The 120,278-nt window shown below is 38.6% G+C and overlaps 3 protein-coding genes and 3 pseudogenes across 3 annotated transcripts; 2 read left to right on the top strand and 4 right to left on the bottom strand.

The window, feature by feature from the left end:
* Positions 1–3,324: 3,324 nt before the first annotated feature.
* On the bottom strand, positions 3,325–14,146 carry LOC115739376 (annotated as a pseudogene).
* A 14,201-nt stretch (positions 14,147–28,347) lies between these two features.
* LOC115739343 (organellar oligopeptidase A, chloroplastic/mitochondrial-like) lies at positions 28,348–39,377 on the bottom strand. Its single transcript, XM_048272549.1, has 17 exons — positions 39,225–39,377; positions 38,960–39,127; positions 38,534–38,657; positions 38,228–38,304; positions 36,221–36,364; positions 35,897–36,127; positions 35,298–35,388; positions 34,348–34,469; positions 34,164–34,271; positions 33,836–34,081; positions 32,886–33,031; positions 31,642–31,759; positions 30,392–30,551; positions 30,253–30,284; positions 29,981–30,046; positions 28,822–28,893; positions 28,348–28,723 (listed from the first exon to the last, which is right to left on the bottom strand). Exons 1-17 carry the CDS (start codon positions 39,339–39,341, stop codon positions 28,643–28,645), a joined length of 2,103 nt encoding a protein of 700 aa, XP_048128506.1. The 5' UTR covers positions 39,342–39,377; the 3' UTR covers positions 28,348–28,642.
* Positions 39,378–43,626: 4,249 nt separating this feature from the next.
* LOC115733254 lies at positions 43,627–67,578 on the top strand (annotated as a pseudogene).
* A 4,872-nt stretch (positions 67,579–72,450) lies between these two features.
* On the bottom strand, positions 72,451–73,032 carry LOC115731658. Its single transcript, XM_030662332.2, has one exon. The coding sequence runs from the start codon at positions 73,030–73,032 to the stop codon at positions 72,451–72,453; it is 582 nt and encodes a 193-aa protein (XP_030518192.2).
* Positions 73,033–82,533: 9,501 nt separating this feature from the next.
* Positions 82,534–95,645, bottom strand: LOC115732193 (organellar oligopeptidase A, chloroplastic/mitochondrial-like). The gene is made up of 17 exons (XM_048272551.1): positions 95,496–95,645; positions 95,231–95,398; positions 94,805–94,928; positions 94,499–94,575; positions 92,495–92,638; positions 92,175–92,405; positions 91,575–91,665; positions 90,655–90,776; positions 90,424–90,531; positions 90,097–90,342; positions 89,142–89,287; positions 85,609–85,726; positions 84,361–84,520; positions 84,222–84,253; positions 83,950–84,015; positions 82,792–82,863; positions 82,534–82,695 (listed from the first exon to the last, which is right to left on the bottom strand). Exons 1-17 carry the CDS (start codon positions 95,610–95,612, stop codon positions 82,615–82,617), a joined length of 2,103 nt encoding a protein of 700 aa, XP_048128508.1. The 5' UTR covers positions 95,613–95,645; the 3' UTR covers positions 82,534–82,614.
* Positions 95,646–100,941: 5,296 nt separating this feature from the next.
* Positions 100,942–110,907, top strand: LOC115731575 (annotated as a pseudogene).
* Positions 110,908–120,278: the final 9,371 nt, after the last annotated feature.

The following is a 120,278-nucleotide window of genomic DNA, read 5'->3' as shown; positions in this document are numbered from 1 at the left end:
TTTAAAATCCATTAAGTTGGTAAGTAGCCCATTTATGGCCAGTTCAAGCTTGTTTTTAAAACCTAATGCAACCAATTTATGGCCTACATATCAAATGTAGGTTAATATATGGATTTTAGACTCATTTTGCCACCTCTAGTTTTCACGACATGTTTAGGACAAAAAGATAAGCCAAGATAGTGAATAGAAGAAGCATGGTAAACTTTGTAGTGGCCTATAAGCGTTCTTATATGTAGAATAACGTTGATGGACAAACCTGAAATTAAATGCAAGTGAGTAGTCCGAATGTAGAGGAATGATCCGAGTTCAAAGATATGATGCTGTGTTCTTAAGACAAATTTGTCTCCTCAATCGGTAACCAAGGGTCTTAGATAATTGCCTCCCAAGATAAAGCGGATCGCCTTTCCTCTAAAGCGGTACTTCTTTAGAAGAAACTTTCGAACGCACTTCGTAGAATAATCGCACAAATGATGAATAATGAAGTAAAAATGGCAGTAGTTTCTAATGCAACGATCAATGCTTTATTTATAGACAATGATGCGAAGAGTCACGAAAGAAGAGGTTAAGAACGAAGAGTTACTAATCCGAACAGTTCTCTTTCAAATGAACAAAGAGTTATGAAAGTCCTTTCGAACAAACATGTTCGTTCAAAGAAAAAATTCCCGATAACGGAAGTATTTAGAAATAAAAATAATTGAATGCGCGGGCCCAAACCGAGCCGAGTGGGCGGCGGCGGCGCCCGTGGGTCGACCTAGCTTTGCGTAGGTTCTCTCCCTTCCACAAAAGTGAGGTGCCCCTCGGGGTCCAAACCCATTTGTGACTCTTCATCTACTCTTTTTTCAATGTGAGACTCTTCATCTTTCATTTCTCATTTAACTCCTTATGGGACTTTGAAACCAAAGTTCCAACAAACTTCACATGTTGTACAGGCGTCGAGGAGCGAAGGGGTAAAGAGTTGGTGATTCCTCTTTTAGGGCTTGAGAAAAATTTTGGAGTGCGAAGGAATTCAAGTGGAACGGCAAGCATGTCCTCCGAAGAAATTAGAAGACAAAACCAGGGATTAATTTGAAATATTTTTAACGGTGTTTGTAATAATAACGATATGATAATGATGATAACGATAATGATAGTCGTAGTAGTGGTGGTGGTGGCTAGCTTAGAAGTGAATGATGCTAGGCCTTTCCTTTAAGCATGTTATTGGAGACGGAAGATGTACGGTCTACCTATCTTGTGGCATGATGCATGGCACCCGCTTTGGCCCTCTGCTCAACCATTTCACAAGTGTAATTGTCTAGGGCGAGCGATTTCAGGGTAGGTCTTAAGTTTCAATCGGAACCAGTTCCTCAATTTTTTTTTAATCTAGAACCTACCCTATCAATCGATACCACAGTCTATTCGGTAACTGGCCAACTTCTTCTTCTTTTTTTTTTTTTTTTTTTTTCTGTTTTATTTTTAGTTAAGCAAAATAAAAGTGAATACGCAACAACATAAATCCGCATTTGCCAATAGCAACAATCCATAAATAAATAAAAAAAAGATACTGGCAACTGGACTAGGTAACCATGGACTCAAAACCTGAACAATTCCTATCGCCGGTCCGGTCTAGTTCGCGGTTCTATCCTGGACCCATGCTCACCTGTATAATTATCCATGATACTGCTTTGCGTTTATATTATGGGATTTGGTTTTGGCCTCCTGCTAGGTTAGAGGCTTAAGCGCAGATTCAAGTCGGTATGAAACAGCCAAATTCTTCTGTTGCTGATAGGGTACTTTGGAAGTTGACTACTTTTGGATGCTTCCCGGTTGGGAGTGCATGGTGTGCTTTAAAAGTTAAAGGATTGAGAGTGCCTTGGCGTTAACTTGTTTGTTTGAACCCATGTACATCAAAGCCTTGGTTTCTTACATGGTTTGCAATGCACAATAGATTGATTAAGTGGAACTTACCTGTTTCTCCTATTTGTTGTCTGTGCAGTTCAGCTTTGGAGGATAGGAGTCGCTCGATTTTAGTAAGTTATGTCTCTGTTCGAGTCCGGGCTATGGTATTGCAGCGTCAACAGGTATCAAGATGGATTGGTGACTGGATGTCCGAAGTCGATTGGGTTGTGGGTTAGTTTTTTTCTTTTTTGGTCGAAGGTTGTGGCTTAGTTCAGTGGTAAATATCTGCCACGAACTATTGTCCGGACTCTCTTGGAATGCTCGCTTTCATTTGCTTTACTCGGCATGCTAGGAATGGTGATTTGCATTCTCCTACTGCTACTTCCATTAGTGCTGCTTCCATTATTGTCCCAAATTAAGAGAACTGTACAAAGTCGACTGGATAAAAGTCCTAAAGTTGCTCAGCAAGTTTCATTAGACAGATATAGGCCTTTTATGCTGTTATTAGGGCCTTTTGGCTTTGTCATTCTTGAGCTGTAACGAGATTGCTCTTCCTGCTTCCTTGTTGCCAGTGGAATCTGACTTGATAAAAAAAAAAAAAAAAACTATAACCTATCTATACTCAACTTTACAAACTGATCAAAGTTATATCATCAAAGTCAATATATTCCAACAAACTCAAAGTAAAGATCCTTTTCGGAACAACCGCGACGATTTTAGTGCTTTCTGCTGTGTACAATCATTTCATCACCGTTCTCATGTGGCCACCCATAAAACTAGAAAGATAGCATGAGCATGCAACCCCCGTGTACAAGCTGATCTTATCCGTGCAATGCTCCTGAGAAACAAGCTGGTTGTGCTAGAGGTTCTATCATTGTTTGGTTTGGCCCATGTGTACCAAGGCTTTGGTTTATTACATGTTTTGCAATGCACGATAGGTTAGTGACTAAAGATAGATTGATTAAGTCGAACTTGCGCGTTTCTCTTGCTTGCTGTCTGTACAACTCAGCTTTGGAGGATGGGAATCACTTGTTTCTAGTATGTCCTATCTGAGCTGTCTCTGCTCAAGTCTGGGCTACGGTATTGCAGCTTCACTAGGTATCAAGCTGGGGTTGGTGACTGGAACTTCAAGGTTGATTGGGTTGGCTATTTGGATTCTCCTACCACTACTTCTACCGGTGCTGCTTCCATTGTTTCACAGATTAAGAGAACCGCATGACGAATCGTAGAATGTCAATCGCTACTATGTATTCAAACTCAGAAGTACAGCTCATTTTATCAACAACCACTACGATGTTAAGTCCTCCTGCTATCTATAACGAGTTCTGCATTGTTTTCATGCGACCACCTTAACTAAAAACTAGAGATAGCATTCGCCTGCGACCCTCATGCACAAGCTGATCTTAATTGTGGATTCTGGAACATTCTCAATAGCCCATTAGGATGGCATTATGCTGCAACTGGCAAAAGGCTGCTATGCCTCAGTAATGCGTCAGGTGAAGGCTCATGTCCTCGAAATTCAATGAAAACCTGGTATAGCAATGTTGGCACAGTAAAGGCTAAAGTAACAACTAGTGAGAGTAGTCAAATAGAGGAGAAAGCTAAATAGAGAGAATGTATAACATTGAACAATGACCATGAGAACTGCATATTATAAGAGTAGGTGATACAAAATCACTACTTCCGAACCTGTAATGGAGCTTTTCCACCTCCAAGAGCAAGAACAGTCTCTACCTTTGCCCTGTTTCTTTAACAGCCTGTCAACCACGCTCAGCAGATCATGATAAAAACCAACAACTAATTCGGACACTAAAAGCAATATTGGAGAAGGGGATCATAATTGATAGCATTAGACAAAGCAACAAGATTGCCCCCGCGCAATCCTTTCTGAAAAGTTGTTGGGCGACAGGACAAGATGCTGGACGTATCGTGTCAAGTTTTAGGTCTATAAATTTCTACCTAAGAACTGGCAAAAGAACCGAACACGAAGAAAAATACTGAACCGGTTTAGTTCTTGGAGCTTTGCATCTCGCACTAGAGAAAAGAAACGAAACAAGCAAGGCTTCGACAAATATGAAGGGGCACCTATCCCTCATTGTGGGCTTTTAGATAACACGGGGGAAAAATCAGACACTAATAACAGAGAAACCTGTGTTGGAGATATTGCTGTTGCAACAGGGACCTCAGACTCAAAACCTGTAGAAGTAAAGCATCTAATGAGGTTCCTCATCAATTGCTCACTTCCTCCATGTTCGACCTAATGGAGAACAATCGATTTCGCTAAATTTCGGGAGTGACAAGGCCATGCTAATGCATACAAAAGGGAACACAATTGCTTGCCATTGTACTGGAAGAATGGTACAAGCCATGCATCGAGGCTGAAAGGGTATGCAAATAGGATTTGGGGCCTAGCAATTCATGGAAAGAATACCAAGGCATTGTTGTGCTGCAGTATTGGCAAGAGTGCAAGTACCCAATCTCACAAGTCTGGGGTCTGCCTGCCGTTTCCAGTCATTAGAGAGCAATGGACATACGTTTTTAGGCATACACAGTATGCAGACCAATCAATTTTGGTCAGGATTCCATTCTTTGCTCAGACATTTACCGGGATTAGTGGCCACTAATCCACAAGGGGAAGAAAAAGAAATCTCGCATGTTTATTACTCTCACTACTGTACACACGTACAAACCTAACATTGATGGCAAACACAAGGACCTAGGAGCTTTCAAAGCAGCATTGTTTTTATTTCAAATATGTGCACAACTTCTTGGACATACCTTGATGTCATTTAAATCTGCATCCTCAAATGCAGAGAAAGCATTTGCAGATAGCACCTTTGCCCACTGAAAACCAATACATCCACGATTAGAAACACACACATCATGGAAATAAATCAATCTCAAGCACGAACATGGTAAACCAATACTCAAAACTGATAGCCACTACAAGGAAAAGGGGCTTATTATATTCAAAGAAATTGTTTCATCATCTAATAGAAATTAATCATAAAGGACCTGAAAAAAAAAAGAAAAACTGGCATAACCAACATAGAAGAACATCATATACCTTGTAACTGTAATAACCTGCACCGTATCTAGCTGAACAAAAGTGAAAAGCAACAGATTCGCAGCTGTGTAAGATTAAGATATATACTCTCAAAGAACCATTTTGATGCGCAGGGAAACAAACCTGAAAATATATGCTGGAAACTGCAAAGGATTCAATCCTCAGGAAGTGGAGCGATCACCTGGGTTTTTTCACAAACCCTTCTATCCACATCTTATATCGATTCTGATCCAACTGGAACATATTTTGTATGAAGCTGCAGATCTACACTTGCATACCTTATCTGAGAATTTTCGTAGACAAAGACAGTAATAACAAAGTTATTCCTAAATCTACATTAGTATGATTTCTGAAGAGGGAGCAATTTTTTAACCTTTTACAGTTTCAAGATTTCCCAATAATTTTATTTTACTTTGCTAACGTTCTTTCTACCAATGATCCAAGATCTCCGGAAAAGTAATTTGATCTGCATCTTTCAAAGTATGTACAGTAAAACAGCAACCTAGCCTCACTGTCACACGGACATGAACTGATGAGAAATGGGGTCCTCTCCTTTTCGTTTCGTCATTTGAAACTTGTGTATTGGATGGCCACAAACAGGACAGACATAGGTGGAACCTCAATAAACAAGAGGTGCAGCAATCGGCTCTTAATAAATGTAGCACCATGAGGACAAAGTATAGGTGAGGCAGTTCCACCACGGGCAGGGCAATGCCTCCTAGAATAGCTTTCTTCTCTTTGCAAACTATTTGAAGCAGTCCTAACTTTAAAAGGTGTCACGAAAGTGAGAAGAACAACGAGTCATTTCGTATTTAGTTACTGTGAAGTAACCTGGCGAAGGCTTAAGAAGGCCGCATGAAAAGTCTTAGCTGCCAGGAGCTTGCTGTATACATATTCAGGGAGACTCCCACCAGTTTCATAGTGCTTTGCAATTCCCATCAATGTATCCCTGCGGTTCAAGGATAGTATAATGACTTTCCCTGGTTGCCTTCATTCATGGCCTCATACATAGCATCGGCAAGCACGCGCGTGTCGTCGGCGCGGGGGTGGGTGGGGTGGGGAGAGGCACTTTCATAGGACCGCATGGAATAAATGAGAAGTTCGCGGATAACATTACATATTAGGCTAAGGTTCATTAAACACATCGAAAAAATTAAAAGTTGAGAGTCAATATTGCACATTGGACCATAGTTCATATATTATTTGTGTTATTCTCAAGAAATTTAAGAATCAAAAGGTCTAAATGATATAATAATAATAATAATAATAATAATAATAAGGGTATGGATGTTAAAAAGGTAATGATGAAATATAATGAAATGGCTATATATTGAAGAGGAAGAATGATTAAGTATTGTCTACTCTCCCTGTGGTGCAAGCTTGAGAACTCTCCTTTCATACATAGTTAAGGTATACATCACATAAGTCAGCATTATTTTCCGGTCCGGTTCCTTTTTCCACCTATCTACAAATCAAGAGCATAAATATCCATAGTCATCTATTGAGCACAAATCAAGAACTGTGAACCTGCCAGGAAAAAGTGAAGTTATACTAGAAGAATGAATCTCTATGTAATCATCTAACGTTATCCACAATACAAAGAAGGCAATGTTCTCAGTTCCTCACTGTAGATGCAGAGACAGTACAAAGGTAATACAATCCAAACATCACATAATGCCCCGTGAAGCAATCATCTGCTGTCATCGACACTGTATACATAACCTCTTTATGTATTTGTGAAGTGCAAAAACATCCTACCGTGATTGCACATCAATTTGTTCTATAGCTCTGTTCAAGACAAAATTACCTGTGGTAACACCAGTTCTCCATAAACTGAGAGGGCAATTCCTTAGCATCCCCCTCTATTCCTTTAGTGCCAGCAACGAGGCTTTCATCCTGTTTGGTTCGCATGTGATGATGTGCGTGATCGAACTCATGAAAAACAGTTTGAACCTGCCCATTTCAGCAACTCATAGACGTGGTCAAATGGCAGATACCACTTAGAGAATGATGATGTTTCATGGAGGACAAGTAACCGCTACAGTGAGCTTAAGCTCACAAATCTCATCATTCATCTAAGAGACAGAGATAACTTCCTGTAGAGGTTAGAATTGTTGGTGCACAAGAATGGCTATGTTACAAAAGTGGCCTCTTCTCAATTTTAGCATGGGAGCAGGTAAAACTTGAATGTCAAACAATAGATCCATCTCTAGATGCAAGCTTGCACCAGTTTTGGAAGTTGAACAGACATTGACAAGCTGATCGACAACCATGAATTGACAACGACAACTTTTCTGAACCGACAACTTGTCCACTAAGATCGACAACATTAATGAATTTTATTTAATTACTAACATATTCCCATCGGCTAATAGCCTCAAAGTTCTCTCACCTTGTCTCCATATTCTCCTTTGCCAAATACATCCCACACATAGATACACTTGCACATTGAACCCAAAATTAACAAATGATATTAGAGATATGCTTTGGTGAACCACCACGGATATAAGAGGATAAAAGTGCGGGTCATTAGGAATCATACACAGGAAAATATTGGAAGTACTAGGATTCCCTGAAATCACAATCAAAGAATAGATTGACATCACGAAATTCTCAAGCAAATATAGCTTAGCATTTACATCATTAATGGTCTCCCAGAAACCAATCTTCTCTTTGCTAACAAGTGTTATTGGACTTATATATTGATTGCTCCAGCAGTCCCGCTCGTAGCAGTGTGGAATAAAGATAGATGTCTTCATAATGGTAGAACTTTTAAACTAGTATTGTTGAGACGGTACCAATATATTTAAACTAAGACTCGTGGAGACCAGACTAAAAAGACCCTCTTCTACTAGTTTTGCTTTTGGTGACAATATTTCATTCCCAACGACTTGCATTAGCTTGTGGCTGCACTAGCTACCCTCCCTCTGTCTAGTATTTCAGACTTGAATAGCAGAAAAGAAGTCAATAAACTGAGGAAAGGAGTTGGAAATTGACCTCTCGGAACGTCATAAGACTTGGCTTTTCCCCCACAGGTGGTGTTTGATTGCACACCATGTGAGCAATTGGTAATCTTCCACTTGCTCCATCTCGAGACAGCACACGGCTGCGACCAACAACCTCATCCAACCATGCACCTCCCCTTTTTTTCAGACGGTCAAGAATGGGGATCAAAGTAGAAGTATGCAATTGCATTTCCTGAAGAATCTTTTACTCGGTAGAATCTAAAGTCATGGTTCCAGACCTGAAGGATAAATGCAAGCATTTGTTCAGAATGCATGTACTAGTAGCACAGAAAAGGCAGAGGCACACCATTGGACTATTTTACCGGTGCTAGTCCATCAGCAGCCTCAATCTCAATTCCAAAAAGTGTGCTTGCAAGGTTGAAAAGGCCCTCCATTACTTTTGGCAAAGAGAAATATGGGCGTAGTTCTCCCTGGAAATTGCAAATAGTGACTCCATGTACATATTCACATGCGTAAATCAGGGTCAAATCATAATGTTCATAAAATTGGCAAGAAGCCTAACAGCATATATGGGATGCTGTTAAAGTTTATGCACTGACTAGGCTTTCATGTACTAGGAAAATTCGTGTAGATCATGCCTCGAACTGCAGCATCCGATGAAGCACTCCTAAGTTTTTCTAGGAGCTCTTCCGCTTTATCAATGGTAGCCATTTTCGTAGCCATGCTAACCTGATGAAAATCTTGCCTTAATATGTGAAGATATAGCACTATCTAGTGAGTTGTTCATCCATGCAAATAGATTCTTCTCCAGGATGATTCCAGGAGAATGGAGAAAAGAGACTTGCAGAAGCACACTAATGAATTTGTTTTGCCAACATTAAATATAGAAAATAACAAAATAACAAAACTAGTTCATGCTGGGTTTTGCATCAAAATGTAAATCCAGAAGGTTGCACACTCCAAAACACTTCAGAATATGCCAACAAGCATTTTGTCTACCATAAACTTTCCTCCTTTCCCTTGTAAATCATAAGATCCTCACAACAACCAAAAACAGTTGGAGCCGGTTCATAATTAGTGATTAATTTGAAAGTTATCCCCTTAAAGATGACTAAAAATTATGTCAAACGAGCTTCACACTTGTCCATTCAAACTTTATAAAAAGATGAAACATGAACTTGAAGAATTCATAAATAGCCTTAAAAACCATACCTCAGCATAATTAGTATAATCCAGAAGCTTAGCTCTTTCCATTCTAAGCTTCAAGATTTGATCAATAATTAAAGTGTTTTTCATATCTCCAATAGAGGCCCGACTAACATAAGCACGGTAGATTTCCTCGCGTAAGCCTCTATTTCGAGCATGTCGCATGACAGAGTTATAGGTTGGAGCATCTAGGGTGATCACCCAGGGTCCATCTTCTGGAGTGGCATTTTCATGCCCCTTAAATGTGACAGAAAAAAGATAAAGCAATAAACATCAAATAGGCTCTTGGACAAAAAGTGTTGAAGACAATATAATAAAATAACACAACAAGATAGAATGTATTGTATATTACCTTAGACACCGCAGTTTGTGCAGCCAAACCAAGAGCTGTAGCCGGCAATTCTTCAATATCCTTCTTATCCGTAATCAATTTTTCAAATTTTTTTGTGGCATCCAAGACATTCTCATCAAACTTTTTAGATAATTTTTCAAGTTTCTGTAATCAACTAAGTAGTTAAAAGGCGGTGGTTGTGTAGGTAAATGATAAAATTTATGAATCCAATCTAATATTTCCTTCCACATAAGGAGTAATCTTAACACAGTCAATGCCACTGCAAGGCTTATGGGAAAATCATAACACAGTCAATGCCACTGTAAGGCTTATGTGATGATATTAATAGCACATTTTCAAAATTTTAGCTATTTCGATTGCTAAGACACCAGAACTTTGAACAACTAATAATTGACAGATCATTCCTGCATATTACAGCAAAAGCGCCTTCATCATCTCACACATTATGTGCTATTCCATTTGATGAGTCACAGCAAATTTCAGTTTCCGTACAGATGAATTGAAGGCAAATTGGGGGCTCCCATCCTCAATCTTTGAAGACTGCCCTGATGCTATTTAGTGTATATTCCTTGTGTTTTTGGCTGCTGTCTTGGCGGTTCGGTTACCTCTCTCACCGCTTGTATGGCCAGTTAGGTAGTCTTTGTCTTGGTTGGCCGCTGTTTTGGCCATTCTACTTAGCCGTCTCTTTGGCTTCTTTGGTATACACGCTTTCAGTTTGTGTATCTTGGTAGACTGCTACACCTTTGCACCCATTAAGACATGCCCTTGTGTACTAATGGGTATGAGGTTTTTGGGTTCGGTCTCTTCCTTGTAAATGGCGCTTTGAAAAGTTATGTACATTCTTACCTTACCAAAAAAAAAAAAAAAATTGAAGGCAAATTATTCCAGGAGAGCAGGGATAAGAAGATATACTAAGAAGTTTTGCACATGTTATTAATACAGCCAGCAAAATCATGCAAGATGACAGTTGTTCAAAATATGTATGCCATAAAGAAAAATTATTGACGAAAAGACATCGACCAAGATGGACATTTCAACTTGAACTCTTCAAGTTTAATTAAAGTTATTTATCATCCATCTACTCTAAACATGTTTTCGCATCTCTGTGGCGCCTTTAAATGAATTAGTAAAGTTATCTATTAGGCTTATACAAAGTATGCATTTTTCATTTTAAGGAGAAAAATATGTTTCCTACTTCAATTATGCCTTCTTTAGAGGTTCCTATTTCAACTGGAAGAACTTTTAGGAAACCTATACATGTTGTAATTCTTTCTTTTCAATAGAGTTGATGATTAATCGAAAAATGGCAATTCTTTGCTTTGGGATCTTGCGATGCAATTCTTTGGGAATTTTTTTAAAAAAGTCATAAACCTATTGCACTTTTGCCAATTCAGTCCTAAACCTTTTAATTTTTTCAATTGAATCCTAGACCTTTCCCATTTTGCCAATTGAATCCACCTGGCTAACTTTGATCAGAAATTTCTGACGTGGACGACGTGGCACGGCTAGTGGTGATATGAATAATTATTAATAATATTTCAATATTTTTTATTTTTTAAAATTTTAAATTTTTTTTTGAATTTTTCTTTTCTTTTCTTTTTGTTTATTTTCTTTGTTTTTTCCTTTCCTGAAAATGGCCTAATGTGCCTTCACCGACTAGATTGGGATCTAGTGATGGTATTCGTGAACTCGTTTCTGGATCTCTACTTTATGGAAATAATATTATCTTTCTTTTTTTTTATAACCGAGGTGTCCGGGCCAATTTGCACACACTTCGACTATTCTTTGGGGGAGACTAGCACAACAACCCACCGTCATGACCCCCCACTTAAATCACAGGTGCTCAATTGGGGAATTGAACTTGAGATCAGTGTGCCTAACCACACAATCTCAAGTATGCCTTAACCAATGAGCTACCCATGGGTGAGTAAATAATATTATCTTTGGTGCCATTATTCCCACTTTTGGAGCTATAGGCTTGCATTTTTACCGAATATGGGAAGCGGCATTTGTTGATGAATGGTTATACAATGATGGTCCTTATGAGCTAATTGTTCTACACTTCTTACTTGGTGTAGCTTGTTACATGGGTTGTGAGTGGGAACTTACTTTCCGTTTGGTATGCGCCTTTGGATTGCTGTTGCATATTCAGCTCCTAGTTGTGAGACTTCATGAAATCCATGCTCTGTGTGTGTATGCCCATGCTCATAAGCCAACCAAATAGGACATTATAGGGAAAATTGTCTAAAAAGTCCAAAATTTATTGCACTTTTGCCAAATCAGTCTTGAACTTTTTAATTTTGTCAATTGAGTCGTAAACATTTTCACATTTTGCCAATTGAGTCCATCCGGCCAATTCTGGCAAAACATTTCTAACGCGGATGACGACTATTTTACGTGGCACAATTGATGCTGACATGGATAATTTTTGATAACATTTTAATAATTTTTTAAAATTGTACTGATTTATTTTATTTTTTCTTTCTTTTTCTTTTTTTCTCTGTTTTTCTTTTCTCAGTAGCTAGCCAGGATCATGATGCCTCACCGACCGCGGATGAGGCGATCTTGCCTAGATCCGGGCAAGGCATTGCGACCCTCGCCGCTGTTGAGAAAAGAAAATGGAGAAAGAAAAAGAAAGAAAAAATAATAAATTAATAGAGAATTGAAAAACTTATTAAAATGTGATTAAAAATTATCCACATCAACGTCGACCGTACCATGTCCGACGGGCAAAGTCCACTGCGATTTCCGGCTAATACGACTCAATTGACAAAATTAGAATGTTTATGATTGAATTAGTAAAGATACAACATGTTTAAGAGGTTTTGGACAATTTTCCCAAACATTATTTTTAAGACACCAAAAAGACACTTTGCTTTATCACTGCCACCAACTCACATTCAATTTATTTGATGGATTCATAAAACGCTTCACACCTGCTTAATTTTGTTGAAGTCTTCCCTTTTGCCATCTTCCAGGGCAACCCCATTCAAAACAGCTTCCTTTATTTGTTCTGCGGGAATAAATTTTCAAAAGCGAATGTCAACCAATCTGATAAGCACTACACTGAATGCACATTCCGTGCAATGATTTGTTTTGCAACTTAAAAAGTGAAAACAATGGCGAGATCGACAAATGGAAAATAATGTCATTCGAACGTTTAAAACACTTGTTGACACATAACTTTCGCCTAACGCTTCTCTGCATCGCATAAAAGATCGAATCGCCCACAATGACAGAATTTGACCCCTAAACAAAAAAAAAAAAAATGTCAGTGGCGCATAGTCTTGCATTCTTATTATTTACTGCGCTCTTCCGCATTTACAAGTTACGGAGATTTTTGTTTAAGAATAAACTCACCAGGAAATGTCGTGTATTACTTTTGAATCGGTCGGCGAGTGATCCAGCCCTGAATGTACTCATTTTCATTTCTAATACTTAGCCCACCAGGAAGATCCTGGCCCCCCTCTCTCTTTCTCTTACCTTACCCAAAATGGCATGTGTACAAATACAGGGAATACTCCAAATTGGGAGGAGGACAAAACAAAATAAGGTAAGAGGCCAGGGCAATGTAGGCCAACAATGAAAAAGGAAAGAGATGGTTTGACCGAGATTACTTTTTTTTTTTAAAAAAAAAAAAGGGGAAGAACAATAAGCAAAGGTTAAGGGGATTTGGCTGAACAGAAAACGTACTAGGATTTTAACCGAAAATTAAAAGGGAAAGAAAGGGAGAAATTTAGAAAAGATCCTTTCCATCTTTTTTGGGTGCAACTTCCATAATATTAGGGATGATCGATTTTTAGGTGGGTCGGTTTCCACCGTGGAATCGGACCTGGTAGGGTCGGTTCCAGTGGTCCAATTCCGGGGTCAATCATGGAATCGGCGATTTCTTCTTCTTTTTTTATTTATTCTATTCCCTACAAGTAAGACTTTCCAAACATTAAATGAAAAAAAATAATTTACTGATTAGGGTCCGATTCAAAATAAAAAAAAATAAACAAATTAAGAAATCTTGGCTAGTTCGTTGGTCCGGTTATGGTGATGTTTTAAAATTTTAAAAATTAATTGTTGAGGTGGCATTTTTATTAATTTCCATGAATATTGTTTTGGTTATATTCCTAATTTTTCAAACCAAAATCTTAGTAAAATTAGATTAAAAGAATAAAAAGGCCAATTTTTAAAATTAAACAAAAAATAAATACAAAAACCACGGGGTTCATGTTTTAGCAAGGTCAACACTCTGTAGGATAAAGAAAGCAACACTAGTATTTTTCGTTAGCCAAGATGGACGAAGTCTTGATTGCACCAAATTAACAAGTTTTAGGCTTGAAGTGTTTTTATTTTCTTAAATAAGGGTCTGAAAAACCCTCCTTATTTCAAAGAAGGGCCTAGTCGAAGAGCATTTTTATCCTTTAATTTTTTGAATTTTGTTTCGTTTTTCTCTTTTTCTCTTTTTCTCTTTTCTTTTTTATTTCCCTTTTCCTTTTCTTTTTTGGTTTTCTTTTTTTCTCCCCTCCCCTGGCCATTGTCAGCCTCAACACCCTAGCCGGCGTTGGGCCGCCCTCACCTAGCCTTGCCCAGGCTGGCCTTCCCAGCATCGGGCGACCTCCATTGGTGGCCCTCGCCCAGTAAAAAAGCTGCCTTGAAAATCTGATCAGGCAAAATCTCAACAGATGACATGATTTACAAACGGATCGACTCAAGAATCGGAGAAGCAAGAAAAGAAAAGAGAGAACACATGGGAAGGATTTGCTGAAATGGCTGGTTGTCACATAAAAATCTCCATTAAAGCGATGGCGTTTAAGTCATAAAATGGGGAACATGGTGGACGCGATTGAGGCGTATCACACCATTTTTCCCTGTACATCTTTTAAAGTTCAGAATTTTCGTTAAAGGATCGCTTAATGACTGCACACATATATCGCTAGCGTGATGATGATTTAGAATCTTTCTTTTATCTATTTATTCGTTGTAGTTTTCCTTCTTCCTTCCTATACCCATCTTGCCGCGAGTGCCGACACAACGAGCATAAAATTTTTATGATAAATTTCAGCAATCGTGAAATCTGGTAAATACTTCTTACAACTTGCATCGAACAGTAAAATGGAGAGAGTAGATTGGCAGCCCTACAATATTGTAAGGACCAAATTGTTCTTTTTTTTGGCTGCTTTCTCTAATCAAACCAACAAATAGCATGAGAATTTCACTCGTCTGGGTAGTTCCATATGGTCGCCCGGATGTGGCCCATCCACCACCCGACAGTTGTGGGGGTTTGGGGTTTGGGGGCGGGGGGGTTTGTTTGTAAATCATATTGTCCGCGAAATGGCCGACACCGTATCAAACATGGATGTATATATTTGTCTTAATAAACTTTTCATTGAAAACTAACTCAAAGCGAAAGAGCTTGAGAGGTGGACTTTAGCACAAAATAAATTCCAAAGAGCATAAAAGGGAGAAGACACCCAATCTTAAGGTAATACATTTTTTTTTATATAATTTTTGGCTACCCAATTCGCAATTTGGTTGGCTTCTCTCGACATATAGGATACCCGACAATTGAGAAAGCGGATTAAAATATCCTTGCATCTTCTGATTGGCACATGAATTGAAGATGGGTATTATTGTATGCATTTTGATGCGATAATCCAATACTTATGTCCAATTTTCTTGTTCGGATGATGCAGCGTGTGCACTCTGTCCCGAGTATAACCTCCACAAAGGGCTTAAGTACATTACAAATGCTAAAACTTGTGTACAGCGCTCACTTTAGTACCAAAACTTTCAAAACGATCACTTAAATGCCAATTTTTTGAAAAACGATCACTTCAGTACCAAAACTTTCAAAATGATCACTTAAGTGTTAACTTTTTTAAAAAAACAATCATTTAAATGTCAAATTTTTTGAAAAACACACTTTAGTACCAACTCCGACAATCCATGTCAACTCAAATATTAATAAAAAATAGGCCACGTCGGATTTCCGGCTAGCCACGTCAGCTCAAATCGGAGTTGGCACTAAATTGATCGTTTTTAAAAAAAGTTGGCACTTAAATAATAGTTTTGAAAATTTTGACACTAAAGTGAGCGCCGTACATATGTTTTGGTACTTATAATGAACTTTAGCCCTCACAGAGCGGCACAAGTCAAGTCTGCCCGAAAATGCCAATCCTTAAAAATATCGACTGAGGCGACTATCAAGGTGCGTGGACAGTTGCCACTTGGCATAAGCAAACAGAAAAGGACAAACGTACCATCCCACTAATAAAAGATATTATCTTAAAAGGGAAGAGAAAGGAGGCGAAAAGAGATTTTAGAATAAATATGTTTTTTTAGGAATAAGCACATTATAAGTTTCATAATTTTCCTTCGATGCTCATTTGAGTGCCATTAACTTTTATTTCAACTATTTGAGTATTACAACTTCTTTAAAATATTCATTTGAGTGCCATAACTTTCAATCAATCATTTAAGTACCGAAAGTTTTTAAAAACTTTCACCTACGTGCTGGAAATTCAATATGGCATAGTACTTATAGTTAATGCTTTTGAAAAATTATGACAATTAAGTGATCAAAATATTGTATAGCACTCAATTAATCGATTGAAAAGTTATGAAACTCAAGAAGCACCATATATATGTTATGGCACACACATAATCGAAAAAAATTATGACTTTTAAGTGAGCGTCATACAAAAGTTATGGCATTTATAGGGTAACTATCTCTTGTTTTCTTGTAATTGAGTCCAATGTTGGACTCAATAGTTTCCCCACTGATCAGTATTTCTAGTTGGTTCCTCTGTGGAGTATTCTGCCGAAACTAAGATGACATGCCTGAACGTATCCTCCTCCAATTAAGCTTTGCAAACAGAGCATCATTTGGATGTGCAAAAAACTGAAGGTGGATAGCGGACAGATCTTGAGAAAAGAAACTGGTTTTTCAGATGGATACAATTCACTTTCCGTGTTACTCTTTATTCCATAATGAATCATAAAAGTTATTGATGCAAACTACAGGATTGATATATTTTTTGTTGCATTTGATGGCAGATTGTCATGGCCGTCAAGGAATGTCGGATACGCTTCTTAACAAACGTATTCCGACGATGATGTACTCGCTAATAGAAGTGGAATAGAGTGCAGAATCACATTTCTCCAACGACCTATACCTTTTGCACGTATTTTAACCATAGAACCAACTTTAGTCTTTTACCCATGTCAATTAAATCGAACTGTTGCGTTGAATTTGTTCTTCCATACGTACTTGCTCAATAAATGTGACTACTATATATTAAATGTTGTTGTATATCATCGTTTTCATGGTTGTGTTGAGTGAAACGTCGGCATTATGGCATCCACTAGGTGCATTTGCAACCCGTGCACCTAAGTTGTTGGACTATGGTTGTGCATTTCGCGGTTTTTTTTTTCTTCAATGAGAATAGTAATGAGGGGTAAATATTCCGACTTGTGAGGTTGGGTGATCTAGTGAAATGCAACCTTAGTGAGGATTAATGAGGTATGAAAACCTTGGAATGAAGGAAGTGAAACTAGGGATTAATGTCCATTTGATTCCATATTGATTCAACGCTCAAGGTAAGCTCGAAAGCTCGTCAAATAAAAGAGACAATCTTGTCGATCATCACTTCAGAGGAATTGTTGTCACTGTCACTTAAACAAGTCGTACATCTATGGAAGAACTCTATATGGGATAATGGACCACCAGTTACGAAGTATTATTTTCTACCGAACAACACCAGTTAAAAGATCAAAATGCAGGATAAATAATGATGTAAACACAAATATCTATTGCAATTATGCCAACTAGTCCTAAATTTTTTCTATTTTTCTAATTGAGTCTTAAGCATTTTGCAATTGCATCAATTCAGTCTATTCTGTTAGAAATCACTGGCATAAATGCCAGCCATCTTACATGGCACGACCGACATCGACATAAATAATGTTTTAGTTCATTTGATCGTCCTACGTGACATAGACGCTAATCATCCTACATGCTAGAAATCACTGGCATAAATGCCAGCCATCTTACATGGCACTACCGACATCGACGTAAATAATGTTTTAGTTCATTTGATCGTTCTACGTGACATAGATGCCAATCATCCTACATGCTAGAAATCACCGGCATAAATGCCAGTCATCGTACATGGCACGACCGACATCGATGTAAATAATGTTTTAGTTCATTCGATCGTCCTACGTGACATAGACGCCGATCATCCTACATGGTGAGATTCCCGCGGCCGACGTCGATGTTGTGCCTTGCCGGGGGTGGGCAAGGCCGACCATTGCCAGGCTAGTGAGGTCCACCTCGCCGGTGGCCGGCGAGGGCGAGCCTCACCCGGCACCTAGTGACGCCGACCTTGCCCGGCGACGGCTAGGTTGACGCTCGCCCTTGCCGACCGTCGTCTTTGGCCAATCGTCAAGGTCTAGTGACCAACTTGAGGAGCAAGGGAACGAAAAAAAGAAAAGAAAAGAAAAGAAAAGGAAAGAAAAGGAAAGAAAGAGCAAAAACAGGAAAATTTTAAAAAAGATAAAAATTTCAAAAGAATATTAATATATGATAAAAAATTATTTTTATAAGTGCTGATCACACCGCATAAAATGACTGGCATTTTTGTCAACAACGGATGGATTGAATTGGCATTGCAATAAAATTATGACTTTTTTTTTTGTTATTCTCCGCATAGATACCTTATGAACATTAACATAAAAAATGCCAGACAAACCCTAAATCACCCTAACTTTGGGCTCATATTATTTAAAAAATCAGATGTGGACAATAAAGTATAACGCCGTATCTTTCTGGGACCGAGGATCTGGGGTTGCAAACGCAATCAATCCTGCTTCTGGTTTACAAGTGTGAAACGCATTATTTGTTTACTTCACCTTAAGCAGAACGCTCCACGTTTTATTTGAATCTTGATTGGATGTTTTCTAAGCCAATAGGGCTTTATTAGGAAAGCCATGCTAATTTGATGCGATTTATGTGCATGATTTGATTCTTTGATTTGCGCACTTTCTTTATTGATTGTGTGAAACGCATTACTTGTTTACTTCGTCTTAAGCATAACGCTGCACGGTTTATCTGCCAAAGTCTCTTTTTGCCTCGCTTTTCCTCCATCTCCATGGACACCTGGTGCCGACGACCAACTAGAAACAATCTTTTAATCATGGGATAATGCAGTCCATAATAAATAATTCTCGTTCTATGCCATGATTCTCAGACATGATCGTCGACTATCTTCTGAAGTTTTCTCGATGAAAACGACTCCTGTAAACGTGGACGCAAGCGCCGCACCGAGCATTTAGAAGAAATGGGGTTTTTTTCCAAAATAATTTTTTAAAAATAAATATTTACAAAATTATTTTTTAAAAATAAATATTTACTGATTTGGGCCTCGCTCGGCGGTTGAATTGCTGAGCGAGGCCCGCTCGGCAGTGGGCCTGCCGAGCAAGGGGCTGGCCCACTGCCGAGCAACGCGCAAATCCGGCCCGATTCCTTTTTTTTTTATATTTAATTTCGTATTTTTTAAAATTATTGATACTTAGAATATTTATTTTATTTATAATTTTTTTTCTTGTGAAACTTATATTTATAACATTATTAGCAATAATTAATGTAAATATTTATTAAGATATATAATTAATAAATAATGTTGTGATATAATGTAATATAGCCCCAGGAATATGTTGGAAACCACAGTAATAGATAGATGGGAAATTGCAGCAAAAGAGTTAAAAAACCGCATGGAAAGATTAAAAACCACAGCGAAAGAGTAGAAACGAGTAAAGAAAGGGCAAAACTTTGGAAGAGCATATCTCATCGCTCGGGCGTCCGTTTGAGACGAATTTTTTTTTTATTTCACGTAATTTTTCAAGACAAATCTACTGCAAAGTTTTGCCCTTTTTTTACTCGTTTTAACTCTTTTGCTGCGGTTTCTCGAAAATACTAAAAAAAATAGGAAAACCCATCTAGACGATCTCGAATCGCAAAAATCCATCGTTCGTTACCACCAACGGCGGTGAATATTGATTAGGATGCCGTTTCGCTTCAACCGATCGAATTTGAGCCGGATCCGATGTCGTCGACCCGATCCGCCGGTTCTTGACACATCGGCGTTTCGCCTTCTGATTGGATTTCTATCATCCAATAGATGAATATATCATGAAAATCTCATTTTTTTTATTTATCTTACTAATTTTATTTTATGAATATTTTAAATTAATTACATAATTACAACATTATTTATTAATTATAGATATTAATAAATTTTTACATTAATTATTGCTAATTATGTTATAAAGATAAGCTTCACAAGAAAAAAATTATAAATAAAATAAATATAAACATGTTAAAAAAAACACGAAATAAACTAAATATTATAAATATAAATAATTAAAACACTTAAAAAAATGAAATTAAAAAAAAAAAGAAGCCTCGCTCGGCGGCTGGGGCTGGGCCCACCGGGGCCTGCTCGGCGGTTGGGTTGCCGAGCGGGCCTCGCTCGGCAACACAACTGCTGAGCGAGGCCCAAATTGGTAAATACTTTTTTTAAAAAATAATTTCGTAAATATTTTAAAAAAAAATTAAATTGGAAAAAAACCCGAAGAAATGGCCTTTCTAGCTTTATGATAGGGCGGGTCTCTTCATTTTTTTAATTTAATTATCATCTACCTGAAAAATTATGTCTATCTTTGTACTTTTTTTGTATAAAGTTAAGACATTATTTGTTGCCAACTATTGTTCATGTGCTCGGTAAGATTGATGTAATAAAATATATGTTGTCATGGCCTGTTATAAAAGGACGTATAGCCAAATGGGTATTTATCTTATCTGAATTCGATTTGGTATACGTGCCAATGAAAGCAATCAAAGGTTAGGCTATTGCCGATTTTCTTACCGAATATTCATGTTTACAAATTGAAGAAAATGAAAAATATCTCGGTCAGGTTGTACCATGGACCATGTATTTTGCTGGGTCTTATACCAATAGTTCAATTGGAGCAGGTTTAGTGCTAATCTCCCCTACGGGAGAACAAATAAGGTGTGTTGTAAGTTAGATTTTGAATGCTCTAACAATCAAGCTGAATATGAGGCAACGATAATAGGTTTAGGAATATTGATTGACTTGAGAGCACAGTTCGTCAAGATATTTGGCATTGCACAGTTGGTGGTTAAGTAGGTAAAAGGAGAATATCAATGCTCGAATGAAAATTTGATTGGCTATTATTATTTAACCAAGATGCAATTAGATTAGTTTAAAGACAATGACATAGTTCCTATCAAAAGAAAAACAAATCATGAAGCCAATGGGTTAGCACAGATGGCTTCAGGTTATAAATTATCACGAGAGTTAGTGAGCATGGCAACCACCATTATACTTTCTGTACCTTCCATTGAGTATAGAGAGATACTGATAGCAGTTAGTGAAGTGATCCAAGAAAAAGATTGGAGACAACCTATCACGAAATTCTTGAAGAATCATTATTGAAGAGACCAAAAGATGAGGAGACAAGCTCAAAAGTACATGATAGTAGGAGAAGAATTGTATCGAAAGTCTTTAGATGGATTGCTGTTGCGATGTTTAGGTGAAGATGATGTAAAGTTGGTCATGGCAGAAGCACACGAAGGCATATGTGGAGCGCATCAAGCTGGAATTAAGATGAGATGGTTATTGAAGAGATATGGATATTTTTGGCCAACGATGATGCATGATTGTATTGATTATGCCAAGGCATATCACTCATGTCAAAAACATGGACCACCGCAACATGTACTAGCTGCTAAACTCCATTCTATTATAAAGTCATGGCCGTTCACGGGATGAGTGATGGATATAATAGGCAAGATTTATCCACCTTCTTCTCATAAACATAGTTTATCCTTCTGGCTATGGATTACTTTACAAAATGGGTAGAGGCAGTTTCGTATAAGAATGTTAGTTAGAAGACAATGATTAAGTTCATTGAGGAGAACATTATCCACCATTTTGGCTTGCCCGAGTCAATCACTGTAGATAAAGGAATAGTTTTTACCGGAAGTGAGGTTTTGGAGTTTGCTTGATCAAGAGGGATTAAGATGATGCATTTCACGCCTTATTATTTGCAAGCAAATAGACAAGCTGAAGCTACCAACAAAGTAATGATAGGTTTGATCAAGAAGCACTTGGAGGAGAACCCTAGAGAATGGGTTGTTTTACTATCAATAGTATTATGGGCGTACGGAACCTCACGAAGATCAAGCACTGGTGTCAGTCCTTATATGCTCACGTATGGACAAGAAGTAGTATTACTGATGGAGATCACTGTGCATTCCTTAAGAGTACAATTGCTGAGTGAAATGTTGCTTGAGGATTACAGGGATTGGATGCACATCAACTTGGACGAGGTGGATCAAATCCGTACAGTTGCTTTGGACCAATTAATTGCGCAAAAGAAGAGGGTAGCTTGAGCCTTTAACAGGAAAGTCAAAACCAAGCAGTTTGTTATCAGTGATTTAGTATGGAAAGCAATGCTGCCATTCAATTACCAAGATAGAGAATTCGGCAAGTAGTCATCAAATTGGGAAGGACCTTATTTAGTTACCAAAGCATTTAGTGGAAATGCATACAGGCTGATAAATATTAATGAAAAGGAGCTATCACATTCTATCAATGAAAGATTCTTGAAGAAATATCATCTATCAGTCTAAGAAACACAAGGAAATTAAATTACAAAATACACTCCAATCTTGGTTACAAAAGTACTCAAATCTTTGACGAGTTAAGAGTTCTTTGTTACAAGACTAGAATGTGGCTGAAGGTCATGCTGAAGCTCAATTTGGCACTCCTTAAGATGCAAGACGGCATGAATGGACTTGACGAACTTCAGATATTTCCTTGGCATCCTGAACTATCTGACGGTGTCGGCTTGATGAATGTTTGATCAAGATCTCGGCGCAATTTATGTCTTCTTCTAGCAGCCTTGCTCGGCTTCCTCCCACGATAATATTGGAAAGGAAATTGAAAAGGCTATACGCCATGTTAGCTTCATACTTTGATTGAATACAAGCATCCTCAGCCCAGGCATATTCTTCCCTCAAGGCGCATAATAGTGAAGATTCCTCCATAATTTGGGATTTAAGGATTTTATTCTCAACAAATGAAGGTTTAAGACTCCAGATTTCTTCCACATTGTGCCTAAATTCATTTGGGCTAGAAGGAAAGAGAGAACACAACTCCCATACCAAATCCAAAAAATAAGAATTAGCGGATAGAAACAGTTTGGATTTGAGGATATCTGTCAGGTTAGTCACTTCTAGCCCGTACTCAGGATTCACCAGCAAGGAGTGGTACCCATGTGAGAGTAGCACATACAATTGTTCCCACAAAGAGCAATTGTCATTGGGAGTTTGACTAAACGAAGACAGCTCTGCATGAGGTAAAAGAGGTTAGGCGCTGGATAAATAGAGGTCAGTGTTCAATAAAAAGCATTATCGCTTTGAATAAAACGAGTTCTCCGAGGACAAGGCCAGCGAGATGAAGAGCCATACGAAGACATTGTGAAAAAGAAAATTAATAGCAATCGAGAAAGATCAGGATGGCCAGAATGGTGAATATGAAATAGTGATTAGAAGTTATCAAAGATGGGAGATATAATGCACGCAATGGATGGCACCAGTCCCACATCGTGTTTGAGTTTGTTCCAGAAGAAGTGGGATAAAGTGGAAAGACGTGGCTTTATGCGTGGGGAGAGGACGGTTATTGGTAAAGTCACCAAGTTTGCTACGAGGAGAATTTAAAAAGGGAGATTGTTTAGTCAAATTCGGTAGAGCATGACGTCGGGAAAGCCTTATCATCAGGACGTTTGTTAGCCTTTGTAAGTTAGACAAGTCAGGAGAAGGCAGAAATAAAGTTCGGTATAATAGAGAAATGAGACACTTGAATGAAAAATAGATTTTCATTTCCACTTAGCTAATAAAGTTTTGGCTTAGGTTACAAAGGAGCACAATTCAAATTCTAAATTAAAGTTTTGCTCCATGATCTCCTATCTCTGTTGCTGATGGATCTCAACCATTAGTTGCCGAGTGTCAAGGTCCTTCTGTAGTTCTCTACATTTCTTGTGCTTCTGCCAAACTGAGAGACAAAGATTGTTCCTCTTTGCTTCGTGCTCATCAATCCTGGCTTGCACCATCTTCAGGTCTACCTCAAATTCCTCCTTCCTCTTTGCCAGGAATTGAAGCTCGCACTCTTAAACTTTATTATGGTTGTAAAATAGGTGAGCATCTTTGCGCTTCTTGGTCAGTTCATCTTGAATAGCTAACACTTGCTGATCGTCAAGGAATACATGTGGAAGACAATGAGTGTTAACTCTGATGATGTCTACTGCATCCACGAAGTTGATGGCAAAGGTGTCACTAGCTTCCTGGAATTCAGCAGACAACATAAAGGAAGGATTGCTAGAGCACACCTCCTGAAAGAGAGCTTTTGCTCGGCTCTCTCTCTTTGAATCCACAATCAGTTTCCCATAGCCAGGCTCTAATAGATTAAGGAATTCTCTCCATTTGGCTCTGACTATATGTTTGGGTACAGCAGCAAGTGATTCTGGGTCCAAAGAAGATGAAGCTGACTCAGAGGGTTGATCGGCAGTGAATGGACCAGTTGAATCAGCAAGTAAAATCCTTTCTAAATCAGCTCTCTCTAGTCTGATAAAGGTAGGATATTTTGCGCAATATGAGGAGCAGATGAACTGGCTGGAGTTTCTTGAGGAACTGAATGAGGTGGTTGAGAAGGAACCAATGGTGGAACAACAGTCGACAGGCCTTTCGAGAGGGTCCTTGGCAGGAATTAAGAGCCTCTTTGATGCTGACAAAGGCTCATCTGTACCCACGAGCATAAGTATACGTGTTAAGTGGCAGTTGAGGAAAATTAAAAGGGAATAAGGCAGAAATATGACTTACCGACTAGAGGAGTAGAAGGTATGTCTTTAGTTGGAGGAGGAGATAGATCATCAACTGGCTCGTTTCCCTTAAGTCCCGAAGGCAGGAACTGCGTTGACTCAGTATGAGCCCTTGTTAAAGGAGCAGGAATTACTAGTACAGGATCGGGAGCATTTGCTGTAGCAGGGGAAACCTTGGTAGGGGATGAAACGAGCAATGCCGCCGTTGATTTGTAAGTCTTGAGAGTCCCTAGGTTATATATATATATACAGGTTAGTATCAGCAAGCACATTTATGGCCGTAAGGGGCAAAATATAAAAGTTACCTTTTGGTGTGCGTGACTTCATCATGGTATTAAGAGGAGGACTGGGAGGTGATCCCCCGGTGAAGGGCTTCTCGATGGAGAACTCTTATGAGATGGCTCTGAGGTTCGAACAGAGGCCCTCTTAATTGCTGGCTTTTTCGACACCTTCACTGGAGCAGGCGACTAAATTTTTTTTCTCTTCTTGCTCACTATAGAAGCAGACAGTTAGAGATCAAACCAAATGTTGAATGAAGACATCTATTAGAAGAAGGAAGGCATGTTAACCTTTAATTGGCTTCCTTGGTTTAGCAGGAGGTGCAACTTCATCTTCGACCACTTTAGGAGGCGTGGGAGGAATTCTGTCCCTTATCTTCAAGAGGATGACATCCAAGCTCTCCGAGAAGACTTCGGGGCGATATTCTTTTTGCCACCAATAGGAAAACTTTGCTGAGGCGCGATTAGGAAGAGCTACGAACTCGGAACTGTTGGTAGAAGTCCCGAACAAGTTTGTTTAATTCCTCAAAGGCTTGTTTGTCACCTATTTTACAGATGACTTTACCGACGGAGGAGAAAGAGAAGGTATAAAAAGCTGGGATAGGAACTCCTTGGACTACTCAAATTGTCTAGCACAATATTGGGGGAATAAATTTCAAACCCAGTAGTGAATCTCCCCTTAGAAGATAACCTAATAGGAAGATCAATGGAAGTCAAGACTGTCTGCCAGAAGTCACTCTTATTGTTACAAAAGGGAGGAAACGAGGCCTACAAAGAGAAAAGAAATGAGAAAAGCGAAATTGTTCTTCTTTTGTAGAAAAGAGTTGAGAAATAAAGTATCGAAAATGTGAAGAAGGCCCATCTGAGACAGGGACTAGCTTTTTAGACAAAGCTTGGCAGACAGGATTATTCGGGGCTGAAATAGAAGGGGCTGAGTAATTTGATCTCGAGAAAATCAAGAAGGAAAATAAAAGGCAGCCCAAGCTTGGAGAATCCAAAGGAGACCACCAAAGATTCCACCGATTTGATCCGAAATAATGGAGGAAGCAGCATGGGCTAGGCCTCGGTAGAAGAGGGCCAAAGTTAGTTTTCCTAAAGCTATTTGAGTTCCCGAAGCTAAAGCAAAGGCTATGCCGAGAAAATCATCGGAAAATCGGACAATAAGGTGGCAGAAGAAGAATCTACGCAACCAATATAAAAGAAAGGCGACATGTTCTTCATCGGTAACTTCACCTCCTCTCCTAAAATACTTGTTCAAAAAGGCTTTGTGGGCCAATTCAGGATCAGACAACTTGCGAAGTCCCGAGCAATCATTTGAGGACAAAGTGGCTGGGTCTGCACCTAGGGAGCTAAGGCTAGTTAAACAATAAATATCGAGTAAAGTTACCGACACGGGAGAAAAAGGGAAGAAAAAGCAGTTGGCGGAAGAAGACCAGAAATAGGATAAGACACAGATTAACTAAGGGTTAAGATGGTATTCAAAACAGCAAAGACGCAAGGCGTCATGAATTAAAAGTTTGTCCCAGAGAGAACCCTTAGAAAGAAGAAGACGAAGGTACCATTGATAAAAATCGAGCACAAACTTAGAAAAAGCCCTAAGACGAGAGGGGCGAGAATGCCAGTTGTAAGCCAGGATAGACGAGTCATGAATTGGAAGTACCTCACTTTGGTGACGTGGAAAAAGACTGGAGAAGCTTTCGAGAACAAAAAGTGATTGTAGACCGCGGGGCCAAGGACATAATAGTCCTCATGAGTGTTCAACACTGAAAACGGGTGGCAATCGTTGTAATCGTCGGAATCCCTGAACAGATGGTATCGGTCTAGGGCATCAGACGCGGAAAAAAGAGAAGCTTGAGCCTTGGGAGCCATGGTGGTTGGACAGACTAAGGTTGCGGAGAATCGAGAATACGAAAGGGCAAGAGAGCGACGAAGACGATGAGTCTCAAAAAGTTACTCTGAATGTGAGAAGCCTGATTGCGTGGGGACATTTGTATGTATATAGGCTAATGTGAAAAGGGTCGAAAAGGCAAGCGTATGAAACGAGACAACCAAACAATGACTAAAATGAAAAGTAAGTAACTCTTCATCATTGGCATTTAAAAGAATTAAAACTCTTTTAATTTTTTTAAAGGAGGGTATTTGTTGACACCAAAAATGAAAACAAGCACACATACCGAAGGGGTGTCAATGTTACCATGTCCCGAAGCCAGTAAATCGGGAGTGAGAAACCACTTCTCGAAGTTTGGTAAGTTGACTACAACATACTGAAAATGACAAGAGGGCTAAACCCCATATTCGAGAAGTGGGGGAATAAGGCTGTGAATCTTGCAATTTGGCAAGATTCGGAAACATACCGAATCTTGCATAAAGCCAACAATAGAGGGCTGTAGGCATAAAGAGTGCCATGGAACAGCTAAGTTAGCCACGTCAATGGGAAGTTACAAGCAGAAAACGAAAGCAACGGGCACGAACAAATCATGGTAGGTTATTAAAAAAGATTCAAATTCAAAGTCATTGTGGTAGTTAAAGATCAAGTTTTGGCGGACAAAAGCAATGAAAAACATGGGCAGAAAGGGGTAGTTATAGAAGGCGCCAAGATTAAAGATTTGAAAACACAAAGATAATTGACTTAGTAGCTACGGGGCGAAAGGAGATACAAATATCTAGAAGAAAGAAAGATAAGATAGATCAACAGACATAAAAAAAACACTCAATTTCCTCTGCAATTTAACTTTTACCACACTTAAGTTTCTTGCACTTTCAATTCCAACAGCGAAGTTTATTTCCTAGTCATGTACTGCTTTCTTAGGAGTATTGTAACTTAGCTTAGACCTTTGTTGATTTCAAGTCCACTTTCAATTCATCTATTTCAAAACCATATCCACACCTTCTCTTTGTGATCTATTCTTCATCAGACCTCCTCGAGAATTGAACCACATAACCTTCTTAATAAAAATCGAAGAACGAATTTCAGTGAAAAATTTTCCTCATCGCAAAGCGAGCGAACAACAAGGCTAACCTCTTCCTCGCCGGCTTTGTCCAGTTCGAAACATATTATTAAAAATTGATCACGTTAGCACCGACCGACATCCACCTCAACAAATTCAGGCCAAAATGACCGAATGAGTTGAATTGGCACAAATGCAAAAGATTTAGCTTTGAATTGAAACAAAAAGAGATTTATGATTGAATTTACACAATTATAATAGGTTCAGAACTTTTATTATTATTATTATTTTTCCTTTTATTTCCACCTATGTATAACAACGCAATGGTATATTCCACTGTTTGAAATGCAGAATAGGATGGCGACTAGGGATTAGATTGATTGAGCGGAACTTGCCTGTTTCTACTGTTTGCTGTCTCTGCTAAAGTCTGGGCTCGTTTTATCAAACAACCAGGATTATTTTTAGTGCCTACTTCCGTCTGCAACCATTTTTCATCGTTTTCTGCAATCATTTTTCATTGTTTTCATGCGACCACCGTAACTGAAAACTAGAAAGATAGCATAGGCATGCAACGCTCATGTACAGGCTGATCTTACTCGTGGAGTACTCCCATCCCAAGTAGAGAGCTGATCGTGCTCGATGTTCAATCATTATAATAAGCCCAAGAAAGATACTGATAGATGAACGTTTTAGGTTTCACAAAATTCAAAGACTTGCAAGATATCCAAACGAGGTTAAGAAATTCCGAAGTCTTTAGATTGGGAAGCTATCTAGTCTACCCTTGATTCACATGTATTCCTTACTATAGTGGCCGATGCACATTAAAGGAGAGAAGGCTAAAAAAATTGTCTCTCTTCACTTATTTGGAAATTCATTTTCAAAGTCAAATTGTTGTGGTTGGCATGAAACCATAGGTGAACTAAATACTTGAAAATTGTCCATGACCCCAACCTTCCTTTTGGGCCATAACAATGGAAGTAGCTGTTGGAACAGCATTATGCCACAACTGGCAAAAGGCCGTTATGCCTGAGTAATGCGTCGGGTGAAGGCTCACGTCCTCGAAATTCAATGAAAACCTGGGCAAAGCAAATTTGATACAGTGAGGACATCAACTAAAACTGACTAGATTGTGGGAATAATGAGAGTAGATAATGCAAAATCACAACTTCCAAACCTGTAGTGGAGCTTTTCCACCTCCAAGAGCAAGAATCGTCTCTCGGAACCTTTGCCCTATTTCTTTGACAGCCTGTCGACCACGCTCAACAGATCATGATAAAAACCAACAATTAATTCGGAAATAAATCCAATATTGAAGAAGGGGCATCATAACTGAATAGTATTAGACAAGACAAGAAGACTGCCCATGTGCAACGATTTCAGAAAAATTGTTGATGACATGACATGACATTGGATGTAAGGTTGTCTAAGAAGAGAGAATAATGCAGAAAACATTATTGTAACACCAGCCTAGAAGATTTTTTTTGTATGTTATGCCATGGCCTTACTATGTCCAATGGACCTTCGTATAAGACGTGGGTTTTACAATGGGAAATAAAACCTGCCTGAATTTTCAGGTCAGTAATCTTCTATCTAAGAACTGGAAAAAGAACCAAAATGAAGAAAACCAACTGAAACAGTTTAGTTCTTGGCGCTCTTCATCTCGCACTAGCAAAAGAAATGAATCAACCAGAACTAACACAAATATGAAGCTGCATATTCCCCTGGGACTTTCGCATAGCACGAGCAAAAATCACCCTCATAACAGAGAAACTATATTTGAGATATTGCTGATGCAACAGCCATCTCAAACTCAAGACATGTACAAAAAAAGCAAGGAATGAGCTTCTTAGCATTCAATCTCATGGAAAACAATCAATTTTGCTAAACTTCAACAGTGACAAGGACATGGTAATGCATAAAAGTGGAATCACATTGGCTTGCCATTAGAGCTGAAGAATGGAAATAAGCCACGCATTGACGCTGATAGGGCATGAAATGATTTGGGCCTATCCATTCATGGAAAGAACTGTAAGGCATTGTCGTGCTGCAGTAGTCCAAAGAGGTCAAGTATGCAATCTCACAGGTCTGGGGTCTGCCCGACGTGTATAGCCATTAGAGAGCGACGGACATAAGTAATTAAGCATAAAGGTATGCAGACCAATCAGGTTCGGCCAGACTTCCATTCTTTGCCAAGACATTCCAGGATTACTCACCACTAGTCCATATGGGGGAAAAACAGCAATGTAGCATGTTTATTACTACCAAGCTATCAAGGTACTCTTTTTAGCAGCATTGTTTTTATTCAAAATATGTCCACAACTTCTCAGACATACCTTGCTGTCATTTAAACCTGCATCCTCAAATGCGGAGAAAGCATCTGCAGATAGCACCTCCGCCCACTGAAACAAATACATTCACGATTAGAACCGCACACGTTATGGAATAAATTATTCTCAAGAAAGAATATGGATAAACCAGTACTCAAAACTGAACATAGAAAAGCAGTGTATTATGTTCGGGTAAAGTGTTTCATCATCTATTATAAACTAACTATAAAGGAACTGAATAAAATTTGGCATAACCAACAGAAAAGGATATCCTATACCTTGTAACTGTAATAACCAGCTGCATATCCACCTGAATACAAGTGAAAAGCAATAGATTCCCCACCGTGTAAGATAAAGGTGTATCCCACAAGGTATATATACTCTCAAAGAACCATTTTGACAGGTAGGAAGACGAACCTGCAAATACATGGATGAAACTACAAAGGAATCGATCTTCAGGAAGTAGAGGGATCACCTGGGTTTTTTCACAAACCCTTCGATCCACATCATATACAGATTCTGGCCCCCCAGGAACATATTTTGTATGAAGCTGCAGATCTACACTTGCAAGTCTAATCTGAGAAGCTCCACAGACAATAAAAGTAAGTAATAACCAAGTCCTACATTGGTATGCTTCCATAACAGAGCAATTTTTTTAGCATTTGCAATTTCCGATTTCCCAAATATCTGGTTTTACTTTGCTAATGTTAATTCTATCAATGAGCAATGATCTCCTCTACCAAAATAATTTGATTTGCATCTTTTCAAAGTATGTACAGCAAAACAGCAAGATTTAAACCGTGCTTGCACTAAGGTTAAATACTAGTAAACTTTACGCTCCCTCACTGTCATATGGACATGAACTTGTGAAATATGGAGTGCTCTCCTTTTTGTTTTATCATTTCAAACTTGTGTACTTTTGACCACAAGCAGCATAGACAAAGGTGGAACCCCAATAAACAAGAGGTGTAGCATTCATCTCTTAATAAGTGTAGCACAATGAGGACATAGTACAAGTGAGACAATCCCCCACGGACAGGGAAATGCCTGCTAGAATACTTCTTCTCTTTGGAAGCTTTTTGAAACAGACCTAGCCTCAATAGATGTCGCAAAAGTAAGAAGCTGATGAAATGGGGAATCATCTCCAGTTGCTTCTTAACCAAACAAAAAGCTGAAGAACTTGGCTTGACTTATTCTACAATTGCTTTGGTCTGGTGTTTGTCATGCCTAAGAAACCGTGGATACCAAACCAAGTAAAAGATGTAGAAAGGGAAAAGAAGACAAAGTCAGTTAGATTGGAAAGGGAAGAACCATATGACATAAACATTTTACAGGTGGTATAATAGGATAGGCAGCAGTTTCTGTATAGGCTCTCATGGACTTATTATTATCTACTTGTCAGCTCATATATACATCCTTCTGCACCACCAAGAGGAAATTCACTTATTATATTAAATGAATAAAGAACTCCCAGATAATTACCAGTCAGCCCAAGTAAGCAACAGAAAAAATTAAAAAAAATTTGGGAGAAATTGCTTCTACAACAAATAATACAGCTTTCTTGTGGACAAGATGGTCATAGGCGAACTACAAGAAAACGTTAACAGGGCATGTACGTCAAGAACAAAGAAACAAAGCAAAACAAGTTTTCTTTAGTAAGAAGTAACCTGGTGAAGGCTTAAGGAGCCTGCACGAAAAGTCCTGGCTGCGAGGAGCTTTCTATATACATCTTCAGGGAGACTCTCACCAGTTTCATAGTGCTTTGCGATTCCCATCAAGGTATCTCTGAGAATCAAGGGTAATAAATGTCTCCCTAGGTTACTGACATATATAAACTCAAACAAAGCGTTAGCAAAACACAGACAGAGAGACAGAGAGACAGAGAGACAGAGCACTTTTATTGTGTCAGATACAAATGCGGATGGTAATTAGTTTTCTTTTCAATGTTTTTAATATGCAAAAGATCAAGTCAAACATGTTCATTTGGTTAATTTCTTTGTTAAACTCAATGTGTACGGTGTTCACAAAAATAGAAAAATAATAAGAAAGTAAAAGTTTATTTCCTAACAATATGGATAAGAAGACTCCGACACTTAAAAAAGGAGGATATACAGCACTAACGCCACTCGTTGATATCTGCTGGGACGCATGACAGTGAGCATTGAATAACCAACTGAGGTAACTTTTAAAGCGCAGCAACAAAAAGGATAACATCAATGGTAAGAGAAAAGAACTTTAACTTCAATGAAAAAAAAGTGACGATATCTAGTCTTTAAGACCCTTACAACATTAAAAACTGAATAAATGGATGTTCTGTTTCTATATTTTAATTATTAAATTTTTTTGCTTGAAACCTACATAATCTGTCCTGATGTGGACTTAACAATATGTAAACATTCGTAATGAGTGTTTCCTTACTACCTATTCTTCTAAACTCACGATTAACTAAGCTTTAAAAAATAGGCACGTGAAATAGGAACAGCAAAAAATCCAATTGAAAATAACATTGTCAAGGTATATATCAACCCAATACATCTCCCAAGAAATTATTTTTCATATTTAAAGATACTTGGCGTAACTATCCATGCCCAAGTTGTGAACATGAATACATAAAACTCAATTTCTCGTAATGTTTCTTTTTTGTTATCTGTACTATATAACATCTAAAACAGGGGCCTATCATTTGCCAAATACCAAGAAGCCAATACTCTCACTTCCTCACTATTAGATCCAGAGACAGTACAAAGGCAATACAACACAAACGTGACATAATGCTCCATGATGAAATCATCCATTGTTATCGGCAGTATATGCATTACCATTTTCATTTGTGAAGAGCAGGTTTATCCAACTATGTTGGCAGATCAATGTGATATAAATCTCTATAAGTAGATACTCCATACAAAATTACCTGTGGTAACACCAGTTCTCCATAAATTGAGAGGGAAGTTCCACAGCATCCCTCTCTATTCCTCTAATGCCAGCAACAAGGCCTTCGTCCTGTTTGGTTAGCATGTGTTGAAGTGCATGACCAAATTCATGAAAAACGGTTTCAACCTGCCAATGTCAACAGTAAATGTTTTACCACAAATGTTTAGCTAGCAGATAACACTAAGAGGATTAAGATATTTCATGAACGACAAACTGCTATAGCGAGCACAATGTCACAAATCTCACCATTCATCTAAGAGATGCTGATAATATTTTCCAAAGAGTCAAATTCTTGTGGCACAAGAATGGCTCACTCAAAACCTTCATCGTCAATACTGACGATTCTATAAGTATTAGGTGTTAATCAGAATATTTTAGAATGGGAGCAGGGAATACTGAAAATTGGATGACAGACCCATCTCAAGATGCAGATATTAGAGGAGAGAAGCGTGCATCTTTAGGCATTACACAGAAAAATATTAGCATTACCAGGATTCACGAAATCACATCAAAGAATAGGTTGGCATCAGAAATTCTCAAGCGAAAAATTGCTTGGCAGTTACTTCATTAATCTTCTCCCAGAGACCAATCTTCTCATACTAACAAATGTTATTTGACCTACATATTGATTCTTCCAGCACGCCTGCTCCTGACAGTGTAATAGATATCTTCACAGAGATGTCTTTATAATAGCATAACTTTAAACCCTATTTAAACTATGCCCAGGTTACCAAAATCCAATCATTAAATTAAGATTCGTGAAGACCAAACTAAACAACCCCTTCTACAATCCATGTGTCTGATGGCAATATTTCATTACGACTGGCTTGCATTAGCTTGTGGCTACACTAGCTACCCTCCATCTGTAAAGTACTTCAGACTCAAAAAAAAAAAAGGTCATTAAACTGAGGAAAGGAGTTGGAAATTGACCTCTCGGAATGTCATAAGGCTTGGCTTGGTCCCCACAGGTGGCGTTTGATTGCACACCATGTGAGCAATCGGTAATCTTGCACTTGCACCATCTCGAGACAGCACACGGCTTCGAGCAACAACCTCATCCATCCATGCACCTCCCCTTTTCTCAGATGGTCGAGAATAGGGATCAAAATAGAAGAATGCAGTTGGATTTCCTGAAGAATCCTTTACACAGTAGAATCTGACATCAATGTTCCAGACCTGGGGGATAAATAAGCATTTTATCAGAATACATGTACCAACAGCACATGAAAGGCAGAAACAAAGCATTTGACTTATTTACCGGTGCTAGTCCATCAGCAGCCTCAATCTCGATTCCAAAAAGTGTCCTTGCAAGGTTGAAAAGGCCCTCCATCACTTTTGGCAATGAGAAATATGGGTGCAGTTCTTCCTGAAATTGCAAAAAGTTGTGAGGCTACATGTTCATATTCACATGCATAAATCAGGGTCAGAGAGAGAGCTTTAACCTCATTGATGTCATATTTTGATTCACGCAGTCTCTCACTCCAGAAGTTAATGTCCCAATGGCTCAAATCGTCAGATTCTTTTGCCCCTTGACTCTTGGCAAAATATTTTAGGTCCTCCATGTCTGAATAATGAAGGCAATCTGTATCAAGATATGGATGCAAGACATGGATGTTGAGTTGAAAGTAAAAAGAACATCGGTAAAATCATCCTAATATTTGCCGTCGATATCATCAAATTGAATTGAAGTCTTAAACCACCCCCCCAAACAAACCCACCCCACCACCATCCCCCCTCCCCCCCTCCGGCCCAAAATTTCTTTCCTCTTTTTCCTTGGCCCCATCCTCTTCCTCGTTCCAATGCCTTTCTCACCAGCCATACACCCCTATGCAGCATGTCCAATGATGACCACACGATCCAGTATCACCTCCAACTTATTAATCCACTCTACAACCCTCATCATCATCATTTGAGCATTCAGATTTGTATGAAATGAGATCGTTACATTTTTTATTGTTCTTGCATATTCTAGATGTGCTCCTAGTTTCCCCCGTCACTTTACTAAGGCTAGGTTTCCTTGAGTTGGCTCGATCACTCTATGCCGGTGAAAAGTGGACCTAGTGAGCAGATGGCTAGCTAAACCAAACATTGAGTGGCAATTGGATATGTACAACTTGAAAGACAGAAATTGAGGATGACATCATGAAGAGAGAGAGAGAGAGAGAGAGAGAGAGAGAGACTTAGTAATACACTCTTCTTATGGATATATGCAAGAGAACACATACGATGCAAAGTGTAGTGCTTTGAAGCTCGAAATACAGGTATAACATGCACATAACATGCACCTTTTAAGTAGCACAAAGAACCACCGTGAATATTTATCACAAGAGAACACAAAAGTGCAGCATCAGTTATTAAAAGTTTATACACCGACAAAATGTTTAGAGCATACCTTGAACTGCAGCATCCCATGAAGCACTCCTAAGTTTCTCTAGGAGCTCTTCCGCTTTATCAACAGTAGCCATTTTCATGGCCATGCTAACCTGATGAGAATCTTGCATCAATATGTGATGATAAAGCGATATCGAAGAATTGTTGACCCATGCAAATATATTTCCCCCAGGATTATTCAAGCAGAATGGAGAAAAGAATTCAGAAGCATACTTAAGAAATTGTTTCAGAGACATTACATAAACAAGAATACAGTAGTAGTTTGCATTGGATTACGCATCAAAATGCAATTCTGGAAAATTGCACACTTGAAAGAACTTTAGAATCAAAGTGAAAATATTTCAATAATTGCTTACAATCTACCAACGACCACTTTTTCTGACGTAAATTTTCCTCTTTTCTCTTGTAAATAATAAAATAATAACAACAGCCAAAAACAATTGGGGTTGGTTTACAATTAGTGAATAATTTGAAAGATGTCATCTGAAAGGTGACAAAAAAAAATTGTGTACCTTGTGCAATCGAACTTCACACTGGGAATAACTAAACAGATGTAATTTAAACAAGAAAAATCTCATAAATAGCCTTAAAAACCAGTACCTCAGCATAATTATTATAACCTAGAAGCTTAGCTTTTTCCAATCTAAGCTTCAAGGTTTGGTCAATAATTAAAGTGTTGTCTATATCTCCGCTGGAGGCCCGAGTAACATAAGCACGGTAGATTTCCTTGCGTAAAGCTCTATTTCGAGCATGTTTCAAGACAGACATAACACTTGGACGATCAAGAGTGATCACCCACGGCCCATCTTCTGGAGTTGCATTTTCATGCCCCTTGAATATGACAAAGAACGAGAAAAGGATGAAGAATGGTGGAAAAAAAGGAAAAGAAAGAGTGACAAAAAAATGGAAGCTATTATGTATTACCTTAGACACCGCTGTTTGTGCAGCCAAACCAACAGCTGTAGCAGGCAATCCTTCAATATCCTTCTTATCAGTAATCAATTTTTCAAATTTCTTTGTGGCATCCAACACATTCTCATCAAACTTTTTGGATAATTTTTCAAGTTCCTGTAATCAACTAATTAATCAAAAGGCAGAGGTTGGGCAATTGAAGTATATAATAAAGAATCTACTTAACTACTTTCTTGCACATAAAGAGTAGTCTTAACACAATCAATGCCACTGCTAGACTTATTTGATGAAATCAGCATCAGATGTCCGAAATATAATAAAATAACCTACATAACTACTTTCTTGCCCATAACATAAAGAGTAATCTTAACACAGTGGTCAATGCCACTACAAGGCTTATGTGATAAAATCAGCATCAGATTTCCAAAATGACAGTTAAAACGCTAGAATGTAGAAAGAGCAAATATCTGACAAATCATTCCCACAAATATTGTAAAAGCATCTTCATCATCTCACACATTATGTGCTGTTCAATGTCACAAGTCACACCAACTTTTAGTTTCTAAGGAAATAAATTTAAGGCAACTTATCCAAGGACAGCAATGATAGGAAAATATAATGAGAAGTCATTGCACATGTTCATACAGCCAACAAAATCAAGCACGCTGATAGTTGTTCAAGCATCAATGTTAATACATTGGCAAAGATGGACTTTTCAACTCAAATGAGAGTCCTAGAAGAACTCTTCAAGTTTAATTAGTAAAGCTATTTATTGCTCGACTATGGTTGGTCAAGAATGCTTTGGAATTTGGCTTCGTCCATCGAGGGCATTCAGTGGGTCGGTGTAAAGACTCGGTAAGTTGACCCTAAGAGCTTGGAGGGGTACATGCATTAGCAAAGAAAAGAGAAAGAAGATTCAGTTGATCCTTCTAGCAACCTTTTGGCTGATTTCGAGGGAAAGAAACAGGAGAATGTTTAGAACATAGACAGTCATTTTAGAAAATTAGGGGATCTTTGCTTTTTACTTTGGATTTTTGGTATGCACACAGTTCAAGTCTTGATGTAAATACATTTCCAGACCGACTAGACTCCTCCTGTATTTGATTTTGCAAAGGGTTCTGCATATCTGTGGTGCCTTTTTATGAATTACCTCCCTGTTACAAAAAAATGGTAAAGACTGTTTTGGGATTGCATGATGCTTAAGAAACCCTAGATATAAGACTTAGGAAGCTTTGGGTGTGATGCCTGAAGAATTTACTTGTTTTGAGTAATTATTCATTGGAATTCCTCTTCAAGTACTCAATTGATTGGGTTCGCAACCATGGGACTTTTCGTCCCACCACTTATAGCCTGGAAAATCCCCTACATGAGGCATTTTTGGTGCTCGCATGTTAAATAAAGAACACACAAGTTAGCCACAGGTAGATTATTTCAACCTCACATTGACTGTCCATGAACCTCTAACCTGTCTCCTCTCAATAATCTATATGTCCTGGCTTTCTTAACAAAAGCTTCAATGCTATCACTTTTCTCCCTGGCCAGGAAGTTAATACATCTTCCTCTTCTCTCAGCATCTTTTGACATTAAACTTTTCTCTAAAATAATTTAAATGACTCGTCGTTCTAAACTCGTCCTTCTAACAGTTGTTTTTGGTACTCGAGTTAATTTTTTCAGGCCTTCCCGTCGTACTTCAAGTACTCTCTACTGACTGTAAATATTTTATGCACCACTATAGTATGTCTTCATCAACAAGACGTGGGGTTCACTTTGAAATTTTGTATATAAATGTGAGATTGGAAGTGCAGGAAACAAGATAAGTTTTATACACCACCATAGTGTGTCTTCAATGACTAGATGTAGGATAAACTTTGTGAAATCCATGCTTTATGTGTGTACATCCATGCTCATACGCAAGCAAATAATACATGACATACACTACACCAAAAGACGCTTTGCTTCATCACTGCCACCAACTCATAGATTGCAATTTATTTGACATATTCATAAAACGCGTCACACCTGCTCAATTTGGTTAAACTCTTCTCTTTTACCATCTTCCAGGGCAACCCCGTTCAGAACTGCTTCCTTTATTTGGTCTGCGACAATATAATTTCAAACCCAAATGTCAACCAATCTCTAGAAAGTATAAGCGCTACACTATGTGCGCATCCTATGTAGTGATACCCTTGTTTTGCAACTTAAAAAGTGAATACAACTATGAGATAAACGAAAGGACACTAACAAAAATAAAACTTAAGACACTATGTCATCCAACTACCCAAAATAAGCAGAAAAGGTGATCAAAGGGCAAAATGTTTTACTCACTTTCAACTACACGTTTTTGAGCATCGCTTAGCATGTTCCAATCAGCTGACTCTTGAAGAGCTTTAAAAGCATTGTAAACAGGTTTACTTTGCCCAAGTCTAAGCTGAAACTTAACCTTCTCTGCCTGCATTGCAAGACTAAGCCAACGTAAGCATCAACATTCAAGACATGGACAACCACAAAAGCTAAATGGATAAAGACGAATAGACCAACCACAAATGCTAAATGGATAAAGACGAATAGACCAGGCACATGGCATGCTAGGGTCAAACAGATACTTATCTATAAGCAACAACAAACATCTCTAACTCCAGAACAGACTTGAGTCTCCTATCTTCACTCCTTTTCATCACTAAATAAATCATTTCAAGAACCATTTCAGAGATCCTCATCCCAAATGAACCAACTCCAACCAAAAGCAATTACCTGGACTTCCCCTATCGCAGCACGCAACTCAGCTGTATCCTTAACGGCCTTGAGATGATTGATCATTCCCCAGGCCACAGTCAATTTATCCACAATCTTCTCCAATGGCTCCACAAGCTTTGGCCATGACGGGTGCACCGTCCTCTCCAATTCCTCCAGATCACTCTCCTATGGCATATCCACAAACACATTACAAACGCCAAGACCTCAAACAACAATATCAACAAACAACGATCAAAAGATGGAGACAAAAAATCATTCATACCAGCCCGTTCAAGATAGTCAGAATCCCAGAACGGACGTGCTTGGCCTCGACAGCGTTAAAAGGTGGGAACTCGAAGTCCTGCAAGAGGGGATTGCTGTCGTCGGCTACGTTGGCCATAGGTGGAGCTCGGGGACGATCGGCCGAGTGGGGACGGAGGAACAGGTGGTGGAGAGGGAGAGAGAGGTGGATCTCCGGGGGCTCTGGAGGCAGAAGGAGAAGGAGGAGGACCAGAGTCGGCAAGGGAACGATTTTTTATATAGAGAATGGTGTCTCGCCTATCGACGAAGATGATGACGATGATGGTGGACAGAGCGAGAGAGAGCGATGCGGGTTGTAGAGGCCATGAGCGTGAGCATGTTGACTATAACAAGGAAAGTGGCGGGCTTTTTTCCAATTTAGTATAAAAATATTTTTTTTGCCAAAATAGGTTAAAAATAAAAACATTACCGTTTTAGGCGTCGCTCGGCATTCAAAATGCCGAGCGACACCCGCTCGGCGCACAAAGTGCCGAGCAGCACTTTATTTTCTTTTTCAATTTTTTTTATTTTCTTTTAATCATTTTTTTATTTCTTTTTGTTTTCTTGTAATCATTTTTTTATTATTCAATTTGTTTTTTTAATGAACAAAACTTTAACGAAATTCGTATATAATTCCATGTTCTGTAATATTCACGCGAATTAACAAGGGGTGAAATACTTATATATCGAGAATTTATCTGCAGATAATAATCTAAAAACTCAAACAGCAAAAAAATAGAGATTGGCACAGGATGAATGCTGTCGACGTTGCTCCGCCTCCCAACTCACTACGTTGGCTCCGCCTCCCACCTCCAAACGAGCGAGGCGAAGGGGCCACGGAGCGACGAGGCGGCGTCGACTATTTAATACTCCGAGATGCCGCCTCGTCGCTCCGCGGTCCCGTCGCCTCGCTCGTTCACTTGCTTTCCTCGGAGTCGAGGCACGTCATCATATCGTGGTGCACGACTCGAGTTATTTGCCCGCCCCGTCGCCTCGCTCATTCGCTTGTTTTCCTCGGAGTCGAGGCGGGTCATCGTATCATGGTACACGACTTGAGTTATTTGCTCGTTTTCCTTGGAGTCGAGGCCCGTCATCGTATTGTAGTGCACAACTTGAGTTATTTGCCTGCATCGTCGCCTCGCTCATTCACTCGCTTTCCTCGGAGTCGAGGCGTGTCATCATATCGTGGTACATGACTCGAGTTATTTACCAGTGCCGATGAACTCCGGATGGAGGTGGGAGTGAACGAGTCGTGCACCACCATACGATGATGCGCCTCGACTCCGAGGAAAGCAAGTGTTAAATATGTCTTGAATTTTATGTACCCGATCCGGTTCATCATCCGACCCAACATATTTTTGTGCGGCCCAAAAGTGGAGAAAAAAATTGAGATTTAGTTCGTGACGCGGAGAGTTGGGCCGTTAGGCCCAACTCGGACGTAGATCACCTTGATCGAACCATGTAAATCCTTATGTTACGTGTCCGCTTTTGCATTTAGAATTTTCTTTATACTATGGTTAGGGTTTTTTCGTTTGGGCTCTATTTATACTGCGGCTAGGGTTTTTTTCGTTTGGCATTGAGAATTTTCTTTACATGAGAGACTTGTGAGTCTTGTGCTTTTGTTCGATCGATAATACCGACTTCTGTAATCCGAACTCTCTTTGATTATAGTGGAATCTTGTTTTGCCTCGCCCGTGGACGTAGATCACCTTGATCGAACTACGTAAGTCCTTGTGTTCTGTGTTCGCTTTCGCATTTGTTAGAACAGCAAGTGAATGAGTGAGGCAACGAGGCCACGGAGCGACAAGGCGGCGTCTCGAAGTATTAAATAGTTGACGGTGGATGGAGGTGGGTGTGAACGAGTCGTGCACCATGATACGATGAAGCGCCTTGACTCCAAGGAAAGCGAGCGAACAAGCGAGGCGACGGGGCCGTGGAGTGATGAGGCAGCGTCTTGGAGTATTAAATAGTCGATGCCGCCTCGTCGCTTGGTGGCCCCGTCACCTTGCTCGTTCAGAGGTGGGAGGCGGAGCCGACGTAGTGAGTTGGGAGGCAAAACGACATCGACAACTTTCATCTTGTGTCGATCTCTACTTTTTTGCTGTTTGAATTTTTAGAACATCATCTGCAGATAGATTCTCGATATAGAAGTGTTTTCACCCATTATTAATTTACATGAATATTATAGAACATGGTATTATATACGAATTTCATTAAAATTTTGTCCATTCCAGGAAAAAAAAATTGAATAATAAAAAAATGATTACAAGAAAAAAAAAAGAAATTAAAAAAATGATTAGAGGAAAATAATAAAAAATTGAAAAAAAAAAAAAGTACCGAGCATCTACGGCTCGGCATGCGAAGTGCTGAGCGGGTGTCGTTCGGCATTTTGAATGCCGAGCGACACCTAAAACGGTAATAATGTTTTTTCTTATCCTATTTTGGTTAAAAAAAATTTATACTAAATTGGAAAAAAGCCCGAAAGTGGCCATTGACACTGAACCTGTGGCTAAGGCCCTCTTTCGGAATCATCTCATTTCGCTTTCTTGATTTACTGAATTCTCTCGGTTGGATATTATCTTGGTTCCTATGTTAATTCGGGCTTGATGGATAGCGTTTTATGGGGGCAAAATGTGAGTACAAGCTCGGTCTACGGGGCGAGCCCGAGCCCGACATATACTCACATGGGATAGGATGTTTTTATTGATCGAATCATCGGATTGATTTAGTTAAATCCGTTAGATTAGCTAATGATATGTACAACGGATGCTTCTTGCTTAGTGTCACTATGAAAGATTATGCATGAAAGTAAGATGCTAGTGTGGCGGGCCGATGTTTCAACAACGACACGGCAGCGACTCGAACTAAATGGATGGGTGATTCGCTTGAATCAAGCCTTGGCCCCGGATCGATCACTAGCTCACAATCACTCTAACATGGCAAGGTAAAGGAGGAACCGGGAGAGCACGCAGAACCAAGAGAGAGGAAATGTACAGAGGGAGTTTTGCTTGAATTTCAAATGTTCAAGGTTTTCAAGTGTTTTCTTACAGGGGGCTCACGCCAATTCATATACAAGAGCGCTCATTGCCTTTGAGACACCTAGCATAGTTCTAATGATCATTTGGTTGACCCTAGAAGTGATTCGAGAAGGTTTAAGTTCCAAGGAGTGAGCTAGAACAGCGGCTGGCCACATCATCCAAATCTGCGGGGCCAAGAATCATCCACGTCACTCGCCTCACTGGCCGCTCGCTCAGCCGCCGGGTGAATCATGCATGATGCTTGCACCGGTCTCTCACTCGTGTCGCATGGTTCGTGCATCGTGCCCGGATCGTTCAAGCATCTTCCGGGGATTATTCGTGCATTGCCCATGAATCGTTCAGCCCGGTTATCTTGTATCATTCTTGCATCGACTGCCCGGCTATCTTGTATCGAGCGTCCGTCAATTTTGCATCGAGCGCTGGTCAATTTTGCATCATCCATGGATCGATCAGCCGGTCATTCAACATGATTCATGACATGGTCCATGAATCGATCATCCGGCTACTCAGCATCGCTCGTGGATCGTTCATTCGGCTGAGCTAGATTGATCAAGGTTGATCCTCGCGGCCGACCATGATTTGGTTCGTTGTATACATCACCACATGGTCGGTCGTTCATATGGCACAGTCCATCTTCGGACAAGCATTTTGCCGGACTGTGATACTAGTATGAAAACTCGGGTACTGTCGCAGGACTAGTCATGGTCGAATATCTTTGTGGGGTGTCCTAGTGCGATCTTGACGGTCTGAACAAGAAGTGTCAAGCATGGATAAGCAGCGCATCGTTTATGCATTTTAGGCATCAAGGGGTAATGTCCATACAGAAATTGATCGACAGTATCAAGTATGTTGTTGCTTGGATGATTTAGGTACTACTCCACCCAGCATTTATCAGCAAAAAGTGATGTCCTCAGCTTTGGGGTGGTTCTACTCGAAATCATAAGCGGTCGGGAGCCTCTAAACATACACAGGCCGCGCAGCGAATGGAGCTTGGTTGAATGGGTATGCTCTATGACCTACAATCTTAGTTGCTAGAAATTGAAAAACTTCATCTACTTTTTAGCTCGAAATATCTCTTTTACCTCTGCTGTCACCCCAAAGCATGCGTAGCAGTTGCACCTAATCTTTTATTTGTGGAACAATGAATCAACAAAAATAGTGGAGCTGACAAAACTAGAACTAATGTTCAACTTGATTATTTTGTTGGTTAAGGTTTAAATGTTGAAGTTCTAATGGGATCCGACGCGTCTTTTACTATGAATCCAATGGCCACAATTTCAAATAAGGGAACAAAAGATTGATGAAATTGTAGATCCAAACATAAAGGTAATGTACCACACAGTGGCAATGTGGCGAGTGGTGGAAGTGGCGCTGGCCTGCACCGAGCCCTTCTCAGCTTATCGACCGAGCATGGCCGACATCGTGCGAGAGCTCGAGGACGCTCTGATCATAGAGAACAATGCCTCCGAATATTTGAAGTCCATTGACAGCTTCGGTGGAACCGTCGCCTCTTGATTCACAACCCTTGGCTCCTCCAGAACCTAGATAGAAATTTCGTAACTGCTTAGAATTTATTCACAACAATGTAGAAGAGAAGCAGATGACCTGAAGGGTATGTCTCTTCATGTTCATGTGCAAGGGAAAATATCCAACCAACTCACTTATAGTCGAAGAAAGTTCACTTCAAGTACTTTGTAATGGATTAACTCCATCCGTTGTCAGTCTAAGTACTTTGTAATGGATTAACTCCACTCCTTGTCAGTATTTTGGTATAGCAATGAAAATTTTTTCCTGTAAGTGTACTTCAGACACAATTACCCATTATCCGCCAATAAGATAACTGAACAAAACTGAAACGACCTATCTTTGATGAATGTATTGTAAGCCTTTGTCTTTAATGATGATAATAGATCCGCCATTGCACAAGAGATTCATGTTTGCTCAAGTTGTCCTTCTAGAATTTGTGAATTCTTGCGATTCGACGGGTTCCAACTTAAATTTCAAGTGATTGTTAAGGAAAGAAGACTGATGCTTAGTCTTTTAGACCTATCAGCAAAAATTTTCAGGAGATCAGTTATTACACTCTTCACCGTAACAAGAGAGATAAAGATCTAATGAATCATATTCCTTATCTGGATGTCCTACATTAGTCATACTATTTCAGGATGTGATTTTGAAACTTTTTCTCCTGCAATCTGCAACAAAATTCGAATATTTGATAAATTCAACTGCTTGATGCTGCTATTTACAAACGAAAACGACTCATAAATTACCAGCACATTGTCATCAAGTTTCAAGGGTTCTTTCAAATGCCGAATTGAATCAAAGCAGTCAATGAAAATCCAGCCATTTTTAACAGCAATGGAACTGCAGAAGCAACTCTGCAGATTTTGTAAAATTCAGTCTACTAGAGTTGACTATCCTACAATTGAGTTTGGGGAGAGTACAACTGTTATGGCATCTTAAACCAAAGGGAGACAAAACAACAGTTCTGAGATTGCTCGCAGAAGTGATTTATCCATTGCCCAGGATATAGAAAAAAAAAATCACACAGATTCCTCATTTAATTTGCACTTTGAAGACAGTAATTGCTCCTTTGAACGATGATGTACCAAATCCTAAAAAGCTTTCAACTTGAGATGTTCGAAAATCATACCCGTTTAAGAGTATCTTCATTCTGCTTGCAAGTTTTTTAAGATTTCATCATGGCAATTAATTGACGACCTCGTATGACTATGAGATGGTTCAGAGTAATTCCATCACAAAAGGCTATAATTAGCGGCTAGTAAGCACTTTTTGGCAGAAAAATGAGAACTTTACTTTAAGCCTGTTTTGTCACCTATTGGTAGAAGCCAAAAAAAATCATTTTGTGCAGTTATCAAACGCGTTTTGATTCTCTAAAACTCATCTAGGAACGAAATAAGAAAAAATTATTTTAACCAGAATCAATTTTCAAGAACAGAATGGTTACCATATGCAGCCTAAGGTATTCTAGTTTTCTAGACCACAAAAAAAAAAAAAAAAGACGGCGCTATTTCCACCCTGTTTTGGCTAAACCACTCCTTTTTTCAATTAACAGACCCAAATACCCATCTCTTTCCTCCATTTATTGTTTTTTTTTTATCATGCTAACCAACATAAATGCCTTCATTTCTGTTTTCTCTTAAATTATCAATTTGACAATAAATTACACCAAATAAAATATCATCTTATGATGCACCATTTCATCACTTTGACAATAAATTACACCAAAAATATCATCTTATGATGCACCATTTTATCACTTCGCCTAGAAAAGGTTGTTAGTTTTAATTTGTGATCTCATTTTGTTAATTACAAAAGTTATATAACAGGTTAGAAACTTTCAGATATAATGAATTATTAACACACAATTAACTACCTATTTTTATTTTATTTTATGAAATAGCATGAGGGAAACTTTGTTTCAAAGTAAAAAATTATAACTCAATTTGATTATCTAGCAAATTTAGACATTTTGAATGATTTTTCGTAATAAATTTGTAGGTTTATAATGCTAAACATCTCTGTATTGTGCTTCTTTTTTAGCTTTTCACAGTTTAATCTAAATTATAAGATGGTGTTGAAAATTTATTTAACATTCTGCACTTTCTAACTTGCGTAAGATTGTTTAGGGGAAAGTTTTAAGCATATTTTAAAGTTTCGATCAGTTTGTTACGAGATTAAACTTGCAATCAATATAAATTACTTTCTCCATAACTGGGGTTGGACAGCAAAAAGTTTCATTTTTTTTATTTTTTTCATTTATACATTTATCATTTGTTAATATGTAGATATGGTCAAAATATAAATATTTTTGACATTTGATCATGCTTTAACAAATTAATCTTTTCCATATTTTGATCACTTTTTATTTTTCAATTTTTTATCAAGATCGGCTAAGTAATTAAATTGAATTTTGATTTTTGACTTTGAAATATAGTTTCACTCATACTATTTTGAGAAAGAGCACTTAATTTTGTGTTCATAAGCTTTCATAAATACAAATTTCTTGTGAATGAAAATATGAGACCGTTAATTAAAATTGGCAACATTCTGTAGGAAAAATAATAAGATTTGGTTAATTGATATCTTCATGGACGTAATGAAGCATTTACATTGTGAAACTAATTAAAGAAGATAGAAATAACAGCAGGTTTGTAGATTAGCGTGATAAAAGGAGACAATAAATTGAAGAGAGAGAGAGAGAGAGAGAGAGAGAGAGAGAGAGAGAGAGAGAGAGAGAGAGAGGGTATTTTGGTAAGTTAACTAGATGAAAAGAGTGTCTTAACCAAAATGGGAGTAGAAATAGCGCTATCCAAAGAAAAGTATTCTAGTTTTAGACACTCCATTTGTTCACTCATCCGAAATGGTAATTGTGTGCTAAAGATTTCTATTCTCCAACGCACTTTTCCAAGAAATGCAGATGTTCTCTAGACATAGCAAATGGGTGGATCGAGTCGGGTTTGAGTCGGATCATAAATGATCCAACTGAAATTGACCCATATAACCCATTTATAACCTATTATTGCAATATAAATTTCTTGACCCATTCGATGATCAATGTCCGGATCAACTGGTTTTCTTTTTACCTCTAAAAAAAAATCAAAATGCTTCAAAAATTATGTAGCATGACCACACTTAACAAATACTACACTCTATGACAATATATATACCACACTCGATCTTAGCCAAAAAACCCAAAAAGTTATGTTTTGGGCATTCATATGGCTTGCCTTTTTCTTTGGTCAAAGGCTTGACTTTTATTCACAACCCCTCTTACGATTTCTGCCTGGCCGTTCGAAGTGGAACTCTTGCCTTGAGGCGTTCGCATGGAAGGCTGGGCACAACAGTAGAGACAAGCCAAGAGTCGCACATTGAAGGCGTCCTCATGGAAGGCTAGACACAATAATAGAGACAAGCCAGCGACAACAAATGGGCATGAAGAGATCGTAAGAGAGGTTGTGAATAAAAGCTAAGCCATGCGACTGCCCAAAGCATTCCTTTTTCGGCCTTTTGGAAAAATATTTGCATCAGAAAAGCCTTAAACTGAGTCACTTTTATTCCAGTTTAGAAGTATCCTTAATAACTAAGAGTTTAAATGATTTAAAAAAAATTGAGAAAAAAATAAAATTTTAAAACATAATTGGTCGGATTAGGTTAGGTGGCTCCACCCTTAGCACCATACCAAAAAATCACCGGTTTCAATTTTATGGAACCAGACCAGTGCCCCCTAGAACCGAACCTGGACTATTCCATCCGGTCCGAGCGGTTCCTAATCCGACATGGGTGGTTCCCGTCAAGTCGGTTTATTTTGCTCACTCCTGCCTATGTTACTAAAACATCTCCATATTTAATCCAATCTAGGAAAACGTTATTTTTATATAAATCTTAAAAAATTATATTGCTAAAATATTACAAAATTTTAAAAACAAAAAAAAAAAAGAAATCTAAATTTTTTAGTTTCTTTTTGTTTTCTTTTTTCTGCGAAATCTGGTGAGGGTCTCGAAGTCCTCACCGGTCTTTAGCGATGGTCGCGGGGGTTGCGTCCCTTGCCGGGTTTAGGCGAGGGCCGCGACCATTGCTTGGGTTTCACAAAAAAAAAAAACGGAAAAAAAGAAGGAAGGAAGAAGAAAACATTAAAATAAAATTACAAAAATTAGAAAAAAATGACTTTTTTTTTTAAAAAATTATGACTCGCTTAAGATAGTTGGGCAACCTATTTAAGACACATTTAAAACTCATTCAATTGGTAAGTAATCCATATATTGCCAATTTAAACTTGTTTTTAAAATTAATGCAACTCGTTTATTACCCACACCATTAAATATGTGTTAATATTTGGATTTTAGATTCATTTTGCCACCTCTAGTTTTCACGACATGTTTAGCACAACAAGATAAGCCGATATAGGGAATAAAAATCAGCGTCATAAACTTCACATGTTGTAGGCATCGAGGAGCCAACGGGAAAAGAGTTAGTAATTCCTATTTTAGGGTTTGGGAAAATATTGGAGTACGAAGGAATTCAAGTGGAATGGCAAGGATGTCCTCCGGAAGAAATTTGAAATAGTTGTAACTCGGCCTAGGATTGGAATGGCTCGCCAGTCCCCCTGTAAATGGTGCCTCCATCTGAAGATGATTCCTCTACCAAAAGACTCCGTTAAACTCTTGCTGTGTTTCTAATAATAACGATAATGATATTTATGGCAGTGCTATTTTCACTCCTCTTTTAGCTAAGGCACTCATCTTTTCAATCAATAGACCAAAATACCCTTCTTCCTCTTCAAGTTATTGTTTCTTTTTTTATCAACCTAACCAATATAATTGCCTTTATGTCTATTTTCCCTTTTATATATCAAATTCATAAAATAAATGTGATATTGCACCCAATAAAATATCATTCTATAATGTATCATGTTATCACTTTTTTTTAGAGAAGTTCGTTATTCTTAATTTATGATATCATACTTTTAATTAGAAAAGCTACATAAAATTGCTAGAAATTTCTAGCTACAATAGCTTATGAACACACAATTAACTGTCTATTTTCTATGAAATAGTTTGAGAGAAACTTTATTTCAAAGTTGAAATTTAAAATCCAATATAATTATCAAGAAAATTTTGGGTAATTTTCAAATATACTTGTCAGTTTCTAAAGTTACAAATCACTTACTTGTATTTTTTTTTTTAGCTTTTCACATTTCAATATGAATTGCAAGATGGGGTTGAAAATTTGTTTACACATTCTATACTTTCATACTAGCGTAAAAATTTTTAGGGGAAAATTTTAAGCATATTTTAAAATTTTTATCCACTTGCTATGAGATTGAATTTACAATCAATATTAATTCCTTTCTTTATATCAAGAGTTTTTTTTTGTCAAAATATATCAAGAGTTGAACGACATGAAATTTCATGTTTTTCTTTATGTGTTTACCCTTTGTTAATGCATATCTAAATGCAAATATATTCCCCCCTTTTTTTTTTTTTATCAATTTTCCTTTTTCCTTTTTTTATTAATATACTAAAAATAAAGGTAGATTTGTGGATTCGCCTGAAAAAAAAAAAGAAACATTTAATTAAAGAAAGAGGAGGGTATTTTAGTAAGTTAACTAGTAAAAAGGAATGTCTTAGCCAAAATGGGAGTGGAAATAGTGCCGCCCTAATAATAATAATGACAATGAAAATTGTCGTAGTAGTAGTGGCTAGGTTAGAAAGGAATGATGCTGGGCCTTTTTTTACGCATGTTATTGCATATGGAAGATCGATGGTCTACCTCTCTTGTGGCATGATGAATGGCATCCCCTTTGGCCCTCTACTCAACTATTTAACGAGTATAATTGTCTAGGCGTGAGCGGTTTTAGGATAGGTTCTATGTTTCAATCGGAACTAGTTTCTCAATTTTTGGAACGTGGAACCTAATCTGGATACCCTCGGACACGAAACCTACCTTGTCAATTGATTCCAGAGTCTATCTAGTAACCGGCCATTTTTTTCTCTTTTTCATTTTTTCTTCCTTTCTTTTCTATTTTATTTTTAGTTAAGCAAAATGAAAGTGAACGCAATAACAAAAATCCTCATTTGCCAATAGCACCATTCCATAGAAGAAGTAATTGGGAATCACACTAGGTTCAACTTTATTGGAACTAGGATCCGAACAAAGTAACTGTGGGAACTTCGAAACGGAACGGTTCCTATAGCCATTCCGGTTCAGTCTGATTTGTGGTTCTATCCTAGACGCATGCTCACTCGTACAATTGTCCATGATACTACTCTACATTCTCGATCAAGCGTAACTACTATTTATATTATGTGATTCTCGCTGGTTTTGGCCTCCTGCTAGGTCAGAGGATTAAGTGCATATTCAAGTTGGTATGAAACACCCAAATTCTTCTGTTGCCGCTAGCATGATTTGGAAGTTGACTACTTTTGGATGCTTCACGGTTTGGAGTGCTTGGAATGCTTTAAAAGTGGGAGAAGTACAATACAAGTGCCAAAAGTTATGTAAGCTCACTTTAGTGCCAAAAGTTTCAAAACAATAATTTAAGTGCCAACTCCTATTTGCTTGGCTAGACAACCTTCGTGGTTTTTTTTTTTAATTAAAATTTGAGCCGATGTGACTAGTCGAAAAGTCCTCGTGGACTTCTAACCTTAAAAATAAACTAAAAAATTTGAAAAAATAAATTAAAAGTCCTCGCAGGACAGCCAGCGTCTGCGTAAGAAATTTTTTGTTAGAATTGGCCGGATGGACTCAATTGACAAAATGTGAAAAGGTTTGCGGCTCAATTAATAAAATTAAAAAATTTAGGACTGATTTGGCAAAAACGCAATAGATTTAAGGTTTTTTTGGAGAATTTTCCATATAATGTACTGTTTGATTGGCTTATGAGCATGGACGTACACACACGGAGCATGGATTTCACGAAGTGTCACAACTAGATTCCACATCTAGTCAATGAAGACACACTAGGCCACTTTCAGAAAAAGGAAAAAACAAAGAAAAGAAACGAAAAGAAAAGAAAGGAAAAAATCGAAAAAAAATAAAAAATATTGACATATTATTAATAATTATCTATATCACCGTTGGCCATGCCACGTAGGATGTCCCCCCGTAATTTCTTGATCAAAGTTGGCCAAGTGGACTCAATTGGCAAAATGTGAAAGGTTTATGACTCAATTGATAAAATTAAAAGGTTTATGACTCAATTGACAAAAGTGTAATAGGTTTATGACTTTTTAGAAAATTTTCCCAAAGAATTGTATCACAAGATCCCAAAACAATGAATTGCCATTTTTTCTGATTAATCATCAACTTTATTGAAAAGAAAGAATTACAACATGTATAGATTTCCTAAAAGTTCTTCTAGTTAAAATAGGAAACCTCTAAAGAAAGCATAATTGAAGTACGAAACATATTTTTCTCCTTAAACTGAAAAATGCATACTTTGCATGACCCTAATAGATAACTTTGCTAATTCATTTAAAGGCACCACAGAGATGCGAAAACATGTGTACAGTAGATGGATGATAAATAACTTTAATTAAACTTGAAGAGTTCAAGTTGAAATGTCCATCTTGGTCGATGTCTATTCGTCAATAATTTTTCTTTATGGTATACATATTTTGAACAACTATCATCTTGGATGATTTTGCTGGCTGTATTAATGACATGTGCAAAACTTCTTAGTATATCTTCTTATCCTTGCTCTCCTAGAATAATTTGCCTTCAATTCATCTGTATAGAAACTGAAATTTGCTGTAACTTATCAAATTGAATAGCACATAATGTGTGAGATGATGAAGGCGCTGTTGCAGGAATGATCTGTCAATTATTAGTTGTTCAAAGTTCTAGTGTCTTAGCGATCAAAATTGCTAAAATTTTGAAAATTTGTTATTAATATCATCACATAAGCCTTACAGTGGCATTGACTGTGTTATGATTTTCCCATAAGCCTTGCAGTGGCATTGACTGTGTTAAGTTTACTTCTTATGTGGAGGGAAACATTAGAGTGGATTCATAAATTTTAGCATTTAGCTACACAACCACCGCCTTTTAACTACTTAGTTGATTACACGGAACTTGAAAAATTATCTAAAAAGTTCGATGAGAATGATTTGGATGCCACAAAGAAATTTGAAAAATTGATTACTGATAAGAAGGATATTGAAGGATTGCCGGCTACAGCTCTTGGTTTGGATGCACAAACGGCGGTGTCTAAGGTAATACACGATACATTCTATCGTGGTGTTATTTTATTATATTGTCTTCAACACTTTTTATCCAAGAGCCTATTTGATGTTTCTTGCTTTATCATTTTCTGTCATATTTAAGGGGCATGAAAATGCCACTCCAGAATATGGACCTTGGGTTATCACCCTGGATGCTCCAACCTTTAACTCTGTCATGTGACATGCACGAAATAGAGGCTTAAGTGAGGAAATCTACCGTGCTTATGTTAGTTGGGCCTCCAGCAGAGATATGAACAACACTTTAATTATTGATCAAATCTTGAAGCTTAGAATGGAAAGAGCTGAGCTTCTGGATTATACTAATTATGCTGAGGTATGGTTTTTAATGCTATTTATGAATTCTTCAATTTCTAATTTCATCCTTTTATAAAGTTTGAATGGACAAGTCTGAAGCTTGTTTGACATAATTTTTAGTCATCTTTAGGAGGTTAACTTTCAAATTAATCACTAATTATGAACCGGCTCCAACTGTTTTTGGCTGTTGTCAGGAGTTTATGAATTACAAGGGAAAAGAGGAAAGTTTACGGTAGAAAAAATGCTTGTTGGCATGTTCTGAAGTGCTTTGGAGTGTGCAACTTTCTGGATTTACATTTTGATGCAAAACCCAGCATGAACTAGTTTTGTTATTTTCTATATTTAATGTTGGCAAAACAAATTCGTGAGTGTCCTTCTGCAAGTCTCTTCTCTCCATTCTCCTCGAATCATCCTGGAGAAGAATCTATTTGCATAGATGAACAACTCAGTAGATGGTGTTATATCTTCACATATTAAGGCAAGGTTCTCACCAGGTTAGCATGGTTACGAAAATGGCTACCGTTGATAAAGTGGAAGAGCTCCTAGAAAAACTTAGGAGTGCTTCATGGGATGCTGCAGTTCAAGGTATGATCTACATGAATTTTCCTAAACTTTAACTGGTAATTGCTGTTGATTTGTGGCCTAGTGTCCCTTGTTTATATGCATCGTAGGAATATCACAATATCTGATGTTGCACTTTCGTGTTCTCTTGTGATAAATACTCGCTTGTTCTCTGTGCCGCTTAAAATGTGCATGGAATACCCTGTATTTCAAGCTTCGAAGCACCACACTTTGCATCATTATGTTCTCTTACATATATCCATATGAAGTGGGGGCTGGACCATTTAGTTCAGTTTGATGATGTCGACCGCAAATATTAGGATGCTTTTAGAGATTTTCCTTTTACTTTCAAACTCAAAATCCACATCTTGATATGTGTTGCCTTGATTATTCAGACATGGAGGACATAAAACTTTTCGCCAAGAATCAAGGGGTAAAAGAATCTGATGATTTGAGCCGCTGGGACATTAACTTCTGGAGCAAGAGGCTGCGTGAATCAAAATAAGACGTCAATGAGGTTAAACCTCTCTCTCATATAGAGTAGAGCGAAAATATGAACGTTATGATTTGGCCCTGATTTATGCATGTGAATATGAACATGGAGTCACTATTTGCATTTTCCAGGAAGAACTACGCCCATATTTCTCTTTGCCAAAAGTAATGGAGGGCCTTTTCAACCTTGCAAGTACACTTTTTGGAATTGAGATTGAGGCTGCTAATGGACTAGCACCGGTAAAATAGTCCAATGGTTTCTGTGCTACTAGTACATGCATTCTGACAAAATGCTCATATTTATCTTTCAGGTCTGGAACCATGATGTTAGATTCTACCATGTAAAAGATTCTTTGGCAAAGGCAATTGCATACTTCTACTTCGATCCCTATTCTCGACCATCTGAAAAAAGGGGAGGTGCATGGATGGATGAGGTTGCTGGTCGAAGCCTATGTTGTCTTGAGATGGAGCGAGTGCAAGATTACCAATTGCTCACATGGTGTGCAGTCAAACACCACCTGTGGGGAACAAGCCGAGTCTTGTGACGTTCCAAGAGCTCAATTTCTAACTCCTTTCCTCAGTTTATTGACTTCTTTTCTGCTATTCGAGCCTGAAATGCTAGACAGAGGGAGGGTAGCTAGTCCGGCCACAAGCTAATGCAAGCTGGTGGGAACGAAATATTATCATCAGAAGCAAAAATAGTAGAAGAGGGTCTTTTTAGTTTGGTCTCCACGAGTCTTAGTTTAAATATATCGGTACCGGCTCGACAATACTAGTTTAAAAGTTCTACCGTTATAAAGACGTCTATCTTCATTCCACACTGCTAGGAGGGGAACTGCTGGAACAATCAATAGATAAGGTCCAATAACACTTGTTAGCAAAGAGAATATTGGTTTATGGGAGACCATTAATGATATAAATGCTAAGCTATATTTGCTCGAGAATTTTGTGATGCCAATCTATTCTTTGATGTGATTTCAAGGAATCCTAGCACTTCCAATATTTCCTGTGTATGATTCCTAATGACCTGTACTTTTATCCTCTTATATCCATGGTGGTTCGCCAAAGCGTGTCTCTAATATCATTTGTTAGTTTTGGGTTTGATGTACAAGTGCATCTATGTGTGGGATGTATTTGGCAGAGGAGAATATGGAGACAAGGAGAGAGTGCTTCAAGGCTATTAGCCGATGGGAATATGTTAGTAATTAAGTCAAATTCATTAATGTTGTCGATCTTAGTGGACAAGTTATTGGTTCAGAAAAGTTGTCGATGTCAATTCATGGTTGTCGATCAGCTTGTCGATGTCTGTCCAACTTCCAAAACTGGTGCAAGCTTGCATCTAGAGATGGATCTATTGTTTGACATTCAAGTTTTACCTGCTCCCATGCGAAAATTGAGAAGAGGCAACTTTTGTAACATAGCCATTCTTGTGCGCCAACAATTCTAACCTCTATAGGAAGTTATCACTGCTTCTTAGATGATTGATGAGATTTGTGAGCTTAAGCTCACTGTAGCGGTTACTTGTCCTCCATGAAACATCTTCATTCTGTAAGTGGTATCTGCCATTTGACCACTTCTATGAGTTGCTGAAATGGGCAGGTTCAAACTGTTTTTCATGAGTTCGGTCATCACTTCAACACATGCTAACCAAACAGGATGAAAGCCTTGTTGCTGGCACTAAAGGAATAGAGGGGGATGCTAACGAAGTGCCCTCTCTGTCTATGGAGAACTGGTGTTACCACAGGTAATTTTGTCTTGAACTATCTCTTACAGAGTTGATGTGCAATCACGGTTGGATGTTTTTGCACTTCGCAAATACATAAAGAGGTTATGTATATTGTGTCGATGACAACAGATGATTGCTTCACGGGGCATTATGTGATGTTTGGATTGTATTACCTTTGTACTGTCTCTGCATCTAAAGTGAGGAACTGAGAACATTGCCTTCTTTGTATTGCGGATAACGTTAGATGATTACATAGAGATTCATTCTTCTAGTATAACTTCACTTTTTCTTGGGAGGTTCACAATTCCTGATTTGTGCTCATTAGATGACTATGGATATTTATGCTCTTGATTTGTGGATAGGTGGAAAAAGGAACCGGACCGGAAAATAATTTTAACTTATGTGATGTATACCTTAACTATATATGAAAGGAGAGTTCTCAAGCTTGCCACACAGGGAGAGTAGACAACACTAAATCATTCTTCCACTTCAATATATAACCATTTCATTACATTTCATCATTACTTTTTTAACATTATTATTATTATTATTATTATTTAGACCTTTTGATTCTTAAATTTCTGAAGAATAACACAAATAATATATGAACTTTAGCCCAATGTGCAATGTTGACTCTCAACTTTTAATTTTTTCAATGTGTTTAATGAACCTTAGCCTAATATGCAATGTCATCCCCGAACTTCTCATTTATTCAAATCTCCCCCTCCTCCGGGCGCTTGCAGATGCTATGTATGACGGCATGAATGAAGGCAACCAGGGAAAGTCATTATGCTATCCTTGAACTGCAGGGATACTTTGATGGGAATTGCAAAGCACTATGAAACTAGTGGGAGTCTCCCTAATTATGTATACATCAAGCTCCTGGCAGCTAAGAATTTTCGTGCAGCCTCCTTAAGCCTTTGCCAGGTTACTTCGCAGTAACTAAATACGAAACGACTGGTTGCTCTTCTTACTTTCATGACACCTTCTAAAGTTAGGACTGTTTCAAATAGCTTGCAAAGAGAAGAAAGCTATTCCAGGAGGCATTGCCCTGTCCGTTGGGGAGTTGCCTTACGTATACTTTGTCCTCATGGTGCTACATTTATTAAGACCTGATTGCTGCACCTCTTGTTTATTGAGGTTCCACCTTCGTCTATCCTGTTTGTGGCCATCCAATACACAAGTTTCAAATGAGAAAACGAAAAGGAGAGGACCCCATTTCTCATCAGTTCATGTCTGTATGACAGTCAGGCTAGGTTGCTGTTTCACTGTACATACTTTGAACGATGCAGATCAAATTACTTTTCCGAAGATATTGGATCATTGATAGAAAGAACGTTAGCAAAGTAAAATAAAATGATTGGAAATCTTGAAACTGTATAAGGTTAAAAAATTGCTCCCTCTTCGGAAATTATACTAATGCAGATTTAGGAATAACTTTGTTATTACTGTCTTTATCTGTGAAAATTCTCATATGAGATATGCAAGTGTAGATCTGCAGCTTCATACAAAATATGTTCCTGGTGGATCAGAATTGGTACATGAGGTGGATCAAAGAGTTTGTGAAAAAACCCAAGTGATCGCTCCACTTCCTGAGGATCGAATCCTTTGTAGTTTCCAGCATATATTTTAAGGTTTGTTTTCCACCCGTCAAAATGGTTCTTCGAGAGTATATATCTTAATCTACACGGCTGCGAACCTATTGCTTGTCACTCATGTTCAGCTGGATACGCTGTAGGTTATTACAATTACAAGGTATATGATGTTCTACTCTTTGGTTATGCCATTTTTTTTTCTGGTCATTTATGATTAATTTCTATTAGATGATGAAACACTTTCTTTGAATATAATAAGCCCCTTTTCCTTGTAGTGGCTGTCAGTTTTGAGTACTGGTTTACCATGCTTGTGCTCGAGATTGATTTATTTCCATGATGTGTGTGGTTGTACTTGTGGATGTATTGGTTTTAAGTGGGTAGAGGTGCTATCTGTAGATGCTTTCTCTGCATTTGAGGATCTAGGTTTAAATGACATCAAGGTATGTTCAAGAAGTTGTGGACATATTTGAAATAAAAACTGTCACGCCCCGATCCCCGGGAACGCAATATCCCTACCAATTCGTCTCAAATCATAATGATAACATCTCAGGTACGCTATCGATCCACAGTACCACAATGCGCATGCGGAAATGTATAAACTCCCAAACACATAAAACAACAGGGATAGTTAAATATAAACACCCGTAATAGTAGGATATCAAAACCCGTCGCTGTCAATACAATATCAAGAGTACAACATAGTAACCCTACAGAGCCATAGTCGGGTACAACTCCACACTCTGGGACAGCTCTCTACGACCATCAAAAAGAGGTCAAAAAGGTCGAGCAGGGTCGATCGTTTATCTACTCCAAAAAGAGGGAAAAGTACACTAGAAGTGCCATAACTTTTGTACAACGTTCATTTGAGTGCCATAACTTTCAAAACGTTCACTTAAGTGCCATAACTTTCAAAAATCGTTCACTTGAGTGCCATGTTGATGTGGACGCCGGAAAAGTTGACGTGGCATGCCGGAAAAGTTACTGTAGCACGCCGTAAAGCCGACGTGGCATGCCGGAAAAGTTACTGTAGCACTCAAGTGAATAATTTTGCTCCGACGTAGCACTCAAGTGAACAATTTTTTGAAAGTTATGGCACTTAAGTAAACGTTTTGAAAGTTATGGCACTCAAGTGAACGCCGTACACAAGTTATGGTCCTTCTAGTGTACTTTTCCCCCAAAAAGATATAGCTCCAAAGACCATGAACTCCGAAAGTCAAGCTGAGGGATTTTGGTCAGAAGAAACTTCAACCATGTCATCATCACCCGAGTCGGGTTTAGGGTCGGGATCTACTATCCTGCCATCGTGGTTACCCACAAAACCAGAACGATCCCAGCGAGGACCAAAGGCTCGATCGCCATCACGAAGATCCCATGCCCTAAAGGGATGAGGCACCAAATCATCAAAGCCTTCCTCTATGTAGATTGTCGTGATACGTTCTTCCCATACCTTATTCGTGCCGGGGACTGGGTGGCGGGTAACCTAAATCCCGATGTGAGGTGGAATCCCAAACCTAACCGGACATTGATGATCCGATATCTTACCTTGGACCTGAAAAATGTTCCCATAATGGGGTGAGATATAATCTCGGTGAGTCAACGCCTAAGCCCGACTACGGCGTTGATTCATCCAGAACGTTCTATCAATCAATTACTTGGCGCAAGATAGGTATATCAATCACATGCAACTTACCCATTGCGATATCATGCATAACGTTACATGAATGCAACATATGATCATGTCAAATCAAAGCAATAATCATTCAAATAATCGTAATGCATTTGAGCATCAATCAAACATTGGACACCACACAAGGCCATTTCTTAATTGATGATCCGCGACAATTAATGAAACCTACACTGCCCCTTAACGGTGTCTTACGTAAACCAAGCATCGTTCTATATCCTATCGGTGACGGCATCTACAAGCGGTGACCCCATACATGTGGCACTTCGGGCACAACGAGTAGGCATTCCCAAAGGAGCATTGGCCCTTCACAAGCTACAACCGGCATCCAACAATCCATCTATACTCCATACCAGCTGTGTACCGTACCTAGAGAGTCGAGCATCTAACAAGTCCTGTGATTTTGTGCTATAAGCACGGTACGAACTTATTAGGCGTCGCATCATCTCTCCACCAGATGACCATTCATTTCAATCGACAATCAACTGGTTCTTAGCTTTAATTATAGTCGGATACTCATGCAACATGCTCAAGACTCAACCCCCGGGCATTTCATACTAAAACATGCATCTTGAGTCACGGGAGGTCGAATGAATGCATCGTGCCACCCCCACTACTTTGCAAGTAAATACAAGGTAAATAGTCACAATTGTCCGTCCATTTCAGCTACCAATAAATCAAATCATCCCATCATATGATTGACGTGAATAGCCAATTCAATAGCAAACATACACACTTTGAAAACCAATTCCATTCTTATAAAAAGGGTCTCGGAACCAAGCAATCAAGTCTCAAGCAATTGGAATTGACTAACCTCCTCGATTAGGGCCATTTAGCCTAAATTCAATTTCTAACCTAAACCGACCCTAATCAATCTGCCTAAATACCTAAATAATCTAATCACACTAATTCCAAATGCGATTAGCGACTCAACTAGAGATTAGGGGTCAACTCACCGTCGAATCGGCCGGACGTAACGAGAACTATCCTTACTTGTTTAGGGCTATTCGGGTTTGTCCGAGTAGCTCAAGAATTCACTCTCAAGCAACAAACTGGAATGCACAGACGATTCATGAACTATATTCTATTACCAAAAAGAGATCGGATTCCTAGGGCGTTACAACTCTCCCCACCTTGGGAAAATTCGTCCCCGAAATTTACACTACTACTAATTGTGTTAAAAAAGATCCGGATAAGTACGTCTCATGATGTCTTCACTTTCCCATGTGGCTCCTTCCATCCCGTGATGTTGCCGGATTACCTTGACGAGGGGGATCACCTTGTTTTGGAGTACTTGTTTCTTTCAATCCACGATCCGAACTAGGTGTTCCACATATGACGTTCGTTCGTCCAATTCAATTTCTTCATAACTCGGTACATGAGCGGGATCGGGCTCATACTTCCTCAACATCAAGGCGTGGAACACATTATGAACTTGAGCAAGTCTAGGCGGTAATGCATGATGATACATCATATTCCCAATTCGTTCTAGAATCTTGAATGGTCCAATGTATCTTGGACTTAACTTTCCTTTTTTGCCAAATTGGGATGTTTCTCTTATGAGTGACGCCCTCGAAAATACATATCCCCAACTTGAAATTCTAAAGGCCTACGCCTCCCGTCGGCGTAGCTCTTTTGATGGTTTTGGGTTGCCTTAAGTTTATCCGTAATGATCTTGATGACTTCTATCGATTGTTGCACTAACTCAGGACTCGTAATCTTCTTTTCTCCAACTTCATCCCAACATAACGATGTCCCGCAAGGTCTAACATACTGAGCCTCGAATGGTGCCATCTGGATACTCTGTTGATAACTATTGTTATAGGTGAACTCAACTAGATGTAATTGCTCCTCCTAGTTACCTTTGAAATCCAAGACACAAGCTTGCAACATGTCCTTGAGTGTCTAGATCATCCTTTCGGGCCGACCATTCATCCGCAAATGACATGCCATACTGAATTGCAATTTTGTTCCCGGGGCATTTTGTAAGCATTTCCAAAACGTTGCGGTGAATTTAGGATCATGATCCGAAGTGATTGTTACTGGAACTCCATGTAATCTTACGATATGTCTCACATACAGGTTTGCATACCTATCTAAGGCAAAATTCTTTCTAACGGGAATAAAGTGTGCTAACTTCGTCGGTCAGTCGACTATGATCTAGATTGAATCGTGTCCTTTTTGACTTCTCGGTAAACCCATCACGAAGTCCATCGTGATGTGTTCCCATTTCTATTCTGGGATTTCTAAGGGTTGTACAAATCCTCTAGGTTTACGATATTGCGCCTTAACTTGCTGACATGTCAAGCACTTTGCCACATGTTTAGTGATGTCGGCTTTCATGCCACTCCACCAATAATGTTATTTCAGGTTCTGGTACATCTTCGTACTTCCAAGGTGAATACTATAGTTGCTACGATGATCTCCCGACAAGATATCCTCCTTTAACTTGTCATCGTCAGGTACCACCAAACGTCCTCGGAACTTTAGAGTTCCGTCATTAGTTACCTAGAAATCGGCGCTTTTCTTAGCCGAGCTATCTTGAAGGATTTTTTGGACGGTGGGGTCCATCAACTGCAAGGTCTTAATCCTTACCCGTACTTCTAGCTCGATCCTCAATGTTGCAATTAAACTTGATAGGTGACTAACTTCCAACTTGAAGTCAGAGTCTCTAACTTACCCTAGTAAATGGCATTCACCGACTTGTAATTGAGCAATCACCGATTTTCTACTCAAGGCATCCACGACTCTATTCTCCTTACCTCGTGGTATAGAACCTTATAATCGTAATCCTTAAACAACTCCATCCATCGACATTGCCTCATGCTCAATTCCTTTTGTGAGAATAAGTACTTTGAGCTTTGATGATAGGTATACACCTGAAATCTCTCTCCAATTAGATGATGTCGCCAAATTTTCAAGGTAAATACAACTACAACCAATTCCAAGTCATGTGTTGGATAGTTCATCTCGTGGGGTCTTAATTGGTGAGAAGCATAGGCAATCACTTTTTCGTGTTGCATTAAGATGCATCCTAAACCTTTGAGCGATGCATCGCAATAGATCTCAAATCCTCCAAGACCGGACGTGATAGTCAAAACAAGAGCTGTAGTTAGTTTATACTTAAGCTCTTAGAAACTACGCTCACATTTCTCCGTCCATTCAAACTTTACGTCCTTCTTGAGTAATTGTGTCAAAGGCGAGGCTATAGCTGAGAGTCTTTCCACAAATCGCCTGTAATAGCATGCCAACCCCAAGAAACTTCTCACTTCAGTCACTGTCATTGGCCTTAGCCGGTTTATAACTGCCTCGATCTTTGATGGATCGACGGAAATACCTTTTCCAAATACTACATAGCCTAAGAAAGCCACGCAAGTTAACCAAAACTCGCATTTACTAAACTTGGCATACAATTGACGCATTCTATGAGTTTCCAACATTATCCTCAAATGTTGTTCATGATTTTTACGACTCTTTGAGTACACTAGAACGTCATCTATGAACACAATCACAAAACGATCCAAGTAATCCCTGAATACCCTATTCATTAAATCCATAAAAGCAGCATGACATTTGTCAATCCGAACGGCATTAATGTAAACTCATAATGTCCATAACGCGTTCTAAATGCCGTTTGCGGAATATCCTCTTTCCCGATCCGCAATTGATGATATCCCGTTCGTAGATCCATCTTAGAGAATACCGAAGCTTTTTACAATTGATCGAACAAATCATCTATCCTTGGCAAAGGGTACTTGTTCTTGATTGTTACCCGATTCAATTGTCTGTAGTCAATGCATAATTGCAATGATCCGTCTTTCTTTTTCATGAACAACACGGGTGCTCTCCAAGGCGATGCACTAGGGCGGATAAATCCTTTGTCCAATAACTCTTGCATTTGAACCTTGAATTCGTTGAGCTCGGATAACGACATCCTGATGGTGCCTTAGAAATTGGCTCCGTTCCAAGGATCAATTCTATAACAAACTCTATTTCCCTTTACGGTGGTAAACCAGGCAATTCCTTAGGAAAGACATCGGGAAATTCTCGTACTACGGGTATATTTTCTAACTTAGGTTCTTCGGAAGATATGTCAACAGTAAATGCCAAATAACCATAACAACCATCTTCCAACAAACGAGTCACCTCAAGGGATTAAATCATCCTTGTCGAGGTTCCTCCTCGGCTACCCACAAACTCAAAGCTAGCACCATTCAATGGACTATACCGAATCACCTTATGATAGCAATCCATTGTAGCCCTTAACTTCTTCAACTAGTCCATTACAACTATTAAATCAAAGTCATATATCTCCAGCATAATTAAATCTATCCTATCCTCAAGACCACTTACCACAAGTTTACAATTAGGATAATCTATGGCAACTACTACACTATCCTTCAAAGGCGTAGAAACCCTAATGCAATATTCAACAGTTTCGGATCCGGACCAACGAGTTTAACGAATTGCTCAGCCACAAAGGAATGTGTAGTACTAGGATTAAATAGAGCATAAGCGACTTGGTCATATAAGAGAACCGTACTCATTACGGTTGGTGAATCCTTCGCCTTAAACACCCTTCCTTATGCCGGAGGTTGATTCGGAATGTTCTGCATCGTATATCCTCCAAGTTGTCCTTCTTGTGACCTATTTCCTTGGTGTTGAGGACAATTCCTCACTTGATGACCAAATTGACTATACCCGTAACACACTCTAGTCCTCATTGGACACTGTCTAGGTCCATGCCTCTAATGGCACATACGACACTCATCTCCTTAGCGATATGTCGCCTTGTTAATCGCACCTGCCCTGTTCGGCGAAATATGAGTCTCGCTTCTTCAACCTTTATTGGCGATTATTCCCTGTATGGCTATCCGTACTTGATTAAAGAAAAATATGATTTTCTTGATAAGTTCAAGATATTTCAGAGTAAAGTCAAGCAACAAATGGGAAAAATCATAAAGGTTGTCGGTTTTGACCGTGGTGGTGAGTATTATGGTCGACATGGCGATGCTAGATTGCTTAAAAAGCCATTCACCATAATACGTAAAGGATTCTATGATAGTAACGTAGTTTGCTATTCTTGGGATTCTTGAACCAAAAGGGGTGGTCGAAAGGCGCAATCACACCGATAAAGATATTATGAGGAGTATGATTAATGAAACCAACTTGCTTGATTTTTTGTAGGGTGAAGCTTTTAAAGCGACCCTTTATGTTGTGAATTGTGTTTCTATCAAAATTGTTCCATTGACTTCTTTTGAGTCATGAACTGGACGTCAATCTAGTTTGAGCCACATTAAGGTTTGAGGTGTTTATATAGAAGTAAAGTTACATAATCTAACATTAGATAAGTTGGACTCCAAAACCACTCGATGTTACTTCGTACCTTACCCAAATCATTCAGAGGGGTATTCCCTTTATGATCCCAATGGAGGAACAAGAATTGTATAATCATAGATAGCTAAGTTATTGGAATATGATATAGCTGAATAAGGGTAGCTGCTCATAGACTATTAAGGATAACGGTTTGGTAGGGACTACTATGTCATTTTTTCTCTGCCTATACAAGGGATCATGAAGCCTCCTAAACCACGATCCGATTCTGTTGGGGTTCAAGATCTTGTTATTAAGACAGTTCTTGATGAAGTTCATCAAATCCCACAAATGAAAGATAAGGTTGAAGTAGTTCCACTAAAAGGATCTATCAGGCAAAGATGATCCCACCACACTATATAGTCAATTTGGAAGAGCATGACTACAATATCGGCTATATAATTGATCTAGTAATTTATACAGATGTTGTTTCTTGTTGTCAATTAGAACTGTGGTTGGGTACACTAATAGACGAAATACAGACTATGAAACGTAAAGTGTTTGAAAGCTTGTTGACATACCTCAAGGCCATAAGTTCATCAGCTACAATTGGGTATAAAATTAAAAGGGATTCCAAATGAAAGATAGAGAAGTTTAAAGTTAGATTGGTAGCCAAATTTTTATTCATAAAGAAGGAGTAGACTTAAAATACTTTTTTTATTCAGTCTCTTCTAAGGATTTTTCAGAGTGATTATAACATTTATAGCTCATTATAATAAGGAGTTTTAGTATATGGATATTAAAACTTCTTTTCCGAATGGATACTTTAATAAGGAAGTCTATATTATGTAACCCGAAGGTTTTGTAGCGGATGATTCAGGTAAGCTTGTGTGTAGAGAAAAGGAATCCCATATGGATATCATGGAATAAGGTTTGATCATATTCATGGGGATTCTAGACTGAAAAGTCTATTAATGGGCTCAAGTAAGCTTTTAGACAATGGTACTTGAAGTTTCATAGTATTGTTGCTTTATTCAGTTATGTCAAGAACAAGTAAATTGGTGTATATACTATAAGGTCGGTGGGAGGAAATTTATTTTCCTCATGTTTTATGTAGACGATATCTTGCTTAAAAGCAGTTTGTTGTCAAAATATTTTGATATGATTGACCTTACTAAGGAGTATTTTGTCCTAGGCATTGAGATTTATATGGATCGTTCTTGCCGTATATTGGGTTAATTCTAGAGGAGACATGTTGAACATATTTTGGAAAGATTCAGTATACGGTATTGTCAATCGGGAATTGCTCCTGTCATTAAGGAAAATAAACTGAATCTATCACAATGTCCTCATATAGATATTAAGATAAACCCAAATAAAAAAAAATGTACCATATATTGGTGCACTTAGAAACATCATGTATGCTCAAGTTTGCACTAGATCATATGTTTTTGCAACGAGACTTATTGGCGGATATCGGTTAAATCCAAGACATAATTACTGGGTTCTTGCTAAGAAAGTTTTGAGTTACTTAAAGAGGACAAAAGACTATATGCCGATTTACGTACATATTTAGGATTTGCAGCTAGTAGGGCATTCGAATTCAGAATTTGCTAGCTGTCGGGATGATGTGAAGTTGACAACTACATATATTTATATGTCTAAAGCGAAGTGCGATATTATAGAAAAGCGAGAACAAAAATTTATGTCATCCTCTATCAAGAAAGTGGAGTTTGTAATATGCTTTTTGGCTGCTATTCAAGTCATTTGGCTCCGAAATCTCATTAAAGAGTTGACCGTATTTAATTTTGTGGATAGACCCATACAATTGTATTGTGATAATAACTCTTCAGTATTGCTCATTAACAACAGCAGAGGTCCCAAAGGGTCTAAGCCTCCGGCGGTCAAGTTTTTGACCATACGGGTAATACATGAAAATGTGATATTGTATTAGAGCTTATTAGACAGATGATATGGCTGCGGACTCACTAAATAAAGGTTTTCACCCTTACATATTTGAAAGACACGTGTCACGACCCAAAAATCGGATTTTCTAATTTTAGGTTAATGGATTACCGGATTAATTAAATGAATTAACTAACCTAATTTGAGCTCTCCCAAGCTCTACCAATTCGCAACTTACGTTCACTTGATTTTTCCGCAAAAGATTCTAATTTTCCGGAGCCGCCACTAATCATTTCTTGGTAGGTTGATTAGAAAACTAAATAAAATAACGAGAGAAAACTATTTTATTTCTGCAAACCAAAGATCTTAAGTTCGGGACTTGGTTACATTAATTTTTCAATTAATGCCCTTTCGATACCATTTTCATGAAAAATATTTGATTTGACAATTTTGATGAATTATGACTTGCGGTTCAAAGGTGCAATTTTAGGGTTTTCTTTTTATTTTATTTTTTATTTTTTTGATGTATTTTTGAAATTAAAGGGAAATGAGAGTGAATTGGTTCAAGATTATCTTAAAGTTTTTGGATTTAACTTGCATTAATTCCCAAATTTTTTTAAGAAAATCTATTAACCCTATGTCCGCATCTTTTAAGATCTATCCTAATGGATTCCCAAGATTTTGTTTATTGAATGTAATCCATGAGATAGGAATTCTAGAAAATCCTATCTTTTTAAAAAAGTGATAATACGTGGTTTTTAAGAAACCATATCTTCCTTAATCTTTTTTTTTTTCCTGACATGAAATGAGGCATGAATGATTTTTATTTGTTCCATTTTTCCGAATTTTTTGAATTTTTTTTTTTGTGATTTTGTGTTTTTATGAATGTATTTAAATTTAAATTGCGAATCTTTTAGTGAAAAGGATAATTACCGCTGATTCTTTCGAATTAAGTTTCGGTCCGAAGCCCGACGGATCGTCCCTAAAAATTTGAAATTCCCACTATGGAAATAATTCCATCTAAAGCCCGATAGATAGACTTATTTCTATGTATGCGGTTGCGGATTAGGATATTCCTAATCGATCTCATTTTGAAATATTTTGGTATCTTGAGTATATTCAGAAAGATTTTCGGATTACCACAATATTATCACAAAAATCTCAAAATATTCGCATTACGATATAGTCTATCCAAATTAAACACAAGATATATTGCGGGATATATTCCGATGTGCCAATATACAGTATGATATGCAATAATCTCGAATAGGAAATGCAATATTTAAATATCAAGATAAAAATACATACCTTATCTTGCCAAAATTGCACTTTCCTATTTTGAAATTCGCCAAAAAATTGCAACTCAAGCCGAAACTCTTTGGACCGATTTGGTGAGACTTTGTAGACGATGGAGCTCGAATCTCGGACTGCTTGTGAACGGCTTCGAGGGGAGGCTCTTCACCTTGCAGCTACTCGGAGAAAGGATTGAAGAACTTGTGGATGGAACTCGGCTAAGGACTGGTCACGGATGGTGATGTTCCCCGAACTCTCCGACTTGTGCTTTCGGTTTCTCTCTCCAAAGCTCTCCACAATTCTAAAATTTGGACTGTTGAGACTTCAAGACCAATCAAACTTGGCTCCAGGTTTTGTGAACACGTATGATGAGTATTGCAGGAGCATGAGATACCTTGCGCCCGGCCACGTTGCGAGGAAAACAAGCAGCAGCTCTCGTGGTCGTCAAACAGGTCAAGGCAAATCGTCACGGTCTCACCTTTGTCGTCGGAGTCCTTCGATTGGTTCTGGTCGTTGTCGAAGGAAACAATGGCTACGATGATGAGGAAACCAAGCGACCAAGCTGGAGCCTTCTCGGGATTAGCAACACAAACGATGGTCGACTTATGGAAGGAGCACGGCCAACCTCTTTCTTTCTTCTCACGTGTGTCACTTGTAATTTTCTGAATTTTTGGAACGAAAGTCCCCCCCCCCCAAACCTCTTGTTAGGACCTTGCATTTATAGAGAGAATTGGCCTAGCTTGATGGGCAAGAATGCAATATTCACATATCCTTTTGGATGTGTATCTTAAAAAATCTGAATATTTGATAAATATCTCCTCTTGGAGTGCAATTATCGGTCAAAGAGACATGCAAACGTGCTAGCTGAATTGTACAATTCCTTTCCTATTTTCTAATAAAATATTCAGCCATAGAGAATATATATGTGGGCTTGCCGAATTTACGTGCGTATGGGTTTTTTGTGCAATCTTAAGCTGGAATAATTAATTAAAATCTGCTTGGGCTGAATTAAAAAAAATTTAAAAAGAAAGTCCAACACACACATTTGAAATGCCTTGGCCGAAAATGCCCTGTTGCTCCAGCCCATCAAATTTAAGTTCAAATTTGTGCCGCCGATGGTCCAATGAAAAATGTAATGCATGAATACTAAAATTAAATGAAAATGATGAGCTATTATTAAAATTTAACTCCAGATTTTTATGCAAAATAAATGATCAAAATTTAGGTGTCAACAACTGCCCCTCTTTGAGTGGAAGCTTGCAAAAGTTTCGCTCAAAGACAAAATTGAAACCTAAATTTTGACAATTCATATGATGAAAATTTTTGCAAGTGTTTTAATCCCATTTTTTTAAATGCAAGAAAAAATTATGTATGATATACGGAACTGTAAATAACATGTGTCAAGACTTCTCGCTTCAATGAAATGGATTAAAGAATACACATGGATCGCATGTGAAAATTCCAGACATCCCCTAATGTTGACGATTTCCTTAATTTCCAAGCTTCCTTTGTGAATGCAAGGGTCTTAAGGTACCGGAGCCTTATCCGTTACTAGAGACTTCTCTCGATGCGGGACAAGTGCAAGATATGTGTAATATTGAAATATATTTTGAAATAACAAGAGCTATGTTGTTGTGATTCAAAAGAAGGTACAATCAAGACACAAGAGCTACCTCGTTATGATTCAATAGAAGATTAAGATCGCAAGTGGATATGTCATTGCAATTTGATAAAGGTAAAGATCATGAATGCGTATGTCATCATGAATCAATACTATCAAGGGTGTGTATGTGTAGGTGGTGTGATTAATGTCACCCGAGATGATCGGGTAAAGCATTGGTGTAAGGGTGTAGTCAATGCCACTTGAGCTGCTCGGGTAAAGTATTTGTGTAAGAAAAGTGTAGTCAATGCTACCCGAGCTAATCATGTAGAACGTTTGTGTAGAAATGTGTAGTCAATGTCACCTAAGCTGATCAAGTAGAGCATTTTTGTAGAAAAGTGTAGTCAATGCTACCTGTGCTGATCGGGTAGAGCATTTATGTAGAAATGTGTAGTCAATGCCACCTAAGCTGACTAGGTAGAGCATTTGTGTAGAAATGTGTAATCTTGAGTTAATTAAGTATCAATGTGGAGGAAGATTTTGAAGTGCAATCAAGAAACATTACTAAAATCTCTTGAATTGTCACCAATAGCTGGGCTAATTGCATTGCACTCGTCTAGGGATTTGGAAGATTGCCCGGTGAGTGTACGCCAGCAAGGCTCGTTCGTTCAACAATTCATGGATGAATTTCGGGGCCTCAAAGGGTGATACGAACATCGAGAATGCATCACCTCTCGACAGTGTGAGAGGTAACACGTGCAAACACATTCATCAATGAGTTCATGCAGAATTATGCTGCTAAGCATGCATTACAAACCCTCTTCAATTTCTATTAAGCATGATTAGAAACAAAAAATGCATTTTGCTCATATGCTATATGCTATAATGACTCATCATGCGGTTTGTGCATAACTATTCTATTAAGTTTGCATTATCAATTCTGCTTAGGGAGATTATCACATTATGAACACCTCAAATGCAACCTGAATGGGGCACTTTCGTTTGAAAGGGCTTTTTCTCACTTTCGAGAAAAGCTATTCATTCTAGCTACAGGATTTGAGAGAAATCACTCAATTTTACTATCATCGCATTCGACAAGGGTCCGAGTAATCCGTAAGTGGTACGACCAAGCCAATGTAGAGGTTTGGATTAGGACCGTAATATAGGATGGGTCAAAGGTTATCAAATGGGACTCCGGTCAAGTCAAAGCTGTTGAAATGAATTTCTTCGTCATTTGTTCCGGGTTTACAAGTCAAGAACCCTGCAAAAATGAGAGAGAAATAATCTTTCTCGAACTTCTTTGAGCGACGCTTAAAATCATTCAACTCTACGTTAACTCAAGCGCCCTAATCAGAAGAGACTTTGAAGGGTTATAACGTAGGTTATGATTGGGGATCGAAGAATAAAAAAGGTTCATTTTGGCTCGGAAAGTGTATGAGAATGGCTTGATGTTGGTGATCATCACGGTCTTGTCACCAATCTTGGCCTTCTGGAGTTGTCTTCGATGAATAGCATCATTGCATGAGGTTGCTGTGAATTTCAACCGAAGGTTGAACCTTGCAAATTGATTTCTCTAGGGAGTGTTCTTTACAACCAATTCCCATTGGGGATTTACAAGAAGAACATGTATACATGTACATGGAATTTACAAAAATGTACATTCAAAATTCAGAAGTACTTTACAAATAAACAAGGATTTGATTAAGCATCGACCTTACTTTTGATAGGCATTTGTCCTTCCATGCCCATGATTTTCTTGTGGGATAGCCTTTGCTCTCTTTTTATTTTTATTTTTCCACTCTAATTTTCTTCTTTTTCTTCTTTTTTCGAGAGGAGATTTCTTCTTCTTTGAGAGCTTTTCGACATCTCTCTCTTCTATTTTTTTTTTTTTTGTCTTTCAAGAGCGGGCCCCTTTTCCTTTAGGCTGAATTTACTTTTTATAATCCCATGACTTTGGCAATCCTACGATTGGCAATTCCAAACAAAAATAATGCCAAACATCACAAGAAAAATCTAGCATACAAGAAATGAGTTCATTCGAGAATTGTCTGTCGACTCGACCTTCTCAACTCTGCTCCTTTGGGAAAATGCCATCTTCGCCATTGGAATGAGTAAATGATCACCAACAAGGGTTTTAAGAAACCAATTTGCAGGCTCAAGTGGACTATGCAAACCGTAGAATGTATAAGATAGAGAAATGAATGCTCTTCATCATTCTAAGGCACTTGAATTAAAGTTCGAGTATAAATGTAAAGACACACCCGAAGATTGATGTTAGTTCGAGCAAGAAAACTTCTAACCATTTACTTTGTGCTGCTGCTGGAATTACCTTGTTTGGGCCCAATATGGGGTTCTTGACAGGGGTGAGAAATGAAACCGCCGCTCGAAGGGGTTAATCAATGGTAACCTGCAGTGTTTGGGATAAAGAAATGAATACCTCCTTCATTTCGGTGATAGTACCTTTTGCGAGAAAACCCTTTTCCTTGAGGAATGCGGAATCTAGCGACGCTCATCTCCATAGGGGTTAAAATTTGAGGCATATATGGAAATGGCTTGCCTTTCATCATCCTATCATTGCCCCATTCGGTACATTCAATGCATTTTATGTAGTTTATACTCCCTATTCGGAGCTGATAAATCAAACGTGAATGACAATCATGCATAAACCATACGTTGTGTGAGCATTTTTAGGCATGCAAAATCATATTTCATGAAAAACTCCTACACTTTGTTAAAGAACAGACTATGCAAGTATGAAAGCAAATTCTTGTGGATGTGGAATTTGAGTTGCCGCAGAACATGTGAGTGAATCAAATGAGTCAGGGGGTATGCTTTTCGGATCGAGGACTAGCTCATTCTTATCTTTGCCCTAGAGCCAGTAAAAGATGCATGATCGAGTTAAGTATGGACTTGAGATGCTCTGGCTGCCCCCGTTCAATGGTGATGGTCATGTGGGGGACTTCCAAGGATTGATCGGGCTGATGCATGGTCAGAGTTGAGAATCTGGCCCTTGCCCCTGAATTAATTCTAAAATACATAGTATATAAATCAATAAGAAAATGGGGTTAAACCCTGTGCTAACCAATTCTGAAGATTTTTCTTGAAAAACCCTTTTGTTTTTGAAAACCTCGGCATGAGAATTCTTGAGAAGCCCAACCTTTAGTGCTTGCCATGGACGATAGATTGTTCAAACGTTGGTTATCGTCATCGGGTTGGCTTGGGATGCTTCTTCAAGATTCCAAAATATAATGAAAGACCTTTGTAATTTCATTGATCATGAATCAAAATTACATCTTATTGGAAAAGAAATGCAAATGTTCCCCAAAGGGAGACGCCCGACTCTAAAACTGAATCCTAACAATTGAAAATGCAACCTAGACTCCTAGAAAGCGGGAAGAATATCCCATGCATGGGATTGTAATAAAATAAATTATCACTCTTGAAAGCCTTCACTGTCCCACCAATGACTCTTCAAACATTGCCCACATGATTTGGTAGCAAGTTGCTTTGCACATTCGGATGAGCAAGGGTAGAAAATGAAAATGTTCCAGTCTCCAGCAGGTCTTGGATTCGATGCTTGAGCACCATGCACTCATCATTCGAATGCCCCGATTCGTCCGAATGGTAGTCACACTTCTTGGATGGATCATATCTGGTAAATTTTGTGTGATGGAGTCATTGTAGCTCCGAAGACAGTAGATTCTTCGCTCTTAGAATAGCTAATACCTAGGATGGGGTCCTAGGGAGAGGCGTGAACTACCGCTTAATGTGTTGGTAAGGTTGGTGTTGGTTCCGCTAGCTATAATTGGCTGGGTGCTGAGTAGTCATCTGCACTTTCGAAACTTGAGCTGGCATCTTCCGGACGTAGGTCATATTCACCTCGGTGGCTGATTCCTTGTCTTTATTTGTTGGGAACTGCTTAGTGCTAGAGCTAGTATTTACGTACCCTTTTTCGGGCCGCTTTCCACTTCCTCAACCATTGCAATGAGGTGACTGAATGATATTGCGGTGGTGCCAAGGATACATGACTGCATTGCTTGGGAGAGGGTGGAGACAAACAATCTCATGAGCTCCCGCTCAAGCGGAACTAGCTTCAGCTGAGATGCAACGTTCCTCCATCCGGTGGCATACCGCTTGATCGTCTCACCCTTTTTCATTTCTGCTTGCTCCGGATCTTCTTTGGTGGTGGCAACGTCCAAGTTAAAACTGAAATGCCCGATAAATTCGTTGGCTGCCTTTTCCCAATCCTTCGTGCTACAAATTTTATAATATGTATACCATTTCATAACCGCGTCTTTCAGACTAGCCTGGAAAGTCCGAACCATCAGAGGGCCATTAGCCACATACTTATTCATTCCGGCTTGGTACATCTGGACATGCTGCACCGGGTTGGAGGTGCCATCGTACTTTTTGAAGTCGGGCATCTTGAATTTCTCCGGCACACTAACCTTTGAGAAAGCAGAGAAATCAACCCGAGGTATGTTGTACGTCCCTTCTACCTCACATATCCTCTGTTCCATCTAGGCCACCAGCTTGGTTGCCTCATCATTTGGTCATGTAGCCAGGGGGCTTGCTTGAGGAGTCGCAATAGGGGGTGGTATGCTTGAGCCTGTTCCCGTAATGATCACGTCCTCTAGCGGCATAGATTGCAAGGGAACGCCTTCCGGGGCCTTGCCGGAACCGCCCGCCAAGGAAACTAGAGCGAGCATAGCTGGCGGAGGGCTTAAGCTAGACGGCTAAAGCTTGGCTACGAAGTTAGCCATCATCTCTTCCATCCTTTGGGACATCATTCCTTCAAATCGCTCACTCAGAGCATCGAGCTGCTCCTTCAGAGCCTCTCGGACAGCAGCATCGATTTCAGTTCTCTCTGCCATTTTTCTTGCAACCGATCGAGTAATATGTAGAGGATCCGTGATAAATTACCTACAGAAGTATCAAGGCAAGGTAAGTGCAATGAACAGGAATAGCAAGCCGGTCCATGATGCCCCTCTAGACTCAACGAACGTAGAAGATATGACCAATCAACTGAATCAGGCAATTTTTAGTTTCATCAGGTTTTACGATAAAATTCATCTTAATTCGTACATTGATCAAAATGTGTCCAAATTTTACAAGCTTGTAGTTGAGAGGATGATGAACAACTTTTATGTTGGCCAATCGGACTAGAAATGAGCGGATCAAATCAGTTTAATGTGTCTTTCCGAAAAATCATGTTCAGAAAACTGTTATGTCCGCCTATTGTTGAAAGAACGACGGGCCCTCTTAAATTATTAATTTAATTCTGAAATTTTGTAGGCTATTAATTGAAACATAGGTCTACAACTTTTGTGTTTGGAAATTCTGCAAGAAGGCACGTTAGCTAGTATTAATTTGCAAAATGATTCTGAAGTCTGAAAATGTGCCAAATTCCAGCCTGCCCGACTCCGGCCATTAATTCCATAGTAAATAGAAAATACGTCAGATTGTTACGAAATTTTATCCTGATAGATTATGATCTTCCGAACGTTTTTCATGAAGATGAGTTCTTTCAGTTATGAACAAAAAAGGATCGCCCGGTCTGTGAAGGTCTGCGCATCAAAACGCATTGCAGTTTCTGTGTGTAAAAACAAAAACGTGATTTTGCTTTCACTTCGTCCCTAGTAAATAAATTCCCTTAGTTTTGTATTTTTTATATGTCTAAGATTATTACGCTGCCTACGACTTTCGTTGAGAGCATTTACTCAAAGTTTGATCGTAGAATTTAGTAAAAATCGTACAACGTAACAAGCCAAATCAGAATTGAGGAAAACCGATGAAATTACTATTAATGTAAAAACTACGGAATCGAAGTTTTAAAGTGTGAAATTGGAAACATGACAATGAAATTCTAAACAATCAACCTATGAAAGTAAAGACATGACTCTTTCTAAGAAAATCAAGAAATCAAACGGTCTTTCTTTTCTTAGAGGCTACATGCTCTATAGATGAATGAGCCTTCAAGATGCGCTGTAATCGTGCATTCTCCTTAGCCAAAGCATCTACCTTTTCCCGGGCCTTCATTGCCATCTCTTCACTGATTTTGAGTTGAGTCTAAAGGGTTTGTCGCACTGTCACGATCGGGATCTTTGGGAGTATCTCAGCAGGGATAGTATGAGACCGAATATACCGGGTTGTGGCAAAGTGACTCTTCATTTTTCTGGCGAGCTTATCTACGGGCCAAATCGGCTTCGATTAGAACACTCCCCGCCAAGTCTCGGAATGACGTCTAAGCTCAGCTCCGTAGTTCTCGTCCTTCTCAAACTGAACTTGAAATTCATTAGGCCCAAGTGAAGGCGGGACATTTTGCGGAACTCGAAATTGTCGTGCAACTCGAAGAGGCCGATAGCTGGTTGCTCCATAAATGCCCATCAAAGGTACGGGCTTCTGATCGCCATGGCATAATCGAACCTCAACCACTCGAAACCATACAGCTTGCCAAAGGAAAATCTTAGAGTTTGGATCCTCGAATAAATGGACCCACTGTGTATAGTGCAAGTTCTTAGTTTGATCTTGTATTTGTTTAAATCTTAAAATAGGGTTATCAGTCATGCGCATTTCAAATACAGTCATGTTTTCCTCAAATTGAGAAAGGTGTGAGAAAAACAAGATTTGTAAAAGGTCAATTGGGGCTCGAAAAGTCTTATCTTTTTCTTTCTTGTTTTCTTTTTTGGAATGCACGAAACGTGTCAATGAAATAAAAGTTTTAGCAAGAATAATATTTACAAAATTGACCCCACGACAAACTTGTTTTACCATCCAGGCTATCACGGGATCTATAGCATTCCGACGGAATGGAAAAATGATAAGTCTGAAAAATACTAAGATAAAAATCTTAGATCTCATGAGGTCAGAGTTATTTTCAAAACATTCAATGAGGAAAGATAATGGGCATGCTTGGCGCTTACCCTTCAAGACTTTTTCAACTTCTTTTTTAGTGAAACTCAAAAATTCAGCAAGCACTACCACGGGATCCATCCGAATAGGTGGTTCAACTATATCCAACTCAATTGATTTCCCAATGGCAACATTGTATTCTTCTAGGGTGGGTGTGAGCTCAAACTTACCTCCTAACACAAATGTGGTCATCTCGAGGCACCAAAAATGAGCAAGTGCTTGCATGATCCCACTCTGAACATCGATGTCAAGAATCGGCAACATGAGCCCAATATGTTTGAGCGCGTATTGCCGACCATCCAGCTTCAACCGACCCCATAGCTTCTTGAGCTCTATGTTCGGAGTAGGCATGAAACGGATATCGTTGCGACCCATTCGTATATAATCACGTGCCAAATAAATGAACCTAAACCATGGACCGACCCAAAATAAAATGAGATGACAAGGGATAACAGACAAGAAATTACCGCCCATGGGAAGAAAATGTCAATCACAAAGATATGCGCATGAATTGTGGATTCAAATTTTAGTTCTTTTAACAAAGTGAGATGAAGGACGGAACAACATGTCGCAGCCTCGCACACGTTCATCATGACTAGTTGCCGCCTCGCATACATAGTCATGACTAGTTGGGTCCAATCATTTAGGCTTGGTTCGGTCGACAATGGTAACTCTCATGCATCATAGCCTCACGTGCATGAGAACGGCTCTTGAGTCATTTTGAATAATTCGAGATCCAAGTAGGATAACCTTTAGCGAAGCTTTACCACCAAGGTTAAAGAACCACTTAAATACCATCCTAAAACTATTGGGTGACCTAGGTTCGGTCACTAATCGATGTCGTGTAGTGCAATTATACTAGGGGCATGCATGGCATTTTGAAATCAATCAACGCTCCAATAGTTCAAAAATCAACATTCTCATCACCATGCCCGCAAAACAAAGGGTTAGTCATAGACTTCTCCCTTTATAACTCCCATTCTGCAAAACCATTTAACACTTAAGGGTTAAAATTCAATCAAGATTGCCAAACCAAGAGATTTTTTTTTTATGAAATTATCTCGGCCTAAGTCCTCCTTAAATTTCGAAAAATCTCAGGAATTCCCTAGTGGAGTCGCCAAGCTGTCGCGACATAAAAATCGAGTTTTCCAATTTTAGGTTAATGGATTACTAGATTAATTAAATGAATTAACTAACCTAATCCGAGCTCTCCCAAGCTCTACCAATTCGCAACTTAGGGTCATTTGATTTTTCTGCAAAAGATTTTTACTTTGTGGAGCCACCACTAATCATTTCTTGGTATGTTGATTAGAAACCTAAATAAAATAGCGGGAGAAAACTATTTTATTTCTGCAAACTAGAGATCTTAAGTTCGGGACTTTGTTACATTAATTTTTCAATTAATGCCATTTCAGTACCAATTTCATGAAAAAAGTTTGATTTGACAATTTTGATGAATTATGACTTGCAGTTCAAAGGTACAATTTTTGGGTTTTCTTTTTATTTTATTTTTTATATTTTTTATGTATTTTCGAAATTAAAGGGAATGAGAGTGAATTGGTTCAAGATTATCTTAAAGTTTTCGGATTTAACTTGCATTAATTTCCAAAAAATTTTAAGAAAATTTGTTAACCCTATTTCTGCATTTTTAATGTCTATCCTAATTGATTCCCAATATTTTGTTTATTGAATGTAATCCATGAGATAGGACTTCTAGAAAATCCTGTCTTTCTAAAAAAGTGATAAGACGTGGTTTTTAAGAAACCATATCTTCCTTAATCTTTTTCCTTTTTTCTGAGATTTTCCGACGTGAAATGAGGCATGAATGATTTTTATTTGTTCCATTTTTTCGAATTTTCTGATTTTTTGTTGTTGTGATTTTGGGTTTTTATGAATGAATTTAAATTTAAATTACGAATCTTTTAGTGAAAAGGATAATTACCGCTGATTCTTTCGAATTAACTTTCGGTCCGTAGCCCGACGGATCGAACCTAAAAATTCAAAATTCCCGCTATAGAAATAATTCCATCTAAAACCCGATAGATAGACTTATTTCCATGTATGTGGTTGCGGATTAGGATATTCCTAATTGATACATTTTGAAATATTTTGGTATCTTGAGTATATTCAGAAAGATTTTCGGATTACCCCAATATTATCACAAAAATCTCAAAATATTTGCATTACGATATAGTCTATCCAAATTAAACACAAGATATATTGCAGGATATATTCCGATGTGCCAATATACAGTATGATATGCAATAATCTCGAATAGGAAATGCAATATTTAAATATCAAGATAAAAATACATACCTTATCTTGCCAAAATTGCACTTTCCTATTTTGAAATTCGCCAAAAAATTGCAGCTCAAGCCGAAATTCTTTGGACCGATTCGGTGAGACTTTGTAGATGATGGAGCTCGAATCTCGGATTGCTCGTGAATGGCTTCGTGGCGAGGCTCTTCACCTTGCAGCTGCGCAGAGAAAGGATTGAAGAACTTGTGGACGGAACCCGGCTAAGGACTGGTCACAGATGGTGATATTCCCCGAACTCTCCGACTTGTGCTTTCGGTTTCTCTCTCCAAGGCTCTCCACAATTCCGAAATTTGGACTGTTGAGACTTCAAGACCAATCAAACTTGGCTCCAGGTTTTGTGAACACATATGATGAGTATGCAGGAGCATGAGATACTTTGCGCCCGGCCACGTTGCGAGGAAAACAAGCAGCAGCTCTCGTGGTCGTCAAACAGGTCAAGGCAAATCGTCATGGTCTCACCTTTGTCGTTGGAGTCCTTCGATTGGTTCTGGTCGTTGTCGAAGGGAACAATGGCTGTGATGATGAGGAAACCAAGCGACCAAGCTAGAGCCTTCTCGGGATTAGTAACATGAACGGTGGTCGACTTGTGGAAGGAGCATGGCCAACCTCTTTCTTTCTTCTCACGTGTGTCACTCGTAATTTTCTGAATTTTTAGAATGAAAGTACCCCCAAGCCTCTTGTTAGGACCTTGCATTTATAGAGAGAATTGGCCTAGCTTGATGGGCAAGAATGCAATATTCACATATCCTTTTGGATGTGTATCTTAAAAAATCTGAATATTTGATAAATATCTCCTCTTGGAGTGCGATAATCGGTCAAAGAGACATGCAAATGTGCTAGCTGAATTGCCCAACTCCTTTCCTATTTTCTAATAAAATATTCAGCCATAAGGAATATATATGTGGGCTCTCTGAATTTACGTGCGTATGGGTTTTTTGTGCAATCTTGAGCTTGAATAATTAATTAAAATCTGCTTGGGCTGAATTAAAAAAAAAATTAAAAGAAAGTCCAACACACCCATTTGAAATGCCTTGGCCGAAAATGCGCCGATGCCCCCGCCCAGCAAATTTAAGTTCAAATTTGGGCCGCCGATGGTCCAATGCAAAATGTAATGCATGAATACTAAAACTAAATGAAAATGATGAGCTATTATTAAAATTTAACTCCAGATTTTTATGCAAGATAAATGATCAAAATGTAGGTGTCAACAACGCATCACAGACTTAAAAGCATCATGGGATGCTATTATGACATGTTAATTGATGGGCTCAGTAGCATCATGAGATGCTTTGTTTCAATGGATGCCGTTTTTATTTTTGCTCTAATAAGATTTACATCTGTATTCTGTTACATTTATTAATAGTTTTTTATATGTAATGACTGTTTTGCATTCAATAAAGTATGTCTGAATGTGTTGTCTTCATATATAATACATATCTAAGGAAAAATCGCAAGGTATCGTGTAAACCTTGAGTGATGGTTGGGACATTTATTTTTAGCCAAAAACACATGTCTTGTTATACATAAAGTATAGTTAACTATAAAGGTAAGACATATGTTGGTTCATTTGAACCATAATGATATTTTCTAGTAGCACATCAGGTTTCGTGACGCATAAAGCAAGAGAATGGTGATTGACAATGAGGATAGTATAAGGTTTCTCTATCATTTGAGATGTTATCCGTTTACCACACTACCATATTAAGTCCATATCGGTAAAGTTAAGAGCATTTACGACCATGGATGGCTATGTGTCTTTTGATGCGATTCTTGGAATGATTCGGTGCTTAAGACTTTGTGGGATCGGATTGACTATTAGGAATTATCTCTAGACCAATATAAAGATGCACATATACAATACAATTTCAATTAATATAGCTCAAGTGGGAGAATGTTAGAATATATTTTAATATTCTGTGTGGGCTTTATTAATTGTTATTGTAATATTAATTGGTCTAATAAAGCAAAGATACATACAATTTCCTGTTTAGTCTAATATTGGGCTAGATAGTGTGGGCTGAGATAAATATTACCTATAATGAGAGGATAGGTTTCAATCTCTATAAATAGAGCTCAAGTCCCTCCTCTAAACCTTGATGTCCGCATAACCTTACATAAAGAGTCGTCTAAAGCGATAAGCGAGGGCCCGTCTCATTGAAGCCAGCGATAAAGAGGGTTCATAGAAGAGAAGCTCTCGAACATCGGATCATCGCAATTCCGCATCAAGAACGATGGATCCGAAACAAGTTAGTCAATTCTTTAACTTTATAAATCTGGGATTCGCATATCTATACGTGATGATCGTGAGTCGCTGCATAAAGTAATTAATCGCAGCTAACATATTAAATCTCAAATATGTGCCCTAATTCGGAAATTTCTTTGAATAGACGAACCAAGACTTCGATTTTTTACCCGGCGATGCGAAATAGAATTGAATCAACTTCCCGAGGCCTATAGACTTCGATTTGTTCTTCTTCTCTCTCTTTTTTCCTCTCTTCTCGAACTTGCTTCTATCTCTCCCCGTGGTGATACAGCCGGAAGTCATCACGCAGACCATCAAATCTTGATCGTCTCCCGCCAGCATCCACCATTGGTCACCAAAGAATAAACCCAAAAACAGAGAAAGAGAGAGGAACACATTCATCTATTATGAGAACACATAGGCTCATGCTTACTGACGCGAGAATCAATTAATATTACTTCGGATTGAACAATTATGAGATGAATTCATGATGAAATTTTCCAGCTATTTCGTCGGACAGGTGGTGGAGGGTTCATTTTGACTGTAAACTATTTCATTAGTACAAATCCGGGTTCGTGTGAACTTAAATTGACTCTAATCACAATCTCTTTTACGGAAAACATCAACCCAAACCGTAAACTCGGCATCCCTCACCGGAACAGAGCACAACAAAATATTTAGAACTCTCTTGCAGATTGCAAGTCAGTCTATACCCAGGAGGTTCCAAATACGTGGCCCGTGCTGATGGGTGTCGGAGAGGGTGCTTCAAGTGGGATTGGCCCACTTAAGAGTCTCGTCGGCTAGAAACAGAGAAGAACAAGAGAGAGAAGGTGCAGCTTTTTGTTTTACCATCCCTCGTCTTTCTCCAAAAATGAAGAATAAAAAAAAAAGACTAAATTTTTACTCTTTGTTTAAGTTTTGCATGATCGCGTCAAGTGGCCCAAAGGTGTGAACTAACTAACTAACTCTAATTCTAAAAACAATAATGCCGCGTATCATTAGTGATGATCTACCTTTTACTGTGACATGATAAATTGGATCACCTTGGCCCTCCACTCAACCACTCTCACTAGTAGAATTGTTTATGCTTCTGCTCTGCTTTGAGAATCTTACATTTGATTCAAAGGCTTTAGTTAAGATTCAAGTTGGTACTTGTGATATGGCCAAATTTTTTCCGTTTGCTAATAGCTAACTCCTTTTAGAATGCTATAAGAGTCAACAATTGAGAGTCCCTTGGTGTTAACTTTGTTTGTTTCCACAAAAATTACCAAAAAAATTCCAAACCTATTCCAATTATATAAATTCAGTCCTAGATCTTTTCTTTTGTCAATCTAGTCCTAAATCTTTTGCATTTTTTCCAATTCAATCCTTCCAGCCACTATAGCTGGAATTTGTTGTCCTTGATGTCGGCCGGTGCTCACGTGATCAATTTTTAATGATATTTTTTTTCTTTATCTTTTTTCCTTCCTTTCTCCTTCCTCTAATTGGTCGCCAATCCGACGATTGGCCAGAGGGCAAAATTGGCGAGGGCTAGGTCAGCCTCGCCCAGGCTGTTGCTCACCCAACCCTTGCAAAGTCGCCTCGCGACATTAAGGGGCGAGATCGCCTTACCGTGTTAAAGGTGAGGTTTGGCCTCACCGTCGTAAGGTGAGGTCAAGCTCGCCTAGCGACAGTGGCAAAGCGTGGCCTAGGCGAGGTTGACCTCTCCCTCACCGGCTTTGTCCACTTCAAAATATATTATTAAAAATTGATCACGTCAGCACTGGCCGAAATGACCGGAAGAGCTAAATTGGCACAAATGCAAGAGATTTAACTCTGAATTGAAACAAAAAGATATTTAAGATTGAATTTACACAATTATGATAGGTTTAAAACTTCATTATTATCATTATTTTTCCTTTTGTTTCCACCTATATATAACAACGCAATGGTATATTCCACGGTTTGAAATGGAGAATAGGTTGGTGACCAAGGATTAGATTGATTGAGCGGAACTTGCCTATTTCTACTGTTTGCTGTCTGTGCAACTGAGCCTTGGAGTATGTCCTGTCTCTGCTAAAGTCTGGGCTCGTTTTATCAAACAACCGGGATTATATTCAGTGCCTCCTTCCGTCTGCAACCATTTTTCATCGTTTTCTGCAATCATTTTTCATTGTTTTCATGCGACCACTGTAACTGACTACTAGAAAGATAGAATAGGCATGCAACCCTCATGTACAGGCTGATCTTACTCGCGGAATACTCCCATCCCAAGTAGAGAGCTGATAGTGCTGAGTTTCAATCATTATAACAAGCACAAGAAAGATACTGATAGATGAACGTTTCTGGTTTCACAAAATTCAAAGACTTGCAACATATCCAAACGAGGTTAAGAAATTTTGAAGTCTTTAGATTGGGAAGCTGTCTAGTCTACCCTTGATTCACATTTATTCCTTGCTATAGTGGCCGATGCACATTAAAGGAGAGAAGGCCAAAAAAATTGTCTCTCTCCACTTATTTGAAAATTCGTTTCCAAAGTCAAATTGTTGTGGTTGGCATGAAACCATAGGTGAACTAAATACTTCAAAATTGTCCATGACCCCAACATTCCTTTTGGGCCATAACAATGGAAGTAGCCGTTGGAACAGCATTATGCTGCAACTGGCAAAAGGCCGTTATGCTTGAGTAATGCGTCGGGTGAAGGCTCACGTCCTCGAAATTCAATGAAAACCTGGGCAAAGGAAATTTGGTACAGTGAGGACATCAAGTAAAACTAACTAGATTGTGAGAATAATGAGTAGACAATGCAAAATCACGACTTCCGAACCTGTAGTGGAGCTTTTCCACCTCCAAGAGCAAGAATCGTCTCTCGGAACCTTTGCCCTGTTTCTTTGACAGCCTGTCGACCATGCTCAACAGATCATGATAAAAATCAACAATTAATCCAGAAATAAATCCAATATTGAAGAAGGGCCTTCATAACTGAATAGTATTAGACAAGACAAGAAGACTGCCCATGTGCAATGATTTCAGAAAAATTGTTGATGACATGAAATGACATTGGATGTAAGGTTGTCTAAGAAGAGAGAATAATGCACAAAAGATTATTGAAACGCCAGCCTAGAAGATTTTTTTTGTATATTATGCCAAGGCCTTACTATGTCCAATGGACCTTCGTACAAGACCTGGGTTTTACCATGGGAAAAAAAACCTGCCTGAATTTTCAGGTTAGTAATCTTCTATCTAAGAACTGGAAAAAGAACCAAAATGAAGAAAACCTACTGAAACAGTTTAGTTCTTGGCGCTCTTCATCTCGCACTAGATAAAGAAATGAATCAACCAGAACACACAGAAATATGAAGCTGCACTTATTCCCCTGGGGCTTTCGCATAACACGAGCAAAAATCACCCTCATAACAGAGAAACTATATTTGAGATATTGCTGATGCAACAGCCATCTCAAACTCAAGACATGTACAAATAAAGCAAGGAATGAGCTTCTTAGCATTCAATCTCATGGAAAACAATCAATTTTGCTAAACTTCAACAGTGACAAGGACATGGTAATGCATAAAAATGAATCACATTGCCTTGCCATTAGAGCTGAAGAATGGAAACAAGCCACGCATTGACGCTGATAGGACATGAAATGATTTGGGCCTATCCATTCATGGAAAGAACTGTAAGGCATTGTTGTGCTGAAGTACTCCAAAGAGGTCAAGTATGCAATCTCACAGGTCTGAGGTCTGCCTGACGTGTATAGTCATTAGAGAGCGACGGACATAAGTAATTAAGCATACAGGTATGCAAACCAATCAGGTTCGGCCAGACTTCCATTCTTTGCCAAGACATTCCAGGATTACTCACCACTAGTCCATACGGGGAAAAAACAGCAATGTAGCATGTTTATTACTACCAAGCTATCAAGGTACTCTTTAGCAGCATTGTTTTTATTCAAAATATGTCCACATCTTCTCTGACATACCTTGCTGTCATTTAAACCTGCATCCTCAAATGCGGAGAAAGCATCTGCAGATAGCACCTCTGCCCACTGAAACAAATGTATTCACGATTAGAACCACACACGTTATGGAATAAATTATTCTCAAGCAAGAATATGGATAAACCAGTACTCAGAGCTGAACATAGAAAAGCAGTGTATTATGTTCGGGTAAAGTGTTTCATCATCTATTAGAAACTAACTATAAAGGAACTGAACAAAATTTGGCATAACCAACAGAAAAGGATATCCTATACCTTGTAACTGTAATAACCAGCTGCATGTCCACCTGAATACAAGTGAAAAGCAATAGATTCCCCACCGTGTAAGATAAACGTGTATCCCACAAGGTATATATACTCTCAAAGAACCATTTTGACAGGTAGGAAGACGAACCTGCAAATACATGGATGAAACTACAAAGGAATCGATCCTCAGGAAGTGGAGGGATCACCTGGGTTTTTTCACAAACCCTTCGATCCACATCACATACAGATTCTGGCCCCCCAGGAACATATTTTGTATGAAGCTGCAGATCTACACTTGCGAGTCTTATCTGAGAAGCTCCACAGACAATAAAAGTAAGTAATAACCAAGTCCTACATTGGTATGCTTCCATAACAGAGCAATTTTTTTAGCATATGCAATTTCCGATTTCCCAAATATATGATTTTACTTTGGTAATGTTAATTCTATCAATAAGCAATGATCTCCTCTACCAAAATAATTTGATTTGCATCATTTCGAAGTATGTACATCTAAACAGCAAGATTTAAACCATGCTTGCACTAAGGTTAAACGAACTAGTAAACTTTACGCTCCCTCACTGTCATATGGACATGAACTGGTGAAATATGGAGTGCACTCCTTTTTGTTTTATCATTTCAAACTTGTGTACTTTTGACCACAAGCAGCATAGACAAAGGTGGAACCCCAATAAACAAGAGGTGTAGCATTCAGCTCAAATAAGTGCAGCACAACCAGGACATAGTACAGGTGAGACAATCCCTCACGGACAGGGAAATGCCTGCTAGAATACTTCTTCTCTTTGGAAGCTTTTTGAAACTGACCTAGCCTCAAAAGGTGTCACAGAAGTAAGAAGCTGATGAAATGGGGAATCATCTCCAGTTGCTTCTTAACCAAACAAAAGCTGAAGAACTTGGCTTGACTTATTCTACAATTGCTTTGGTCTGGTGTTTGTCATGCCTAAGAAACCGTGGATACCAAACCAAGTAAAAGATGTAGAAAGGGAAAAGACAAAGTCAGTTAGATTGGAAAGGGAAGAACCAGATGACATAAACATTTTACAGGTGGTATAATAGGATAGGCAGCAGTTTCTCTATAGGCTCTCATGGACTTATTATTATCTACTTGTCAGCTCATATAGACGTCCTTCTGCACCACCAAGAGGAAATTCAGTTATTATATTAAATGAATAAAGAACTGTCCCATATAATTACCAGTCAGCCCGAGTAAACAACAGCAAAAACTAGAAAATTTTGGGAGAAATTGCTTCTACAACAAATAATACAACTTTCTTGTGGACAAGATAGTCATAGGCGAACTAAAAGAAAACGTTAACAGGGCATGTACATCAAGAACAAAAAAACAAAGCAAAACAAGTTTTCTTTAATAAGAAGTAACCTGGCGAAGGCTTAAGGAGCCTGCACGAAAAGTCCTGGCTGCGAGGAGCTTTCTATATACATCTTCAGGGAGACTCTCACCAGTTTCATAGTGCTTTGCGATTCCCATCAAGGTATCCCTGCAAATCAACGGTAATAAATGTCTCCCTGGGTTACTGACATATATAAACTCAAACAAAGCGTTAGCAAAACAGAGGGAGAGAGAGAGAGAGAGAGAGCACTTTTATTGTGTCAAATACAAATGCGGATGGTAATTAGTTTTCTTTTCAATGTTTTTAATATGCAAAACATCAAGTCAAACATGTTCATTTGGTTAATTTCTTTGTTAAACTCAATGTGTATGGTGTTCACAAAAATAGAAAAATAATAAGAAAGTAAAAGTTTATTTCCTAACATTATGGATAAGAAGATTCCGACACTTATAAAAGGAGGATATACAGCACTAACGCCACTTGTTGATATCCGTTGGGACACATGACAGTGAGGATTGAATTACCTAACTGAGGTAACTTTTGAAGCGCAGCAAAAAAAAGGATAACATCAATGATAAGAGAAAAGAGTTTTAACTTCAACGAAAAAAAAGTGACGATATCTAGTCTTTAAGACCCCGTGCAACTTTAAATACTGAATAAATGGATGTACTGTTTCTATATTTTAATTATTACATTTTTACGCTTGAAACCTACATAATACGTATAAGATGGTGGAAGTTAGATGAGGCAAAACGAATAGTTTTCAAGGAAAGAATGCTTCACGAAGGACTGTGGCAACTAGAGGGTGATATAAATATGATGGGGAACGAGATGTCTAACTGCATTAAAAGAGTGGCAAGAGAAGTGTTAGGGGAAAATAAAGGGAACGGACATCAAACAAAGGAAACTTGGTGGTGGAATGAGAGGTGCAGGAGGCAATTAAATAGAAGGAGTGTTTCGGATGTTTGCGTAAATGCCCTAATGAAGAGAATTGGCAAAAGTTTAGGTTGGCGAGAAAAAATGCCAAGAAAGCTGTGCGAGAGGCTAGAGGCAAGGTTTTCTACGAGATGTACAAAAAACATGGGACCAAAGAGGGAGAAAAAGGTATCTATAGGCTTGCAAAGATAAGGGATAAGAAAAGCAAGGACTTGACACAGATTAGATGCATCAAGGATGAAAATAAAAAACTTTTGGTAAGAGATGCAAAAGTTAAGGAAAGGTGGATGAGCTATTTTAGCAAGCTTTTTAATGGCAAGAGCAATAGAAGGGAGGTAGTCTTGGAGGACGCTATTGATGAGTTAAACAGAAGGTTTGTGTGTAGAATTAGAGCGCATGAAGTTAAGGAGGCATTAAAGAAAATGAAAACTAGTAAAGCCTTGGGACCCCGATGGTGTCCCTATTGAAGTGTGGAGGTGCTTAGGGGAAGTAGCAATAAGTTGGTTGACTAACCTGTTTAACAAGGTTCTCCATACTAATAAGATGCTTGATGAATGGAGGAAGAGTATGCTTGTGCTTATCTACAAGAACAAGGGGGATATCCAGAATTGTTCCAACTATAGAGACATTAAGTTTATGAGCCATACAATGAAGTTGTGGGAGAGAGTCCTTGAGCATCGCTTGAGAGTAGAGACCAAGGTCTCTGTAAATCAATTTGGATTTATGCCAGGAAGATCTACCATGAAGGCTATCTTCTTGGTACGACAGTTGATGGAGAGATATCGAGAAAAGAAGAAGGAGCTACATATGGTGTTTATTGATCTTGAGAAGACATATTATAGGGTTCCAAGAAAGGTTCCGTGATTGGTTCTTGAGAAGAAAAAAGTACCTTCAAAGTATGTAGAAGCAATCAAGGATATGTATGATGGTGTTACTACATGTGTGAAGGCTTGTAATGGCACATCAAGTTATTTCCCAATCACAGTAGGCTTACACCAAGGCTCTGCTTTGAATCCTTATCTTTTTGCCCTAGTCATGGATGAGTTAACAAAAGATATCCAAGATGAGGTGTCGTGGTGTATATTATTTGCAGATGATATTGTGCTTATTGATGAGACCAGGGCTGGGGTTGGTGCTAAATTAGAACTATGGAGAAGCACATTGGAGTCCAAAGGATTTACATTAAGTCGAAGTAAGACCGAATACATGAAGTGTGAGTTCAACACGGCACGAGGAGAAGATCACGAATCCGTGAGTATGCTCGAACAGGAGGTACCCAAGAAAGATGCTTTTAGATATCTAGGATCAATATTGCAAAAGGGGGTAGAGATTGATGATGATGTAAGCCATAGAATCGGAGCAGGTTAGATGAAATGGCGCAGTGCTTCAGGGTTCTTGTGAGATCGCAAAATCCCTCTTAGATTAAAAGGAAAATTTTATAGAACAGTAGTAAGACCTTCAATGCTATATGGAGCTGAATATTGGCCAGCACATAGGCAACATGAGCATAAAATGGGAGTAGCAGAAATGAGGATGTTAAGGTAGGTGTGTGGTCATACAAGAATGGATAAGATAAGAAATTAAGAAATGAATATATTCGAAGAAAAGTTGAAGTAATACCGGTGGCGGATAAGATGAGAGAACATAGATTGAGATGGTTTAGGCATATTCTTCAAAGACCCCTAGATGCTCTGTAAGAACAGAAGTTTGTTACCGAGGGCATGGCATGAAGAAAGGAAGAGGTCGGCCGAAACTTACCTAAGGGAAAGTAGTAAAACAAGATTTAATGGAGTGGGAAATAGATTAGCGTACGGTCTGCCTTAGGACGGAGTAGAGGAAAGGAATTATAATTGTGAAGGGCAAAATTCCTATATTTCAGACTATCCTTTCTAGTCTTTTTTCCCTATATATATATTTTTTATTTTTATATATTTATTTTTAGATAATTATTTCTTTCCCTCAATGGATCTTGCTTTCATTTTATTTATTTTTGGGTTCATCGACCGCCGACCTCAACTAGTTTGGGATATAGGTGGTGTTGATATTGATATTGATGTTGATGTTGAAACCTACATAATCTGTCCCGATGTGGACTTAACAATATGTACACGATCATAATGAGTGTTTCCTTACTACCTATTCTTATAAACTCACGATTAGCTAAGCTTTAAAAAATAGGAACATGAAATAGGAACAGCAAAAAATCCAGTTGAAAATAACATTGTCAAGGTATATATGAACCCAATATATCTCCCAAGAAATTATTTTTCATATTTAAAGATACTTGGCGTAACTATCCATGCCCAAGTTGTGAACATGAATACATAAAACTCAATTTCTCATAGTATTTCTTTTTTGTTATCTGTACTATATAACGTCTAAAACAGGGACCTATCATTTGCCAAATACCAAGAAGCCAATATTCTCACTTCCTCACTATTAGATCCAGAGACAGTACAAAGGCAATACGACACAAACGTCACATTATGCTCCATGATGAAATCATCTATTGTTATCGGCAGTATATGCATTACCATTTTCATTTGTGAAGAGCAACTTTATGCAACTATGTTGGCAGATCAATGTGATCTAAATCTCTATAAGTAGATACTTCATACAAAATTACCTGTGGTAACACCAGTTCTCCATAAATTGAGAGGGCAGTTCCACAGCATCCCTCTCTATTCCTCTATTACCAGCAACAAAGCCTTCGTCCTGTTTGGTTAGCATGTGTTGAAGTGCATGACCAAATTCATGAAAAACGATTTCAACCTGCCAATTTCAACAGTAAATATTTTACCACAAATGTTTAACTAGCAGATAACACTAAGAGGATTAAGATATTTCATGAACGCCAAACTGCTATAGCAAGCACAATGTCACAAATCTCATCATTCATCTAAGAGATTCTGATCATATTTTCCAAAGAGTCAAATTCTTGTGGCACAAGAATGGCTCACTCATTCAAAACCTTCATGGTCAATACTGACGATTCTATAAGTATTAGGTGTTCATCAGAATATTTTAGAATGGGAACAGGGAATACTGAAAATTGGATGATAGACCCATCTTGAGATGCAGATATTAGAGGAGAGAAGCATGCATCTTTAGGCATTACACATAGAAAAATATTAGCATTACCAGGATTCACGAAATCACATCAAAGAATAGGTTGGCATCAGAAATTCTCAAGCACAAAATTGCTTGGCAGTTACTTCATTAATCTTCTCGCAGAGACCAATCTTCTCATACTGACAAGTGTTATTTGACCTACATATTGATTCTTCCATCACTCCCGCTCCTGACAGTGTAATAGATATCTTCACAGAGATGTCTTTATAATAGCATAACTTTAGGCCCTATTTAAACTATGAGCAGGTCACCAAAATCCAATCATTAAATTAAGATTCGTGAAGACCAAACTAAACAACCCTTTCTACAACCCTTGTTTCTGATGGCAATATTTCATTATGACCGGCTTGCATTAGCTTGTGGCTACACTAGCTACCCTCCATCTTTAAAGTACTTCAGACTCAAAAAAAAAAAGGTCATTAAACTGAGGAAAGGAGTTGGAAATTTACCTCTCGGAATGTCATAAGGCTTGGCTTGGTCCCCACAGGTGGTGTTTGATTGCACACCATGTGAGCAATCGGTAATCTTGCACTTACACCATCTCGAGACAGCACACGGCTTCGAGCAACAACCTCATCCACCCATGCACCTCCCCTTTTCTCAGATGGTCGAGAATAGGGATCAAAATAGAAGTATGCAGTTGGATTTCCTGAAGAATCCTTTACACAGTAGAATCTGACATCACTGTTCCAGACCTGGAGGATAATAAGCATTTTATCAGAATACATGTGCTAACAGCACATGAAAGGCAGAAACAAAGCATTTGACTTATTTACCGGTGCTAGTCCATCAGCAGCCTCAATCTCGATTCCAAAAAGTGTCCTTGCAAGGTTGAAAAGGCCCTCCATTACTTTTGGCAATGAGAAATATGGGCGCAGTTCTTCCTAGAAATTGCAAAAAGTTATGAGGCTACATGTTCACATTCACATGCATAAATCAGGGTCAGGAAATGTCAGCAAAGTTGTTTCTTTTTATCTTTTCGAAAAATCCAAAGAGAGAGCTTTAACCTCATTGATGTCATATTTTGATTCACGCAGTCTCTCACTCCAGAAGTTAATGTCCCAATGGCTCAAATCGTCAGATTCTTTTGCCCCTTGACTCTTGGCAAAATTTTTTAGGTCCTCCATGTCTGAATAATGAAGGCAATCTGTATCAAGATATGGATGCAAGACAAGGATGTTGAGTTGAAAGTAAAAAGAACATCGGTAAAATCATCCTAATATTTTCCGTCGATATCATCAAATTGAATTGAAGTCTTAAACCGCCCCCCCCAAACAAACCCACCCCACCCCAAATTTCTTCCCTCTTTTTCCTTGGCCCCATCCTCTTCCTCGTTCCAATGCCTTTCTCACCAGCCATACATCCCTATGCGGCATGTCCAATGATGACCACATGATCCAGTATCACCTCCAACTTATTAATCCACTCCACAACCCTCATCACCTCATCAACATCATTTGAGCATTCAGATTTGTATGAAATGAGATTGTTACATTTTTTTTATTGTTCTTGCATATTCTAGATGTGCTCCTAGTTTTCCCCATCACTTTACTAAGGCTAGGTTTCCTTGAGTTGGCTCGATCACTTTGTGCCAGTGAAAAGTGGACCTAGTGAGCAGATGGCTAGCTAAACCAAACATTGAGTGGCAATTGGATATGTACAACTTGAAAGACAGAAATTGAGGATGACATCATGAAGAGAGAGAGAGAGAGAGAGAGAGAGAGACTTAGTAATACACTCTTCTTATGGATATATGCAAGAGAACACATATGATGCAAAGTGTAGTGCTTTGAAGCTTGAAATACAGGTATAACATGCACATTTTAAGTAGCAGAAAGAATTACCATGAATATTTATCACAAGAGAACACAAAAGTGCAGCATCAGTTATTAAAAGTTTATACACCGACAAAATTTTTAGAGCATACCTTGAACTGCAGCTTCCCATGAAGCACTCCTAAGTTTCTCTAGGAGCTCTTCCGCTTTATCAACAGTAGCCATTTTCATGGCCATGCTAACCTGATGAGAATTTTGCATCAATAAGTGATGATAAAGCGATATCAAAGAATTGTTGACCCATGCAAATATATTTCCCCCAGGATTATTCAAGCAGAATGGAGAAAAGAATTCAGAAGCATACTTAAGAAATTGTTTCAGAGACATTACATAAACAAGAATGCAGTAGTAGTTTGCATTGGATTACGCATCAAAATGCAATTCTGGAAAATTGCACACTTGAACGAACTTTAGAATCAAAGTGAAAATATTTCAATAATTGCTTACAATCTACCAATGACCACTTTTTTCTGCCGTAAACTTTCCTCTTTTCTCTTGTAAATAATAAAATAATAACAACAGCCAAAAACAATTGGGGTTGGTTTACAAGTAGTGAATAATTTGAAAGATGTCATCCGAAAGGTGACAAAAAAAAATTGTCTAACTTGTTCAATCAAACTTCACACTGGGAATAACTAAACAGATGTAATTTAAACTAGAAAAATCTCATAAATAGCCTTAAAAACCAGTACCTCAGCATAATTATTATAACCTAGAAGCTTAGCTTTTTCCAATCTAAGCTTCAAGGTTTGGTCAATAATTAAAGTGTTGTCTATATCTCCACTGGAGGCCTGAGTAACATAAGCACGGTAGATTTCCTCGCGTAAAGCTCTATTTCGAGCATGTTTCAAGAGAGACATAACACTTGGACCATCAAGAGTGATCACCCACGGCCCATCTTCTGGAGTTGCATTTTCATGCCCCTTGAATATGACAAAGAACGAGAAAAGGATGAAGAATGCTGGAAAAAAAAAAAAAGAGTGACAAAAAAATGGAAGCTATTATGTATTACCTTAGACACCGCTGTTTGTGCAGCCAAACCAACAGCTGTAGCAGGCAATCCTTCAATATCCTTCTTATCAGTAATCAATTTTTCAAATTTCTTTGTGGCATCCAACACATTCTCATCAAACTTTTTGGATAATTTTTCAAGTTCCTGTAATCAACTAATTAATCAAAAGGCAGAGGTTGGGCAATTGAAGTATATAATAAAGAATCTAAATACTACTTTCTTGCACATAAAGAGTAGTCTTAACACAATCAAAGCCACTGCTAGACTTATTTGATGAAATCAGCATCAGATGTCCGAAATATAATAAAATAACCTACATAACTACTTTCTTGCCCATAACATAAAGAGTAATCTTAACACGGGTCAATGCCACTACAAGGCTTATGTGATAAAATCAGCATCAGATTTCCAAAATGACAGTTAAAACGCTAGAATGTAGAAAGAGCAAATATCTGACAAATCATTCCCACAAATATTGTAAAAGCATCTTCATCATCTCACACATTATGTGCTGTTCAATCTCACAAGTCACACCAACTTTTAGTTTCTAAGGAAATAAATTTAAGGCAACTTATCCAAGGACAGCAATGATAAGAAAATATAATGAGAAGTCATTGCACATGTTCATACAGCCAACAAAATCAAGCACGCTGATAGTTGTTCAAGCGTCAATGTTAATACATTGGCAAAGATGGACTTGCCAACTCAAATGAGAGTCCTAGAAGAACTCTTCAAGTTTAATTAGTTAAGCTATTTATTGCTCGACTATGGTTGGTCAAGAATGCTTTGGAATTAGGTTTCGTCCATCGAGGGCATTCAGTGGGTCGGTGTAAATACTCTGTAAGTTGACCCTAAGAGCTTGGAGGGGTACATGCATTAGCAAAGAAAAGAGAAAGAAGATTCAGTTGATCCTTCTAGCAACTTTTTGGCTGATTTCGAGGGAAAGAAACAGGAGAATGTTTAGAACATAGACAGTCATTTTAGAAAATTAGGGAATCTTTGCTTTTTACTTTGGATTTTTGGTATGCACACAGTTTGAGTCTTGATGTAAATACATTTCCAGACCGACTAGACTCCTCCTGTACTTGATTTTGCAAAGGGTTCTGCATATCTGTGGTGCCTTTTTATGAATTACCTCCCTGTTACAAAAAAATGGTAAAGACTGTTTTGGGATTGCATGATGCTTAAGAAACCCTAGATATAAGACTTAGGAAGCTTTGGGTGTGATGCCTGAAGAATTTACTTGTTTTGAGTAATCATTCATTGGAATTCCTCTTCAAGTACTCAATTAATCGGGCTCGCAACCATGGGACTTTTCGTCCCACCACTTATAGCCTGGAAAATCGCCTACATGAGGCATTTTCGGTGCTCGCATGTTAAATAAAGAACACACAAGTTAGCCACAGGTAGATTATTTCAACCTCACATTGACTGACCATGAACCTCTAACCTGTCTCTTCTCAATAATCTATATGTCCTTGCTTTCTTAACAAAAGCTTCAATGCTATCACTTTTCTCCCTGGTCAGGAAGTTTATACATCTTCCTCTTATCTCAGCATCTTTTGACATTAAACTTTTCTCTAAAATAATTTGAATGACTCGTCATTCTAAACTCGTCCTTCTAACAGTTGTTTTTGGCATTCGAGTTAATTTTTTCAACCCTTCCCTTGGTACTTCAAGTACTCTCTACTGACTGTAAATATTTTATGCACCACTATAGTATGTCTTCATCAACAAGACGTGGGGTTCACTTTGAAATTTTGTGTATAAATGTGAGATTGGAAGTGCAGGAAACAAGCCAAGTTTTATACACAAACATAGTGTGTCTTCAATGACTAGATGTAGGATAAACTTTGTGAAATCCATGCTCTGTGTGTGTACATCCATGCTCATACGCAAGCAAATAATACATGACATACACTGCACCAAAAGACGCTTTGCCTTATCACTGCCACCAACTCATAGATTGCAATTTATTTGACGTATTCATAAAACCCATCACACCTGTTCAATTTGGTTAAATTCTTCTCTTTTACCATCTTCCAGGGCAACCCCATTCAGAACTGCTTTCTTTATTTGGTCTGCAACAATATAATTTCAAACCCAAATGTCAGCCAATCTCTAGAAAGTATAAGCGCTACACTATGTACGCATCCTATGTAGTGATACCCTTGTTTTGCAACTAAAAAAGTGAATACAACTATGAGATAAACGAAAGGACACTAACAAAAATAAAACTTAAGACACTATGTCATCCAACTATCCAAAATAAGCAGAAAAGGTGATCAAAGGGCAAAATGTTTTACTCACTTTCAACTACACGTTTTTGAGCATCGCTCAGCATGTTCCAATCAGCTGACCCCTGAAGAGCTTTAAAAGCATTGTAAACAGGTTTACTTTGCCCAAGTCTAAGCTGAAACTTAACCTTCTCTGCCTGCATTGCAAGACTAAGCCAACGTAAGCATCAACATTCAAGACATGGACAACCACAAAAGCTAAATGGATAAAGACGAATAGACCAACCACAAAAGCTAAATGGATAAAGACGAATAGACCAGGCACATGGCATGCTAGGGTCAAACAGATACTTATCTAAAAGCAACAACAAACATCTCTAACTCCAGAACAGACTTGAGTCTCCTATCTTCACTCCTTTTCATCACTAAATAAATCATTTCAAGAACCATTTCAGAGATGCTCATCCCAAATGAACCAACTCCAACCAAAAGCAATTACCTGGACTTCCTCTATCGCAGCACGCAACTCAGCTGTATCCTTAACGGCCTTGAGATGATTGATCATTCCCCAGGCCACAGTCAATTTATCCATAATCTTCTCCAATGGCTCCACAAGCTTTGGCCATGACGGGTGCACCGTCCTCTCCAATTCCTCCAGATCACTCTCCTATGGCATATCCACAAACACATTACAAACGCCAAGACCTCAAACAACAATATCAACAAACAACGATCAAAAGATGGAGACAAAAAATCATTCATACCAGCCCGTTCAAGATAGTCAGAATCCCAGAACGGACGTGCTTGGCCTCGACAGCGTTAAAAGGTGGGAACTCGAAGTCCTGCAAGAGGGGATTGCTGTCGTCGGCTACGTTGGCCATAGGTGGAGCTCGGGGGCGATCGGCCGAGTGGGGACGGAGGAACAGGTGGTGGAGAGGGAGAGAGAGGTGGATCTCCGGGGGCTCTGGAGGCAGAAGGAGAAGGAGGAGGACCAGAGTCGGCAAGGGAACGATTTTTTATATAGAGAATGGTGTCTCGCCTATCGACGAAGATGATGACGATGATGGTGGACAGAGCGAGAGAGAGCGATGCGGGTTGTAGAGGCCATGAGCGTGAGCATGTTGACTATAACAAGGAAAGTGGCGGGCTTTTTTCCAATTTAGTATAAAAATATTTTTTTTACCAAAATAGGTTAAAAATAAAAACATTACCGTTTTTAGACGTCGCTCGGCATTCAAAATGCCGAGAGGCAGTTGATTTTCTTTTTCAATTTTTTTTTATTTTTCTTTAATCATTTTTTTTAATTTCTTTCTTTTGTTTTCTTGTAATCATTTTTATATTATTCAATTTGTTTTCCGGAATGAATAAAACTTTAATGAAATTCGTATATAATTCCATGTTCTGTAATATTCACGCGAATTAACAATGGGTGAAATACTTATATATCGAGAATTTATCTCAGAGATAATAGTCTAAAAACTCAAACGGCAAAAAAATAGAGATTGGCACAGGATGAATGCTGTCGACGTTGCTCCGCCTCCCAACTCACTACGTTGGCTCCGCCTCCCACCTCCAAATGAGCGAGGCGAAGGGGCCATCGAGCGACGAGGCGGCGTCGACTATTTAATACTCCGAGATGCCGCCTCGTCGCTCCGCAGTCCCGTTGCCTCGCTCATTCACTCGCTTTCCTCGGAGTGGAGGCGCGTCATCATATCGTGGTGCACGACTCGAGTTATTTGTCTGCCCCGTCGCCTCGCTTGTTCGCTCATTTTCCTCGGAGTCGAGGTGGGTCATCGTATCTTGGTGCACGACTTGAGTTGTTTGCTCGTTTTCCCCGGAGTCGAGGCCCGTCATTGTATCGTAGTGCACGACTTGAGTTATTTGCCGGCATCGTTGCCTCGCTCATTCACTCGTTTTCCTCGGAGTCGAGGCACGTCATCATATCGTGGTACACGACTCGAGTTATTTGCCGGTGCCGATGAACTCCAAATGGAGGTGGGAGCGAACGAGTCGTGCACCACGATACGATGATGCGCATCGACTCCGAGGAAAGCAAGTATTAAATATGTCTTGAATTTTGTGTACCCCGTCCGGTTCATTATCCAACCCGACATATTTTTGTGCGGCCCAAAAGTGGAGAAAAAAAATTGAGATTTAGTTCGTGACGCAGAGAGTTGGACCAATAGGCCCAACTCGGACGTAGATCACTTTGATCGAACCATGTAAATCCTTGTGTTCTCTGTTCACTTTCGCATTTAGAATTTTCTTTATACTGCGGTTAGGGTTTTTTTGTTTGGGCTCTATTTATACTGCGGCTAGGGTTTTTTTCGTTTGGCATTGAGAATTTTCTTTGTATGAGAGACTTGTGAGTCTTGTGCTTTTGTTCGATCAATAAGACCGACTTCCGTAATCTGTACTCTCTTTGATTATAGTAGAATCTTGTTTTGCCTCACCCGTGGACGTAGATCACCTTGATCGAACCACGTAAATCCTTGTGTTTTGTGTTCGCTTTCGCATTTGTTACAACAGCAAGTGAATGAGCGAGGCAACGAGGCCGCGAAGCGACAAGGCGGCGTCTCGAAGTATTAAATAGTCGACGGTGGATGGAGGTGGGTGTGAACAAGTCGTGCACCACGATACGATGATGCACCTCAACTCCAAGGAAAGCGAGCGAACAAGCGAGGCGACGGGGTCATGGAGCGATGAGGCAGCATCTCGGAGTATTAAATAGTCGATGCCGCATCGTCGCTCGGCGGCCCCGTCGCCTCGCTCGTTCGTAGGTGGGAGGCAGAGCTAACGTAGTGAGTTGGGAGGCGTAATGACGTCAACAACATTCATCTTGTGCCAATCTTTACTTTTTTGCTGTTTGAATTTTTAGAACATCATCTGCAGATAGATTCTCGATATAGAAGTGTTTCACCCATTATTAATTTACGTGAATATTATAGAACATGGTATTATAGACGAATTTCATTAAAATTTTGTCCATTCCAGGAAAAAAAAATTGAATAATAAAAAAATGATTACAAGAAAAAAAAAGAAATTAAAAAAATGATTATAGGAAAATAATAAAAAATTGAAAAAAAAATAAAGTGCCGAGCATCGCATGGCTCGGCATGCGAAGTGCTGAGCGGGTGTCATTCGGCATTTTGAATGCCGAGCGACACCTAAAACGGTAATAATGTTTTTTCTTATCCTATTTTGGTTAAAAAAAATTTATACTAAATTGGAAAAAAGCCCAAAAGTGGCCATTGACACTGAACCTGTGGCTAAGGCCCTCTTTCGGAATCGTCTCATTTCGCTTTCTTGATTTACTGAATTCTCTCAGTTGGATATTATCTTGGTTCCTATGTTAATTCGGGCTTGATGGATAGCGTTTTATGGGGGCAAAATGTGAGTACAGGCTCGGTCTACGGGGCGAGCCCGAGCCCGACATATACTCACATGGGATAGGATGTTTTTATTGATCGAATCATCGGATTGATTTAGTTAAATCCATTAGATTAGCTAATGATATGTACAACGGATGCTTCTCGCTTAGTGTCACTATGAAAGATTATGCATGAAAGTAAGATGCTAGTATCGTGGGCCGATGTTTCAACAATGACACGGCGGCGACTCGAACTAAATGGATGGGTGATTCACTCGAATCAAGCCTTGGCCCCGGATCGATCACTAGCTCACAATCACTCTAACATGGCAAGGTAAAGGAGGAACCGAGAGAGCACGCAGAACCAAGAGAGAGGAAATGTACAGAGGGAGTTTTGCTTGAATTTCAAAAATAAAGGTAGATTTGTGGATTCGCCTGAAAAAAAAAAAAAACATTTAATTAAAGAAAGAGGAGGGTATTTTAGTAAGTTAACTAGTAAAAAGGAATGTCTTAGCCAAAATGGAAGTGGAAATAGTGCCGCCCTAATAATAATGATGACAATGAAAATTGTCGTAGTAGTAGTGGTTAGCTTAGAAAGGAATGATGCTGGGCCTTTTTTTACGCATGTTATTGCATATGGAAGATCGATGGTCTACCTCTCTTGTGGCATGATGAATGGCATCCCCTTTGGCCCTCTACTCAACTATTTAACGAGTATAATTGTCTAGGCGTGAGCGGTTTTAGGATAGGTTCTATGTTTCAGTCGGAACTAGTTTCTCAATTTTTGGAACGTGGAACCTAATCTGGATACCCTCAGACCCGAAACCTACCTTGTCAATTGATTCCAGAGTCTATCTAGTAACCGGCCATTTTTTTCTCTTTTTCATTTTTTCTTCCTTTCTTTTCTATTTTATTTTTAGTTAAGCAAAATGAAAGTGAACGCAATAACAAAAATCCTCATTTGCCAATAGCAGCATTCCATAAAAGAAGTAATTGGGAATCACACTAGGTTCAACTTTATTGGAACTAGGATCCGAACAAAGTAACTGTGGGAACTTGGAAACGGAACAGTTCCTATAGCCATTCCGGTTCAGTCTGATTTGCGGTTCTATCCTAGACGCATGCTCACTCGTACAATTGTCCATGATACTGCTCTACATTCTCGATCAAGCGTAACTACTATTTATATTATGTGATTCTCGCTGGTTTTGGCCTCCTGCTAGGTCAGAGGATTAAGTGCATATTCAAGTTGGTATGAAACACCCAAATTCTTCTGTTGCCGCTAGCATGATTTGGAAGTTGACTACTTTTGGATGCTTCACGGTTTGGAGTGCTTGGAATGCTTTAAAAGTGGGAGAAGTACAATACAAGTGCCAAAAGTTATGTAAGCTCACTTTAGTGCCAAAAGTTTCAAAACAATAACTTAAGTGCCAACTCCTATTTGCTTGGCTAGACAACCTTCGTGGTTTTTTTTTTTTAATTAAAATTTGAGCCGATGTGACTAGTCGAAAAGTCCTCGTGGACTTCTAACCTTAAAAATAAACTAAAAAATTTGAAAAAATAAATTAAAAGTCCTCGTAGGACAGCCAGCGTCTGCGTAAGAAATTTTTTGTTAGGATTGGCCGGATAGACTCAATTGACAAAATGTGAAAAGGTTTGCGGCTCAATTAATAAAATTAAAAAATTTAGGACTGATTTGGCAAAAGCGCAATAGATTTAAGGTTTTTTTTGGAGAATTTTCCATATAATGTACTATTTGATTGGCTTATGAGCATGGACGTACACACACGGAGCATGGATTTCACGAAGTGTCACAACTAGATCCCACATCTAGTCAATGAAGACACACTAGGCCACTTTCAGAAAAAGGAAAAAACAAAGAAAAGAAACGAAAAGAAAAGAAAGGAAAAAATCGAAAAAAATTTAAAAATTTAAAAATTTAAAAAATAAAAAAATATTGACATATTATTAATAAGGGTTAATACCATGGAAAACCCCAAACCGGTACACTTGTGACAAATTTACCCCAAATTATTTTTTTGACCACAAAAAACCCTAAACCGGTACACCCGTGACAAATTTATCCTAAACTAGTACACATGTGACAAATTTACCCTCCGTTAATTTTCATTAAATTTAACTATCAAATTGTTGATTTAGTGACATGTGATAGTTGACGGGTATATCAATATAGAGTTTTAACCCTCTATTTGTTACGGGTTTATCAATTTGAGATAAGCGATCTTCAGATCCGACAAGTACGGTCTCGTGGAAGGCAAAAGCATTAGAGACGAGGTCTTCGAGCCATCGCATTTCTTTGTAAGATCGAAGACTTGCTTTCCGTATCATTGTTACCAGGTTATCCCCATGGTCTTCATGGTCGGGATCTTCGCCGCCGGCTGCCCCCAAGGCTTACCTATTTATGTCAAATCGTGAACCTCCTTCCTTCAGTAGTCTCTTCTTGTACGATGACACCATCCATAGCGCATGGATGGGTGGAGCACCAAGGGTTGTGTCCTCCCATACCGTAGCGGACCAAAAGCCAAAACAAAGTGACGATTTAACGGGGGGTGAATTTGTCACATGTGTACCAGTTTAGGGTATTTCGTGGTCAAAATAATTAGTTTAGGGTAAATTTGTCACAAATATACCAGTTTAGGGTTTTTGGTGGTAAAAAAAATAGTTTGGGGTAAATTTGTCACATATATACCAGTTTGGGGTTTTTCGTGGTCAAAAAAATAGTTTGGGGTAAATTTGTCACAGGTGTATCGGTTTAGGGTTTTTCATGGTATTAACCCTATTAATAATTATCTATATCACCGTTGGCTATGCCACGTAGGATGTCCCCCCGTAATTTCTTGATCAAAGTTGGCCAAGTGGACTCAATTGGCAAAATGTGAAAGGTTTATGACTCAATTGATAAAATTAAAAGGTTTATGACTCAATTGACAAAAGTGTAATAGGTTTATGACTTTTTAGAAAATTTTCCCAAAGAATTGTATCACAAGATCCCAAAACAATGAATTGCCATTTTTTCTGATTAATCATCAACTTTATTGAAAAGAAAGAATTACAACATGTATAGATTTCCTAAAAGTTCTTCTAGTTAAAATAGGAAACCTCTAAAGAAAGCATAATTGAAGTACGAAACATATTTTTCTCCTTAAACTGAAAAATGCATACTTTGCATGACCCTAATAGATAACTTTGCTAATTCATTTAAAGGCACCACAGAGATGCGAAAACATGTGTACAGTAGATGGATGATAAATAACTTTAATTAAACTTGAAGAGTTCAAGTTGAAATGTCCATCTTGGTCGATGTCTATTCGTCAATAATTTTTCTTTATGGTATACATATTTTGAACAACTATCATCTTGCATGATTTTGCTGGCTGTATTAATGACATGTGCAAAACTTCTTAGTATATCTTCTTATCCTTGCTCTCCTAGAATAATTTGCCTTCAATTCATCTGTATAGAAACTGAAATTTGCTGTAACTTATCAAATTGAATAGCACATAATGTGTGAGATGATGAAGGCGCTGTTGCAGGAATGATCTGTCAATTATTAGTTGTTCAAAGTTCTAGTGTCTTAGCGATCAAAATAGCTAAAATTTTGAAAATTTGTTATTAATATCATCACATAAGCCTTACAGTGGCATTGACTGTGTTATGATTTTCCCATAAGCCTTGCAGTGGCATTGACTGTGTTAAGTTTACTTCTTATGTGGAGGGAAACATTAGAGTGGATTCATAAATTTTAGCATTTAGCTACACAACCACCGCCTTTTAACTACTTAGTTGATTACACGGAACTTGAAAAATTATCTAAAAAGTTCGATGAGAATGATTTGGATGCCACAAAGAAATTTGAAAAATTGATTACTGATAAGAAGGATATTGAAGGATTGCCGGCTACAGCTCTTGGTTTGGATGCACAAACGGCGGTGTCTAAGGTAATACACGATACATTCTATCGTGGTGTGTTATTTTATTATATTGTCTTCAACACTTTTTGTCCAAGAGCCTATTTGATGTTTCATGCTTTATCATTTTCTGTCATATTTAAGGGGCATGAAAATGCCACTCCAGAATATGGACCTTGGGTTATCACCCTGGATGCTCCAACCTTTAACTCTGTCATGTGACATGCTCGAAATAGAGGCTTAAGCGAGGAAATCTACCGTGCTTATGTTAGTCGGGCCTCCAGCAGAGATATGAACAACACTTTAATTATTGATCAAATCTTGAAGCTTAGAATGGAAAGAGCTAAGCTTCTGGATTATACTAATTATGCTGAGGTATGGTTTTTAATGCTATTTATGAATTCTTCAATTTCTAATTTCATCCTTTTATAAAGTTTGAATGGACAAGTCTGAAGCTTGTTTGACATAATTTTTAGTCATCTTTAGGAGGTTAACTTTCAAATTAATCACTAATTATGAACCGGCTCCAACTGTTTTTGGCTGTTGTCAGGAGTTTATGAATTACAAGGGAAAAGAGGAAAGTTTACGGTAGAAAAAATGCTTGTTGGCATGTTCTGAAGTGCTTTGGGGTGTGTAACTTTCTGGATTTACATTTTGATGCAAAACCCAGCATGAACTAGTTTTGTTATTTTCTATATTTAATGTTGGCAAAACAAATTCGTGAGTGTCCTTCTGCAAGTCTCTTTTCTCCATTCTCCTCGAATCATCCTGGAGAAGAATCTATTTGCATGGATGAACAACTCAGTAGATGGTGTTATATCTTCACCTATTAAGGCAAGGTTCTCACCAGGTTAGCATGGTTACGAAAATGGCTACCGTTGATAAAGCGGAAGAGCTCCTAGAAAAACTTAGGAGTGCTTCATGGGATGCTGCAGTTCAAGGTATGATCTACACGAATTTTCCTGAACTTTAACCGGTAATTGCTGTTGATTTGTGGCCTAGTGTCCCTTATTTATATGCATAGTAGAAATATCACAATATATGATGTAGCACTTTCGTGTTCTCTTGTGATAAATACTCACTTGTTCTCTGTGCCGATTAAAATGTGCATGGAATTGTTGGGATTTGGTTGCAAGAAATCCCATAATAAGTGAATGAGAATGAAGGATGGAGAGTCCCACATGGGAAAAGGAGTAGATGGAAGATGGGTTTAAATATTGGAACCTCACAAATGGGTTTGGGCCCCAAGGGGTACCCCACTTTTGTGGAAGGGAGAGGACCTACGCAAAGCTAGGTCGGCCCACACGCGCACGCGTTCCATTGTTTTTTATTTATTTTATTTTTTGCTCTACCTCCTTTAAACCGAATGGACACGATTCGAACAGACACTATTGAAATTTTTAAACACTTCCTTCATCCGAACAGATGTGTTTGTTCGGGAACCTTTTCTTTGAACGAACATGTTTGTTCGAAAGGAGGTGTTTCGGTTCGTAATACTTCATTTCCTCGGGTACTAATTGAGGGGGTGAATTTTGTCTTAAGGACACAACGACAATACGTTGGGCTCGGATCAACTTTCTGCATACTCATCTGCATTGGCTTCAGGTTAGTTGTTCGTCGTTCAATTGCAATTTCTTACATACGAACTTAGCCGACAACAGGAATACCCTGTATTTCAAGCTTCGAAGCACCACACTTTGCATCATTATGTTCTCTTACATATATCCATATGAAGTGGGGGCTGGACCATTTAGTTCAGTTTGATGATGTCGACCGCAAATATTAGGATGCTTTTAGAGATTTTCCTTTTACTTTCAAACTCAAAATCCACATCTTGATTTGTGTTGCCTTGATTATTCAGACATGGAGGACATAAAACTTTTCTCCAAGAATCAAGGGGTAAAAGAATCAGATGATTTGAGCCACTGGGACATTGACTTCTCGAGCGAGAGGCCGCGTGAATCAAAATAAGACGTCAATGAGGTTAAACCTCTCTCCCATATAGAGTAGAGCGAAAATATGAACATTATGATTTGGCCCTGATTTATGCATGTGAATATGAACATGGAGTCACCATTTGCATTTTCCAGGAAGAACTACGCCCATATTTCTCTTTGCCAAAAGTAATGGAGGGCCTTTTCAACCTTGCAAGTACACTTTTTGGAATTGAGATTGAGGCTGCTAATGGACTAGCACCGGTAAAATAGTCCAATGGTGTGCTTCTGCCTTTTCTGTGCTACTAGTACATGCATTCTGACAAAATGCTCATATTTATCTTTCAGGTCTGGAACCATGATGTTAGATTCTACCATGTAAAAGATTCTTTGGCAAAGGCAATTGCATACTTCTACTTTGATCCCTATTCTCGACCATCTGAAAAAAGGGGAGGTGCATGGATGGATGAGGTTGTTGGTCGAAGCCGTATGTTGTCTCGAGATGGAGCGAGTGCAAGATTACCAATTGCTCACATGGTGTGCAATCAAACACCACCTGTGGGGAACAAGCCGAGTCTTGTGACGTTCCAAGAGCTCAATTTCCAACTCCTTTCCTCAGTTTATTGACTTCTTTTCTGCTATTCGAGTCTGAAATGCTAGACAGAGGGAGGGTAGCTAGACCGGCCACAAGCTAATGCAAGCTGGTGGGAACGAAATATTATCATCAGAAGCAAAAATAGTAGAAGAGGGTCTTTTTAGTTTGGTCTCCACGAGTCTTAGTTTAAATATATCGGTACCGGCTCGACTATACTAGTTTAAAAGTTCTGCCGTTATAAAGACGTCTATCCTCATTCCACACTGCTAGGTGGGGAACTGCTGGAACAATCAATAGATAAGGTCCAATAACACTTGTTAGCAAAGAGAATATTGGTTTATGGGAGACCATTAATGATGTAAATGCTAAGCTATATTTGCTCGAGAATTTTGTGATGCCAATCTATTCTTTGATGTGATTTCAAGGAATCCTAGCACTTCCAATATTTCCTGTGTATGATTCCTAATGACCTGTACTTTTATCCTCTTATATCCATGGTGGTTCGCCAAAGCGTGTCTCTAATATCATTTGTTAGTTTTGGGTTTGATGTGCAAGTGCATCTATGTGTGGGATGTATTTGGCAGAGGAGAATATGGAGACAAGGAGAGAGTGCTTCGAGGCTATTAGCCGATGGGAATATGTTAGTAATTAAGTCAAATTCATTAATGTTGTCGATCTTAGTGGACAAGTTATTGGTTCAGAAAAGTTGTCGATGTCAATTCATGGTTGTCGATCAGCTTGTCGATGTCTGTCCAACTTCCAAAACTGGTGCAGGCTTGCATCTAGAGATGGATCTATTGTTTGACATTCAAGTTTTACCTGCTCCCATGCCAAAATTGAGAAGAGGCAACTTTTGTAACATAGCCATTCTTGTGCGCCAACAATTCTAACCTCTATAGGAAGTTATCACTGCTTCTTAGATGATTGATGAGACTTGCGAGCTTAAGCTCACTGTAGCGGTTACTTGTCCTCCATGAAACATCTTCATTCTCTAAGTGGTATCTGCCATTTGACCACTTCTATGAGTCGCTGAAATGGGCAGGTTCAAACTGTTTTTCATGAGTTCGGTCATCACTTCAACACATGCTAACCAAACAGGATGAAAGCCTTGTTGCTGGCACTAAAGGAATAGAGGGGGATGCTAAGGAATTGCCCTCTCAGTCTATGGAGAACTGGTGTTACCACGGGTAATTTTGTCTTGAACTATCTCTTACAGAGTTGATGTGCAATCACGGTTGGATGTTTTTGCACTTCGCAAATACATAAAGAGGTTATGTATACAGTGTCGATGACAACAGATGATTGCTTCACGGGGCATTATGTGATGTTTGGATTGTATTACCTTTGTACTGTCTCTGCATCTAAAGTGAGGAACTGAGAACATTGCCTTCTTTGTATTGCGGATAACGTTAGATGATTACAGAGAGATTCATTCTTCTAGTATAACTTCACTTTTTCTTGGGAGGTTCACAATTCCTGATTTGTGCTCATTAGATGACTATGGATATTTATGCTCTTGATTTGTGGATAGGTGGAAAAAGGAACCGGACCGGAAAATAATTTTAACTTATGTGATGTATACCTTAACTATATATAAAAGGAGAGTTCTCAAGCTTGCAACACAGGGAGAGTAGACAACACTAAATCATTCTTCCCCTTCAATATATAGCCATTTCATTATATTTCATCATTACTTTTTTAACATCCGTACCCTTGTTATTATTATTGTTGTTGTTGTTGTTGTTGTTGTATCATTTAGACCTTTTGATTCTTAAATTTCTGGAGAATAACACAAATAATATATGAACTTTGGCCCAATGTGAAATATTGACTCTCAACTTTTCATTTTTTCAAGGAAAAATTTCAAAAAAGGGCCTCAAGTGCTTTAATTTTCTCAGAAAAGGGCCTGAAGTAGCCCTTGTTTCAAATAAGGGCATCAAGTGTCCTCTTTGTGGATAGGTGGAAAAAGGAACCGGACCGGAAAATAATTTTAACTTATGTGATGTATACCTTAACTATATATGAAAGGAGAGTTCTCAAGCTTGCAACACAGGGAGAGTAGACAACACTAAATCATTCTTCCACTTCAATATATAACCATTTCATTACATTTCATCATTACTTTTTTAACATTATTATTGTTATATTATTATTATTATTATTATTATTTAGACCTTTTGATTCTTAAATTTCTGAAGAATAACACAAATAATATATGAACTTTAGCCCAATGTGCAATGTTGACTCTCAACTTTTAATTTTTTCAATGTGTTTAATGAACCTTAGCCTAATATGCAATGTCATCCCTGAACTTCTTATTTATTCAAATCTCCCCCTCCTCCGGGCGCTTGCAGATGCTATGTATGACAGCATGAATGCAGGCAACCAGGGAAAGTCATTATGCTATCCTTGAACTGCAGGGATACTTTGATGGGAATTGCAAAGCACTATGAAACTGGTGGGAGTCTCCCTAAATATGTATACATATACATCAAGCTCCTGGCAGCTAAGAATTTTCGTGCAGCCTCCTTAAGCCTTTGCCAGGTTACTTCGCAGTAACTAAATACGAAACGACTGGTTGCTCTTCTTACTTTCATGACACCTTCTAAAGTAAGGACTGTTTCAAATAGCTTGCAAAGAGAAGAAAGCTATTCTAGGAGGCATTGCCCTGTCCGTGGGGGAGTTGCCTTACGTATAGTTTGTCCTCATGGTGCTACATTTATTAAGACCTGATTGCTGCACCTCTTGTTTATTGAGGTTCCACCTTCGTCTATCCTGTTTGTGGCCATCCAATACACAAGTTTCAAATGACAAAACGAAAAGGAGAGGACCCCATTTCTCATCAGTTCATGTCTGTATGACAGTCAGGCTAGGTTGCTGTTTCACTGTACATACTTTGAACGATACAGATCAAATTACTTTTCCGAAGATCTTGGATCATTGATAGAAAGAACGTTAGCAAAGTAAAATAAAATGATTGAGAAATCTTGAAACTGTATAAGGTTAAAAAATTGCTCCCTCTTCGGAAATCATACTAATGCAGATTTAGGAATAACTTTGTTATTACTGTCTTTATCTGTGAAAATTCTCAGATAAGATATGCAAGTGTAGATCTGCAACTTCATACAAAATATGTTCCTGGTGGATCAGAATTGGTACATGAGGTGGATCAAAGGGTTTGTGAAAAAACCCAAGTGATCGCTCCACTTCCTAAGGATCGAATCCTTTGTAGTTTCCAGCATATATTTTAAGGTTTGTTTTCCACCCATCAAAATGGTTCTTCGAGAGTATATATCTTAATCTACACGGCTGTGAACCTATTGCTTGTCACTTATGTTCAGCTGGATACGCTGTAGGTTATTACAATTACAAGGTATATGATGTTCTACTCTTTGGTTATCCCATATTTTTTTTTTCTGGTCATTTATGATTAATTTCTATTAGATGATGAAACACTTTCTTTGAATATAATAAGCCCCTTTTCCTTGTAGTGGCTGTCAGTTTTGAGTACTGGTTTACCATGCTTGTGCTCGAGATTGATTTATTTCCATGATGTGTGTGGTTGTACTTGTGGATGTATTGGTTTTCAGTGGGTAGAGGTCCTATATGTAGATGCTTTCTCTGCATTTGAGGATCTAGGTTTAAATGACATCAAGGTATGTCCAAGAAGTTGTGGACATATTTGAAATAAAAACTGTCACGCCCTGATCCCCGGGAACGCAATATCCCTACCAATTCGTCTCAGGTTATAATGATAACGTCTCGTGTACGCTATCGATCCACGGTACCACAATGCGCATGCGGAAATGTATAAACTCCCAAACACATAAAACAACAGGGATAGTTAAGTATAAACACCCGTAATAGTAGGATATCAAAACCCGTCGCTGTCAATACAATATCAAGAGTACAACATAGTAACCCTACTGAGCCATAGTCAAGTACAACTCCACACTCCGGGACGGCTCTCTACGACCATCAAAAAGAGGCCAAAAAGGTCGGGCGGGGTCAATCGTTTATATACTCCAAAAAGAGGGAAAAGTACACTAGAAGTGCCATAACTTTTGTACAGCGTTCACTTGAGTGCCATAACTTTCAAAACGTTCACTTAAGTGCCATAACTTTCAAAAATCGTTCACTTGAGTGCCATGTTGACGTGGACGTCGGAAAAGTTACTGTAGCCCTCAAGTGAACGATTTTTTGAAAGTTATGGCACTTAAGTAAACGTTTTGAAAGTTATGGCACTCAAGTGAACGCTGTACACAAGTTATGGCACTTCTAGTGTACTTTTCTCCCAAAAAGATATAGCTCCAAAGACCATGAACTCCGAAAGTCAAGCTGAGGGATTACGGTCAGAAGAAACTTCAACCATGTCATCATCACCCAAGTTAGGTTTAGGGGCGGGATCTACTATCCCGCCATCGTGGTTACCCACAAAACCAGAACGATCCCAGCAAGGAGCAAAGGCTCGATCGCCATCACGAAGATCCCATGCCCTAAAGGGATGAGGCACCAAATCATCAAAGCCTTCCTCTATGTAGATTGTCGTGATACGTTCTTCCCATACCTTATTCGCGCCGGGGGCCGGGTATCGGGTAACCCGAATCCCGATGTGAGATGGAATCCCAAACCTAACCGGACATTGCTGATCCGATATCTTACCTTGGACCTGAAAAATGTTCCCATAATGGGGTGAGATATAATCTTAGTGAGTCAACGCCTAAGCCCGACTACGGCGTTGATTCGTCCCGAACGTCCTATCAATCAATTACTTGGCACAAGATAGGTATATCAATCACGGGCAACTTACCCATTGCGATATCATGCATAACGTCACGTGAATGCAACATATGATCATGTCAAATCAAAGCAATAATCATTCAAATAATTGTAATGCATTTGAGCATCAATCAGACATTGGACACCACACGAGGCCATTTCTTAATTGATGATCCGCGACAATTAATGAAACCTACACTGCCCCTTAACGGTTTCTTACGTAAACCAGGCATCGTTCTATATCCTATCGGTGATGGCATCTACAAGCGGTGACCCCATACACGTGGCACTTCAGGCATAGCGAGTAGGCATTCCCAAAGGAGCATCGGCCCTACAAGCTACAACCGGCATCCAACAATCTATCTATACTCCATACCAGCTGTGTACCGTACCTAAAGAGTCGGGCATCTAACAAGTCCTGTGATTTTGTGCTATAAGCACGGTACGAACTTATTAGGCGTCGCATCATCTCTCCACCAAATGACCATTCATTTCATTCGACAATCAACTGGTTCTTATCTTTAATTATAGTCAGAGGCTCATGCAACATGCTCAAGACTCGACCCCCAGGCATTTCATACTAAAACATGCATCTTGAGTCATAGGAGGTCGTATGAATGCATCGTGCCACCCCCACTACTTTGCAAGTAAATACAAGGCAAGTAGTCACAATTGTCCATCCATTTCAGCTACCAATAAATCAAATCACCCCATCACATGATTGACGTGAATAGCCAATTCAATAGCAAACATACACACTTTGAAAACCAATTCCATTCTTATAAAAAGGGTTTCGGAACCAAGTAATCAAGTCTCAAGCAATTGGAATCGACTAACCTCCTCGATTAGGGCCGTTTAGCCTAAATTCAGTTTCTAACATAAACTGACCCTAATCAATCTACCTAAATACCTAAATAATCTAATCACACTAATTCCAAATGCGATTAGCGACTTAACTAGAGATTAGGGGTCAACTCACCGTCGAATCGGCCGGATAGAACGAGAACTATCCTTACTTGTTCGGGGCTATTCGGGTTTGTCCGGGTAGCTACGGGCGACAAGGCAGCTTAGTGCTGGTCTAGGGACGTCTTAGGAGGTCTATGAGGCGTCATGGTGGTGGTAGGAGGTCGCCGTGAGCTGCAAGAATCCCGGTTTCCCAAACCCGAATCGAACGGGGTGCTAGGGCAGGGCGGTGTACGGTTTCGATTTAGAGGGTTGTTCGGGGGTTGTTCGGTGATCTACAATATCTTAGGGAGGTCGAGACAAGTCGGTGGAGGTTGTGGGGCGATGTTAGAACCGATTTCAATGAGAACGACTCGGTTTTCCCCAAAACAGAAACGGGAAATAGCAACAGAATCGAGCGGTGGCGGGATGACTTTGCGGGGCTGTTTTAGGGCTCTAGGGATGTCGGCGATGGCCAGAGGTGCTGGAGGAAGGTCGTGGAGGTCGTGGGTAGTTGGCGGTGACCGGTACACACCGGAAATAGTAGCGGTAGCTACAAGGACCGAAGGACCAGCAACAACGGTAGTGGAGGTAGAACCGGGCGCCGGGCTTGTTTATGGTAGTTAGAGGTTATGCCGACAGTGTGTGGTAGTGCTATGGTGGTTGACAGGTGCAAAAGAGGTAGCTATAGGTTGGTGGAAGCCGATGGTGGTGGTGGTGCTTCTGTTGACAGAAAAATAGAGAGAGATGGAGATGAGGGAGAGAGAGAGAATGGCGGTTAGGGGAGGTAGAGGATAAGGTGGCCGGCTTTGACTTTGGGGGAGGAAGAGATAATGTGGGGCCTACCTCATTAATTGCTTTGTCTCCTATTCATTAAAACCTTAGGGGCAAAATCATCATTTCTTGAAATTTCTAGGGCGTTTTGGTCAATTGTCATTCCAAGGTTAGTTTAGGCAATTGGCCATTCTAGAAAGGGTATTCTCGTCCAATCTCAAGTCAATTAGGTTAGAGCCAAGCTTAGGCTCAAGAACTTCAATCCTAACACGAAATAATCAATCGATCGAACCCTAAACCAATTCGATCAACGATTCAAGAACTTCTCGATTTCCATTGTCTAATTCTCAAGAATTCACTCTCAAGCAACAAACTGGAATGCACAGACGATTCATGAACTATATTCTATTACCAAAAAGAGATCGGATTCCTAGGGCGTTACAACTCTCCCCACCTTGGGAAAATTCGTCCCCGAAATTTACACTACTACTAATTGTGTTAAAAAAGATATGGATAAGTACGTCTCATAATGTCTTCACTTTCCCATGTGGCTCCTTCCATCCCGTGATGTTGCCGGATCACCTTGACGAGGGGGATGACCTTGTTTTGGAGTACTTGTTTCTTTCAATCCACGATCCGAACCGGGTGTTCCACATATGACGTTCGTTCGTCCAATTTGATTTCTTCGTAACTCGGTACATGAGTAGAATCGGGCTCGTACTTCCTCAACATTGAGACGTGGAACACATTATGAACTTGAGCAAGTCTAGGCGGTAATGCATGACAATACACCATATTCCCAATTCGTTCTAGAATCTTGAACGGTCCAACGTATCTTGGACTTAACTTTCCTTTTTTGCCAAATTGGGATGTTCCTCTTATGAGTGATGCCTTCAGAAACACATATCCCCAACTTGAAATTCTAAAGGCTCGCGCCTCCCGTCGGCGTAGCTCTTTTGATGGTTTTGGGTTGCCTTAAGTTTATCCTTAATGATCTTGACGACTTCTATCGATTGTTGCACTAACTTAGGACTCGTAATCTTCTTTTCTCCAACTTCATCCCAACATAACGATGTCCCGCAAGGTCTAACATACAAAGCCTCAAATGGTGCCATCCGGATACTCAGTTGATAACTATTGTTATAGGCGAACTCAACTAGATGTAATTGCTCCTCCCAGTTACCTTGGAAATCCAAGACACAAGCTTGCAACATATCCTTGAGTGTCTAGATCATCCTTTCGATCGACCATTCATCCGCAAATGACAAGCGATACTGAATTGCAATTTTGCTCCCGGGGCATTTTGTAAGCATTTCCAAAACGTTGCGGTGAATTTAGGATCATGATCCGAAGTGATTGTTACTGGAACTCCATGTAATCTTACGATATGTCTCACATACAGGTTTGCATACCTATCTAAGGCAAAAAATTTTCTAACGGGAATAAAGTGTGCTGACTTCGTCGATCTATCGACTATAATCTAGATTGAATCGTGTCCTTTCTGACTTCTCGGTAAATCCATGACGAAGTCCATCTTGATGTGTTCCCATTTCTATTCTGGGATTTCTAAGGGTTGTACAAATCCTCTAGGTTTACAGTATTGCGCTTTAACTTGCTGACATGTCAAGCACTTTGCCACATGTTTAGTGATGTCGGCTTTCATGCCACTCCACCAATAATGTTATTTCGGGTTCTGGTACATCTTCGTACTTCCAGGGTGAATACTATAGTTGCTACGATGATCTCCCGACAAGATATCCTCCTTTAACTTGTCATCATTAGGTACCACCAAATGTCCTCGGAACTTTAGAGTTCCGTCGTTAGTTACCTAGAAATCGGGGCTTTTCTTAGCCGAGCTATCTTGAAGGATCTTTTGGCCGGTGGGGTCCATCAACTACAATGTCTTAATCCTTACCCGTACTTCTAGCTCGATCCTCAAGGTCGCAATTAAACTTGATAGGTGACTAACTTCCAACTTGAAGTCAGAGTCTCTAACTTCCTCTAGTAAATGGCATTCACTAACCCGTAATTGAGCAATCACCGATTTTTCTACTCAAGGCATCCGCGACTCTATTCTCCTTACCTCGTGGTATAGAATCTTACAATCGTAATCCTTAAACAACTCCATCCATTGACATTACCTCATGTTCAATTCCTTTTGTGAGAATAAGTACTTTGAGCTTTGATGATAGGTATACACCTGAAATCTCTCTCCAATTAGATGATGTCGCCAAATTTTCAAGGCAAATACAACTACAGCCAATTCCAAGTCATGTGTTGGATAGTTCATCTCGTGGGGCCTTAATTGGTGAGAAGCATAGGCGACCACTTTTTCGTGTTGCATTAAGATGCATCCTAAACCTTCGAGCGATGCATCACAATAGATCTCAAATCCTCCAGGACCGGACGGGATAGTCAAAACAAGAGTTGTAGTTAGTTTATACTTAAGCTCTTAAAAACTACGCTCACATTTCTCCATCCATTCAAACTTTACGTCCTTCTTGAGTAATTGTGTCAAAGGCGAGGCTATAGCCGAGAGTCACTTCTCACTTCAGTCATTGTTGTTGGCCTTAGCCGGTTTATAACTGCCTCGATCTTTGATGGATCGACGGCAATACCTTTTCCAAATACTACATGGCCTAAGAATGCCATGCGAGCTAACCAAAACTCGCATTTACTAAACTTGACATACAGTTGACGCATTCTATGAGTTTCCAACATTATCCTCAAATGTTGTTCATGATTTTTATGACTCTTTGAGTACACTAGAATGTCATCTATGAACACGATCACAAAACGATCCAAGTAATCCCCGAATACCCTATTCATTAAATCCATAAAAGCAGCATGACATTTGTCAATCCGAACGGCATTACCGTAAACTCATAATGTCCATAACGCGTTCTAAATGCCGTCTGCGGAATATCCTCTTTCCCGATCCGCAATTGATGATATCCCGTTCGTAGATCCATCTTAGAGAATACCGAAGCATTTTACAATTGATCGAACAAATCATCGATCCTTGGCAAAGGGTACTTGTTCTTGATCGTTACCCGATTCAATTGTCCGTAGTCAATGCATAATTGCAATGATCCGTCTTTCTTTTTCATGAACAACACAGGTGCTCTCCAAGGCGATGCACTAGGATGGATAAATCCTTTGTCCAATAACTCTTGCATCTAAACCTTGAATTCCTTGAGCTCAGATAACGACATCCCGATGGTGCCTTAGAAATTGGCTCCGTTCTAGGGATCAATTCTATAACAAACTCTATTTCTCTTTTTGGTGGTAAACCAGGCAATTCCTTAGGAAAGACATCGGGAAATTCTCATACTACGGGTATATCTTCTAACTTAGGTTCTTCAGAATATATGTCAACAACAGATGCCAAATAACCATAACAACCATCTTCCAACAAACGAGTCGCCTCAAGGGATTAAATCATCCTTATCGAGGTTCCTCCTCGGCTACCCACAAACTCAAAGCTAGCACCATTCAATGGACTATACCGAGTCACCTTATGATAGCAATCCATTGTAGCCCTTAACTTCGTCAACTAGTCCATTACAACTATTAAATCAAAGTCATATATCTCCAGCATAATTAAATCTATCCTATCCTCAAGACCACTTACCACAAGTTTACAATCAGGATAATCTATGGCAACTACTACACTATCCTTCAAAGGCGTAGAAACCCTAATGCAATATTCAACGGTTTCGGATCCGGACCAACGAGTTTAACGAATTGCTCAGCCACAAAGGAATGTGTAGTACTAGGATTAAACAGAGCATAAGCGACTTGGTTGTATAAGAGAACCGTACTCGTTACGGTTGGTGAATCCTTCACCTTAAACACCCTTCCTTATGCGAGAGGTCGATTCGGAATGTTCTGTCTTGTATATCCTCCAGGTTATCCTTCTTGTGACCTATTTCCTTGGTGTTGAGGACAATTCCTCACTTGATGACCAAATTGACTATACCCGTAACACGCTCTAGTCCTCATTGGACATTGTCTAGGTCCATGCCTCCGATGGCACATACGACACTCATCTCCTTGGTGATATGTCGACTTGTTAATCGAACCCGCCCTGTTCGGCGTAATATGAGTCCTGCTGCTTCAACCTTTATTGGAGATTATTCCTTGTATGGTTATCTATACTTGATTAAAGAAAAATCTGATTTTCTTGACAAGTTCAAGATATTTCAGAGTAAAGTCAAGCAAGAAATGGGAAAAATCATAAAGGTTGTCGGTTTTGACCGTGGTGGTGAGTATTATGGTCGACATGGCGATGCTAGATAGCTTAAAAAGCCATTCACCATAATACGTAAACGATTCTAGGATAGTAACGTAGTTTGTTATTCTTGGGATTCTTGAACCAAAAGGGGTGGTCGAAAGGCGCAATCACACCGATAAAGATATTATGAGGAGTATGATTAATGAAACCAATTTGCCTGATTTTCTATAGGGTGAAGCTTTTAAAGCGACCCTTTATGTTGTGAATTGTGTTTCTATCAAAATTGTTCCATTGACTTCTTTTGAGTCATGAACTGGATGTCAATCTAGTTTGAGCCACATTAAGGTTTGAGGTGTTTATATAGAAGTAAAGTTACATAATCTAACATTAGATAAGTTGGACTCCAAAACCACTCAATGTTACTTCGTACCTTACCCAAATCATTCAAAGAGGTATTCCCTTTATGATCCCAATGGAGGAACAAGAATTGTGGAATCATAGATAGCTAAGTTATTGGAATATGATATAGCTGAATAAGGGTAGCTGCTCATAGACTATTAAGGATAACAGTTTGGTAGGGACTACTGTGTCATTTTTTCTCTGCCTATACGGGGGATCATGAAGCCTCCTAAACCACGATCCGATTCTGTTGGGGTTCAAGATCTTGTTATTAAGACAGTTCTTGATGAAGTTCATCAAATCCCACAAATGAAAGATAAGGTTGAAGTAGTTCCACTAAAAGGATCTATCGTGCAGAGATGATCCCACCACACTATATAGTCAATCCGGAAGAGCATGACTACAATATCGGTTATATAATTGATCTAGTAATTTATATAGATGTTGTTTCTTGTTGTCAATTAGAACTGCGGTTGGTTACACTAATAGACAAAATACAGAATATGAAACATAAAGTGTTTGAAAGCTTGTTGACATACCTCAAGGCCATAAGTTCATCAGCTACAATTGGGTATAAAATTAAAAGGGATTCCAAATGAAAGATAGAGAAGTTTAAAGTTAGATTGGTAGCCAAATTTTTATTCATAAAGAAGGAGTAGACTTAAAATACTTTTTTTATTCAGTCTCTTCTAAGGATTTTTCAGAGTGATTATAGCATTTATAGCTCATTATAATAAGGAGTTTTAGTATATGTATATTAAAACTTCTTTTCCGAATGGATACTTTAATAAGGAAGTCTATATTATGTAACCCGAAGGTTTTGTAGCAGATGATTCAGGTAAGCTTGTGTGTAGAGAAAAGGAATCCCATATAGATATCATGGAATAAGGTTTGATCATATTCATGGGGATTCTAGACTGAAAAGTCTATTAATGGGCTTAAGTAAGCTTTTAGACAATGGTACTTGAAGTTTCATAGTATTGTTGCTTTATTCAGTTATGTCAAGAACAAGCAAATTGGTGTATATACTATAAGGTCGGTGGGAGGAAATTTATTTTCCTCGTATTTTATGTAGACGATATCTTGCTTAAAAGAAGTTTGTTGTCAAAATATTTTGATATGATTGACCTTACTAAGGAGTATTTTGTCCTAGGCATTGAGATTTATATGGATCGTTCTTGCCGTATATTGGGTTAATTCTAGAGGAGACATGTTGAACGTATTTTGGAAAGCTTCTGTATACGGTATTGTCGATCGGGAATTGCTCCTGTCATTAAGGAAAATAAACTGAATCTATCACAATGTCCTCATATAGATATTAAGATAAACCCAAATAAAAAAAAATGTACCATATATTGGTGCACTTAGAAGCATCATGTATGCTCAAGTTTGCACTAGATCATATGTTTTTGCAACGAGACTTATTGGTAGATATCGATTAAATCCAAGACACAATTCTTGGGTTACTGCTAAGAAAGTTTTGAGTTACTTAAAGAGGACAAAAGACTATATGATGATTTACAAACATATTTAGGATTTGCAGCTAGTAGGGCATTCGAATTCAGAATTTGCTAGCTGTCGGGATGATGTGAAGTTGACAACTATAGATATTTATATGTCTCAAGAGAAGTGTAGTATTATAGAAAAGTGAGAACAGAAATTTATGTCATCCTCTATCAAGAAAGTAGAGTTTGTAATATGCTTTTCGGCTGCTATTCAAGTCATGTGGCTTCGAAATCTCATTAAAGAGTTGACCGTATTTAATTTTGTGGATAGACCCATACAATTGTATTATGATAATAACTCTGCAGTATTGTTCATTAACAACGGCAGAGGTCCCAAGGGGTCTAAGCATCCGGCGGTCAAGTTTTTGACCAAAAAGGTAATAGATGAAAATGGTGATACCGTATTAGAACTTATTAGACGGATGATATGGCTGCAGCCTCACTAAATAAAGGTCTTTGCCCTTACATATTTGAAAGACGCATGTCACGACCCAAAAATCGGATTTTCTAATTTTAGGTTAATGGATTACCAGATTAATTAAATGAATTAACTAACCTAATTTGAGCTCTCCCAAGCTCTACCAATTCGCAACTTACGTTCACTTGATTTTTCTGCAAAAGATTTTTATTTTGTAGAGCTTCCATTAATCATTTCTTGGTAGGTTGATTAGAAAACTAAATAAAATAACGAGAGAAAACTATTTTATTTCGCAAACCGAGAGATCTTAAGTTCGGGACTTGGTTACATTAATTTTTCAATTAATGCCCTTTCGATACCATTTCATGAAAAAAATTTGATTTAACAATTTTGATGAATTATGACTTGCGCTTCAAAGGTGCAATTTTAGGGTTTTCTTTTTATTTTATTTTTTATATTTTTTATGTATTTTCGAAATTAAAGGGAAATGAGAGTGAATTGGTTCAAGATTATCTTAAAGTTTTCGGATTTAACTTGCATTAATTCTCAAATTTTTTTAAGAAAATCTATTAACCCTATGTCTACATCTTTTAATATCTATCCTAATGGATTCCCAAGATTTTGTTTATTGAATGTAATCCATGAGATAGGAATTCTAGAAAAGCCTATCTTTTTAAAAAAGTGATAAGACGTGGTTTTTAAGAAACCATATCTTCCTTAATCTTTTTTTTTAATTTTCTGACATGAAATGAGGGATGAATGATTTTTATTTGTTCCATTTTTCCGAATTTTTTTATTTTTATTTTTTGTGATTTTGGGTTTTTATGAATGAATTTAAATTTAAATTACGAATCTTTTAGTGAAAAGGATAATTACCGCTGATTCTTTCAAATTAAGTTTTGGTCTGTAGCCCGACGGATCGACCCTAAAAATTCGAAATTCCCGCTATAGAAATAATTCCATATAAAACCCGATAGATAGACTTATTTCCATGTATGCGGTTGCAGATTAGGATATTCCTAATTGATACATCTTGAAATGTTTTGGTATATTGAGTATCTTCAAAAAGATTTTCGGATTACCACAATATTATCACAAAAATCTCAAAATATTCGCATTACAATATAGTCTATCCAAATTAAACAAAAGATATATTGCAAGATATATTCCGATGTGCCAATATACGGTATGATATGCAATAATCTCGAATAGGAAATGGAATATTTAAATATCAAGATAAAAATACATACCTTATCTTGCCAAAATTGCACTTTCCTATTTTGAAATTCGCCAAAAAATTGCAGCTCAAGCCGAAATTCTTTGGACCGATTCAGTGAGACTTTGTAGATGATGGAGCTCGAGTCTCGGACTGCTCGTGAATGGCTTCGAGGCGAGGCTCTTCGCCTTGCAGCTGCTCAGAGAAAGGATTGAAGAACTTGTGGACGGAACCCGGCTAAGGACTGGTCACGGATGGTGATGTTCCCTGAACTCTCTGACTTGTGCTTTCGATTTCTCTCTCTAGTGCTCTCCACAATTCTGAAATTTGGACTGTTGAGACTTCAAGACCAATCAAACTTGGCTCCAGGTTTTGTGAACACGTATGATGAGTATTGCAGGAGCATGAGATACCTTGCGCCTGGCCACGTTGCGAGGAAAACAAGCAGCAGCTCTCGTGGTCGTCAAACAGGTCAAGGCAAATCGTCACGGTCTCACCTTTGTCGTCGGAGTCTTTCGATTGGTTCTCGTCGTTGTCGAAGGGAACAATGGCTGCAATGATAAGGAAACCAAGCGACCAAGCTAGAGCCTTCTCGGGATTAGCAACACGAACGGTGGTCGACTTATGGAAGGAGCATGGCCAACCTCTTTCCTTCTTTCTTCTCACGTGTGTCACTCGTAATTTTCTGAATTTTTAGAATGAAAGTCCCCCCCCACCCCAAACCTCTTGTTAGGACCTTGCATTTATAGAGAGAATTGGCCTAGCTTGATGGGCAAGAACGCAATATTCACATATCCTTTTGGATGTGTATCTTAAAAAATCTGAATATTTGATAAATATCTCCTCTTGGAGTGCGATTATCAGTCAAAGAGACATGCAAACGTGCTAGCTGAATTGCACAATTCCTTTCCTATTTTCTAATAAAATATTCAGCCATAAGGAATATATATGCGGGCTCTCCGAATTTACGTGCGTATGGGTTTTTTGTGCAATCTTGAGCTTGAATAATTAATTAAAATCTGCTTGGGCTGAATTAAAAAAAATTTAAAAGAAAGTCCAACACACCCATTTGAAATGCCTTGGCCGAAAATGCGTTGTTGCTCCTTCCCATCAAATTTAAGTTCAAATTTGTGCCGCCGATGGTCCAATGCAAAATGTAATGCATGAATACTAAAACTAAATGAAAATGATGAGCTATTATTAAAATTTAACTCCAGATTTTTATGCAAGATAAATGATCAAAATTTAGGTGTCAACAACACGTCACAAACTTAAAAGCATCATGGGATGCTATTATGACATGTTAATTGATGGGCTAAGTAGCATCATGAGATGCTTTGTTTCAGTGGGAGCCGTTTTTATTTTTGCTCTAATAAGATTTACATCTGTATTATGTTACATTTATTAATAGTTTTTGATATGTAATGACTGTTTTGCATGCAATAAAGT

The sequence above is a fragment of the Rhodamnia argentea genome, chromosome 11 (assembly GCF_020921035.1).
Source record: "Rhodamnia argentea isolate NSW1041297 chromosome 11, ASM2092103v1, whole genome shotgun sequence".
In the NCBI taxonomy this organism is placed as follows: Eukaryota; Viridiplantae; Streptophyta; class Magnoliopsida; order Myrtales; family Myrtaceae; genus Rhodamnia; species Rhodamnia argentea.
The sequence above is the reverse complement of the archived record's forward strand: the minus strand, read 5'-3'. Positions and strand labels throughout refer to the sequence as shown.

Excerpts from the sequence above, each read along its gene's own strand:
- LOC115739343 (XM_048272549.1), bottom strand. The coding sequence starts at position 39,341 with ATGGCCAACGTAGCCGACGACAGCAATCCCCTCTTGCAGGACTTCGAG. Across the intron at positions 36,128-36,220 it reads CACAAACAGCGGTGTCTAAG|GGGCATGAAAATGCAACTCC; the intron begins GTAATACATAAT and ends GTCATATTCAAG. Across the intron at positions 31,760-32,885 it reads GAGAACTGGTGTTACCACAG|AGATACCTTGATGGGAATCG; the intron begins GTAATTTTGTAT and ends CTTGATTCTCAG.
- LOC115731658 (XM_030662332.2), bottom strand. The coding sequence starts at position 73,032 with ATGGAACAGAGGATATGTGAGGTAGAAGGGACGTACAACATACCTCGG.
- LOC115732193 (XM_048272551.1), bottom strand. The coding sequence starts at position 95,612 with ATGGCCAACGTAGCCGACGACAGCAATCCCCTCTTGCAGGACTTCGAG. Across the intron at positions 94,929-95,230 it reads CTGCGATAGAGGAAGTCCAG|GCAGAGAAGGTTAAGTTTCA; the intron begins GTAATTGCTTTT and ends CTTGCAATGCAG. Across the intron at positions 82,864-83,949 it reads CAGGTTTAAATGACAGCAAG|GCTGTCAAAGAAACAGGGCA; the intron begins GTATGTCAGAGA and ends CATGGTCGACAG.